The sequence below is a fragment of the Myodes glareolus genome, chromosome 13 (genome assembly GCF_982192425.1).
Source record: "Myodes glareolus chromosome 13, mMyoGla1.1, whole genome shotgun sequence".
Classification (NCBI taxonomy): domain Eukaryota; kingdom Metazoa; phylum Chordata; class Mammalia; order Rodentia; family Cricetidae; genus Myodes; species Myodes glareolus.
Genome location: NC_142038.1, coordinates 30,683,984 through 30,805,879, shown reverse-complemented (window position 1 = coordinate 30,805,879; position 121,896 = coordinate 30,683,984). Strand labels below are relative to the sequence as shown.

General features: G+C 43.5%; 1 protein-coding gene, 1 long non-coding RNA gene and 2 pseudogenes across 3 annotated transcripts; 3 read left to right on the top strand and 1 right to left on the bottom strand.

Annotated features, from left to right (window-relative positions):
- Nucleotides 1-12,252: 12,252 nt before the first annotated feature.
- On the bottom strand, nucleotides 12,253-16,812 carry LOC148119989 (uncharacterized). The gene is made up of 2 exons (XR_015734769.1): nucleotides 16,680-16,812; nucleotides 12,253-12,778 (listed from the first exon to the last, which is right to left on the bottom strand). It is a non-coding gene; the product is annotated as an uncharacterized LOC148119989 (long non-coding RNA).
- A 939-nt stretch (nucleotides 16,813-17,751) lies between these two features.
- Nucleotides 17,752-18,625, top strand: LOC148119988 (serine/threonine-protein phosphatase 4 regulatory subunit 1 pseudogene; annotated as a pseudogene).
- A 255-nt stretch (nucleotides 18,626-18,880) lies between these two features.
- Nucleotides 18,881-39,175, top strand: LOC125390262 (serine/threonine-protein phosphatase 4 regulatory subunit 1-like; annotated as a pseudogene).
- Nucleotides 38,511-73,205, top strand: Prrc1 (proline rich coiled-coil 1). Of its 2 annotated transcripts, none has more exons than XM_085699842.2 (9): nucleotides 38,511-38,648; nucleotides 46,519-46,638; nucleotides 47,235-47,624; nucleotides 48,938-49,098; nucleotides 52,822-52,924; nucleotides 57,051-57,214; nucleotides 63,773-63,876; nucleotides 66,624-66,726; nucleotides 69,578-73,205. In XM_085699842.2, exons 2-9 carry the CDS (start codon nucleotides 46,539-46,541, stop codon nucleotides 69,785-69,787), a joined length of 1,335 nt encoding a protein of 444 aa, XP_085555968.2. In that variant the 5' UTR covers nucleotides 38,511-38,648; nucleotides 46,519-46,538; the 3' UTR covers nucleotides 69,788-73,205. The 2 variants fall into 2 exon arrangements, with proteins under 2 accessions (XP_085555968.2, XP_085555969.2); XM_085699843.2 differs by having other exon boundaries at nucleotides 38,571-38,716.
- The last annotated feature ends 48,691 nt before the right edge of the window (nucleotides 73,206-121,896 follow it).

Here is a 121,896-nt window from a genome sequence, read left to right as displayed (position 1 = left end):
CATAGTCATCACTCTGCCACTCAGACCATGCCCCAAGAGGTTTTCCGGTCCCACAGCACCAGCTAGGCTGTGACCACCAAATCTAGGTTTTAATTAAGTCTCTATTGTTCTATTTACCAATAAAGACTTGGGAGTCAGATGCTGGGGTGAAAACCTGTTAGATCAGAGAAACCGAGAGGCAACCCCTAACCTTCCTTTCCCAGAAACCCAGCAAGAGAAGCGTCTCTCCACTTGTTCCAAACCAAAAAGACTATGAATCTATAAGTCCCTCCCAACTCCTTCTTGTGTCTCTCTATCTCTATTACTGGCTCCTCTAATCTCTCAATGGCTAATTCCTGTCACCTGGTCACTTGCTCTGCCACCTGATCCAAGGTTAATTTTATAAACATGGTCTTGGAGTTTCACAGTGTGATCAGATATCTCACAACATTTCCCCAGATAATGTAAGATAATACACAGCACATATACAATACAGAACTGGGTATTGTAAGTAATCAGTAGATGTTTTCCAGAACTTAGGAGGGTGTGCATAAGTTCTATGAGGAGAGCATGTTGTCTTACATAAAGAATATTAATAGCTAAAGACTTCTGTACCTACATGAGCCTTAGAGCCCACCTCCTCTGAACAGAAAGGAACAGTTTAGCTATTAACACAGATAATGTGGCGGCTGTTGTACATGTCACACACTATTCTAAGCTCTACATTTATCACTTCACTCAATACTCATAACGAGAAATACAGAACTTAAATAACTTGTGTGGCGTCACTAGCAAGTGAAAGAGTCAAACATTAAACTTGTACTGGTTGTTAACTTATAAGATTATTTTGATTATTTTTAATTGTGTGTACTTGTGTGTTTGTATGTGAACATGTACGTGTGAGTAGAGGTGCCCACAGAGGCCTGGAGCTGGGGTTATAGGCAGTTGTGATCTCTCTAACATGGGTGCCAGAGACTGATCTCTGGTCTTCTGCAAGAGCAAAAGTGGTCTTAACCATTAAGCCATCTCTCCAGACTCTTGCTGGTTAGTCTTGACTGTCAGCTTGACACAACCTGGAGTTAATTAGGAAGTGGGTACGTAAGTTGAGACATTACCTACATCAGACTGACCCGTAGGGATGTATGTGGGGCATTGCCTTGCTTGTTGGCTGACTTAGAAGGGACCCAGCCCATTTGATTACATTTCTTCGTTCTATCAGTTCTGTTCCTCCAGAGAATCCTTACTAATTCACCTCCTCTATGCTGGTTTTGGCAAGAGTACTTTGTGATAGCAACAGAACAAGGCTCAATCAATCTGGTTTCAAAGTTTTACTCTTAACTATTGAGCTATACATTCTCAAGAATATGAACTTCACAGAAATTACTCATTTTTGGAGTATTTTCAGAAATATTTTTGCCACCATAATGAAGGTTAGAAGTGGTAGGAACACACTTGGCTACTGACTCAATAGATACAGCAACTGTATTATTTTCTCACTCACTTTCTATGTTCTATGGTGCTTTATTTATTTATTGAGACAGTGTTTCTCTGTGTAACATCTCCAGCTGTCCTGAAACTAGCTCTTGTAGACCAGGCTAGCCTCGAACTCCCAGAGACCCACCTGCCTCTGCCTCCCAAGGGCTGGGATTAAAGGCGTGTGCCACCACTGCCCGGTTTATTTTTTATAAAAATATTTGTTTTTATTTCATGTGTGTGAATGTTTGCCCACACATATGTCTGCACACCGTGTACATGCCTGATGCATGGGGAGCCCAGAAGAGGCTGTCAGATGCTCTGGAGCTGGAGTTACAGACAAGTGTGAGCCACCAGGTAGGTGCTGGGAATTGACCCCAGGTCCTCTGGAAGAGCAGCCAGGGCTCTCAACAATGGCATCGTTATTCTAGATCCTGTCTGTGGTACTTTAAATGAATGTGATGGGCCTGTTTTGTATGCGTGGGGAACACTCTCCATCTGTGAGTTCTAGAAATCACCAGCAATTTCAACTTGCTACTCCATCACTTAAGCTTACTTCTCCTTAAATGAAAGATTCACTTGTATTAATATGCAAGTCATGCCCGCTTCAAACGTTCTTCCCCTGATTTCCATGAAACAGGAAACATACATCCATTCAAATGTTTTTATTAGCTCAGTAAACACTGGTGGAATATCAAATAAAAGTATCTTAGGTTTCTAACATTCTTAATAAAGTCTTTCTATGTGCACATATTTTAGTTTACTGCAACTCGATGAGGTAAGCAGGATGAGTATAGTGATTCATACAGTAATTCATTGTATAGATAAACGGAGCAGACAGACGTTAAGTCACTAACAGGTGTCTGATAGTTGTTGCAGTACACCCTCATTACATTGTGTGCTTGCAGCTGATGCTGTGTGGGGTGTCTGGCTGTGGCTTCCTACCCTTTCTTTCCTAAACTGCGTGTGATCTAAAACTATTAAGAAGGCCAGGGGTAGCATATAATGGGGTATTTCTGTTCAGAAAGCGATGATTATTTCTGGACGAGGGATCCTTCTGGCGGCCAAGACCAGACCACAGTCCCAAGATGGGCAACGAAGGATGGGTAGAGATTGGCATCTTTAAAAGATGTCTATAGGATACAGGGAGATGGCAAATGACATGTAGGCACCGTCTGCTAGGATCTCCAACTGGGAGTAGCTAGATAGGCAGCTATAAATAGAAGGCTGTGGCTGCGGAAAAGCCGTAGTTTTGGTAGCAAAGCAAAGTAAGGAAGCTTGGAGAGAAGGTGGGAAGCTCAGAGCGTGTCCCCAGGGACAGGAGTGAGAGGGGGTACAACTGCAGGAGGCCAGGACCACAGATCAAGGGGGAGCTCTGAAATCAGCATGGCAATTCTAACTAACAGAGGCTCCGGAGAATAACTGGAGTGACAGAGACAGTAAGAGTGGACTTAGGAAGGTGGGGACGTAGAGGGGGACCGGGCAAACATAGCAGCTGCTCTGCAGAGGATGCGGAGGCACTCGGGGAGCAGAGGGAAGAAACCATTTTAAAAAGTCTCCTGAAGAGCCCTTGGCTTGGTGACTCTGGGGGAAAAATGATGCTACCTGACCACACACTTGGAAACCCAGAGCAAGCACTGTCAGACTATACTTGGCTGGAAGAACACACTATACCTGACTTGAAGAATACTTCTGGACAGCGGGGAAGAATCTCTGAGTCAGAACTGGCCTGAGCTAGCGTGGACCACAGACGCCCATCCCCAGCACACACCCCGACATCAGGAGACTGGCTTCTCTGAAGCATGACTACCATGTACAAGCCCGACAGCAAAGACCTTCTAAGCACGTAACTGGTGTCCGTGAGCCCAGGAAAGACTGCTCAGAGGTAATATCGAAGCCAGCGCTGAGGTGAGAGTCCAGAGTCAGATCTAAACTCCAACAAACCCTTCACTTTTAGACTTTCTTTACTCAATGCCTGAGGTAATTTGGCGAACCAGCTTTGTCCTATCCCATTGTCATTCCTCCCCACCACCGTCCCCCTTTTCTTCCCAACTTTCCTTTGGATAGGCTTTTTCAAGACTTCAGGCTGGCTTGGGACTAGAGAGCCCTAGTCTTAGTCTTTCTAGAGCTGTATTAATAGGGTCATCTCATTGCTTTTCTTTGCCCTTTTCTCTTTTCATCCTACTGTTCGCCATAAATGCCCCATCCTTTCCCTTTGTCTGTGTTGTTTCCCTTCAGTGTATTTCCCTCCATTGTTTTTCTAGCATCTTAATAGTAATAGTCAGCTATATTCTGCTTATTTACTTTCCCCTTATACCACCAGTGACTAATATCTTAGGACACATGGTATTTCTAGAGTTCCCCCTCTTCCTGAAACAATTGTAGTTGACGGAGGAATTGTCTTTTAATTGAGCCTATGTTTCTATAGTTATTATCCCTGCAGACAGTGTCCTACTCTTGGACTAATAATAGGGGTCTTACCCTAGTGCCCCAAACACATAGGCTGAGGCTCTAATGACTGAGCTGGTCCCAGGGCAGCCAAGAGAAACTCTACCTCAACCTTATTACAACCTAGCCCACCTTGAACATTGTAAATATTTCTACTAGAAGAACTAATCATTCAAAAAAAATCAAACCAATGACCTAATTTGAGATGCACTCTTCTGTATGCAGAAAGACACAGGCAAGGAGCACCAGCAGACACCCCACTGGCAGGAGAAAACACCCAGGTTAGGTAGTGAAGAAGAAGCCATCTCGGAAGTTCACCATCTTTATTACCCACTCATGGCTCCTCTCTGTCTCTCTGTCTGTCTGTCTATCAGGGAACCTATCTAACTCCTAGTCCACCATACATGTCTCTAGATAGGTGTGTTCTTTCTGGAGACAATGGTATAGCCCAGTCTTGTTTTGAATTTACAACCACACTGACTCAGCCTCCCAGATGCTGAGTTACAGATATCAGCCACCATAACTAGCTGGCAGACGCTGAGAGCTTGCCTCCCCAGTGCCCCCTCTCCAGTCATGGACAGAAGGATGTGTTATCTCAAAACATCTGGGGAACTAAGAAATGAAAAATCATAGAGTCCAGTAAGTAGAATATCCAAAAGAGAAATACCAGGATTGTGGGGGAAAAAATAGTTCCAGAATAAGTAGTAAGTAGTTTATCAAGAGACAAAGGCCACAGCCAATAGGCAGTATCTAAAATTTTAGAAATTAAGTAGCAACATTAAAACCTTATTTATTATTATGTATGTTATATTTAGTATTATGTATGTTAATTAAAAGAACAAGCTAAAAACATCTTTAAAAAATTCTGCTGGGCAGTGAGATTTAGGAACAGGAAAGCTACGTTTGTTTCTTTTGTTTAAAAGTTTAAACATAGAAGTTATGAGTGCTTAAACTTCTAGTGTTGCTTTTAGATAATTGCTATTTAAAATTAAGGTAGAGGGCAGAGTAACAAAAGAGATGTCTTGATGGGTTTATGAAGAAACATGGTGCCACGGAAAACCCCATGGATGCACAAGGATGACCCCAACTAAGACTCCTAGCAATGGTGGAGAGGGCACCTGAACTGGCCATCTACTGTAAGCAGATTGGTGACTTCCCTAATTGCTTTTAGAGTTACTCTGTCCAGTAACTGATGAAAGCAGAGGCAGATCCACAGATAAACACTGTGCTGAGCTCCAAGAGTCTTGTGGAAGAAAGGGAGGAGGCACTGTACTAGCCGGGGGGGGGGGGGGGGTCGATGGGGGAACCCACAAAGGAGTTGACCTGAACTCTCCGGAGCTCATGGACACTGGACCAACCGTCAGGGAGCCTGGATGAGACCAACCTAGGCCCAGCTGCATGTCTGTGACAATTCTGTAGCTCGGTCTCTTAGTAAGGCTTCTACCAGTGAGAACAGGGCCTCTCCCTGGTGCTTTGCTGGCTTTTGGTAACCTGCTCCCCATGCTGGATTATCTGGCCACACTTGGTCCTGCCTCAACTTGATGTGCCATGATCTGTACAAGCCCATGGGTAGCCTGTCCCTTACTGAATGGAGATGGAGGAGGAGTAGATCGGGAAGGCGATGGGAGGAGAGGAGGGAGGGGAAACTGTTTGGTATGTAAAATAAATGAAAAAAAAATTATTTAAGTAAAAGAGTAAAACTACATAAAATATAAAAATAAAATTAGGTAAATCTATAAAATTCAGATCAAATCAGTGTTGAGGCAGAAAAGGAAATGCAGAAACATGGATGAATTAATTAAGGTCAAGAAAGGAGAACACGGCATGGCAAATGGCATTAATAAAGGCACAGTGAGATCTTAGGAAGATCTCTGAACAACAAATATTATAATAAGGCAGACAAACTTATCATAAAAAAGACACAGGGTTCCACAGTATGTGACATCAAAGAACATAGATCCTGGGTCACAAAAAAAGGCATACCTAAAGTCCAATGATCAAAAAAGACATTTCAAAGATAGAGAAATCCACACTAAGCAAGCACTGTTCAACAGAAAGCTAATGCAATTATGTTAACACCGAGCCAAAAGGAAAAGCTTTATTAGTGGCAACCGAGTTCTTGCATGTGGCAAAAAGAGATAAATCTGAACCCACATGGGATTGAGAGAGTCACCTAAAACTATAGGGGAAAAAAAAAACTAAAAAAAAAAAAGTTAAGGAAAAGTTAAGTTGAAAAGTTAGGAAAGGTATAACATCTTTTTAGAATGTAATTAGCAACTGTGTGTGTGTGTGTGTGTGTGTGTGTGTGTGTGTGTGTGTGTGTGTGTAGACACAGCATAGACATATTTATGTGTTTTTTTATTAGCTTACTGGCCTATCTATTTGGTTGTGGTAAAGAACAAAGGACTGGCAACTAATCTTTCAAGTTCTAAAGACTTTGTTCCCAGATGAAATCTAGAGACGGTTCACAGTTCCCTAGTTGGCTTTAGATAATAAAATCCAGTACAATGCAAACAGTTCTGCATTCCCACCCAAGTGCGGACAGGCAGGTCTTACCTGCTCAGCTAATGTGAGCTCAAAGCCTTAGGAAGGAGGAGTCATTCATCCAGTGGAAAGAGGAGAGAGCCTGTTAAAAGGGAACCAAAGGGCAGGGGCAACTTTCATTTTCCTTCAAGGCTCACGGGTTTACCATCTGGTAAGAAGCGCTGTTTTGTGACCATACCCAATTTCTAGCTCTTTCTTTTAAAAGTCACTCTATTGAAAAAAATTCTTATTGTTTCTTATGACTACAGTGTACACCTTCCCAACTTAGCTCCCTGCTTTCGACAATCCCTGTGTTATTGCAGTTCCTTTATCCTTTCACAACAGTGGTGTAGGATGGGGTCTCCTAAAGCATCCAGTGCTGAGCTTCAGCCAGGCTCTTACCTTTAGGACATCTGAGCCAGATACTGATTGCTGCGTCCTCGAGGTCTAGGGAACGTCTGTCCAGCTCTGATTGGTTCTTTTCAAATGTCCCTCTCACTTTGACTCGACTAACAATGACATGAGCTCCACATCTGGATGGAGAAGAGAGACTCCACAGCTCGCCTGGTTTTTATTTAAAAGAACTCTTGCTTGAACACTTAACTCTCTCTTATCCTGAGTCTAGTTTTGAAGCGAATGTTGATTTGAAGGTCATAAAAAAAAAAATCTCATGTTCTCATACAGCATACATGAGCAAGCTATGAGGCCTTGGCTGAAACACTAATCCAGTAAGTAAAATCACTGTTAATATCTTTCTACATACATCTCTATCTGTATTCACAATATGAACCCATTAAAACAGCAACAAGCAAACGCCTATCAAAGAACTGGCATGATTCATATCATGATTTTATATTGCAATTCAACATAACTCTGCATAAGCAAATAAAAGATAAATAATCTTCCTGTGGTCAGAAAGTCTAAAACAAGTCAAAGTATAGTGTAACTTAGAAAATAGTTGGGATTAATCATTTTAATTAATTATAATTAATTAATTATAAAAACATCTGTGTGTTTACATTACTTTTCTATTGCTGTGGTAAGGCACCATGACCAAGGCAACTTGTAGAAGGAAGCATTTAATTGGGGCTTGCAGTTTTAGAGGGTAAATCCATAATCATCATGGTGGTGAGCGTGGTAGCAGGCAGGCACGGTGCTGGAAACAGTAGCGAGCACTTATATCTGATCCACAAAGCCCACCCCAATGACATACCTCTTCCAACAAGGCCACAGCTCCTAATCCTTCCCAAACAGGTCCAGCACCGAGACACAAGCATTCAAATATGAAGTTGCATGACATGAGCCATTCTCATTCAAACCACTAGACTATGTATCAACATTCTTGCACTTATCATTTGATTTAAAGGAAAATTGAAATGCATGTACAGATGTTGTGCACACAAGCATGCAGGGACATACATGCAGACAAAAATTATACTGGGATAAAATCACCTTTTTACAAAAGTTATTTAATGTATGCGTGTGCTGGCATGGAGGCCACAGGTCTACATTGGAAAACCAGTATTTACTGTGTACAAACCTACTTCTGCTGTGGTTCTGCACCTTGTCTTTTCAGACAAAATCCTTCACTGAACACAGGACTCGAAATTGACTAGATTGACTGAACAACAAACTTGGATGGGCTGCTTGTTTCTGTCCTCCATTCCTAGGGTTACATGTGAATGTGACCATATGTGGCTTTTATGCAGGTGCTGAGGATCAGAATTTAAGCCTGCATACGCATACGACAGGCGTTTACCAATGGAGCCCTCCTTCCAGACCCTCAACTGAATGCTTGTTTAAAAGAAAGAAAATCACATCTCTAAAAATGAAAGTGCCACGCAGGAGAGAAGGCTCAGGCGTTAAGAGCACTAGGTGCTCTTTCAGAGGAGCAGGGGTCAGTTCCCAGTACCCACGCGGTAGCTCACAGCTGTCTGCGCCTCCCGTTTCAGAGGGGTCTGATGCCCTCTTCTGGCATCTGCAGGCACCAGGTATACACGTGGTACATAAACATACAGAAAGACAGAAAAAATATACAGAAAGTAATTTTAAAAAAATAATAATAATAAAGTGCCAAAGAATCAAAGCTAAACAGTCAGTCTGGCGTGGAAAATTAAGCCTTGAGCTCCCTCTACTGTCTCAAAGAAAAAAAATCCCAGAAAAAAATGAAAACCCAAACCTCAAGTAATTAAGTAACCCTTGTCCAACACAGACCTTAAAAAGTTATCCGAGTTGGCAGAGTGGCTCAGCACTAAGGAAGCTGAGGCAGAAGGATTGCCTTAAGTGTGAGGACAGCTAGAAAGGGAAAAAAATCTCTACCTCTGTAACCATGCCCTGTATCTAGGTGAGAATAGTTTGAATTACAGCTCACTGCAGCTGGAGCACCCGTGGGCACGGAAGGCGACGTATACCCACGTGTTGCAGGAACTCCGCACCTCCATCATCTGTGAGGCACTGCCCTTCCCTCCAGTGTATGTTTATAGTATAGAATGTTTCCTTTGTAGACCAGACTGGCCTTGAATTCACGGAGATTTGCCTGCTTCTCCCTCCTCAGTGCTGGGATTAAAAGTGTGCGCCACCACACACGGTATAAAATGTTTTCAAACTACGGTTAGGCATAGAATTCATATAGCCAAGAATAAAATTTACTTCACTTTATAGCTTTGGATTTGAAGAAAAGAAAAAAAAAAACAAAGCAATATTACCCGTGATAAGTTGAACATGTCCTTTTAATAGGTGTGGATTGACAATTAGAGTTAAAAATCTTCATGTTTCCAAATTAATTTAGAGTGCTTATCTAGCCTACATTTATTTTCTCAATATGTTAATGAAGTCTTTCTTTTAACGTAGTTTCAAAGGTGTGTGATTGTTGACACACACCATAATTTCATTCATTCTAAGTCAACAGTATTCACGGAGCAGGGCGACTTTGCGCTATGACAATAAATAACAGCAGTAACCTAAAGGGTCTGTCTGTGTCGTCTAGAGTCTGACAGAGTGACACATTTTATTTATTTAAAGATTCTGTGAAAAGCAATGGGGTAACTAGAGATTGTATTTCATTGCCTGGGTGCTAGCATTGCTTTCTTTATCAATGACTTGCTTGCACACACAAAAAAAAATTGCCAAAGCCAAGTGTTGATTTTGAAGATTCGGTTGATGTCTGATGAGTCAGGAGCCTCTCATACTCTGAGGACACCGCCCCTCTTACCGCTCTCTGAAGCAGGTGTTATTTTTACAACCGCTCCAGAGACTGCTCAGTATATAACGTAGGCAGAACGCTCGAATCAGTGCCTGAGGAGGTATGCCATAGAAAGCAGCTGCTGCCAGGATATAATTGTGATTCGAGTGTTCATGTGACCATGTGAGCTCACAAGATCTTTACTGGTGACTGAAGTCAGAACAAGAAAACAAAATATATGTATGAAAGCCTGATTGTAAAGGGGGCTGTGCTGGGGTCCTACATCCGAGGGACAGAAAATTGTTCCCTCATCCCCATCACAGGATAAGATGGAGCAAACTGAACTTTAAAATTTTCTCCTAGGCTAGAGGACAGAAGTAGTCACTTTTTAGGATGCCTGGCCACCCAAAAGCGGAAGAAAGAGAAGAACGCAGAGAATCCGCGGCCAACAAAACAATGCCTCAACTGGAGAGCTAGGGCTGGTGGGAAATTGAGCTGTGCTTGTGAACTGCTGGCAGCCCAGAGAGAAAAATTTGGGGAGTTATAAACTTCACCTCTGACAAGGAAAGCATATCCTCAAATTATAAATCATGAATTAATCCAGTTATAAGATCAGATCACTCGTGAATCCTATCAATGCCTCATCTCTGAATACTGGGTACCAAGCTTTCTAGACATGGGCCTTTCAGGAGGAAACTTCAAATCTAATTCATAAGACCTACCTAGTAAGAAATGTTTTCATAGATAGATAGATAGATAGATAGATAGATAGATAGATAGATAGATAGATAGATAGATAGATGCTGCAGCCAACGCAGCCTGGATAGCCAAGACTGGCGGGGGGTGCCGTGAATGAGACACGGAGGCTTCTTTTTAGGTGGAAGAACAGCAACCTTTATTTTGCCCAGCAACCTTTTATACCCCTACTCCTTCTGTGGAGACCCACCGGCCAGAAAGAACACAAACATCCTTGTCAATTACAGACCACAAGGAAGTTCCGATGTCGGTCAGGGGGAGTGAGGGCAGCTGGATCACAACAGATAGATAGATAGATAGATAGATAGATAGATAGATAGATAGATAGATAGATAGAGACAGACAGATACAATTAACTAACTGTGATTTACATACAATGGAGTACTATAGATGGAATGAATGAAAATGTTTTCTTTTTCCACTCTTGGTTTAAGAATGATAAATGCTAGCAGAAATGTACTTGCTGATAATGTCTTGTGGACAAGTGAAATAAACAGCGGCAGTGTTGTGAGGGGTGGGAAGGAGGAACTGTTGACTCTCCAGTATCAAGGCTGATATCTGCAATATTGATGCTAGGTGATGTTATTCCTTATGCTCTGGTCCCTTTAAGAGCTAACCACGCCCACTCCCAGCCACTTCTGACCTCCCTCACCGCCATCTTAACTCTCCCTCTTCTATCCCTGTCTCTCCGCGTGTGCACACGTGTCTTTGTCTCTCTCTCTCTATGTTTCTCTCCATTTTTCTGTTTTGCTCTTTTTAAGTAATAAATGTCTTCCTCTTCTTTAAGTAATAAATATTTAGCTTTATGTTTACCCTTACGTCTATTTATTATGTCCTGTAAGTCTTTTATCTGCCGCACCTCTCCGCCTGCTCTCTGGGCCGCATGGCGGGACCAGCTCTGCCGCTCGCCACGGGAAACCTGCACCCATACTGGCGGCAGCCTCTGCCTGGACTAGCCTGCCTCAGTCACCTGCCTTTTTTAAAGAACTATAGGTGACAGTGTTCTTGGGTTGGTAATAGCTGTTCATTGCTAACACCAGGTCAATCACTAAAATTGTTTTATATAAGGGTATAATTGATATGACAAGAGGGGGGGAGAGATGGAACCAAATATATTTTCAGCCAAAATCACAAAAGAAAACAATGGAAGACAAAAGGAGTAAAAACTGAGAGGGCCAGGAAGCTAGACCAGAGCCACGACAGGTTTCTAAGGACCCCTGCCAGGGACCAGGCCTCAATTTCAGTTTACTGGAACTGGCTGGGCCTCAGCAATCAGTTCTTGGGAGAGCTGCAACCCAGGGACAACCAATCAGAGGGTGCCCTTCAGCCTTGTTCAAGCTTAAGAGAACTAAAGTTAGCTGCTCCCACCATGCAGATGAAAATCCCCTAACCACTAAGCCACCAACCAGTCCTATAGCAATCTGTAAACTTTTTGTTTAAACCCTCCAATCAGCACCCTGACTAACCTCCCCTCCCTGTAATTCCCCTAAACTTGTTTAAAACGAGTCTTCTGACTTCTCTCATTGTTGCCATGCGCCACCCCAACACGCTGGATTAATAAAGCACTCTTGCTTGTTTCATACATGAATGGTGGTCTTTTATGGGACTTTGAATTAGTATTTAAAGGCATCATGAAATTTGTCCTAGAATACAGTGAATTTACTGATAAATGCGTGTGTTCTGATTATTTCGCCAGCCCGTCATTCTACCTTGTTCTCCAGCCCTTATGTTCATAGAAACATTGAACTTATGTCTCTTAGTGGCAGCAGCATTTAAGTGTTCAAATGATTAAACTTCGCCCAACACTGGGCCTCCCACATTAAACAGCCAATTATGCAAAGAAGTTCTGGAAGGAAATCAGTTATTACAGTAAGCACACAAATGAAACAGCCTTGTTGCTAATTTGAAGAAAGCTTTAGAGTCTGGATAGAACAAACTGACTACAGTAGTCTGTGGGCATGGGGAGTCCTGATTGAATGTGTGTTTGTTGACATGACCCCAATGCCTCTGCTGTATGACAAGACATTTCCTGAAGAGATGGAACACATGTATTCACTCCTCTAGGAAGCTCACAACAGAACGAAGTATGGACACCACCCAGGTCCAGCTTGGTGAATCAGTGAGTCCTACAGTGGTTACTTACAAGAATATAGAAGCAGAAATGGCTCAAAGACAGCTGCATCACCAAAGCCCACCCCAGCTTGGATGACAGCTCACAAAAGCTGCCAACCTGGAGCCCAGTGCACGGTCTGAAGGCAGCTCCACAAGTTGGCGGGTGCCATTTCCAAGTGACTCATCAGTTTCTCTCAGGCAGTTCAGCTGGTTTCTCTTTCTCCCAGGCAGTTGGTCTGGTTTCAGAGTCTCCTTGATAGCTTGGCTCCTCTGATAGTGACTCTCCGGCAGCTTGGCTTGTTTATGCTTGAGAAAAACAAATGAAAACAAACGAAAAGAGTCAAGTGAATCTGATCAGTTTCAGGAACTTCCTGAAGTTGTTTATCTTCTGGCTTAAGGAGCGCCCCTGCAGGATGGAGTGTCTCAATGTCAAGGAGAAAAGATATATAACAGCCTCAAATCCATGACAATGGCAAAGGCTTCCTCAGGCCCCCGAAGGGGTGTTTACTAATGATTAAGAAAGGTGTTGCAAAAACTAGTAACCACAGCTCCTTTCTCCCAGGTGTTTACAGCCTGATACTGCTGTCCTACAGAGCCTCACAACCCGGAATATGTTGTGATAATTTTACGTCAATGTGATACAAGCAAAAGTTATGGGAGAAAAGGGAACCTTGATTAAGAAAATGCATCCATAAGATGGGACTATAGGACACTTTCTTAATTAGTGCCATTGTGGGTGGTGCCATTCCTAGGGTGGCTGTCCTGGGTTCTGTCAGTAAGCAGGCTGAGCAAGCAGAGCCACATCCCTCTACAGCCTCTGCATCAGCTCCTGCCTCCTGGTCCCTGCCCTGCTTGAGTTCCAACCCTCACTGCTTTTGATGGTGAACTGTTCTATGGAACTATGAGTGAATAAACCCTTTCTTCTCCAAGTCGTTTTTGGCCATGGTGTTTCTTCACAGTAATAGAAACCCTAACAAAGACGAGGCATTTCCAGGCTTCATAGCAGGTCCGAGAGTAGTCCACAGGATCCCAGCTTTTCTGTCTCTGTGTCTCTAGTTTCTTCAGTGTTGCTATCTCTTCATTCCTTCTTTGCTCCAGTCAGGGCAAGCCCCAAATCCATCAGGTCAAGACAACAGCCAAAAGCTAATCTCAACAAGGCCCCAACTGCCTTTAGTTCTGTGAGGGTGGAGAAGTGAGGATGCTTGAGAGGAAACATTTGAAGCTAGCAGAGCTTGGTTCAAGAACTTAAAAGCAAAGACAGCCAGGATCTAAAGAGATCTTGTTTACTTCCCCTTCCTGGGAGTAATATCGCAGCATGTGGGGGGACAGGGGAGGGTGGTAGAAGAGTGGGAAGAGAACATGAGGGATCGGGAAGATGGAGTTGGGTGAAGGACAGAGACGGAGAGCAAGGAAAGAGATACCTTGAAAGAGGGAGACATTATGGGGTTAGCAAAAAACCAGACACTAGAGAAAGTCCCAGGAATCCCCAAGAATGATGCCAGCTAAGAATCGAAGCAATAGTGGAAAAGGTTCCTAAAATGCCCTTTCCCTGTAATCAGATTGATGACTAACTTATTTGTCATCATAGAACCTTCATGCAGTGATGTGGGATTCCCCTCTGCGTGCTGTGAAGATGTTTTATTGCCATTGGTTAATTAAGAAGCTGCTTTTAATCAGTGGCTTAGCAGAGTAAAGCTAGGTAGGAAAACTAAACTAAATGCTGGGAGAAAGAAGGCAGAATCAGGAGAAGCCATGGAGCTATCCACAGGAGACAGACGCCTCTGCCGGAGCCTGCCAAAACTTTGCTGGTAGGCCACGATGCACAGATTAATGGAGATGGTTTAGTTTGGGATATAAGAGCTGGCTAAAAATAAGCTTAAGCTATTGGCCAAACAGTATTGCAAATAATATAGTTTCTGTGAGATTATTTCCGTTCTGGGCAGCCAGGAATGACCAAGCAGCCTTTCTGCAACAGTACAATATCTGATGGACGCAGATGTAGAGATCCACAGCTAAGCACTGGGCCAAACTCCTGGAGCCCAGCCATATAGGGGGAGGAACGAAATTATGAGCAAAGGGGCCAAGACCGTGATTGGGAAACCCACAGAAACAGCTGACCCAAGCTAGCAGGACAGACAGCTGGGGAATCTGTGTAAGATGGAACTAGGCCCCTTGAATGCGGGCAATAGTTGTGTTGCTTGAGCAGTGTGTGGGACCATTAGCAGTGGAACCAGTATTTATCCCTAGCACATGAACTGGCTTTTTGGAGCCCATTCCCTATAGCGGGAACCCTTGCTCAGCCTTGATGGAGGGGGAGGGGCTTGGTCCTGCCTCAACTTGATATGCCAGACTTTGTTGATTCCCCATGGGAAGCCTCACCATTTCTGGGGAGTGGACAGTAGGGTAGGGAAAAGACAAGAGGAGCAGGAGGACTGGGAACTGGGATTGTTATGTAAAATAAGATTGTTTTAAGAATAAAATAAGGAAAACAAAAGGAAAGACAGCATCTCCATAACATAAAAAGGAAAAAAAAATGGTGATGAGACCCTATTGCTAAAGATACCATAGAGTTTAGTCTTGGACCATGGAGGAAAGCAAGCTTGTACTACCCTGGTAGCCTTGTCCCTATTGGTTAGCTTACGGAGATGCTATGCAAGCTAGTAGAGGATAAAAGCAATCCACAATCTTACTCAGGTACGTTTAAGCGACAAGAATGTTGTAGGAGTGAAAAACTAGTTGCCTCTTGTATTTAGGACGTTCAACCAGAACTCACTCCTGACACTATTATCAGGGACAATAACTGTTGAGGAGTATTGTTTTATAAAGTGTGCTGCATTTTTTCCTACTGCTTTTGTTAGCAATTTAAAGATGTGCTTTATTAAATAAAATTAACCGGCTCCCCGGAGGCTGAGTCAGCAAGTAGCTGACAGGTGGAAACAGGGGGGGGGGGGTAACTGGGGGCAGAGAGAAGGATGCTGGCTTGTTTGAATGAAGCCAGCAAAGGGAGGTTAGCTACTTGCTATTCAGCCTAGCTGTGTGAGCAGAATTCCACCTCAAACCCTGACTTGTGAGTTCTCTAACTTTGGATAAAGTTTCCTTTAGTAGCTTTGACAAAGTCAGTGCCTGAGGGAACAGAATCCCCTCAGGCTCTGGTTTTTGCTCAGAAGTCCTTGCTTAAGGCAGCCACCGTAGATAATAAAAAGCTTCTAACCACAAATAACCTTTGGATAGGTAGGTCATGGACCCCAGGGGAGAGCATTTGACTTTTCCTCTGATAAATATATCGAAACTAACTCCTAATGATTTATGTCCACAGATTAGTGTGTCTCTTACCCTTTATTAGAGAAGCGTCATTTTGCAATACATGGTGACTGTGTTGAAACATAGACCCATAACTGGTCAAGGTGTAGCGAATAAGAGACTATGGACTGTTCAGCCTTAAATGGGACATCTATATCACAGTCCTCCTCCAAGTGCTCAGGAAGCATCCCAAACAAGAGGCAGAAAGATCATAAGAGCCGGAGGTGGTAGATGGCTACAATGGAATGGGAGTTTTAGGACAAAACAAAGCAGTTGTTCAGAGGAAGCCACAGCAATTATGAGCTGCAGGAGAACCACACATGTAAGCCAGATAAAGATCTCAACACGGGGATGGGAGGTGGTAATGGAGTCCCACCCTCAGCCGAGGAGCTATTGGAAATTGACGGTTGATGGACTAGAAAGAGGGAGAGCAAGTTTTCTTCAGTGAGGCTGCTCCTGAGAGGCCGTCGACGATGCACATACAGGCAGCCCCGAGAGGATTCAGTGGGAATAAAAGGAAACGTGAAGTTAGAAGAGAATAGTCTGAAGGATGGGAGAGGAACAGAGTGGAGGGAACGGAAGCTGGACTAGATCAAAACAGATTGTGAGCACGAACTGAAGTCTCAGACAGTAGCCCAGTGATGTAAAGGAGAGAACAGAGCAGAGCAGTAAGTGTCCGAGTAGATGGTGCATTCTGATAGCCACTGCGAAAGTAATTTGTTGTAAGGAGAGGGCCTGCTTGTTTGTCCCAGCCACCCAGCTAGCTTACACCTGAAATAACCACACAGAAACTGTATTAATTAAAACACTGCTTGGCCATTAGCTCTAAGTTCTTATTGACTAACTCTTACACGTTAGTTTAACCCATCTCCATTAATCTGTGTATCGCCACGTGGCAGTGGCTTACCAGAGATTCTAACTGGCATCCATCTCAGGCAGAGGATCCATGGCTTCTCTGACTCTGCCCTTCTTCCTTCCAGCATTCAGTTCTGTTTTCTCCACTGCTGTAGCCAGTGCAGCCTGGATAGCCAAGCCTGGCGGGGGGGGGGGGGGGGGGGGGGGGGGGGCGGTGCCGGGATTGAGACACGGAGGCTTCTTTTCAGGTGGAAGAACAGCAACCTTTATTTTGCCCAGCAACCTTTTATACCTCTACTCCTTCTGTGGAGACCCACCGGCCAGAAAGAACACAAACATCCTCGTCAATTACAGACCACAAGGAAGCTCCGCTGTCAGTCAGGGGGAGTGAGGGCAGCTGGATCACAACACTCCACCTACCTAAGTTCTGCCCTATCAACTAGGCCAAGGCAGTTTCTTTATTCATTAGCCAATGAAAGCAACACACAAACAGAAGGAACTCCTACACCAGTAATTGGTCACGGCAAAGCTCTGAGGAAGATGTCAAGGAAACCAATCTTGGTTTTATAGCTGTGACATACCGATTCTGCTGCCCACAATCATGGACTCATTTTGATTTGAGAGTGATATATGTACATATATGCATGTACATGTGTGAGCATGAATTGTAATTCGACAGTACTGTATGCATAATGTTGTGTATTTATGAGTAAACACACAAAAACCATCTAATTGTGTGTTGGGGGAGAAGTTCTTGCTGTGGAGACCTCAGATGATTCTGGAGTACTTCACCACACACCTGGCAAATTTTATTATCTATTTATAGGACCATAGTTGGCATAGATAGCGAGTCCACTGATGGATATGGTCAAAGTAAGTTGAAAACCTGGGAAGGATTCACCATTCTAGTTGCCACTAAGACCATATGTGACTGACAGGAAGTCAAATTATCAACGTCAGCAGGGATTTGGAAGAAGCTGATCCCAACCTTCACAGATGAGTTTGGGGGAATTTCAAGGCTTCAGGCAGAGCAAGTCATTGCAGCTGCTGTGGAAATAGTGAGAGAATCCCCAGCTAGTATCGAAGTTTGGGAGGTGAGAGGCAGTTTGTGACCATCCATCGTTATGGGTGAGCACAAGACGGCAAGCCTCTTAGAGCCCCAGGAGCACCTGCTAGACGATGCACACTGACCCCTGGACTTTGTCTCATGGTATGAAATGCTGAGACTGCTTCGGAGACTGGATAAGTATGCCACAAGTGAGAACAGACAGATGATGGTGTGGAGTTTGCTGGATGCTCTGAGGGAAGGTTGCTGTGATGAAAGAGGTTGCATTGTTGGTTTGGAAAGACCTAGCAGATTTGATGATTCAGAACCTACTGTGAGAGCAGAGGTGATAGAACAAATGCCACACACTGCACTATTTTGTCAAGAGAATTGACCTTCAACACCATATGCTTTTTTCCAAATACTTCCTATGTGGTTAGAACTGTCTTGAACATCAGAATAATCTTTTCTGACAGGAAAACCAGTCGGGCAATTCTTCCGGTTGTTAGAGCAGGAGCTGATTGGATTTGATGTGGAGACCAGAGTGTGCTCTGTCCTCATAGAGCTGGTTGTCCTACCTAGCGATGACGACAAGGTGACAGAGGCTGTGGATAATGGGCAAGATGCTTCCATGGTTGGGAAGAGCGTTACAAAGCATCTTGTCTTCCCTTCTGTGAGATACATTGTGACTGTGGACTGTTTGAAAAGTCTGTGCTGTCAATTTTGAACACATTTGAAGGGGAGTTGGTCAGCAAGCTACAGAGGAAATGCCGCTGCCCAGGTTTTTCTAGTTATGCTCTGACAATGTGTGGAGAGTCCGAACAGCCTATCCTGAGTGCTTCATGACTATTTCATGTGTAACACGTTGGAAATCCGCTGAAGGAAGCTATCAGCACTATTGTGGTGGTTTAATTCACCACAGGCTCATATATGGTGAGTGTTTATGCCTGTAATTGGAACTGTTTGGGAAGGTTTAGAAGGTGTGGCCATGTTAGAGGAAGTGCGTCACTGGGGGTAACCTCTGATGTTTCAAAAGTCAAAACTATTCCCATTCTCTCCTCTCTCTCTCTCTCTCTCTCTCTCTCTCTCTCTCTCTCTCTCTCTTTCTCTCTCCCTCCCTCTCTACTCTTGTTTGTGGATCACATGAACTTTCTCAGCTCCAGCTCCAGTGCCTGCCTTCCTGTCTGCTTGCTGCCATGCACCCTACCATGACGGTCATGGACTCACCCTCTGAAACTTACATCCCAGTTAAACTCTTCCTTATATTCATTGCCTTGACCATGGTGTCTTATCACAGCAACAGAAAAGTAATTAAGACTGCTGTTTATTAACTTTATTGGTGATCCTTCAGGCTGGCTTGGCCAAGCAGACTCCCCACCCCCTCTGGGGACTTTACATTTTTTCCTTTTATTGAAGGTCACGATCATGAGATTGGTCATGATCAATATCTTGATCATGAGATTGATCAGCTAAGACAAAAATAGCATCAAATATCAGATGTTGTAGAAGAGCATAGGATGCTCCTTCAGAACTTAGTGTCCTGGCGCTAGACTAGAAAGCATACTCAAAAACTGCTTCTATGACATCTAGGAACTCTTTTTTTCTTTTTCCTTTTTCCTTTTTCTTTTTCTTTTTCTTTTTTTTTTTTGACTTTTCGAGACAGGGTTTCTCTGTAGCTTTGGAGCCTGCCCTGGAGCTAGCTCTTGTAGACCAGACTGGCCTCGAACTCACAGAGATCTGCCTGCCTCTGCCTCCCGAGTGCTGGGATTAAAGGTGTGTGCCACCGCCCAGCGACATGTAGGAACTCTTTTCGGGAATGCAGATGTCCCAATAGACAGCCCCTGACTCTCTGTGGGATGCAGATGTCCCAATAGACAGCCCCTTACTCTCAGTGGGATGCAGATGTCCCAATAGACAGCCCCTGACTCTCTGTGGGATGCCGATGTTCCAATAGACAGCCCCTGACTCTCTGTGAGATGCAGATGTCCCAGTAGACAGCCCCTGACTCTCTGTGGGATGCAGATGTCCCAATAGAAAGCCCCTTACTCTCTGTGGGATGCAGATGTCCCAATAGACAGCCCCTGACTCTCTGTGGGATGCAGATGTTCCAATGGACAGCCCCTGACTCTCTGTGGGATGCAGATGTCCCAATAGACAGCCCCTGACTCTCTGTGGGATGCAGATGTTCCAATAGACAGCCCCTGACTCTCTGTGGGATGCAGATGTCCCAATAGACAGCCCCTGACTCTCTGTGGGATGCAGATGTCCCAGTAGACAGCCCCTGACTCTCTGTGGGATGCAGATGTCCCAATAGACAGCCCCTGACTCTCTGTGGGATGCAGATGTTCCAATGGACAGCCCCTTACTCTCTGTGGGATGCAGATGTTCCAATAGACAGCCCCTGACTCTCTGTGGGATGCAGATGTTCCAATGGACAGCCCCTGACTCTCTGTGGGATGCAGATGTCCCAATAGACAGCCCCTGACTCTCTGTGGGATGCAGATGTCCCAATAGACAGCCCCTGACTCTCTGTGGGATGCAGATGTTCCAATAGACAGCCCCTGACTCTCTGTGGGATGCATATGTCCCAATAGACAGCCCCTGACTCTCTGTGGGATGCAGATGTTCCAATAGAAAGCCCCTGACTCTCTGTGGGATGCAGATGTCCCAGTAGACAGCCCCTGACTCTCTGTGGGATGCAGATGTCCCAATAGACAGCCCCTTACTCTCTGTGGGATGCAGATGTCCCAATAGACAGCCCCTGACTCTCTGTGGGATGCAGATGTTCCAATAGACAGCCCCTGACTCTCTGTGGGATGCAGATGTCCCAATAGACAGCCCCTGACTCTCTGTGGGATGCAGATGTTCCAATAGACAGCCCCTGACTCTCTGTGGGATGCAGATGTTCCAATAGACAGCCCCTGACTCTCTGTGGGATGCAGATGTCCCAATAGACAGCCCCTGACTCTCTGTGGGATGCAGATGTTCCAGTAGACAGCCCCTTACTCTCTGTGGGATGCAGATGTTCCAATAGACAGCCCCTGACTCTCTGTGGGATGCAGATGTTCCAATAGACAGCCCCTGACTCTCTGTGGGATGCAGATGTCCCAGTAGACAGCCCCTGACTCTCTGTGGGATGCAGATGTTCCAGTAGACAGCCCCTGACTCTCTGTGGGATGCAGATGTTCCAATGGACAGCCCCTGACTCTCTGTGGGATGCAGATGTTCCAATAGACAGCCCCTGACTCTCTGTGGGATGCAGATGTTCCAATGGACAGCCCCTGACTCTCTGTGGGATGCAGATGTTCCAATAGACAGCCCCTGACTCTCTGTGGGATGCAGATGTTCCAATAGACAGCCCCTGACTCTCTGTGGGATGCAGATGTTCCAATGGACAGCCCCTGACTCTCTGTGGGATGCAGATGTAGACAGCCCCTGACTCTCTGTGGGATGCAGATGTCCCAGTAGACAGCCCCTGACTCTCTGTGGGATGCAGATGTCCCAGTACACAGCCCCTGACTCTCTGTGGGATGCAGATGTCCCAATAGACAGCCCCTGACTCTCTGTGGGATGCAGATGTCCCAATAGACAGCCCCTGACTCTCTGTGGGATGCAGATGTCCCAATAGACAGCCCCTGACTCTCTGTGGGATGCAGATGTCCCAATAGACAGCCCCTGACTCTCTGTGGGATGCAGATGTCCCAATAGACAGCCCCTTACTCTCAGTGGGATGCAGATGTCCCAATAGACAGCCCCTGACTCTCTGTGGGATGCCGATGTTCCAATAGACAGCCCCTGACTCTCTGTGAGATGCAGATGTCCCAGTAGACAGCCCCTGACTCTCTGTGGGATGCAGATGTCCCAATAGAAAGCCCCTTACTCTCTGTGGGATGCAGATGTCCCAATAGACAGCCCCTGACTCTCTGTGGGATGCAGATGTTCCAATGGACAGCCCCTGACTCTCTGTGGGATGCAGATGTCCCAATGGACAGCCCCTGACTCTCTGTGGGATGCAGATGTCCCAATAGACAGCCCCTGACTCTCTGTGGGATGCAGATGTCCCAATAGACAGCCCCTGACTCTCTGTGGGATGCAGATGTCCCAGTAGACAGCCCCTGACTCTCTGTGGGATGCAGATGTCCCAATAGACAGCCCCTGACTCTCTGTGGGATGCAGATGTTCCAATGGACAGCCCCTTACTCTCTGTGGGATGCAGATGTTCCAATAGACAGCCCCTGACTCTCTGTGGGATGCAGATGTTCCAATAGACAGCCCCTGACTCTCTGTGGGATGCAGATGTCCCAGTAGACAGCCCCTTATTCTCTGTGGGATGCAGGTGTTCCAATAGACAGCCCCTGACTCTCTGTGGGATGCAGATGTTCCAATAGACAGCCCCTGACTCTCTGTGGGATGCAGATGTTCCAATAGACAGCCCCTGACTCTCTGTACTTTGTTTTCATCAGGAAACAGCCAGTAATAAGAACGATTTAAAGATCAAAATGGAGGTTGGCACCGGCTCCCCAGATTTGGCTCTCTTAAACCAGGAATTTTTCAACCCCTTCCACTTCTGAAGGGACTTGTCTACCTGAAATAGATATTGACATAGAACTCAAACAGGACTTCGAGGAGACACTCTTCACAGAGAGAGTGGGGGAAACACCTGGAGTCCCCATGTGGGGCTCTGTTCATATCACCATGGCCACCTGGAAGGAACTTGAAGAGATGGCAGAGAACCTAGAGTCCCACATGGGTGAGCCAGATGTTAAAGAACAGATGGGAGGCACTCTCAGCTGAAATGCAGACTTCCAGCCGAAATGCTCATGAAGAGGCTGGAGGTGTAGAACAGTGGCGTGAGGGGCTAGATGAGCTGGGTATAAATGAACTACCAGGCTGTAGCAAACCAAGGAAACCAGATTTTAACAGACCAGGATGACTCCATGCCTTTAGTCAGTGTTGCTGTTGAGAAGTTGGATGCCACTCCTATGTCCATGAAGCACCTCAATTTGCTGTAACCCCAATGAGGACAGGAGCTGTAAAGTACAAGATTTCATAGCAAAAGCTTCATTAGATCAGTATTTGCCGATGACTGATCCCTTTGGAGTACAGTTCACACGGAGATCACCAAGCCCTTTGCATAAAGCCTGCCAGGTGTGGCCCTGACATTCAGCAGGCAGAACTGGCACTGCTTAAGAGAGGTTTGTGATTCTCTGGCATCAGACATGCAGTGGTGAGTGCCAAGAACTTTAACATTCTCCATCTACAAGCTTTCGGTTATCCTTTGAGACCAGTTGACAGCTGCAGGCTTGGTTCCAGTTTTTAATGTTTCTTTTTAAAGACCTCAGTGACATTAGGCTAGGTATTCTTAAACCCATGTGCACTTTTCTGAAGTGCCTTCATATTGACAAAAGGAGAGAGTATCTGTGTTAACTTCAGGAGGTTTGAGTGACAGATGATGGTAGAGCTTGGTGCTTTTGTGTGGAACTAGCTAAATATTGAAATATTTTACTTTGGGAATTGTATAGTTCCAAAGGCGTTTATCTTTATTTGCATCTCACTGTTCTGAACCTGTGTGCAAAGTTTCTTCTGTTCATTGGATTTCCTACAAGTAGGACGACAAAGTGTCCAGGAAGCTCTGCATGATGACACCCCTAATCTTCAGAGCAGATCTCGTCAATGAGCTGGTAGAAAATGTTGGCAAGTGTTTGAAATAGTCTGATCTGCAAGTCTTTGTCTTTGTCTTCCAGGTGAGAAAGGTCTGGGCTCACCTACGCATGGTCTTGTAATTCCATCTGCTCAAAGCCTCTTGTTGGGAGGAACGGAAGTAGCTATTCATCTGTTCATGAGATCACGTGCTCCTCGAGGTTAGACATCTGTCTGGCTCACCATCTCAGCCAGCTGAGCATGTCCTCCAGCTGGCACACTCCAGCCATCTGCACACACCTGCGTGTGCCACGCCAAGCACACGCCATATGCAGACACCACGGTGCGCACCAGGATACAGGTTGGAAATGACTAGATTGGCTGTCTTGGGCTTCTGCAGAGAAGTTTAAAACTGCTCTGGAAGCCAAGCACGGTGGTACACATCTGTAATCTCGGCACGTAAGGGGAGGAGTATGAGTTCAGGACCAGTTCTAGTTAGCTTAAATGACCTAAACAGAATGGGGAGAAGTCGTCAACTAGTAAACTAAGCCCTACATAACACAAAGACGATCACGGCTGCTCTTTTACCACCACTGCCAAACTATAAAAACAAATAAACAAAAACCTACAAACATTTTGAGTAGACATAAACCTATTTACCTTGATTGGAGCATTATATATGTCTACCCGATATACCGAAGCTTCACGTGGTACTTTAAGTAACATATACAATATATAAGTGTTTTTTGGTTTGGTTTGGGTATTATTTTTGTCTGAGTTTCCACATACCTGAAAATCTGGTTTAAATGTACACAATCCTATGCCTCTTAAGCTGTTGCTCAGGTTCCGTTCTCTGTATGATCATTTGGGCATTGGCCTGACAGAGCCGCAGCGCTCGTTTCTTTCCTCCCGGACTGTCACTGTCACTGAAGATGCTGCTGCTCCGTGGACCAGTGTGTTGTGCACCTGACACCGCATTTGCTTAATCTGGCAAACGATGGCAAATGTCAGAACGCTCCTCACAAAACCACTATGACAGAGGCTGCTAGAGATAGGCTAATTCTTAGCCTTTGCCGTCATCAGGAGGTCCTGATGCAGACCATCCAGATGGATTGATAGTGCACTCTTCCAGCACTAAAGCCTCTGAAGATGCAATGAGTCCAACTTCCTTAACCTCCTAGAAACCATGAACCATGGTGTCCTTCCTGCTTCCACAAGAGCATGGTTCAACTGCCCTGAACCAGTCTGGGACAGGTGTGGGGGTTCCTTCCTCCTGCTGGCTTAGTTGCAGGCATTAGTTGATACCCCAGGTTCAAGGGTTTGAAGAGTCAGGCGAAAGTCCAGTAACCACTATTACTTTATCTTGGCATAAGAGAAAGCCATTTTTCAGAGTATTGTCATTGTCACCAGAGCCTTAACTCTTTACTTCCTCTTCCTGACTGAAGGAAGCCTGAACTGGCAGAGCATTTCCCTTTGGAAAGAATGAGATTCCCAGAGACCTGCCTTGCTTCCTCCTGGTTTTATCCAACGACTGATACATGACATTTTTATGGCTAGAAGGCTGATGCACATTGGGTGGGAAAGACCTTCAATATGAGCCTAAGCATTCCTTCCCTTTGCTGTAGCTGCCCATCCCAGCACCCTGCGTAAATAGTTCTTGGTGTGTAAATAAATGGCCAAAGAGGTTTCGTTTTACTTTTAATTTCTCCTACGGGCTCGATGTTAACAATAAAATAGATTCTGATGTTGACTCCTAATACAGTACATGGTTGCACACAATTACACAATATTTTCAGAATCTCTCTTGACTAATTTTTTCATGTTGGCTGTGACCTGAAGGAAATTTCTTATCATCGGTAATCTGTGTAAGGGCATTTTAACTTGATCACGGCCATCTCTGAGATGTCACTCTTTCTTCCTGTGCTTCGCAGGTGCCTCTGGACTGGGCAGTCTTCACGGTGCTGTTAGAACTGTCATGGTCCACGCACCTGAAGATAGAACTCAGTTGCTGAAGCTCAGGAGAAACGTTTAGCGAATGAAGAGATGAGTGTCACTGATGAGCAAAGAAAGTAGACACTGGAAATGTGCTCCTCGGGGAGATGCTGTGAGCACTATTCAAACGACAGCAAAGGACGTAGACAATTGCTTAAGCTTAGTTGATAAAGGAGCGGTAGGGGTGAGAGGATGGGCCCCAGTTTTATAGACATTCTACTCTGGGTAAAGTGATATTAAGAAGCATGGAGTACAGAGACATCTGTTATAAAAGGGAGAATCAACTAACAAAGCAAACATCATTGTGCTTGTCCATTATTTTGAATATAATTCTGTTGCGTGTTGTATGCATCACTTTTGTATGTGATGGGAAACAGAGAAATTCATATTGTTTGCCCTGTTGTGGCATTTAATTTATTGCAGTGTTCTGCAAATGAACCTCCGATATCTTTAAGGTACGCCTGTAACAGGATGAAGAAATATACAGCATGCTAACATAAATCATAAGGTATTGGGAGTAGCTGTATTAATGTCATACAAAGAAGAATTCAGACCTAAGTAAGTTATCAGAGAAAAGTGGGGTATTACAAAATGGTCAAGGAATTGTATGTGCAAAATGATACAGCAGCCCCTAATGTGTATAAGCCAACAGCCCATCATCAAAGCACATGAGCCTGAATCAAATAGTACTTCAGAGAGAAATAAATGAACCCATCATTCTAATGAGAGAGTTCAGTGTTCCTCTTTCAGTAATTGGCAGATCGAGAAGAGTGAAAATCATTAACGACACAGTTGAACTGAAGAAGCATCATCAGTCAACGGAATCTAATTGACATTTAAAGAATGTTTCAACGAGCAGAATATAGAACAGTTGCCAAAATAAAGCATACTGTGGGCCATACACAGCGCCTCAGCAAACTTTCAGAAAAGGAAATCTTAAGAAGCGAACTGTTGGGACTAGAGAGATGTCTGGCTCAGCAGTTAAGAGCACTTGTCCAATTCTCAGTACTCACGTGGGGGGGGGGGGCGTTCACAACTGCTTGTGTCTAGGAGATCTGATGTCCTCTTTGGCCTCTACATGTTCACAGACAGCACACACACACTCTCTCTTACACACAGACACATAAATAAATATAAATATCTTTTAAAAGTACAATCTTATACCATAATGGGATTGAGCTGGACACCAATAGCGAAAAAGTACCAAAAAAATTTCTTAATGTAGGTCATGAAATAGCGCACTCCTAAGTAATGGAAAGACCATAGAAGTCCAAGGGATATAAAATATCTTAACGAAATGAAAGTAATTGGGAAATAAAACTTGTCAAAACATGGGCATTGGCAAAGGCTTTGATTTAGGAGAAATTTATAGCTTTGTATATGTATATGGGAAGGATGCTCCAAAAATCAATAGCCTAACTTTCTATTTTAAGAAAATAGAAAAAGAAGAGCAAATTAACTTAAAGTAGAAAGAGAAATACTGAAAACCAGAAGCCAGTGAAATTTAAAATATCAATAAAGAAAAATCAATAAATCTAGACAATAGTTTTTGAAAATATCAATGAAGTGATTAAATAACTGCTTAAGATACTAAGAATGAAAGATAACAGCTAATAATATTACAAATGGGAGGGGGCCATCACTCCTTGTTTCCTGGGTACTTACAGGTGACAGAAGGAACACTGGGTGCAATCCTGTGCCCACAAGTCTCCTATCTTAGACAATAAGAGACAACACATGGAAAGACATGGAGCCCTATTAGAGCCAGAGGGATCGGAGAGCATCACTTTCAATGCACCACAAAAGTCCCTAAGTATTCTTTTTAACACTCACATCTATTAACAGTCTCTACTCCTGCTGTGACGCTCAGGGTGGTTTTGCTTTTGTTTGCATGCTGGTCTGTTAGGGTCTAGATTGCTGTGCAATAGACCTTAAAGCATTCTCTTCTAGACTGTTAAGCCACATCTCATCCACTTACACTCATTCACTTCCTACATCTTCATTTCACATTATCCCCTCTTCTTTTTTACTTCTTAAATATAATTTTCCATAGCTTTAACACTAGAATCTGTGGATCCTAACACTATCTCAACTTTCCCCTCCTAACTCCCTCGTTACAGCCTCATTTTGATTTTGTTTTCTTTTCAAATCTAGTTTGATATTCCTTATCTTTAGCCGTCTTACTTTACTCCTCTCTCCCTCCCTCCCTCTTTCTTTCTCTTTCCTTCTGAGACTGGGTCTCACTGTGTATCTCTGGCTTGCCTGGGGTTCACAGAGATCTCCCTGCCTCCCCAGTTCTAAGATTAAAGGCATTTGAAACATGCCACCCCACCTCTAATCTTATTGGTTATAACGTATCCTCCAACCGTTATTGAAGTCAAAGTGAACTCTGTATCAATACATCCTCTGTCCCTGCCCAGGCTCAGGAAACATCAAGAAGATGAGATGGAAAGAATAGAAGAGATAGAGGGTGGGAAGAAGTGTTATGTAGTGCTGTGCCTTCTCACACCCTGTCCACTGCATACATGAACTCACTGCCGCTATTGGTTACCTGTATAAGAACTATACAAGATCCAGCCAACAAGACCAGTCAACATACCAATAGACAGAACCAATAGGACTCAGTGGGTTACAAGAAATTTAAAAAATGGTGAGGATAGAAGACATATTGGGAGGTCAGACGGGAAATTTGAAAGTAGATATGCTCCAGATGTATTGTTTACATGTGCGAGATGATCAAGGATGAAATAAAAGATATTTTGTAATGCCTATGTTGTATATAGGAGTTAATTTGATGTCCAACACCAAATGTTATTAGAGATTTGAAAATTAAAACAACAATGTGTTAGTCAAGCCCACAATAGCGAAACCCCAGATGCTGATGAGGATGGAGAAGAATAGAGGTCTTTGGACAAAGCCAGTGGGAAGGCGAGATGTCTCGGCCACTTTGGTCAATAGTTGAGGAGGTCTTTCTTTAAACAAAGCTAAATGCACTTTTACCTTCCTCTGTCAGTTGTAAAAAGAAATTTCTTTTGTTGAAGGGTGAGAACTATCCTTATCCGTAAGTATAAAGATAAGTATTTAGAATGCACTTAGGTATTGAGCTGGTTTAGTAACGTGACTTTCAGATTAGGTTCAGCTCAAATCATATGCGTCCTCTGTCTTAAGTGGGTGGTGTCTTCAGCAATTGGAACTTATTTTCAACCTTGGAAGCAGACAAGAGCAACATCAATAGCCTATATTGTTTGGGGAGTCACTTGGACTACCGTGACCAATAGATGTAGATTTCTCATGTCTGGTATCACACACACACACACAAATGCAGAGATTTCTCATGTATGCTCTCTCTCTCTCTCTCTCTCTCTCTCTCTCTCTCTCTCTCTCACACACACACACACACACACACACACACTGTATATGTATAATGACACATAATTTTAGGTAAATATAGATAATATGATCCCTTAGGTTTTGACAAACAACCTCGATGTTATTTGTCCCTCCTCCTTCCTTCTCCTTCTATATTGACCTTCTGATAGGGAAGTTCAGCCAATCACTTTCTGTTTGTGGGGCGTGTCGCGCGCTCTCACTAGCTCTCTCGCCTGGCTCCTGCGTCCAGACGGGTCGTTTGGATTCTGGTGTAAGCTGGTGTAAGTCTTACTTCTGTTTATTAAAGCTGTATATTTTGTATTAAGATAGTCTGGGGACTTTTCATTACCAATCGCCCTGCGGCTTCAACCTTCATCCCCTTCCCACTTAGCGCCCCCTTCCCTGTTTTAACCACAATTGGAAAGAATAGAGATCAACAGATTGAATGGTGGAGAGCCCAGCTCCAACAGATACATATACAATGCAACTCTTGCACCTAAGGCTTAGGCAGAAGAAGGGGCAAGAAGACTGTAAGAGCCGGAGGACCAGGAAATCTATAAAATTGTGTCTTCTAGAAATGGCTACGTAAGAAAGATTTAAACAATAATATCAATAAATATGCTAATGAGGAAGGAAAAAATCTCATGAGATCCAACCACTAGACAAACAACTACAGGCAACTAATGACTTCTGAGAGAAGGAGAATTAGGCTCTCGAAGGAATGAGCCCCTAATTTGTCATAAATGCAGAGTGGTCAGCCCTGAAATTATACACATATTAACAACAAACACAAACTCAGCAGGTTATTTTTAATTCATTTATGTATCTCTCTATACATAATATATCTCTAATAATAATAGTCAGAGAGAAAGAGGTCATCAGGTTGAGAAGGCACAGAAATTGACAGGACATATAGGAGGTATTGAAGGAAGGGACACGGAAGGGGTTCACGTAAAGAAAGAAAAGGGAGGAAGTGCTGTAATTATATTTTAATTTAAAAATCTCTTACAAAGAAATTTCAAGAACACATTATAATAGTAAATAGGCTGGATGACAAACAAGTACAGTTTTAGAAAGGTCAGCAGGTAAGCTCCTATTTTGAAGTTTCTACTGTATCATGAAACAAAAACAAAACATAAATATACCTTCAAATTAAAAATAAATATCTCAGATATAATACTCTCAAGTCAAGACATGAACATGGCTATCAGGCAAACATGAAAACATGCTGAAGGCTGAAATTTACCCAGATGGTTGTCTTATTATGGAAATCTATGAACAACTAAACTTGCATCAACATACTTTTAAAAACTGGAGGAAATATTCCAGGAAGTGGAAACACTAGATAGAGGAGATTTTAATGCCACTGTCTCTGTTCCTAGCATATGAGCAAATAAAAATGCCTATTAGTGGGTAACTAATACAAATAATAGGGTGGGTCTAATTGATTTTCAAGAAATTAAATTTCATCTATTAGCATTCTTTTTACATACTCACAACTGGATTTAGGGGCTGGAGAGATGACTCTGTGGTTAAGATCACCTCCTGCCCTTATAGAGGGCCATAATTTGTGTCTCAGCATTCATGTCAGTGGCTCACAGCAGTCTGTAATCTCAGCTCTAGGCTCATCCAATGCCTTCTACTGGCCTCCACTGGTATTTGTATCCACCTTCTCACCCACACTACATGCAAATAAAATAAAAAGTCATGGTTTTTTAAGCCTGGACTTAACAACTAATATTTTAGGCCACAAATAAATCACTAATTGAAAATTTCACACTAGTACATGTTAGCAAGCAAGTCACTACTTATTGAAAATAAGGCAGTTCAGGAGACAAGGTTATATAATTAATATGACAAAATATCATACCAACAATAGAAGAAAAAGTTTTGTTAACAATGGTAAGAAAAATAAAATACCTAAGAAAATATTTAAAAAGAAACTAAGATGTATATTTTTTTCAGAAGCTAAACAGTGTTCCTGGTAATACAAAGGGTCTTAAACAGAATTATAAGCATGTCTATTCTCTCTAATACAATCTGTTTACATAGTTGAATCCCTAGAAAATGTTATCTGAACTTAGTTTTTAAAAAGACAGACTGATTGTGAATATCTAATATTTTAACTACAGAAAGATAAAGACAATTTCTATATGGAAGTACATGGAAGCATTATGTACAAACCCACAGCATAATTCCACAACATCAAAATAAAAACTACAAAAACAGAAAAATATAAATGTATTTTATATAAAAGTATGTTTTTTTTCTTTTATCATGTAATGATTTCACACAGTTAATTTTAAAAGCAGTATTATAACAGAGGTCATAAGAAAGGTATTGTGATTTGAAGGAGAATGGCCCGCATTGGCTCACATATTTGAATGTTTGGTTCCAAGTTGGTAGAACTGTTTGAGAAGGGTTAGGGTGGTGTGGCCTTGTTGGAGGAAGTGCGTCACTAGTAGTGGGCTTTGCGGTTTAAAAAGTCCAAGTAATTCCCAATTAACGCTCTCTCTCTCTCTCTCTCTCTCTCTCTCTCTCTCTGTGTGTGTGTGTGTGTGTGTGTCTGTATCGCTGTCTTTCCCTTATTCTTGCTTGTGGGTCATGAAAACACTCCCATGCCTGCTGCCATACTCTTCAGCATGATGGTCATGGACTCACCCTCTGAAACTGTAAGCCCCAGATAAACCCATCTTTCATAAGTTGCCTTCATCATGGTGCCTCCTCACAAGCAATAAGAAGTAACTAAGACAAAGGTAAATAATTTTTAACCCAGAAAATACTGAGCCTCACTCTTCATGAGATAAATACAAGGAGGCATCTCTGTGTACAAACCAACAGATTCAAATGTCTGATGGCAAACTAATGCTGCTGGAGACATAAGGAGGCTGACTCCTATGTGTCACTCACAAGGGGTTGACCTCACAGATCTTCCACGAAGACCCATCGGTAGCATTTATTAAAATGCCAAGCCCATATATGATTTAATCAAGCGAATCCACTTTTGAGAACTTACTCTAGAGATCCTCACGCAATGTATAAAACGAATATATCAAAGTAGAACCAAAACAGTACAAAGACTGTTTCGTGGGGAGACAAGGACAAATGCCTATTCACCCCACATAGGACACAGTATAGATAAAAAGAAACTACTTCTATCTATGGCCATCTTAGTGAGCCAGTAAATGTCATAGGGCTACTTACAGGAATACAGGTAAAAGTTACTTATAGGAGCACTGTAATTCAAAGCCAGATGTATCACCTAAAATCCCACCTCATCATGGGTAACAACAATCCATAAAAGTTGCATCCCTAGAGTTCCCTGAAAAAAAAAAAAGACCCAGACAGACCCAACACTCAGTATCTCATCTCCCCAGCAGTTTTTAGGGCTTATATAACCTTGGTGAGGGGCGTATGAATCTTATAACTTTCAGGAACTCCCTGAGCCTTCTAAGTTTTATTTGCTTCCTACACCTGGCAAGGTTTAGATACTTTCCTCCCTCCTACAGAGGGGAAGTTTCAATATTTGTGAGAAATAGTTATATAACAAGGGTGAGTAAAGGCATTCAGGAATTGATAAAGGTTAATTGGGAATCGATATTCTATTGAGTAGAAGAATATGGGTCTCTTTATCAGTGAAGCTCTTTATGTGTATACATACATGCATACATTATTTAATATAGTATTCACATAATATTACACTGTACAAATTATATTCATACAATTATAAAGGTATAATGCTGTATAAGAAGATATATAAGTCAGGGAAGAACTGACTTTTATAGGATTTTCTGAAATTGGTATGTAATTTCTTGGACCCAGAACAAAATGAAAATGTGAGAGGTTTCTTGTTTAAAATAGAGACTCTCAATAAGGCTAAAGAAAACAGAGTGTATTTTGCCAAGTGTCAGGTCTTTCTGTAGTGGGACTGCATCACTGGACAGACCACACACCCGTGAGGCTGATAGTTCTCGCAATGATTCTGTGCTGAAACATAGCTCTATCCTCCAGAGCCAGTGTTTAAAGAGGGGCTAGAGTGAGTTATCAAACTGTTATTGATCCATTTGGTCACCCATTGATGATTTGCTCATGAGTGAGGACTATGCCCAAAGAGAACACGCTCATGTCCTTCCTCAACTATGAGGCTTGAACTTAACCTGCTTGTAGACCACTCAGTTAATAAGAAACAAAACTGGAGTGCGAGGTCCATTTCTTGGAGTCATTTTTAGTAGTAAAAATATCATAGTATTAAATATTTATTTAATACCATAGTAATATTTAATAAATTTACTTAATATTAAATTAATTTTAATTAATATTAAATTTATTAAAATTAAATTAATATTAAATAAAGTACAAAATATCATAGTAAATATTAAATAAATTTAGGCAAAAATAATTCTGGCTATTATAAATTTCCAATGTCATTGTGGCAGTTTGAATGTATCACAGGGAGTGGTACTATTAGGAGGTGTGACTTTGATGGAGTGTGTATGGCCTTGTTAGAGTAAGGGTTTCACTGTGGGGGCAAGCTTTGAGGTTTCCTATGCTCAGGATACTACCCAGTGTCTCAGTCAACTTCCTGTTGCCTGAAAGATGGAGGATCTCAGCTACTACTCCAGCACCATATCTACCCACATGCCACTATACTCCCCGTCATGATGATAATGGACTGAATCTCTGAAATTGTAAGTGAACCACCCCAATTAGATGTTATTCTTAAAAGAATTGCCATGGTCACACTGTCTCTTCACAGCAATAGAAACCTTAACCGAGACTGTAATATAGGGAGGCAAAGTGAGTGTGCTCTGTTGCAGTATGTACACAATTCACACACTCATCAGCTCTAGTTAGACATTCTTGATAGAACCAAAGTGTTTGCTGGGTAGAGACAATGACAAGGACTTTAGAAAGGGCAATGAGGAAGTGAGGTTCTAAAGAAGAGCAGACCCCACGTACACAAAATTGTGAGCAATAAAAAATGTTAAAAATGAATAAAAAGGCTTATATTTCACTTTATAATAACTTTATAAAAGTTATTGTTGTAATTGAATAAGGCATATTGACAATGCAGCAGCTGGATCTCTGTAGGTAGTAAGGGAAGAGGCCTGATGTGGGATTTCCCTCTGTATGCTGTGAATACCATTGGTTAATAAAGAAACTGGCTTTGCCTGATAAGATAGAGTAGAGCTAGGCAGGGAAAACTGAAGTGAATGCCGGGAGAGAGAAGGGCGGAGTCTAGAGTAGCCATGTAACACGGCTGGAGATAGACGCCCGGAACTTTACCCCGTAAGCCACAGCCTCATGGTGATACACAGATTAATAGAAATAGGTTAAATTAAGGTGTAAGAGTTAACCATAAGAAGATAGAGCTAATGGGCCAAGCAGTGATTTAATTAATACAGTTTCTGTGTGGTTATTTTGGGGCTGAGCAGCCAGGAACAAACAAGTGGCCCTGGTGAAAACAGGAAATTCTTCATAGTGAGCACAGAGGCTGCTTCCATAAAAAGATTAAGGGTTAAAACGCAGTGTCCAAAGTACTGAGGAAGAGAAAGAGGACTTGCAGCAGCTTGATATGAGATTATAAAACAATTAAACAAATAAGAATCAGGGCAAGGCCCTTAGCCAGTGATAGCAGGCTGTGTTGACAATCATCTACTGCAAACAAAGCTCCTCTGATAAGGGCTGGGAGACTCCGTAATCTACAGGTATAGGTGTAAGTCACTAGGAGTTGAATTTAATATAATGTCTACTTAGAATAATAATAGTACTAAATTCTTTCCTAACAACAATAGTTGTAGGTTCTCTACCACAGTCTGTGACCTCTGGTGATGGTGCCAGGTATGAGCTTCATCTTGTGAAGCAGACCTCAGTCCAATCAGAAAGTGATTGGTTGCTTCTATGGCATTCATGTTTCTATTGCACAATGGACCTGTCTTGCCTGGTCAGTCATTATCGTAGCTCAGGAATCACTGTGGAAGAGGGGTCACAAGAGTGTAAGGGTCAGAGACAGTGATAGTAACAGGGAAACCGTGCCACTATCAGACACAGCAGGGCAGGTGCCCGCATGAACTCACAGCAGCTGTGACTCCATGAAGCCCTGTGCAAGCCTAAGCCAGACCAGGTCTCAGCGTGGAGAGAGAAGCTGGGCACAGTTCTACCCCAGCTGAGGAGCTACTGGCAACTGGAGGAGAAGGGTTTGCCTTCTCTAAGAGTATAACCCTGGATGAGTCGACCATGCTCCGGTAGAAGGCCATACATCCAATCATTGGCCTTGGTGGGGGTAACAGAAGAAAAAGCTGAGTGGGGAGGGAGGAGAGAGGGCTCTGGGAAGAGCTTGAAGAGAGAAGGAGGCCATGATCAGAACACATTGTAAGGAGTTTTCAAAGAACCAATAAAGTTTTTAGAAAAACAATGACAGGAGAAAAGGGGAAGGAATTATTTTGTGCTATTGCTGGCCTTGCCTCTAGCATAGAGCTTTGCTCAATAAAGATTGGTTCTGGGAATATGTTGAAACATTTCCAGCAACTGTGGCATCTAAAACTTAACCTGTGCACAAGCTGCTCATCTAGGAGGGCAAATTACGTGTGGAATCTTAACTTCCACCACAGATCCCAGTTCTGAGACCAACTTTAACCGGTTCTAAGTGACAAGAATTGTATGTCTATGAAGAAAATGAGGCGCTAAACTATCTCTGAGATCATGGTTTTGATTCATCACAGTTGTGAGCCTTTGGAAAGAATGGTAAGAGCTCCCCCCCGCCCCCCCCCCCCCGCACCAGCAGCTGCAGGACTGATGCAGTTTCCTAACCCCTGAGGTGCTCAGGCTCACTCCTTTAACAAAGACTTGGTGTTACAGTGGACTAACTTTGGGAATACAATGGTGGGGAAAAAACGGAGAAACATGCACATGAAGCTTGTTTTCATAGTGTAAAAGATAACAAACAAATAGTTCTGTTGTCGTATCAGGAGGAGCTGGGTGTTCAAAGAAAGTTACTCTGAGACAGGAGGAGACAGCATCCAAAAGAGGGGCAGAAAGCCTTACTAGAGTTAGATTTGTACTTTAGTGTGTACTCGGGACAGCTTCCAGTGGCATTGAATGTACTAGAAGTCTAAACACAATCTCTAGATGAGTAGGGACTACGGGCATGTAGACCCAATGATAAGACAATGTGAAAGGTTGGAATGGTGGAAGAAAACTCTGAGCTGCACCTTGAAAGTTGAGAGTTTCCTGTTAGCAGAAGACATAAAGGGACATGCACATTGTGGGTGAAGGGACGCAGAGTAGGTCAGACACATGGCTTCAGGCTCGGGTAGAACAGGTCCTTGGGTCTGCTTCCTGAGATGGGGAAGACAGAGCGGGCTACAGCACAAGAGAAAGGTCTGGGAAGCAAGGTGAGACTTGGTCTTTACATTTTTTTCCATGTGGAAAGCAAAGGGTCTTTTAGGGTTTGGATCCAAAACGTCTGTCAATGGTTGTGTGCTAAAGGTGAGTATGGTTTTCAGCCTGTGGTGTTACTGGGAGGTGGGACAAGTTGTTAGAGAGGAGAGGCTTGTTGGAGGAATCAGGGCAGGACAAGATGCCTTTGAATGGGATATTAAAGCCTACCACCACACCCCACTCCCCTACTGCTTTTTTGCTATTCTGAGTTGAGAATCTTTGTTTACCCCGTCTCAGGTCCAGGAACAAGGGAGTCAAGTGGCCATGAATTGCCCTCTCTGAAACCATGCGCCCAAATAAATCTTTTCCTCTTTAAGTTGATTTTCTTGGTTATTTTCTGATAGCCACAGCTAACACGGAATTTTTATAAATATTCTTTCTATAAAGAAAACTGATTTTGTCTTTTGAGGCAATTAGAATGAAACTGTGATGGTGACGGCCCTTTGTGCAGGGGAACAGACAGGTATTGACACTTTCACAGCATAGCTCAACTGCGCAGAACACACATCTTTACAGCTAAAATAATACAATCTACTGGTGAGGCTGGGGCATAACTCAGTCTGTAAAATGCTTGCCTTGCAATCACAAATACATAGTTTGATCTTTAAAACCCATGATAAACAAAACAAAACCTCCAGGCAGTGGTGGCGCATGCTTTTAATCCCAGCACTCGGGAGGCAGAGGCAGGCGGATCTTTGTGAGTATGAGGCCAACCTGGTCTACAAGAGCTAGTTCTAGGACAGGCATCAAAGTTACAGAGGGAAAAAAAAAAACAAAAAACAAAAGCAAAAACAAAACCGGCCAGGTATAGTGGGACACAGCAGTAATTCTGATGCTTTGGAGGAGGAGCAAGAGGATATCTCCAGGCTTGCAGCTGGGCCCTAACAGCCTCTTGGGGAAGGGGGTGAAAAGACACAACATCAATGGACACAGACACTGGGAGTCCGGTGAAAAGGATGCAGCAGCCTTGCTTATTTAACGAAGCGGGGGAAACTTATATTCCCTCCCAATACCCAGGCATTCTGATTTGACCCGCACCATAGGCTTTGCCATGGCCTGCCTGCTGTGTTTGACCTCACTTCCTGCTCTCGCTGCCCCCATTTCTTACTGGTCTCTGGCTTCCTCTGTGACCAAGTACCCACCCCCCCATCCTCCCCCATCCCTCCACCCTCCCCCCCACCCCCACCACTCCCTGTATGCTTTTCTTTTTGTCTAGAAAACCACAGCCTGCTTTGGGATATGTTTCTGCTCAAATCTCGTTTCTTACACAAAGCCTTTTCATCCCACACCCCGAAATGGTGAGTCTAAATTATGGTCCAAGTCACGTTACTCTTGTGTTGTCTTGTTGATTTTCTAGCTCATGGACTTTTCTCCTCCTCAAAGGAAAGGCTGTGCACTGAGACCTTGCCTGTCTTGTTCATGGCAGCCTACCAACGCTAGCGCACTGCAGCCATCAATTAATCTCTGCTAAATGAATGAAGAAATCAACACACCTTATAACTATTAAGGGTGTGAGCCAAAGGGATGGAGATGGTATCTGCTTTGAGCAGCGCCCTAAACAAAGCTGAGTAACCCAGTCAGTCACCTACACACATTCTGAATGGATAAGGTAAGGAAGGGAACAACCCACTGTATCTGCGGCGTCGAATCTACAGTCAGGGAACAGATAAATGGTACTAGTTTTCAGTGAAGTATTGTAGAGTATTTAAAGCTGCCGAGTTCAAGGGCTGCATCGACGTCATATGTATGACTCAGTCCCTGAACGGAAATTTTCAACTAAAACAAAAGCTGTAATTCTTCGTATATTGAACGCTAGGCAGCTTCAAAGTCCCTTTCACTCGTCTTGTTTTATTTGACTTCGTTACCAACCTGAATGAGTGCTGGAAAATATTATTCCCATTTTGTAAATGGAAAGAAGAATAGGTAGGTTTTACAAGGGGATACTACAGAGCAAAGGGTCTTTAGATCCAAATTAGGATTTCTGACTGTGAAATTCTTTCTTTTCTTTTCCTTTTCTTCTTTTTTTCTTTCTTTCTTTTACACTTTTTCATTCATTGGTTTCTTTAGCATACGTCGTGGGAATTGTTTCAGGTGCCTATAAACTAAGGAAGTGGCTCCCGGATCTAGTTTTTTTTTTTTAAATAAATAAAATAATATGTATTACTCTAAAAGAAAATCGGCACGTAACTTGCCATCCTACTGGTGCCCAGTACCTCTCCCGGGAGGGCAACCTCTGCGACGTGGAAGCTTTGATCCCTGTCTTGCCGGGAGGCGGAGCCGAACGACGCCGACGGCCGTGCAGCCCGTCGGTTCTGGGTGGGTGTGCGGCGGCGCGGCGTAGGCCGGCCGAGGGGCGTGGCGGGGCGTGGCGGCGACGTGGCAGCGGGGCGGCGCGGAGGCCATCTTGGCGCGGGACGCGCGCTCCGCTGGTTGTTATCGTCCTCACTGAGCCGAGCCGGATCCCCGCTCCGGACACCCGGATCCCGACCCCGATCCGCGTGTGCAACTTCCGCATAGGCGCTCGCTCGGAGCCAGGTGAGCGCGGGCCTGGCGGTGACCCGCGCGGCGCGGAGCGGCGGCGACGGACCGCGGGCAAGTCCCAGGTGGGCGGGCCAGCCGACGGCGGAGTGCGGGGGCTCCGGGTGGCGGGGACAGGCGTCGGACGAGCCGGGTCCATCACCCGTGTCGCTCCGGCCCCAGATCCCGGCTCCCGGGCCTGCACCTTTCCCCGCGTTCACGGGTTTCCAGACCCGCGGACCTTCGCCCGGTCAGCCCGGCCTGCAGACGTGGCACAGGCTGCCCACACTGCCCAGGCCACCCGCCCCGGTGGGATGCAGCGTCTGCTCCAGGGATCCCCGCGAGTGTCCAGCGCCGTCCTGCAGGGCCCATCACCCCGGACCCGCTTCAGCCAGCTTTGCAGGATTGCTTACTTCCTAAATGGCAGGATCTCACGTCCAAGAGTTCTTGTCACAGTAGTTTATTTGGGAGGCAGCTTTGACTCGTCCGCGATCCTGACACTTTTTGCCACTCCAGTGTTGTGTGATCACTGCTTGAATCAGTGAGTGTTTAGGGAAGTTTATTTTTGGGCTCCACACAGAGTGTCAGACTGCTGACCTCCGGCTGGTGGTATTCGAGGCAAACCCGGGGCATCAATAAGATCAATAAGAATAGCTTCTAATGCTCTGAATCTATCAAAAGTCCACACTCTCTTATATCCTAGCAGTAATCGTCTATTTTCTAAAAGCAGACCTGAGTAGGTGCAAGCAGATTCGAAGAGCAATTTGATCAGAGCCTGAGGACGGATCTTCTAAGCTCTTTCCATCTCTTTTCCCGTGACGTTGATGCATTTGGACTACTTTTGTTCCTCAAAAGCTCCGTCGGCTTTTGATGTTTCTGTGTTGTTTATCATACCAGGCTTCTTCTTCTTTATTTAAGTTTTATTTTTTTTATTTTAAAGTTTTCTTTATTTGCGAAGTTTTATTTTAGTATCGCATTCAAGTCATTCCTCTAACAGTAAAGCTTTTAAGGGCTGAAAGAAATTGATCATCTCTCAGTATCCCAGGTGAACTCTTTGGCCCATGCAGTTGCTGAGAGATCGGGGTCGTCTTTAACTAGGACCTGACTGTGGCAAGATGTAGATAGCTTCTGCCGGAAGAATAAGAGTGACAAATTAAGGGATGAAGGACTATTGGTAGAAAGTGATGCAATTGGTAGAGGAGCCTTTCTCTCAGGTTATCTGACTTTGTCCAGGTAGGGAATATGTCTAGAATTAGCCTCTTGGATGCCTTAGTCTTCCTCTCTTCACAGCCAGACTTTGGTGGGCGCGTTCTTGTTTGTTCCCACTCCTCCTCAGTTTGATCCTAGCCGTCACCTGGTCTCCCAGTTTTTGAAAAAGCTCTGAGAACATCCGTAGTTTCAGCAAACCCAGGGAATCGTCCACAGCATCCCTCCTGGCGTCTCTGCAGTATTTAGTGCTATCATCCATTCCTACCTCGAAATGCTGGCCTCTGAGTGCCACGGTGTCCTCCTTTCTCCCTGTCGTTCTGCTGGTTTTATCTTCTGCAGGTTGGTCACATGACTGGAAGAAGGTTTGGTGGTGAGTTGTTGTCTCCCTTTATCTTGGTATGCCCTTCTTGGGAGAGATAGTGCAGAACACGGTCTCAGAAACTGTTGGTACGTCGATGACACTTGCGGTGTGTGGTTTGTGAACGCCAGACCTAGTTGTTGTGTCTACTCAGGTGTTTGAAGGAACTTGACCCTGCTAAGTTAGAGGGGAAGGAAGCGCTTTATGACCCCACCACAAGACACGGCAAATGTCCTTAGCCTCTTGCAGAGCTCTCTGTCCTACCTGTTGACACCGCCATCTGTCTGAACGACTGTGTAACTCGGGCCTCTCCATGCTATCCTTTATGGGTACTCACTGAGTCTTACCCCCTAAGTGTTTCCCAAGTCTGGCTCCTTTCTAATCCCCATTGCCACCTTAGTTTAGGCCACAGAGTCTCAGCCTGGCACTATGGATGTCTGGGGACATCTGATTCTTATGGGTTGTGAGATGTGCATTATGGGAATTTGAACCACTATCTAATATCAGCAGTACCCTGTTACAACCGGAAGTTGTCATGGGAACCCTAGGGAATATGAGGTTATGGTTATCTGTAGTGTAGGATATTGAACTTTTCTGTACTCCTGAGTGCGCTCTCTGCCCAGTAGTCCAGTATACATATTTCAGCCAAAGGTATTGGAGGTTGAATTCAGCGCCTTTGCATTTGCTAGGGAAGCATTTCACCACTGAGCTGTGACCCCGGCCCAAAGGATTCTTCAGAACACAAATAGGGATTGTCAGTGACTGGGATCAGCCCGAGTCAGTCCGAGTCTTCCAGTGGGTGGTGGATGGACCGACATCTGTGAGGTGGAAATGCCATTCATCAAGAATGGAAGTGGACCAGCTTCAACAAATCTCAGGCATTTTTCTGTGTGCAGGGGGTAGAAAAGGCAAATATTAGGAGTTGCTTGGGAGTATGATTTTGTTTATTTTACCTTTATGAAGGGAGGAAAATGAGAGAACAAGGGAGTGTTTTGTCGCTGGCTTTATGTTTGGAGGGAGGATGTGACGTCTGCAGTGATGGTGTGGTTCTGTGTCCTAACTGTGGTGATGACGGGTATCTGTGCACAGGCTTCAGCTCACAGAACTGTACACACTTCATAGGCACACAGGTAACTAACAATAGCTGGAGTCCAGGGAAGATGTGCAGAGTGGTTCCTGTGGATTTCTTCACACGGCTGTGACTGCGAATGCATAGAGTACTCTGCTATGTTTTTGTCTGTTGGATTTAAAATCTCAGAAGAGTTGGAATAAAAAGACAGATGCTTCCTCCAGCTCGAGTGCCTTTTTGTTCATCGAAGGGCCAGCTCCTCACCTCTGTCAGGAAGGTCAGGCGTCTGGGCCCCTGGCTGCCCCTCAGTCTTGTTCTGCCATTCGGGTTTTTGTGACCGTCTAACTCCCTTTGCCGCATGTAGCGTCTATACCTGCAATGTGCTCACTCTTCTTCTGGAAGCTTCCCCTTTCCTTGCTTAAGTTCTTTCTTTCCTTGGCTTATGGAAGTTTGGTTTATCCTTCAGAACTGAGCTCATCTCTGAGTTGGGATCCAGACTTGCACTTGGAATCTTTTTTCTGCCCAGCACGACCATATTCTCGGCTTCAGAGAATTCAGCCTTGGATAAAGAATCCAGCCTCAGGGTGTATTGCTGTTGCTATATTGAATTCATCATTGGATACTGGTGCTGTTATTTGGTTGTGGCTTGTACGAGTCTCTACGTTGACCAGATTTTGCTTAATGCTATATTCCCAGAGGCTTGCTTCAGTGCTTGGCAAACAACGCACTTTTGCTGAACATTTGTAAAATGAGGAAAAATATCAAGAGCTGATTTGGCGTTGGTTTTGTGCTGTCTTGAGTTTCTTTTCCTGTTGTATAAAACACTCTAATAACAGACAGTTGTCCCACGCTACCGTCTCGCCAGCAAGAACGACGCGGGGCACTTAGGATACTTCTGCAGTAAAGCTTTAATGCCTCTTGAGAGGGAGAGCATCAGCTTCCAAAGCGGAGACCCCGAATGAGGGGAACCCAGCCCTTATAAAGGAAACAGTCCTCGCTTCTGACGTGTCACTCTTGGATTGGTCCACTGCCCATTATCCCAGATGATGCCTCGGGAGTAGGCAGGGACGCAGCAGTAGAGAGTTACCAAGCACGTGCGCTGGGATTAAAGGCGTGTGCTACATCACCTTGAACTCACAGAGATCTGCCTGTCTCTGCCTCCCAGGCATTGGGACCAAAGGCGTATACTACCACGCCTTGAGGTCACAGAGGTCAATCTGCCTCTGCCGCCCAGGCATCAGGACTAAAGGCGTGTACCGCCACACCTTGGGGTCACAGAGGTCAATCTCTACCTTTGTTCCTAGAAGCAATGGAGAATGTGGTCCGGCCCTCCACAGACAGTAAAAGCCACTTCAGAGAGAAGAGGGCTCATCTGCTTCATAGTTCAAGGGCATAGCCCACCATGGTGAAGACCAAAGGTCACATGACATCCAGAATCAGGATGCCGAGATTGATGAATGAGTGCATACAGCTGCTTGGTAGCCATGGTCACACAGGTTGGAAAAGTTTCTGTTTTGGTTAAGTGATGGCATTCTCCTCAAACTACAGTGACCAGCATTCTAGATTTGTTTTCCTACTGTGCCACCTCCCCCTCTTCAGGCCCTTGACCGTGACTGGCCAGAGAGAGAGTTAGGATCAGCCTTTAGTTCAGCCTCTCACTCACCAGTCTTTGACCATCCCTGGCAACGGATGCTTTTGATCCCTACTCCAAGTGAATAGTGAACAGTCTGTTTTCCTAATCAGAGACTTCCCTTTCATGGATTTTCTCAGATTAAATCTGTTCTGTTCTAGATGCTCCCTGCCCCCCACCCCTAGCAATTCCAACAGGGACCTTATCCATTGACTTCTCATTGGCCAATAGCTGATTTAGCCTTGGGTGAGTTGTGTAGATTTTTCCCATTGGAAACTCCTCCTTTCTGATCCTCAGCCAGATGGACATTCAGAAATTCCAGCTCAGTGGAGCACTTTCCCTCATGTCATATTGTTGGTTCTTCTCTAGAGGATCTGAAGAGATGCCCCAGTCCTCCTGAAGGTGCTCCATTATTAAGTAGGACCCCTCAAGGAAAGGGGTGGTCCTCCTTTTGAAGCCTGCTTATTGTTTAGGAAGATCTCTTGATTCATCTCTCCTTATGACCATGGACCAACACTCTTCTAAACTGCCTAGAACACTGGTTCTCAACCTGGGGGCAAAACAACCCTCCTTCCTGCAAAGGTCTCCCAAGACCATTGGGTGTATGAGATATTTACACCACGATTCCTAACAGTAGCAAAATTACAGTTATGTAACAAAGAAATTTTATGGTTGGGAGTGACCACAAGAGGAACTGTATTAAAGGATTGCAGCATTAGGAAGGTTGAGAACTACTGGCCTAGAGGATCTACTGTCTCCTAAAAATGTGTCTGCCTTTTGTTTAGAAAGATGGCTCAGTGGTTAAGAGTACTCACTGCTCTTCCAGAAGACCTAGGTTCGATTCCCAATACCCCCATGACTGTAACTCCAGTTCCAGGGGATCTGACACCCTCTTTCTGGCTTTTGTGGGTACCGTCCACCCACATGGTACACAGGTATGCAGGCAAAACATTTATAAACATAAAATTAAAATACAGTGATCTGCTCTGGGACTAAACACTTCTGTTAAACCTGCACGTCTTATCATTTTCTGCACCATGGCCTGGCTGCGCTGCCCTTTGACAGTGGTTGCTTCTGGACAAAGGACAACGCATTTCTCTACCAGATTCAAAGAGACTTAAGCCAGTGGATTATAGTCCAAAGTTTCCTACATTCCAGCCCTTTATCTTCTCGGCCTCTGCCCCACTCCCTGCTTATTCCACTCTGCCTCTCAGGGTCTCGTGCATAGACATCATCTGTGGAGCTCACCAAATGGACACTGAGCAAGAAGGAAAGACAGGCAGGGGATGAGACTGAGGGTAGTGCAGCCCACCCTTACTCAGGGGGAAAAGGCTGCAGAGGGGTCTCTGCACGAATCAGAGACCACCATCAGCTTACTCGCTGGGGTAGTTAGAAGGCAGGGGGCAGGGAGTTGAAAGCTTCTGACTAGAGAATGGTAAGCAGTGATGGAAAGAAGTCAGGTGATCAATAAATGTCTTTCCTGGGGGTCCAAGGGCAGAATAGCCAATAATCTATAGAACAAGCTAATTTACTTCTAGAAATCAAATTACTGTAGTTACTGGAATTGTTTCCAATCAACCAAGATGAAGTTTACAAATGAGATGACCCTGGTCCTGCTAAACCTCCGTTTTCCATTTTTACAGTCTAGAAGCCCGACCGGCAATGCCCTATACAGCGGGCATATCTTCCCACTTCAGCAAACACAATCAGGATAATACCCACAGCCGTGCTCAGTGGCTGTAACCCAGGTGATGCAGTCTGTCAGGCTGACTAAGGTTAACACTGTCATACACTTAAGATGAATTTTAAGATTAGCAGTTTTCTAATAGAATCATATCCACCCCAACCACACACTCACACCTACTCCAAATAGTGCCCCCCCCCACACGTGTGTCTCTCTGTGTGTGTAGGTATGAGGCCTACTGCAGGACATATCCCTGAAAAAACAAAACTCTTACCCCCTCCCCCACAGCCATCAACTCTCTCAGTCCCTGAGCCCCCTCCTCTATCCATGCTGGGAATTTGATTGACTTGATTTTGTGCAGGTCTTATGGCCCCGTCCTGTCTAGAAGACACCGCTTCATAGCAGCTCAAGCGCTGGCACTTACAGTCTTCCTGTCCCCTTTTCACAATGTTCCTGAGCCTCGGTGGGAGGGGTGTTACTTAGCTGGTACTTTCAGGGCTGAGCACTCTCATAACTTACTTGCTGTGCTTTCAGTACTTCTGAGTCTCTCTGTTAACTGCCAGCCATTGCAAAAAGATATTCTCTGATTAGGGCTGAGAGCTACACAGATTATAGATATATTACTGAGTGCTGAGAAAGCAATTTGATTTGTAAGATGTTTTCTTACAGTTGTGCATCATCATCATCATCTCTTAGGACATGGCTTTCGTGTGGCTGGTGTTTTACAGCCAGCTTCTAACACCTGAGCCACACCACCTCATTTTATAAAGCGGCTGTGAACCAGGAGGCCGGAAACAAACCCTGTTTATAAAGTTGAATACTTCTTGACTTTTTTATTTTAATGTTAATAGGCATAGACCATATGGAATGTATTGAGGGAGAGAGTGCATTTGTAAAGTCAAGCAAATTTGATGTCTAAAAAGAAATGTCAGTAGAGTAGCCCACTTAGAATGTTTGGTGAGGGAAGATGCGGAGTTTCAAAGTTAAATTAGATGTTTGCATTTTAAGCATCTTGACTGACACTGGCACGTGACTCTTATTGGGATTCAAATGACCAAACCAGCTTGGCACTCTACTATTTGAAATATATAGCTTCATTAATGAAATGTCTACTGTAAAATTATTTCCAAATTGTAAAATATGTATGTGGACATGTCACAGGATATTTGTGCGTTAGTTTCATGGAGTGTTTTTTAATTTATTTAAACTTTGTTATAAAAATTGCTGCAAAATAAATTACACACAGAAATGAACCAGACCCAAAGACTATACTAAAGCCTTAATTAATTATTCCTTATCAATAAAAAAATCAGGAGTCAGATATTGGGATAAGAACCTGAAAGATCCAAGAAGCAGGGGAGCAGCCACCAGTCACCCACCTCTTCCCTTCCTTCCTCCAGAAGGGGCCTGAGATCCTCTCTCAGCTCCACCTTACTACTTCCTGTCTCCTATCTGTCTAGTCCTCCAAACCTCTGTGGTTCATTTTGGTCAGCTAGTGACTGGCTCCGCCCTCTGACTCTAAGCAAGCTTTATTTGTTAGAACACAGTCAAAATATCACACAGGACTAAAGAGACTTTTTTTTCAGATACTAAAAGAAGCTATTTTTAAATATTGTATGTATGCACATGTGTGTGTGATATGTGCGTGGGTGCCTTTGGGAGCTAGAAGAGAGTGTCAGATACCCTGAACTGCCGTGCAGGTAGTTGTGAGCTGTCTGATTGGGCACTGGGATCTGAACTCGGGTTCCCTGCAGGAGCACAAGTGTTGTCACCTGATGGGTCATCTCTCCAGCTCTGAGGAGCTGTGACAAGCCCTTCGTCTCGACATTGCTGTATTATAAATATTACAGAGAGATTCTTCTTTGTCATCCTTAATTGTTCTCTAACTACGTGAGGTGCCACCCCGTGCAAGCTTACCATGTTTTTCTATCTTTGCAGGTCACCGTAACTGAGGGAAAATGATGGAAGAAAGTGGAATAGAGACCACTCCACCTGGAACCCCTCCCCTGAACCCTGCAGGCCTGGCCGCGGCCATGCCCACCACTGAGGTTCACTTAGGTAGGTGTTGTGCCTAACCTCTGCTGGGTTAGAGAAGCTGGGGAAGACTCTGGTCTCCCTGAATCAGTTAGAAGACTGTTCCTGCCTCGCTAGTCTTGTCTGTGTGCAGAGAAGTAGCCCTTTAAACTTAAGCTCAGCACAGTAATAGTCTCGTAACAAGCAAGGAGGCTGACGCTTGCTGCTAGCAGGCTTGCTCTCTACTCATAACCACTGCAGACCTAGTGGCCTTCAGAGGTCTCGTCTCTGATGTCCTAGGACTTTGTGGGGATTAATCTTTTCGAGGTTTTAGTGTCTAGGTTTCTATGTTCAAATCAGGGATGAAAACTGACCTTCTTGTCCAAGAAACGAAAATGAAAAAGAAGGCCTGCTCTTGGACGGTGCCATCCTCGAGTTGTGTTGTTTATCCGGTGGATAAACGCGGGGCCTGCACTTGTACTTGTAAGCACTATGCATTGGAAATTACACCTTTAAAATTAGTTATTAAGATTTGGCTTACCACATTAGGAATTTCCCAGGCAGTGAAAGTCTGAAAATGAGATGAAAAGCTTTTTCAGCCTTGTATGTTTATCCTCTCTGCTTTTTTTTTTTTTTTCTAGCTGCAACCAGTTCCTTCTCATCTCCCAATGTGTCTGGGATGGAGTCCCTGACACCACATGCCTATTCCACGCCTCAGCCATCCCTGCCCCCTGTGCAGCCGTCAGCACCCCCTCCTTTTGTGCCGATGTCTACAGCTCCGTCTGCTCCCCTAAGTGGCACCTCTGCGCCGCCCTCCTTGTCTCCGTCCCCTGCCACCACCTTCAGCAGCCCACCTTTATCCCCCTTCCCACCTGCGACTTCCGCCTCCGGTGCGCTTTTATCTGCGCCACCTTCGGGTCCTCCTATATCAGGATTTTCTGTTGGTACCGCTTACGATATCACAAGGGGCCATGCCGGGAGAGCGCCCCAGACACCGCTGATGCCGTCCTACTCAGCGCCCCCAGTCACAGGTGATCGCTTACTGTTCCTCAGTACGCAGCTGCATTTGGCGCTGTATTGCCGTGTGCCGGCTTTGAGTTGTGCTGCGCTGTGCTTTGTTTGCTAGACAGTGATTTGAGGCGAATGGTATAGTACTATTTTAGTTTATGTAGATTTGGGCACCTGCTGCTCCTGGGGCTTTGCTTTCTTGACATTCATGATCTAGTCTCACTCTGACTTCCAGAGTTTCCCATGCTCATCTTTTTGCCACTTAAATTATTAACAGTAAAAATAGTATAACTTTTTGTGTGGTATAAAAATTGGTTTATGATTGACATTTGAGGTTTGAGAAAGACTTCTCATATTCCATGCTAATATTTGTTACTTACTGATAAGCTACAGGTTGCAATCCAAGAGAACCAGCTTCCCTAGGGAGTACATTTTATCTAGCCAGTCCCGTGTGCCAGAAGTGGGTGATATGAGGCCATTTCTTTCCTTAGGCCAACTACATTCGCTCAGTCCCCTTCTTTAGTATGGTTATGGAAACAAATTATCAAGACCCAATCTTTGTTGTCTCCTGTTCATCATTTTAGGGTAAAGGAGCACTTTAGCTTTGATTATTTATTATCCAAATTGACCTATTTATCTTTCCAAATAAAATTTATTATGGAGCATAGACATTGCATGCTTACCTGTGTTTACACATGTTTTAAAAAGATTTATTTATTTAGTATGTGTGTGTGTGTGAGTGTATGTATGGCCATCATATGCACATATGCACACATGCATGCACACAGTTTAGGAGAGCAGCAAGTTGTTTTATCTGCTACAGCTGGAGTTAAGATAGTTGTGAAGTCATCTAATGTGGCTGTTGAACCTCAGTCCCCTGCAGGAGCAGCCAGTGCTGTCAGCTGTTGAACTTTCTCTCCAGCCCCAATGGATCCAAGTTTTCCTTTGGAAGTATAGGGAGTATGTGTGGTGATTGTTGCTGTTGTTGTTTTAAATGATGGGCTGAGTACTCAATTATTTTTATGGATTAAGGAGATTAGTCCACCTGTCATCCAAATGCTGAACAGGAACATGCACACACAGACACCTGAGTGTGTGTATGTGTGCTTGTATTTGTTGTTTTTCAGGACACTTGGTATAAGCCTGTGTGAAGGGGAAAATACCTCTTGAGGGATTTTTGCATCTTGTTTATAGAGGTCTGAGTTAATAACTTCATCTTTAGGTGCTTCAGTAGTTCTGTGGTTGAATTTGTCTTGAGCTTCTCATATGATACATCTTTTTATAGGAAAACATTTGTGGAATAAATTACCCAACTAAATGTTTTGCCATTGACTAGGTATTCTGCCAGCCCCCATTACTCAGCAAGCCAGTATGACATCTCTGGCACAGGGACCTGGAACCACATCAGCCATTACTTTCCCCGAGGAGCAGGAAGATCCTAGAATTATTCGAGGCCAGGATGATGCACCTGCCGGTGGGATCTGGGGCTTTATCAAGGTAAGGTTGTTTGCCTTTCAAATCACTGTTCAATTGTAAAACTGGCAGGGTATCCAGTAGAGAAAGGCAATATAGGGTAGGAAGGCAGTGCTCTGAGAACACAGTATGGCCTAAGGGAAAACAAGCCCTTTACGGCCAGGTTTCTGTAGCTGATGCTTACCTTTTGTCTATGTGTCTACACCCATGTACTCATTCTCTTAATAAGAATCCAGATGGATTAGTGATATGCATTGTGTTCTTTGTCTTTTCTAGACGACTTCATTCATGTCCTCCCAGCTGTAAAATTGTCTGTCTGTCTTTGTTTCTTGTGTATTCGGGGTCTGCATATGTTTGCAAGTATGGACGGATGTGCGTAGGTGTGTGTGTGTGTACACTCAGGTGCGTGTGCACATGTGAATGTGGAGGCCACCATAAAGGGTCTTCCTCTGTTCACCTTCACCACATTATGTTTTGAGACAGGCTCTGTCACTGAATTTGGATTTGTCAGTTCATCTTGCCAGTGATCCTGTCATCTGTGCCCCGTCCCAGTGCGAGGGCTTTAAGACACGTGCTGTAGTGCTCTGCTTCCTACGTGCTGCTGGGTTCTGAACTCAGCTCCTATACTCACATGGAGTTTACTGATCGAAGCATCTCTCCAGCTCTGAATATTCTTTCTTTAGAATATATTTCTTAATAACTTCATTATCATTGACACTGTTGCATAATTGTGTTTTATTTTATAAATCTGTTATCACTATTATCCGGTTGTAAGTTTTTACGTCATTTTACTCTCTTTAATTGAGAAAAATGTGTAAACATGTACATTTTTTGTTGTTTTTTTGTTGTTTTTGGTGGTAGTGTAGCCTGAACCTGGGGTCTTACACACACTGGTAGGCACTTTATTACTAGCCTGATCCCCAACTCTCTTTTTACTCGCAGTCTTAGAAAGGCTCACTTAGTATCCCAGGCTGGTCTAAAGCTTGCAGTCCTCCTGCCTCATCCTGGCTTGTAACAGGATCACAGGCCTGCACCCTTAGACCTGATTGACATGATGCAGCCACTGAGCCATACAGCGGTCCCTTCTGATTTTAATTCTTAGAAATAAAACTACTTTGCACTCTTGTATGTACATCTTGTTGGGCATCTCTGACATCATTAGTTCCTGATGAAAGCCCTATGATGCCCTAGAACTTCCTGTGTGTTGCCTTCCAGTAGCCACACCAGCACATGTTGTTCCGCCATTGCTCACACGGCAGCAAAGGATGTTAATTTGGAGTATTGTATTTTTTTTTCTGATTTAATAGACAAAAACATTTGAAACCTTTATTTATTTATTTATTTTTTTGGTGCCTGAGTATGTGTGTGTTTGAGGGGGGGAGGGAGGGTAAGGGGTGTCCCTGGGTTGAAACATAGTGACTTTATGAGTGATCTCTACCATATATATTGAGGTCCACTTTCTTGCTGTGTCCAGAGCTTTTGGTTTGTACTGGCCTGGCTTGCCAGCTTGCTCTGACTCTTCATCCTGAGCATTGGGATTACATATGGCCCCCACACCCATGTGTGTGGGTTCTGGGGATCCCAACTCTGGTCCTCATGCTATGCAAGTGTGTTACCTTACAAGCCAAACTCCCAACCTTGAAACCATGTTTTAATTTTTCATTTCTTTGCTATTAATTTTGGCCTTTCTTTTCTCCATGAAATTTTGTTGTCTGTATTCTGTTCATCTTTACCCACTTTGAATTTGGGAAGCTTGCTTCTCTAAGTGAGTTTAAAAGCTCTGGCTTAAGCAATGCTATTTTAAGATGTACACATTACGGCCTTTTCCATTTTAATCTGTGTTTTAATTTTATTACGCTCTTTCCTCACAAAGTGCTTGTGTTTAGAAGTCATTGTGTGCATCTCTTTCAGTTCTGTATGTGGAAAGAATACCTTGACATTCCATCTAGGTTTTTAAACATTTCAGTTCTAACCCTGAGCAGCCCAGTGTAGCTGATGTGTGTCAGTACACCGGGTACAGCAGAGCTGAAATGTAAGTGTTTTCCAGCCTCCTAATGGAATATTTTGAGGTCATTCCCTCAGCAACCCAATGCTCCCCTTATTTTGTTTACTAAATTACACATTAGTGCCAGTCTTTGGGCTTTTGTTTTTTATCCCATTGAACCTGGCTCTGTAATAGTAGCACACCATTTAAACTAGGTTTGGTCATTCCACTGATGCGTGCTGAATGCTTGCTGTGTGCTCTGGTTCCGGCTCTGTGAGCCTCTTACAATGTTTTCTCTTGACATTCACTTTGCTGGTCCTTCCACTTTTTTCTTAAGAAAAAAGAATTTTGAACTCATTCTATCAACTTCGTCCCAGGGTTCTGCCGAGAAGCTGTTCAGTTTCATTACATACGTTAAGCACAGTTTTAAACTAAGTGGTTAATATGGTCATGTTTCAGGAATCTGTTCTTTCTACACTTGCTTTTATGTTTCGCTATGCTGTGAAATCTTTTCTTATATAGAAACTACAACCTTCTTCCTGCTTTGTAAAGAGACTTTCGGTTGCTAGTTATAATACCAAGTTCAGCTCTCTGGGACTTGTCACAATAGTAGCAATATGATTTTATCGTGAGGTTGCCTGACAGTTCATGGTGCCGTTGGGCTGAAGAATCCAGAAGGGAAAGCCACCTAAGGAAGAGATTTGGGAATGGGGACAACAAGAAAAGGAGCTTGGATAGAACATGTGAAGGACGAAGTTATGCATTAAGGCAGTCAGGAGCTATTCTGAGGGATAAAGGTGAAAAATATTTTTTACTGCCTTCATTTTTTTTTGGGAACAAAGTGTGGCCTTATATAGACACATGGTTGCAGTCCTCATTTGGAACCCTGAGGGATAAATCTTTCCTATACATGTATTTATAACCGAAACACACTTTTCAGACTAACACTTTTGAGCAGCGTTGCTCCAGAGCCCTCCACAGACTGCCGCTGGCCTGCTTTCTGTGCGAAGGAAAGAAGCCAAGAGCACTACTTAGAATCGTAGTAGGAATTTGATACTGATTGACCTCATTTTATTCAGAGATTCTAAAAGTACCATTTGCATTTTTTAAAAAAAATATTGGTGTATCGATGCCTGGGAAACTTAAAAAGAAAAGTTTCCTGTGTTGGTCTTGCTGGTAACCACAGCTGTTGTGAGCACAGTTGCAGTAGCCGGCCATGTTTGGGAGGCACCACTTCACAACACTCTTTGCCAACCTTTGGCTTTCACGATTTTTCCACCTCCTTTTCTGTGATGTTCCCTGCTCCTGGGTAGTAGTGTGGTTAATACAAGTGTCCCTTAGTGCTGAGCGCTCCCATCTTATTCCCAGCACTGTGACCAGCTGTACAACTCTTGAGTGACAAACATTTAAGCATAGATGTGATAGAGGATCTCAAGGCTCTACCTGCAGGAGCCATTGGCAGTGACCAGTAGCTGAGGGAAGGGAGATCATTCTTCTTTAGGAGGTGACCGCTGGCAAGTTGCCTGTGCTCCAGGGGGTGTCCCCACATCCATGCACATTTGTGCAGCACTAACTGACATGAAGTTGAGAGTAGTGTGTTGAGACATGGGGAATTTGGAGAGGGAAAGGGAGTAGAATAATCATACTTAATTGTTTTCATGTATGATATTCTCAAAAATAAAGTTTTTAAAAAGTTCTGTCATGTTTATGAAAGTCAAGGTATTCTTTGCTTGAACTGAACATTTGAATCTTGCTTTGTTCAGGGTGTTGCTGGGAATCCTATGGTGAGATCTGTGCTTGATAAGACCAAGCATTCAGTAGAGAGCATGATTACGACGCTGGACCCCGGCATGGCTCCCTATATCAGTATGTATATAACTGAGCCCAGTATCGGCCATGTTTCTAAAGTGTTCTGTTGTAATTAGAAGAGGCGGGCTACATACCACCGTCTGGCTAGCTTATACCACAAAATAACAACACACAAATTGTAATCATTTAAACACTGCCTGGCCCATTAGTTCTAGCCTCTTATTGGCTAACTCTCACATCTTGATTAACCCATTTCTATTAATCTGTATATCACCATGTGACTGTGGCTTACTGGGATGAGTCTAACCTATGTCCATCTCAGAGAGGAGAGCCATGCGTCTGCCTGACTCTGCTTCTTTCTCCCAGCTTTCTATTCTGTCTACTCTGTCTATCTAAGCTGCTGTCCTATCAGAAAGCCAAGGCAGTTTCTTTATTTGACCAATGAAAGCAGCACATAGAAAGAAGACCCTCCTATATCAGTGTTTGTCAGTTTCACTCACAATTGTAGTTTCGGTTCATTTCTGTCATGTAACTGATAGAAATTCCTCCTGTGCTCTTAATTCAAATTCATTCTCAGCCTGAGTTTTGTGTAACTAATTTTTCTTTTGCTTAATCATCATTGTATAAGTTTTAGAACTTCATAGTATGAACTTTGGAAGAGGGAAGGAGTAGTTTGATTGTGGGTGGATTTTTCTGGCAGCTGCTCCCAAATAACCATATAGAGACTTAATTATAAATGCTCAGCTGATAGCTTAAGCTTGTTACTAACTAGTATAACATGAATAATAAAAACCCAGAGACAGATATTGAGATTCAAGCTGAAGATCAGAAAAGCAAAGCGGCCAACCACTGGCTCTTACCTCTGCCTCAGACTAAAATGGGTGATCCTGTCTCCACAAATCTTTGACTGAGACTGAGCATGAGACCTGTTTCCTCCCTTCTTATATTACTCTCTAGTACTGGGACTGAAGGCATACACCACCACCACCTGGCTTCTGTGGCTAACTAGTCTGCCACCACTGTCTGGCCTGTATGGCTGACTAGTGTGGCTGCTTTGCACTCTGATCTTCAGGTAAGCTTTAGTCACTAAAACACAAATAAGATACCATTATAAACTAGCTCTTACACTTTAAATTAACCCATATTTCTTATCTACACTCTGCTACATGGCTTGGTACCTTTGCTCAGCTTCTTCTCTTTGTGTTCTTTTTGTCTGCAAGTTCTGCCTAACCTCTAACTCATGCAGCTATTGGCCAGTCAGCTTCTTTATTAAGCCAATCATAGTGACATAAATTCACACAGTATAAAGGCATCTGCCACATTTCCTCCTTCCTGTCTAATTAGAAAGGGTGGTTTTAACTTTAACTTAGTAAAATTATATTCAACAAAACCAATTATCAAGTAAGAATTATACTTATAATAGCTAGTTTGTTTGTATTTGGCAAATTTAGTGAAAATACTGTCTATTTTACCTTTGTGAATCTAAAGATTTATACCTAATTTACCTTTTTATCATAACTAAGGAAATATTTTAATTATTTAATCTTTAACCCTCAAAGAACTCAGAAGGGTATAATGTTACCTAAGGACAGGGGCATCTGACTGCCTGAACAGTCACCCAAGTTCTTTGTAATATTGGGACATCGTACAAGCCTAGTATATCTGACAGACATTTTTGAGAAGCAGGGAGTTTTGAAGCACTGACCTACCTTGTCTTAGCCAAGTTTGGCAGTCACCCTTTTTTTTGTCCTGCTGGTTCATACTCTCAGAAATTAAGGCAAGGGCAGTTTCTTTTCCCCAAATGGCTAGCTTTTACCATAAAGAAAACAAACTCCATATGGGTTTTCTTCATTGCCCATCATCCTCTTTTGAAGCAAATTATTGCTGTCAGGAGCAGACATATTTCACTGTCATGAAAAGCCTTAGGTTATTAAACATATTGAATGCCACATTCTGTAGGTTTTTGAAGTATTTGAAGACCGTTTATCTGTGTAAATATATCTGCGTATGACCTTGAAAACATACCTACTATGGCTACAAGTGTGATTATTATAGACAACTAACTACTAAATTGTACTTTTAATTATACATTACATTTTTTAATGAGTGATATAAGCATAATTCCCCAAACAAGAGTAGAAACCATACATACAGTATAACAAAATTAACCTTAAATTTGCACCATTAAACCAAAATCCATACCAGTGTAAACTATTTTGAGATTAATAGTTGTCTTTTGAATTAAACCTACCTTTTTATCTCATCATTTTTATATTATATTGCCCTTTTTTCCTTTAGAAAGAGGTCTTTTTTTTAACCCTTTTTGTCTAGCTTTTTTTTTTTTTTTTTTTTTGCTTGGATTAAAGGTGTGTGCCACCCATCCAGAAAAATGCATAAACTTTTATTTAAAGGTAACATACATATCTGTATTCATACAAATATAGCTTGTGTTGTCCACAAGATAGTCAAAGATGATTTTTTTTTGTTTTAGTTTGAGCAGGTAAAATATATTTTATGTGTTTTGTAGGTTTTTTTTTAGGTTTACTTTATGTTTGTACCCAGGATTTTCAGGGAATCTTCCCAGATCAAACCTGATCCGTATCAACTTGGAATGAGTTCACAGCCTCTACCCCAAAGCAACACACTTTTTACTTCCATTTTGAAGTCAAGATATTTTTAAAATATATAGGTTGGTTTAACTCAGCAGTTTCCCTAATGCAGTGTGTCTTAGCAGCTGTCGTTCATTCCTCAGCAGTCGGAACATTCAAAGGCAACATGACACACAGGATCCAGACTCCCCATGTGTTTTCCATCTTTGTGTGGATTTTTACCATTATATTACTTTATTCCTTCTTTGAGTATTTTATTATTTTTAAACTATTTTTTCTATGACTGTCAGTATCATTTCTCTTTCTCTCACAAGCCTATGTATATGTTAGACACATTGTAGCCCATTTCGTTTTTTTTTTTCCCATCCGTATCTGTCTTCACTTCCTGTCTGTAATCCTTTCTGTTTGCATGATAAAACTTAAACCCGCCATGGGGCTTGTTCATGGTGTGCTGGCAGGGCTCACTCTGGCAGTGCTCTCGGCTAGTATGAAAGACTTGAGAGTAGGAAGCCGCATGTGGCTTCATTTTTGTATGTTTAGAATCTTTGTGAAGCTTTCCCAGGTCTTAGGTGGATGTAGGTGTCGGATGTTTGGGCGCCATTTGTAGGTGGACTTTTTTTGTGTTCCAGCAGCTGCTCCCAACAGAGACTTAATATTAATTATATATGCTCAGCCGATACCTTAAGCTTTTTACTAACTGGCTCTTACATTATAAATTAACCCATATTTCTTATCTGTGCTCTGCCATGTGGCTTGGTACCTTTTCTCAGGATGGCAAATTCATGATCTCAAAAATCAGCAAAATACAAACAAATGTAAAATCCCAAAGAATTCTTTATGTTTGTGACCATCCAAAGGACTCATAAATTTGACTTTACTTGATATATTTATTTTCATATTTATATATCCATACTAGTCTAGTTGGAGATACTTAATAATTATATATTTATTTACTTCTTGTGTACATCTTTGACATTATGGAATGAGCATTTTTGGAGCTCTTGCTGTTCCATTGGGCATACTTTATTAGAAGTCAGTTCTTAGAGCAAGACCACTGAGATGGCAGGTGTTTTCCTACAAAGAAACCAGCCCTGTGTCTTCCTCAAGGTAATGAAGCTGGTTAATGAGAAAGCATAGAATTCAGCCGTTGAACTCTCCTACTGGTACCCTCTCCTAAGGTTGTTTGACTGTAGAAGACTGTGCTTCAGACAGGAGTTAATGTGTTCTGGAGTGTTCATAGAATACTGAAGAACTGTGCTCCGGTTACCACAGGAGGTGTGTGCCAGTCTTGGCTTGTGAGAGAGACTATAGAGAATGTGCTGAATTCCCATCCTTAAAATGCAAGGGAAGTTGGTAGTTTGATCAGAAGATGTGATAAAAAGAGGATTTGTGTCTGACCTGGGTTTTAGTCCTGACAGTATTGCTTAGCTGTGTTATGGTGGGTAAGGTTCTGTCAGCCTAGCTCACATGTATGAGGCTGGTAACAGTAAATACAGTGTAAGCTTATGATATGGTAGTAATTACTAGAAAGTTACTGTTAAATTTGGAATTGAAGTTCCTTTTGGTTTCTGTAGAATCTGGAGGTGAATTGGATATTGTTGTAACCTCAAATAAAGAAGTGAAAGTGGCTGCTGTCCGAGATGCCTTCCAGGAAGTCTTTGGCTTAGCTGTGGTTGTGGGGGAAGCTGGACAGTCCAATATTGCCCCACAGCCAGTAGGCTATGCAGCTGGATTAAAGGTGAGTGTAAAAGCTTTTCCAGAGTTTGGGACCTGCAGTTCATTTGCTCATAATTATGATAATGATCCTGTGGTCTGTGGGGGACTACTGCAGATTTATATTCTAAAGTACCAGCTTTATTCTTAGTCAGCACTGTAATGTTATGAGGGATATAAAGGAATTTTAATTAAATAAGTCTCTGTTAGGTTTTGATTATTGGAGGAGGATGGCAATTTCATTAAGAACAAAAAGAATAGATGATCTTGAAAGGAATCTTTGTAACTTAGTATTGCCTTTTAAGTCAGTTAATGAAATTATAATATCTGTTGGGTGCCAGTAGACACACACACATACACACACTACTCTGTCACATTGTTACAAAGACACAATCATTTAAGAACAAATGAAGTTGATGGCATCCAAACATTTTCCTATCCTAAAGCAGGGGAAGGGAAATCCTACCAAGTTCTTTGACCTCACTTCCCCTGTATGGTTCTGTGACTTCACTTGCCCTGTGGGGTCTGTGACCTCACTTCCCCTGTGTGGTTCTGTGACCTCACTTCCCCTGTGTGGTTCTGTGACCTCACTTCCCCTGTATGGTTCTGTGACCTCACTTCCCCTGTGTGGTTCTGTGACCTCACTTCCCCTGTGTGGTTCTGTGACCTCACTTCCCCTGTATGGTTCTGTGACCTCACTTGCCCTGTGGTTCTGTGACCTCACTTCCCCTGTGTGGTTCTGTGACCTCACTTCCCCGTGTGGTTCTGTGATCTCACTTCCCCTGTATCAGTCTATATGCTTGCTTCCTTCTGCAGTAAAATTCCTGTAAGAATTTTGAATGTTTTTCTCTAGTTCTCTGTTGGGTTTCCAGTTGGCTAGCTCCACTTCTTCACTTCCCTGTCCTAATAAGAGTGCACTTAAAGCCCACCAATAATAGGCTTGCTGTTTACTTGGTTGGTCAGGAACTGTTAAGGCAGGTGGTCATCTTCTCTGTTTATTCAATAGAGTTTCGGGTAGCCAGGCTGGCCTAAGACTTGCTTTGAGGCCAACACTGGCCTTGAATTTCTGATTCTGCTTTTACCTCCTGAGTTCTGGAATTATAGGCATGCAGAACCATGCCTGACTTTTACTTCAGTCTGTTTGTCTCCCTTGTGGCTTTGGGTGCACACCTTGCTTTTCTCTCTAGCTTCCTCTTGGCCTCTGTCTCCATACACTTCCTTTGCTGACCTCATGTCGTCCCTGGCCTTAGCCAGCATCTTATGCTGACGCTTGCAGCTTCATATAACTGTTAAGACTGCTCATGGATTTTGAATTTGTGTAAAAGTTGCCTTTTTGACAACTCTACTTGAATATCCTAAGCTCAGTATGCCTAAAACGAAACATTTCCTTTTTCTTATATGTAGGTAGTCCCGACTTCATCTCTGTCAATGGCAGTTCTGCCCTTCCATTTTCTCACATGAGAAAGCTTGACACCAGTTGTAGAGTCTCCTCTTGTTTTTATTCCATCATTCTGTCTTGTTTGCAAGACAGACTTAAGTTTGCTGTAGTTTTTTTTTTCTGTGAGATTGCTGCACACCATATTAGTGATTATGGTACTCCTGCTGTGAAGGGAAAAAGGATCAGGTCACTGTGGACCTCTGGCCACAGTGGTTTTGGCCAGGCTGTCAACATAGAAATTTTTTGTTGTTGTTGTTGTTTGTTTAATGTTTGATTCTGTTTAGATACAGCTCCATATGTACAAATAGGTGTTGGTATGTATATACATTATAATAAAGTCATAGCCAGCAGTCCTGTAACCCCTGTGTGGATGCAGTTTATTTAGCACACACGTTTTCCTCCTAAAGTATTTCAGAGTCCTCCTATGCTTAGCCTCAGTATTACACATGGGACCATTTGAAATGGTGGCAACTTTTAATTAGGATTTTTTTTAAATACTACAATCTTTTCTCATTTTACATAGCTTTCCCCATTCCCACTCACTTTTCTCCTCCTGCTTTCTCCACCTCCCCACACCTCACCTCCCTACCCACTCCTCCGAAAGGATATGACTTCCCTTGGGGAGTCAACAAAGTCTAATACTTCACTTCTAGGTAAGACCAAGGCCCTCCCCCTTACTAGGCTGAGTAAGGTATCCCTCCAAAAAGAATGTGCTCCTAGATGTCAGTTCAAGCACTAGGAATAAATCCTGGTCCCACTGCCAGTGGCCCTACAGAGTACGTAAGACTCACAACTGTCCCCCACATTCAGTGGGCCTAATTTGGTCCCATACAGGTTTGCCCACTATCATTCCAAGTCAGTGAGTGTTGACTAAGGTTTCTGTTCTGCCCAGTTCTGCAGCCGTTCAGCCCCAAAGAAATACACAGAGGTCTACATTAATTATAAGCTGGTTGGCCTAATAGCTCAGGCTTCTTATTAATTAATTCTTACATCGTATATTAGCCCATTATTCTTGTGTGTGTGTTAGCCGTGTGGCTTGGTACCTTTGTCAGAGAGGCATTCTCATCTTGCTTCCTCTGCGACTGGGTAACAACTGCAGACTGAATCTTTCCTCTCCCCAGAATTCTCCTGTTCTCCTCGCCCCACCTATACTTCCTGCCTGGCTACTGGCCAATTAGTGTTTATCAAAAATAATACAAGTGACAGGATAAAAGACCATTGTCCCACAGCATTCCCCCCACTTTAAAAATAAAACAAGAACTCTGAACCTAATATCCTTTGTTTACCTTTTCTCCTGTCCATTATCTATAACAACTTCTAACCAACATTCTAAACAAAGGCAAACATCCATAATTCAGGGATTTTTTTGGGGGGGGGGATGTAGGTGTAGTTTTCCAAGCTACTTCCTGCTTACTGGGGGCACTGATAATCTTATGGGGACCTAAAGAAAATTTAGAATTATGATCAAGTCCTGACTGGAGTATCCTGTTGGGCTTGATCATCTCAGCTAGCAGTCTTGAAACTGTTCTGGATGTAGAACTCAGACATCTTGGCCATCTATTCCTACCGGAGATTTTTCAGGGGGTCTTCCTTGATCAAACCTTTTTGAGAGTAGGTTTCTCTGTGTATCTTTGGCTGTCCTGGCAAGCACTCTGTAGACCCGGCTGTCCTTGAACTCACAGAGATCTGCCTGCCTTCCAAGTGTTTGGATTAAAGGTTTGTGTCACCACACTCAACTACTCTCTCTTTCTTTTTTATTTTAAGGATTTTACTCTTTTTCTTTTCTCTCCTAAGCCTGTATCTATATTTAAACACACTGTAAACCATTTAGAGGTTTCTTTTGTCTGAATCTGTCCTATTGTATATCTGTGATCCTTTTCTGACCAGGATTTTACATCTGTGATCCTTTTCTAACCAAGACAGCTTCTTAAAATGCTAAAGCAGCTTGGCTAGGACTAAGGCTGCTTTGCCTTTTGGCTTTGCCCAGTTCATCATGGCAGAAGTCCGTTCACTGCCTCTGAGACTGCCGGGTGGGAGCCGTCCTCACCACCTCTACTCTGATGACCAGTTGTCCTATGCTGCCACCAAGTAACTTGCAGCATGTTGCCCACAAACCCCATTCAAGTGCTCGGCCTCCTGAAAGAGCCAGAGTTTGCGCTAGCAGCAAGACCCAGAAAGCCACTGTTTCAAAAACCATGTAGCTTTTTTCTGCTACCGCTGAATTAGGAAAACCTCTCAAAGGAGCCATGGCTTAAGATGTGCTTAATTCTGTTCTTTTGTGTCTAGAATTCCTTTTTAAACTCAGGTTTTAAGTGGATTTAGTTGTTCACGTTGGCACCGTTTGTTGACTGAGGTTTCTGTACTGCCTGATTCTTCAGTCTTTCTGGCAAAGTGCTGTGAGGCAGTGGTCTTTTATCCTGCCACTTGTATTATTTTTAATAAACTCTGATTGGCCAGTAGCCAGGCAGGAAGTATAGGCGGGGTGAGCTAGCTCAGGTCAGCTGTTTCTGTTTCTGTGGGTATCACCATCATGGTCTTGACCCCCTTGCTCATATTATCGCTCCTTCCTCTCTTGGGCTGATTTCAGATAGCTTAACCCAGTGCTTTGCTGTAGTTCCATGTGTCTATTTCCATCAGTTGCTGGTTCTGTGATGACAATTAAAGTCAGTCTGATTACAGGGGAAGGCCAATTTAGGCATTCTCTTCACTGTTGCTTAGAATCTTAGCTGGGGTCATCCTTGAGGATTCCTGGAAATTTCTCTAGTTTTTCAATAGCCTTAATGGCTCCCTCAATCAAGATCTCTCTTTTTATTTTCTATCCCTCACTGTCCTTCCCCTTTCTTGAGCATATCATTCCCTCTTATTCTCCCTCTTCTCTCCTTCTCTCCTCCTCTCCTTTCACCCTCTTTTCTCTTCTAATTTTCTCAAGAGGTCTTGTCTGTTTCCCCATCCCAGGGGGATCCATGTATATCTCTCTTAGGGTTCTTCTTCTTACTTAGCTTCTCTGGAATCATGGACTATAGGTTGGTATCCTTTGCTTTATGTCTAATATCCACTTATGAGTGAGTGTATACCATGTTTGTCTATCTGGGTTTGAGTTACCTCACTCAGGATATTTTTTTCTTGTTCCATTCATTTGCATGCAAATTTCAAGATGTCATTGTTTTTTACTGCTGAGTAGTACTCCATTGTGTAAATGTACCACATTTTCTTTATCAATTCTTCAGTTGAGAGGGGTATCTAGGTTGTTTCCAGTTTGTTCTATTATGAATAATGGTACTATGAACACAGTTGAGCAAATATTCTTGTTGTATGAGTGTGTGTCCTTTGGATAAATGCCAAAGAGTGGTATTGCTGGGTCCTGCAGTAGATTGATTTTTAATTTTCTGAGAAACTGCCATATTGATTTCCAAAATGGCTGTACAAGTTTGCACTCCCACCAGCAATGGAGGAGTGTTCCCCTTACTCTACATCCTCTCCACACAAGCACTACCATCAAAATGGCGGAAACTTTTAACACAGAAATGTGAAGGAGGCACTGAATACACCAGCACCTACTTGTCATAGCATGTGAGCTTAAGAAGGTGGCATCTGTTTGACTTGACTGGAGATATGCAGAACAGACAACGTAAATTATTTTTTAGCTTTGTACACATCTTATGTTGAGATTACCAATAAATTTTAGTAAATGGACAAATTCACCAGTATAGATTACAGAATTATTGAGGATCAACTGTATTTACATTAAAAACTTTGTATAAAGGAGCATGTAATGTTTTCTTTGACTTTGACTCCAGTGTACTTTTATTAGAAGGTGTTTATGCCTTATAATAAAGCTAATTGCTGTTTGTAGAGTTTGAATTCAGTCTAATCTAGAAATGAAAGTGGTGAATTGGAAAAATAAATATACACCCACCATAAATGTAAACCTTAAGATAAATCACAAGTGTTATATGGATGAGTTTTATTTGAAAGGTGGGAACAAATCTCTTGCCTGAAGTGAGTCTCTGCTTGTCACAATTTCAAGATTGGCTTTTGCTGTTGTTTGGTTTTTCACATCACAAGTTCTTACTGAATATTTATTTGATTATGCCTAATGCTGAGCCTAGGAGATGTAATTGATCAAGAATAGACAGCATTCACTCTGCAAAAGAAATTTAATCTTTTTTCTTCCCAAGGTAGCATCTGAGAGTGGGTCTTGCTATGTGGTCCAGGCTGGCTGGTCTGGAACCCTCATCCCTTCTGTGTCCACCTCTCAAGTGCTGGGATTACAGGCCTGCCTCCTCAGCCTTTGCCCTTAGAACATTGCTAACACATCATTCGCCTTCACAGTTTATGAGATGATTCCAACAACAATTGGGCACAGCAGCAGCCCTCGTAACCCGGTGTTGGCCTCTCTATTCCCCCATCCATACCCTTAGCTTTCAGTTATTTGTGCAGATGTCTCAAACTTTGTTTGGATTCATTAATGACAATTCTGCTGAGTCAGCTTCGATGTACTGCATACACATGTAACTTTTATTTGTAGTAGTTTTCATGTCCTTCATGTTATCTTTAAAAGGGAATTAGAAAATCTGGGAAAAGACACATGTTCAGTGTAGGTGTGCTCAGAAGCCCAAAGTCAAGAGCAAATCAACCAAGCAGATACCAGGGCTGAAAAGATTATTATTTTGGAAGATAATCTCTTGCTAAATGAACATTTAAAAATAAGACTTTCTTAAATGAGTAGTCAAGTAGAAGCTTTAATTTTAAAATAATCTATTAAATAGATTGCAACCAACACAATATTGCATAAGGGAATAATTTGGAAAATATATCCTAACCTTAACACCAAGGGAATGCCATTTTTAGTCTATACCAGTGGTTTTCAACCTTCCTAATGCAGTTCCTCATGTGTGGTGACCCCCAACCGTAAAATTGTTTTTGTTTCTACTTCATAACTGTAATTTTGCTACTGTTAAGAATCATAAGTAAATATCGGCGTTTTCCAGTGATCTTAGGCGACACCTGCAAAGGGTCTTTTGAATTTTTACGGTGAGTGTATATTGTGTTAAATACCTATATGTACTGTATAGCTAAGAATAGTATATTTAGCATTAATACTGTTTTAAAACTGGTTGGCAACCTGCTCTGCTTTTGCTCTAGGGCGCCCAGGAACGCATAGACAGCCTGCGGAGGACCGGCGCGATCCACGAGAAGCAGACTGCTGTGTCAGTGGAGAACTTCATTGCTGAGCTGCTGCCCGACAAGTAAGAGGCGCAGGGCACCCTGGGGATCAACACAGCTGTGTCTGGAGTCTCTGGGTCCCCACATGGAGCACCTAGAGAAGGTGCCTTCTGTTTTGAGCCAGAGTGGGGAGTCTGCTCCGATAGTGAGGCTGTCCCGTGCTTAGCTGGCACCTCTGTCCTTACTTTTCTTTTGTAACTGAGCAGTGCAGAGCGATGCCTGCTTCCCAGACTGTGCTGACAACCACTTGATACCTTAGGACTGAATGTAGGAAATACACTGTGCGTCAGCCTGCCGAGTGTAATAGAGCCCTGGAGTAAGCAGACTGCTCCCATGTGACTCACGGTGGTGGAAGATGGGCAGAAAGACTTGATGGTACACAAGGCTGGAGATGCACAGTACTATGTGTGTAGCTTTACAAAGCCTCCAGAAACACTTCAGCATTGTTCTTGAAGGCTGTATGTTTTTAATAGATTTTTTTTTTCATGGGAAAGCCTGTTTGGATATGTTGAGTTACTTTATAATAAATAGCCGTGCTTTGGTGAATTCTAATTTCATTTATAATCTCATGGTATTGTTTACTTGTTGCCTAGCATTTTGTAACCATAATTTGCAAAATGTGACCTCTGTTGAGCTGGAAACATCTGCCAGGGAGAGCAACCAGCTAAAAGGGAAATCATCTCCAAATGTGCTTACCAGGTAAAACGCATAGAACCACATAGACCTGGTTAGTGCTCTTCAGATACTGTGTTCATTCGTGCGGAGTTGGAAAAGTTAGCCTATTGTCTCCTTCCACATAAGAATAGTGCCAGTGTAAGTATTCTGAGATGAGCAGGCCTAGACTTTGCTGTTAGTTTTGGATGTGTTAAGTGCACAAAAATGTTCTTAACAGTGTGTTAAGCCTCAACTTCATTGTGGCTTGATTGGTGATGGTAGACAGTCTCTTGGCTTCAATCTCGTGTGAACCTTTCCCTGCCCTGGGAAGTATAACTGCCCTGGACCACAGTCCATGATGTTCCTCTCATCTTGTCTTATACACGGGAAGAAAAAATGGAGATCCCTAGTGACCAAAAGTGATCAGCTGAGATTCTGCCCACCCCTGGCCCCGGCTGTGATCCTATTGAGGGACTTTATGAAGAAGAGGGAACGCTGGAAGTTCCCTTAGATGGCAGGGCCAGGGACCAAAATGGAAGGGTGCTGGGCACGTGGCAGGGGTTGCAGGTTCACAGAGGGGGATGGGAAGGCAGGTTCACAGAGGGATGGGAAGGCAGGTTCACAGAGGGATGGGAAGGCAGGTTCACAGAGGGATGGGAAGGCAGATTCACAGAGGGATGGGAAGGCAGGGTCCCGGTTGCAGTATCTGGTGGAGGTGGTGCTCTTTGGAGGCCGACTGCACTTCTGATGTGTGTGGCTTAGAGACTCCGGGCCTGTGGGGCAGCTTCTCAGGACGCAAAGGTGCAGACTCCAGGTGGGTCAGTGCAGTGTCCGGATGGACACTGCCCACAGTAGGCAGAACGAGGCAAAAACAAGGTGTAGCTGAGCTTGGCTGCACTTTCTTGAATGAGACTTTGTTAAAACAAAATATGAGATTTTGATTAGTAGTCAAGTGGAATAAATATTATTTAGTATTCATGAGTTGAAATGGTTTTAAGATGTGAATGTTGAGACATTTCAAAGTACCATTTTAATATTCTATGGAGTTGCTTATGCTGCCCTGTGTCTTATTTAGTGGTTTTTTTTTAAAACATGTGTTATTTCCTTATTCATTTTGTGGTTCTTTGTGCTTATAAAATCTCCTTATTTTTTGAAAGATGGAGACATTGAACAAACATAATCTTGTCCATGTGCCCTTAGTGCTTAATTCAGGGTTGGTTGATATTTCTGCTAGCTAGAATTCTGATGCTATCCCAGTTACCTTAAGTGTGTTCGTGGTGCCTCGGTCTTTATAATCTATGGATAAGTGTCTGTCACGAGCGTGCTTCCAAGGGCTGGCCCCTGGCTACAACTGTGACTCAAAGGTTTCACGTTCATAAGGCTGAAGCACACAGTTATTTCCTCTGAATGAGCTTATTTCTTGATTTACTAGTAACATTGTTAGATGATTGCATGCTGGTTAGAGTTGGTATTACAAATATCCCCATATTTTAGCAAGTATCATTTAAAAATATTACCCACAAGGAGCTCTTTGCATGTTCTGGTAAGTCAGCTGTGTCTTTGAGAACCCCCATTCCCGTCATCCCCCACCTTAGCAGGAGGACGTTTCCCAAGGTCATCAATTCCAGTTTCCTTTTTTTGTTACTTTCTTTCTACCTTCTTGAAATTAAGATAATAAAGTAATTTTAGTTTTGCATTTATGGCTTGTCCATGTGCAAACTAACTAGTGCTGTGGCTAGCGCAGCCTGGATAGCCAAGACTGGCGGGGGGGGGGGGGGGGGGGGGGGTGCCGGGATTGAGACACAGGCTTCTTTCAGGTGGAAGAACAGCAACCTTTATTTTGCCCAGCAACCTTTTATACCTCTACTCCTTCTGTGGAGACCCACCTGCCAGAAAGAACGCAAACATCCTTGTCAATTACAGACCACAAGGAAGTTCCCCTGTTGGTCAGGGGGAGTGAGGGCAGCTGGATCACAGCAAACTAGAAACACATTTTCTTTCTGGGAACTGTGGTACTGTAGTCTGAACAGTGAGAAGGACTTACTTTGCCATTTTGTATCTTCACTCTCATTTTATCTAGCGTGTAAACAGTGTGCTGCTTCCGTTTCTCCTCCAGGTGGTTTGACATCGGCTGCTTGGTGGTTGAAGACCCAGTGCATGGCATCCGCCTGGAAGCCTTTACTCAAGCCACACCGGTGCCTTTGGAGTTTGTGCAGCAGGCTAGTTTCTTTGCCTTTTCATGACACCCCGTGTTTATCGTGAGGATTATGCCCTTGATTCTGTCTTTGTCTTCTGCTGTGCTTGTCGGTTTTCTGACTGTGCCGTGTTGTTATTTTCCTTTCTTTATGTAATGGCCCCTGAATCAGAAGAAAGCTGGCCTTTAGATCTATGTCACATGTACTTGTTTTCACGTCCCTTGCTCATCTGTAGCTGTCTGGTATGGATGCGGGTGCCCCTGTGTGCCCGTGTGGAAACCAGAGGACGCCAGCCTCAGGTGCCACTCTCAGGAGCTGCCCACCCTGCTTTGTGTTGTTTTGAAACAAGTCTCATAGACCTGAAACTCACCAGTTAGGCGAGACTGGCTGGTTAGTTGTCCTAGGAATCCTCCTGTCTCCACTTCCCCTGCACTGGGATCTCAGGCAGGTGCTTTCACATTTGGCTTTTCTTAAGTGGGTGCTTAGGCCCTTGTCTTACACCGTGGTCATTACCAGTTGAGCCGTGTCCCCAGTCCCTGTTTATCTCATCTTTATTTGTATTATTTTATCTGTTTCTTTTCTCCTTGATCTGATCATCTTTTTTTGTTGTTCATTTTAGTAACAAGTCAATATTTAAAAAGTTAAATGAAAGCTGGCATGGTAGTGCACACCTTCTAATCCCAGCACTTGGGAGGCAGAGGGAGGCGGATCTGTGTGAGCTTATGGCCAGCCTGGTCTACAGAGCAAGTCCCAGACGAGTCTCTGTAAACCAGAATAACAAACAAACAAAATTTGGATGAGTGCTGGAGAATTGGCTCAGTTGTTAAGAACACTGCTCTTCCAAAGGACCTGGGTTCAATTCCCAGCACCCACATGCAGCTCATGGCTGTCTATAACTCCAGTTCCAGGGGATCTGGTTCTCTCTGCAGATACCAGGTATACATGCATCCAGGCAGGTGTAAGCATCCAGGCAGGTGTAAGCATCCAGGCAGGTGTAAGCATCCAGACAGGCAAAATCCCCATACGCAAAGTAAAAAATAAAGTTTTAAAAGAATGTAGCTGACAGGAATTTGTCTTTAGATTTGCTGGCTGAAAACCGACCTAATGATGTACGCTTGAACAGTTTCCAAACTGATTTGTACTTAGATTTATTTTATAGAAATCTTCTCAATTCTCTAGTGAATTAAATGTACTGTGCCTGTCATTGGGATCTCAGTACCGTCCAATGAGTTAGTTGTTGCCCCCTCTTTACAATTATTTGGAATGTATGGACGTTTGATGGTATGAGAAGACATTTGATGTTCTCCAAGAAAATATGTGCACAGTTACATTTCAGCTTAATGTGTAGCCATAAAGTTGCTAAAGGGGCTTAGTGGTCCTTCCTGTGTTTGCAGTGTGGAAAGATGCTTGGAGTTTTGATGTTTGCTGAAGCTTATTTGCACCTAAATTCTCTTCAGAAGGTCAGGCACTCACGTGAGGACAGTTAGAAGCTTTAAGCTGATGCTGTGCATATTATTATTATATTAATTATATATCAATATATTATAATAATATATGATATTAATATTAGCATATTGTTACGCTAATAAAACTTAAAATGGCCATAACATGACAGGTTTTCTAGGAAGATGGAAGTTTTACCACTGTTGATTCAAAAGTATTAGATTGAGCCTTGTAGAATTGCTATCTTTTTAGTTTAGGAGGCACCGCCATGTTTCATGTGACTTAGCCAAACCATCTCCAAAGAGCACCACCCAGCAATAAATCACTGATTAATGCCTTGAGTGAGATCTGCACATGGTTCTCGATGCTCACAGTTTGACTTGTGTGGTGTGTGAGGAGCAGGCTCCCATGGATTCCGTGGTGTGTGAGGAGCAGGCTCCCATGGATTTCTTGGTGTGTGAGGAGCAGGCTCCCATGGATTCCGTGGTGTGTGAGGAGCAGGCTCTCAGGGTCTTTGAAGACCTGCTGTCTCTCTTTGGAGCACACTGCAATGCTGGTAGTGCAGATTGCGGCGCACTGTCTCTGTCAGGGTTGGTGGGAAGCTATTTGATGTAACTCTTGACTATTTGTCTTGTATTAATCTGTAGTGTTTCCAAATTGAGCCTAAGAAATTGTTTTTGTTGTTGTTGTTATTGCTTTTGTTTATTTCATTTCGTTTTGTTTTTGAGGTAAAAAGGAAGCCCTTGGGGTGATTGTGAAGCAGGTAGTTGGGCATGTGTGCACAGTGCAGATCCACTCTGCCTGCAGATATTCTCTGGACTCTAAACTAGCCCTGAATGTTGAACCCTTGAATCTGTTTGCCATTCGCGTCTGTGTGTGAGAAGTGGTGTCATACAGGCTGGGTAAGGGTGGCGAGCGACAGTGCTGGTGGCCGCTGACCTGGCCTGGGTGCTGTTTGCGAGCTGCTGACTCGTATCCGTATCTGCAGACACTGTCTAGGAACTACTAAATCCTTTCTTAAATGTGCTAAAGACTCAATATGTAGTCTCTTTCAGCTTGGAATTTTGTGGCTCTAAGAACATGATTTTAGCAGAAACCTATTATTAACATGAAGTGACCCTGAACGTAGAACTTAAGCCCTCAGCGTGAGTTGTGAGAAGGTGGACGTGCACTCAGCCCTGCTGAAATGTAAATTGTGAGGAGATTAGATTCTGTGTGAACCGTGAGTGTGCTGGGCTCATTAACACAGTAGGCGTGTGCAGTCACCCTTGTAACTTTATACAGTTGGTGGCAGCATAGCCGAGCTCCTGAGGGTTTGTCATAGTCTGTATTAAAATAAGCGGAGTCGAGACACCAAGGAGTCTTCTGTAACATAGCGAGTTCCAATGCTGTTTCAACGTGTGACAAGTAACTCACCTTCCTTTTTCCATAGGCGCAAAGCCTGACTCCCCAGGACTACAATCTGAGGTGGTCAGGCCTGTTGGTGACAGTGGGGGAAGTCCTGGAAAAGAGCTTGGTAAACGTCAGCCGAACTGATTGGCACCTTGCTTTCACTGGCATGTCTCGCCGACAGATGATCTACAGCGCAGCCAAGGCTCTGGCGGGCATGTATAAGCAGCGCCTGCCTCCCAGGCCCATGTGAGACCAGCTGCTGGGAAACGGAGACCTGCCGTCGCCCTTGGCTCTGTGTTAGAGGAGACGGGATAGTTCCAGAGAATCCAACAGTTTTTACAATTGTTCTGTAGGCTGCGGTCCTTTTAAAAGAATAAAAAATAAATAAAGGCACAGGTGTCATCCCAGTAAAACAGAAGAAGTAGATGCTCTTTTCACTGTCATGATTTCATACATCCTAGTTCCCAAAAAATACACACATATATTTACAGCACAATTCAGTATACCAGATTTATAACGTGGAAATCCATGTTCACAAATGGATGATTGTTCTCGGCTCTTGTGGTTTCTTAAGAACATGTCTCTGTTACCTGCCCTGTTAATCCTGTTGTCATCTGTGTGCACATGATCTCAGGTTTGGCGGTGAACAGTGCACATGCTCAACAACGAACCTGACATGCTTGCTGGGGCCTGGTGGGGGGGTTTGTGCACAGATCCTTGTGTTTTATAGAATATGGGCCAAATTAACAGAATGGATAGTTTTTGTTATTATGTATGTATAGTTTGAAAGTTATACTTGTTCCTTTTTGCTTTAAACTTTGGCATTTTGTAGGTTCATAACTATGAACATCAGAAAATAACGTTTTATTTTTTTTCATTGCTATGTAAGAACAGGGGCAGATCATCCAAATCTATTTTAGTTCAGATATGTATTCGTGGTTTTATTGTTGTTGTTGAGATTTTTTTAAAAAAAATTTGTTTATTGATGTTTTATGTGTATGTCTATGTACCATGTACACAGTGCCCAGGGAGGCCAGAAGAGGGCATCAGACCCTGAAACTGGAGTCACAGATAGTTGTGAACAACCATATTGGTGCTGGGAATTGAACATGGTTCTTCTAGAAGAGCAATCAATGTTCTTAACCCCTGAACCATCTCTCCAGCCCTTGTGTCATTTTGTACAATGGTGTTGGCACTTTCACAAACTGGCTGTCATGAGAGCTGTTCCTCCTACATCTACTCACCGTCTCCAAACTCTTAAGAGGGGATCCCCTTCTCTTGGGATGGTGTGTGTTCTTTAATGAAAGTTCCTTTTTTTATTGTTTGAGAAGTTCATGCAGTAGTTCTGATGACACTTGTCTCCCACCCCTTCCCTAACTCTTCCATTCCCACTCCATGTACTCTTTACTGAATCCAATTTGTACCGCCCAGATAGGTGTTAGGCTGTCAACCAGTTGGCCTACGAGGGACTACTGAAAATTGACTATCCCTCAGAACCCATCAACTGCCCATCAACTGCTCCCCAGTTTGGAGGGGCAGGACTCATGGGCTCACCCCTGTTTGATGTTGATCAACTGGACCTTGAATATGTCTAAGGTTGTTTCCTGGTTTGCCTTAAGCACAGCTTGACTTTTCTAACTGTGCCCTTCTGCCTTTATTTCTTATGGATGTTTTCAAGGGAATGATTTTATATTCGATGTAGTTTATTTAATCCATTGCATTTAGCAAATGCTTTTTTTTCTCCCTGAAATAATATATTTTACCATTTGAGGGATTTACATAAGTCAAAATTAAGTAAAAAATTTTCTTACACAGTTAAACTCTATATATGCAATTCAGATATCTTCGTGAAGATAATTTGGTACTGAAATGTAATTTAACTTTCTTTTCCTTGTTGATACAGTTCTGTAGATGCCAGAGTCAGTCGACTCTCCACTCATCCTCTGTCCTTCCAGTGTGCTGTGCCATAGTGCTGTTCAGTAATGACATGATTTCTGATACTTTTCCAGAAGAAGGAGAATTATTACTTTTGAGGTGGGCGTTTGTTAATCCCCAAGCACTGTGTGTGGTGCTTAGTTAGGCAGGAAGGAAGTCTGTGGCTGTGGTGATGTGCCTGGCCCAGTGTAAATCGGCCACAGTGCCTCTCATTGCTTCTTGGAGCATAAGAAGCAGGGTCTTTCTTTCCCACTTGCTGCTGTGCTGTTTTTAAGAGCTGTCCTTTGGGTCGGGGGATGTAGGCTATAATGGAACACTGGCTGATGTCAGGCCCTAGGGTCAGTCCCCAAAACACACACACACACACCCGACAGGGGGAACTGTCTTGTCTATAGCATTTGATGGGGCGTTGCAAAGGCAAGTTTTACAGACCCTGAAGGTACCCTATTTTTCCCTTGTCTGATTGAATCTGCATTACCTTAGTTACTGTTTCAGAGGGTCTTTCCAGGAGAATCACTGGGGTCACTGACATCTCACTGGGTGATGGTTTTCCTTGAGTCCTAAGTAACAGTTGCAGACTTATGCCATGGCTTGGTCGAAACTGGATAATTGTCATTACCTAGTCTGCTACTATGAGGAAGGGAGGAGGAGTGACGGGCTGATGGAGGAGAGAACTGTTGGATCCAGTCTGATCTCTCTGTAGATAGGTTCTCTGGCCTAGAATTCTCTTTGGAGGATGTCAGAGCAGGCTGACTCTACCGGCTTATTTCCCTGACCCTTGTCTTCTGGGATTCCCCTGCTCAATCTGCCTGGTGACATTTAGGCCTGACCGGTCCAAAACCCTGGTTTCCTTCCCGGCCCTTCTGCTCCTGTGCCCTTTTCTCCTCCTGCCTGTTTTTATGTACCTTCAACAATGGCAGTTTTAGGGAGTTTGTGGTGGTGGTTGCATTTTTCAAACCTTTCAGGAAAAAAATCACCATTGTTATGGTGGTGGCTTTTATGGTTTTTTTCTCCAGATTATTGAATTTTTATTTTAATCAGTAGGAAAATAAAACAGGAGAAGTAATTTAAAATCAGCCTCACAAGACTGCTCAACTATTTCGTTCCAAGGGTTCAGTTTTTATTGCTTTTGTTTTCCTCTAGCTTGGTTTATTTGTCACAATGCTAGGCAGAGCCTCTTTTACTCTGGGCACGCATTCTCCTGAAGGGCCACAGTCCCGGGTCCCTACTCAGATTTGAGACAATGCTGGACAGAAACTGTATCAAGGACTTCTGAAGTTGGAAACATTTTAGAAGCTGGAAGTTCTTTCAACTGATTTCCGTGTTGTTTTTCATTCTTCCTTCCTCAGTCTTTAGAGATAAGATTCTGCCATCTTAAGTGTAGGCAGGTAAGACAACAAATGAAAGCACACAGCACACCTGTTCTGAATTATGCGAATTAGCAGTTACTCAGGGTCAACTTGATACTTCAGCCTGCCCTTTCGTTTACTCTCGTTATTTGGCAAAAAGAAGAAAAAAACAAAACTAAACTAAAACTAAGGACAGTGATTTGTGAAGCCAAATTGATAATCTGTTGTAAAAGTTGTTGAGTTAAATATAAATTATTATGAAATGTAGATTTTTTTCCTAGGATGTTGTATTCATTTTGTGATATTATGTAGAGTGATATATTGGATAAAATCAATTTTGTAAGTATGTAAATATGTCAAAAATAAATACTTTGACTTCTCGAAGGTGTGCAGTGATTTAAGTGGCTATATACTCCTTTTTGACTCTAAATTGGTTACCAGCTTTCACATATGACCAGATCTCAAGAATTTTAACATTCAGATGCGTCAATTTCGAACCTGGAGGCTGGAGAACTCAGTATAGAGAGAAGACCTGTTGGAGAGACAGGAAGTGACGGGAAGTCAGGGGCTCATGAAAAGCCCTGGTGCCTCGGCAGAACTTCTCCTTTCTCTCCATACCTGTCCTTTTATCTTATTTTATCTTATTTTTATTTTTTGTAATTGTTTTAATCAGCAATATTGGGGAGAAAGGTACGGGGTTTTGAACTTCACCCATCTCCACAAGTCTTATACTCTTAACCATGGTGAATATCTACTACCAGAGTAGTCCACATCCGTTCATGAAGGCCTTTGACATAGCGTCATCACCCGTAATTCACATTTAGACTCATTGTGTTAGGTAAATGTGTATGACTTTGTGTCACACAGTCTTGGTACTGCTCTGAAAACCCAGGGCTTTGCCAGTTCAGCCCCAGCTCTCTGCCCTCTGGCAAGTGTGAATCTTCCTGTCTCCTGAGCATTTCTCTCGCTGGATTGTCAGAGTTGAAGTCTGTGTCGCTCTGGATTGGCTGCCGCTGCTGTGGGTAATACCCCTTTAAGATTACCTGCACGCATGGTGATGGTTTGGTTTTCTCATTTCAGCTCTGAAAAGTAATACTACCTGGATGTATCAAATCATGCTTTCCCATTTTTCTACCCAAGGACACCTCAGTTGTCTGAGTGTGGAGGCTGTGAGTAAAGGTGCAATAAATATCTTCAGGTTTTGTCCGGACTGTTTGCAAGATGGTTTTTGTTTGTTTGCTTTTTAATGGTAACAGTTGTGATTAGTTTTGTAAAAACTTCTCAACTTCTGTTGAAGAGTTTTGTTTTTACTGTGAGCTGTGGTCGCCAGCAGCACGTTTTTGTTTCATGTTGATCAGGTGGGAATAGGAAAGCTAGATTGGAGATCAGTGGGGAGTCTTGCCAGAAGACAATAGACATTCTGATTGGGCTTTTTGAGTTTTGTTGCCAAGGGTCAACGTTGTCCTTAATAGATAAGAACGTCAGCTCAGGACCCAGGAAAAACTGTATTAAATTTATACTTAATTTCAGAAGTAAGTAGTTGGGAAAAAAATAGACAACAGAAGCGAAACTGACAAGACAAAGCATGAAGGAAGATAAAGGTATGGATGAAGGAAGTTGTAAATGAAGCATCAGGTGGACTCACTTTAGGAGCTCCGTGTTTCCAGGAGACCTCGAACACCGGAACTGCTAGAGGAGAATGGGCAGTGCCCTACAGATACAGGTGTAGAAGGGCTTTCTGAATAGGGACTCCATTTGCCCAGGAATTGAGGCTAAGAGTTGATTACGACTTAAGGAAACTAAGGAAACAGAGTGAAGAGGAAGCCCACAGAATGGGGGAGAATATTGGCTGGCTGTTATCTGACAGGAAGGTGGAACAGACCACTGTACAGTATGTGTTTCCGGGTAAACATCGGAAGGGAACGGAAACTCCGTCATGTACTGTGACCTGATTTGCTGATCCCATTTTCATACAAAGTGACTGAAATGTTCATTGAGCCATTTTCTCACAATGTGACTTACCAAGTAAACTCATTTCCCACAATGTTCTGGATATTTCCGTAAGAGTTATGGCCACCTAATAACCTACAAATACGTGTGGGATGAAACAATTCAAATAGCAGCAGGAGGATTTTGCTTCAGAGTGCTTCTGAGTTTATACTTAGGTTTAGGGCAGCTCCGTAGATCTCATTTTTGCTTGAAAGGGCTGTTGGAAATTCACTGCTGGTGGGGAATTGCTTACAACATTTGGATAGTTTGTTCTGCAGTCTGAGAAACTGTAAGTTAATTTACCTTGAAGCATCACTTTCTGGTTCAAAAGTTGATGTTCTGCCAGTAAAATCAAGAAATATTTTGAAGTATACTTTTTTTTTATAATTTTAAGCTTTATTGATAATAGATTTTTTCATATAATATATTCTGATCACAGTTTCCCCTCTCCCAACAACTTTATCCTCCCCACCTTCCCACACACCCAAATCTACACCCTTTTCTTTCTCATCAAAATACAAACAGGCAAAACAACAACAACAACAACAAAAATATGATAAAACAAAATTAGAGCCAAAGAAAAAGCACAAGAAACACAATACATTTCATCAAAACACAAAATCAGAAACCCCATAGTATTTCTAAACAAAGATCTTATAAGGTTAAATACAATAATGAGATAAAGTATTATGAGTCAAAAACCCTGACCACTCCCCAAAAAAACACCATTAAGTTCATTTTCTGTTGGCTATCTACTGCTGGGTTGGCCCTTAAGTGTGGTTTGTGTACCCAGTGGGACTCCATTAGAGAAAACCAATTTTTCCTTTGCGAGCAGTTGCCTATTGGAGATAGTTTCTGGGTCAGTAGAAGGGTCTTAAGGTTTTTACATGTATCTAAGAAATTTAAATGGTCTCACCAAATAACTGGGGAGACCAAGCCCCAATTAGACATCTCTCATCACTAAATGAAGTATCTGTTGTCAGGAATGGATTACATCTGACTGAGTTGCTGACTAAAGAGGTCCCATGGGAACCTGCAAGTGACCTAGACAATTGTCAAGGCTGTGGCTCTACACAAATTGGTGGTAAGGCCCTATTCCTGATGACACCTGTGTAACTGAACACGTGGAAGTGGATCTGGTGCTTTCCTAGAGCCTCCACCCCTACTGATTATAATCATGGTGCTGGAAACTAGCAAAGGAAACCATTAACTGTCAGCCTAATGCAAACCCTTCAGTCTACAATAGCGACCTGCCTGTGTGATAGGCCAGTGCAATAGTGGCACAGAAGACATGGGAATAACCAACCACTATCTGAGTGGTTTAAAGGCCCACTCCATGAAATGGAACCTATGCCTTGACACTGCTTGGGTGGCCAAGAACCTGAGACTAGATAGACCATGGACCCAGGAGGAAAACAAACTTCTGTTGTTCTGCTAATGGAATGTAGCCGTAAAACGACTCTTAGTGCCACTCGGCAATATTCATAGATCCGTGTCTTGCTGCTCAGCCGTCATCACAGAAGCTTCTTGCAGTAGATGAGAACAAATACAGCTGGACATTGTGCAGTGAATAGGAGACCTGGGGAAACTTAGTCCTAATTGGGGTTTCTCCATCAAACACTTTTCCCAAGAGCTCAGGGAACTCTGTGTAAGAGCTCGTGGTGATAGAAGACACCAAGGAAACAGGTCCTTCTGCACCCAACAGGGATGATGCGCACACACTCAGAGACTTCGGCAGCGTACGCAGGGCCTGCACTTGTCCAAGTCAGATGGGGTCCCCGGGGCTGACAAACTTCCGTCTAACCATGAAGGAAATTCCTTACTGTTAACTGGTTGCAGACATTTAGACGAGAATAGACTGTTCACCTTTGCTTTCTCCCAGACCAGAAAGGCAAGTTCCTTTTCTCGTTTAGAAGTGGCCTTCTCTGTATTCATCCTAACACGTGAAGCCAAACGCAAAGTCTGAAATTTTTCTACACCTTCTCCCTTTCCAGTGCCTTTAATACGAAGAACTATAGCACAGAGAAATGTTAAAGCCTTTTCCCCTGATAAACACAGCTAATTGGATTTTTAATTCTTAAATATTTTGCATAGCATAAAACCCATACTAACTTTACAGTTAAAGCACTAATTAGAAGTGGAATCATGTAAGAACATGCATGTTGGAGGTCACACCACATTTTCATAATGGTTTGCTGGTAGGCCAGGTCACTTCCCCTATTCTTTTGCCTATATTAAATACTCTAAAAGGGTGCGAGTAATGGTCTCATCAGCTGGGACTTGACAGCTAATCTCACCTTCTTGGCTCCTCTGTGCCCCTTTCATCCTCAAGACAGTGAATTGTCCAGACAGGCATTGCACCCTGAATCTGACGCTGTGGAAGAGGGTAGTGTGTGTGTTGTGGGGGGACTGGCTGTTGAAGCCTCTTTCTCAACTCCTCTTCAGATAGTTGATAAGTGTGTTGGCAGCAGGTGCTTCAGAGGCAAGATGAGAAAGTAGCCTTTCACTTACAGTTTTTTTTTCACAACTGACTTGGCTCTGGTGCACGTATAGGAGGTAAGAGGAAAAAATGATGAAATGACCTATTAATAAAAACCACACTTCCCCCACGATTTTTTATATGAAATCAAGACACGGTAGACATGTTTCTACGAAGTAATACTTGACCACCGAATAACCTTCCATTAATTAGAAAGAAGGCATTAGTTTATGTCAAATGCAAATGGAAATGTACGTGTGTATAAGCACTGTGGAGAAAAGAAGAGATCTGTTCAGTGTGAGCTTGGAGCTAGACTTTCTGGCCCTTATTTTTACAGGAAGATTAAATCCTCTTTGCCATATATGTGTGTATATTGTCTATGAGATGGACGGACAGATCGGTGGACAGGTATAGGTATATAATAGCTAGCTAGATGGCCCTGCCTCCTCTCACCAGCTGCAGCGCTGGGCAGAGTGGCCTCAACACCTTGCCTAGGCAACAGAGCAGAGCTTGCCCTGGTGGTGTAGGTGTGGGCAAGCCGACCAGAGGCAAGGAGAGCAGGAGAAACAGCTCTGCCCCTTGCTGCCCACTAGGGGGGCTCATCTTGGTGTTGAAGATGAGGAAAAACTGGGGGGCTGACAAACCCATCAACCACCAGACCCAGAACTAACCAGCCTATAAACCACCCAGAGCCAGGTCTACGAGTTGACCCATCCCATCATCCACCCATCTATGATCTGCTGGAGCACATGAAGGGGCCAGCCCTGCAGACCCAAATTTGCAGGATCTCTATGATACAGGACAACATCAGGATATCCAAGAGGAGCCCTAGTGTGGGCCCAGTATTGATGATGCAGCAAAACCAGAGACCTCAAAACCAGACCAATTCATTGCAATGGACACTCGCGAGTAACGATATATGAACTCAGGGATCGTGTGTCCCACTCCGTCATGCTACAGCTTCCACAGTGAGAGTTTTCTTCTTTTCTTCTTTTAAATTTTATGTTTTATCCTGGAGGGGGATGGTTTGCAAGGGTAGAGAGTGGTTGATTGAAACGCATGATGATCCACGAAGGATCAAGAAAAAGTTAAGTTTGGAAACAACAATCAGCTAGCTAGAACTGTATCCAGCGGCATTGGGCAGTGTTTGAGGACTCTTCTTTCGTACCATATTGCAGAAACTCAAGAACTTTGCATACGGTGTCTTCTTTTCACCCTATGTGGATGTTAACTTCTACCTCATTTTGTAAGCCCCAAACCAAGACTGTGTTACTGTGTTGCCTAACGTCACACAACTAGGAAGAGGTAGAAGAAAGATTTATACCATGTCCTGTTGGTTGCTGAACCATATGCTCTTTCCAACATGTGTTTTGTCTCGTGAGATATAGATGAAATAAACCTTAAAGGTTAGATCCATGTATCTCAACCACACGTATGCATTTTGATACATTATTCTGTGTGCACACATGTGTACTGCATGTGGGGAACTCTGGGATGTATGCACAAAAATAAGTCCAGTGTTTTGCTCTGAAGCAGACTGCGGTGAGACAGAAGTGTTCTTCTAAGGCAGCGCTCCCTTAGTGATGCCGTCAAAGCGCTCTGGATGCTGACGTGGTACCCACCAGGCTGGGGGTGCCTCCTGAGGAGGACACTGTATGTCATAAAGGAGGGCCAGGGATCATGACCTAGAGATAAATTGTGTGTTACTGTAAGACAAGGTGGACAGTGTGCTGAAGAAGGGGAGGGAAAGTGGAAAGAAACCCACTGGATCACATCTTCCATAAGGTGGTCAGACAGTCGGGAAGGGGTTACGTTGTGGAAGATTGCTAGTAGCAGTTTAACAAATGAATGGCCGGGGAGAGGGACTCCGGTTTGGGAGAGGAAGAAAAGCCATCCCTGTGGGAAGTGGCTTAGATGGTTTGCAGCAATGGTGTCAAGACTGCCACATGGAAGCCAGCTTGGTGGTGATGGCACAGGGAGAGAAGGAACGGGGAGGACAGCATGGCCTTTGCTGAGGATGGTGGCGGCCATCGACGCAGGTGCAGGCACAGACCAAAGAAGGGGTCCTGGGAGGGGAGAGGAGCCTGCAGTGTTCCCTGTGGAGAAAACAGCTGTGTTGATACTCTTTGGTCCTCTGCTGACCTGAAAGGATCTGAGCTCACAAAGGGCACATACTCTGTTCCAGCTGATATTGTGGGATGTTCAGAACCGCTCTCTAATGCCTGGTATACAGGAGCTGAGAGGATTGGGTGATTTGGGGAGCGTATCTGAGTTGCTTGAGAGAAACCCTCAACTCCAAGTCAGGGAGTTCCCCAGAGACACAGGTGGGAAAGTCCCCTTTCCTTTTTGAGAATAGTGAAACTTCAAAATCATGGGGGATTCCTAACCTGTAAAGCCCAGGATGCAGCCTGACATCCAGCCAGCTGAGTTAGGAAGGCTCCAACACAGGCTGCTCTATCCCTCTCCACTACTGGAAATAGTAGTTGCCTCAACTTTAATGCTACTGAACACCTGGCATGCTGTCACTAGAGGGCGCCAAGTGCCCGTAAAATATCTAGGCACCGGAGCAGGACCTGTCTTTAATTTCTAATGGCAAAATTGGAAACTTAAAAGGACTCTTAAAAGGTGACTCCCCCAGCTCTATCCATAGTGGCTCCCCTTCTGCTGCTGAAGGAAAGGAGTACCCCAGTTGTCCTCTGGATCTAGGAAGTTGGAGACTAGAAGACCCTATGCTTTTCACAAGATCACAAGACTACTTATTACTTTTGCAGTTGTTTTCCTGACTCTTCTTATGGACTCATCTAATGTGTGTGTTGATTTTATTATTGATATTGTTGTTATTATTATTATTATTATTATTATTATTCAACAGGAAGAAGGAATTTCAGTTGAGAAAAATGTCTCCATAAGATTGGCTTGTAAGCAAACCTACAAAGCATTGTCTTAATTAATGACTGACAGGAGAGGGCCCAGCTCCAGGTGGGCAGTGCTACACCTAGGCTGGTGTCCTGGGTTGTGTAAGAATGGGGGCCGAGCAAGCCATGTCGAGCATGTCAGTGAGTCGTGCTCCTCCATGGTCTCTGCTTCCATTCCTGGCTTGAGTTTCCGCCCTGGCTTCCCTTCATGAAGAGCCGTATTAAGCTGTAGGATGGAATAGACCCTGTCCCCGCCACATCGCTATTTGGTCATAGTATTTATCAGTGATAGGAAGCAAACTAGGGCAGTATATAAAGCTGCCACAGGTTGTTTTTCAAATTTGTTTCCTGTTCTGCAACAATAGTTGGAATCTATAGTTATTCTCTATATGACAGAACTGGGAAATATAGCATGTAGAGTGTCCGTAGGCCTCTGTGGAGCCTGTGAGTTACACTGTTCTACAGTGGGGAAAGAATAGGTGCTCAGACAGCAGCTTAGGCTGCTGTCTGTGTGGCGCTGTGCAGACGCAGATACCCCGAGGAAGCAGCATGTGCTCCGGCTCCCATGGCTTTGCCAGAGACAATGGAACTCTGTGCCAGCCGTGCTTGGGTTTACGCATGCAGAAACTGGACTCACCGTTGCCTATCTGTGATATTTTCTTAGTCCCTATTCTTTATCCAATAAAAAATAAGTAAATAAATAGGGAAAGAATGGGAAGTTTAAAAAAGAAAAAGAAAAAAGTGAACATTCACAGCAGAAGAGATCGAGGCAGGTAGACCATGAGTTCAAGACCAGCAGGGGCAATTCAGCTAGAGTCCAGCTCAAAATGAAAACAAAGTTATAAATTCCACCCGCCTTTGGAATCTATGCTCCTCCTCTAGGGCTGAGGAAATGAGTTGAGGGGGAGGGGTCCCTGTGTGGAAGAAGACTGGCTGAAGACAACTGGATGTTGCATCGTTTGAAGTTACCATGTGCCTGCACTGGACCAAGGTTTGTGGACGGAGCAGAACTCTATTCCTGATTTTAGAAGGAAAAAATAGGGCTACACTTAACTTCAAGGTTTAGTCAAGGTCATGATACTCACTGTAAGCAGCAATGGGATAAAGAATGACAGTCACCAACAGCAGTGACATGGCCCTTATTATAACCAATATCACCTTTTCTGACACGGCCCTGCTAGCCCTGTATAGGACAGAGTACCATACCCATATTGCAGACTAGAAGCCTGAGCTTGGGATAGGTTACCCTTCCCCAAGAGCAAACTCACCTTCTCCTTGCTTCTTTCAGCCTTATTCCCAGAACCCCTGGTTCTTTCTAGCAAAATCTGACAAAATAGTTTACTTGTATAGCATGGAAAAATGTACTAAATGATTTACCAACCAGAGCTCTCCCAGAGGGTGTCTGGCAAAACAATGGTCCTATGCTTCTTTTTACTTCTTTCAATCATATTTAGAAAGTTTAAAATGTTCTATCTTCCCTGGAGAAGATCGATCTATCTAATCTATATCTATCTATCTATCTATCTATCTATCTATCTATCTATCTATCTATCTATCACTCAATCATCTATCAATCGTCTATCTATCTATCTATCTATCTATCTATCTATCACTCAATCATCTATCAATCGTCTATCTATCTATCTATCATCTATCTATCTATCGTCTGTCTGTCTGTCTGTCTGTCTATCTATCTATATCATTTGTTGCATCCTGACTGCAGTTTCCCCTCTCTCCTCTCCTCACAGTCCCTCACCTCAGCCCCCCCCCCCTTCCTCAGAGTCACTCCTCCTCCTTCCCGTCAGAAAAGGGCAGGCCTCCCAGGAATATTAACCAAACTTGGCATATCAACTTATAATAAGATTAGACACATCCCATTATATTAAGGTAGCCCACTAAGAAGAAAAGGGTCCCAAAAGTCAGAGACAGATCTCGCTCCCACTGTTAGGGGTCCTACAAGAACACCGAGCTGCGTAACCATTATATATATGCAGAGGTCCTTGGTTAGTCTCATAATGCTCCCTGGATGTGGGCTCAGTCTCTGTGAGCCCTATGAGCCCTGTGACCCCAGGTTAGTTGATTCTCTGAGTCATTTTCTTGTGTTGTCTATGATCCCTACGGCTCCTACAATCCTTACTCACTCTCTTCTTCAGGATTCCCTGAGCTATGCCTCATGTTTGGCTGTGGGCTCCCAGAGAGGTTCAAAAGAGCCAAGAAAGCCTGGATTAGTGATTCTAGACTGCCCTTCTCATTTTCACAACGCCTGTGTCCTAGTTCAGTCTGTAAAATAGGTGCATGTGTAAAGCATCTAGAATACCTTTTGGTAGTCAGTAGATTCTATATAGACAGACACCCAATGTCACACCTCCAGAACATTATGGGTTGGAATACAAGGTTGTGGGGACCTTATGTATGTAGACTCTCACCAGAGCATCCTGATGGGTGCATTAGTATTGTAGGCAAACCATAGGATTCAGGGACTCCCTATTACCTGGGTGTCCATATCACAGCTACACAGTTTACTAGTTGTGTGTCTTGGAGATGTTCCAAAAGGCCATAGTGTCCCCCATCTCTTATGTGCAGAGCCAAGAACTCAAGAGCCAGGAGTCGTGGTTTCTCATACGCCAGTAGGTATGGGGTGATAGACATAGGTGACAAGGACTACAGACTGAGGGAGAAGTTTGACTTGGGCCTGCTGAGCAGAAACTCGGCTTTCCTACATGCAAGTCTACAGGCAACATCAGATTCCCTCTGCAGGAAGCCATATGGTGCCCCTACATGAAGAACCATTGAGGACTGAGCCTATGGGTATGGAAATGGGTGCAGTGAGGGACATCTCCTATTCCACAGTCCTAGTTTGCTTTCCACTGCTATGAGAAACACCGTGATGGAAACAACTTGGGAAGAAAAGGATTATTGCATTTATAGGTTGTAGTCCATCATTGAGGAAAGCCAAGACAGGATCTTAAAGCAAAAGTCACAGACGAACACTACATGTTGGCTCCCTCGCAGGTTCTTGTTCTCATACAGCACAAGTTGACTGTCTGGGGGATAGTGCCACCTACAGTGGTCTGGTCCCTTCTACATCAACTAGCAATCGAGAAGATGTCCCCCAGGCTTCTTCTAAGTTAGTCTGACCTGTTTCCCCTGGAGTAGCTGACTCAGTCTACATAGGTCATAGTTTTACAGTATGCTTCTTGACTACTGGTCACAAGAACAGGATCTGAGTGGTGTCTTTGGCCTAGGGTAGAGATAGGGCATATCAAACTGTCCCTCAAAGAGGAGACAAAGGATTACTATCTGGCGGGAAGCTTTCTGGTTGATAAAGCCTTTTATGCCCCTCACATAGTTTATTCAAACGGGCCTGTCTACCACCTAGACAGGAAACACCCCCCAGGAACGCTGTCTGTTCCCAGAACTCCGAGAGAGAGGAAGAAGCCTGCTGGAGCATGTGAGTTGGCACAATGGTCTCTTTGGCCATTGTCCATTCTTACCGCTTGCGACAGTGCATGGTACAATGCTTTCTCTGGCCATGGTCAAGTCTTGCCCTGTCAGAACTCTTCCCTCTGCAATGGTCCCCTTAGCCATTGCCACAGTCACCCCTCCAGGAGACCCCCCCTCTACTCTGTAATATACCATACTCCATCTGTCTTTTACACGATTCTGCCAGAGTGCCGTCTGGATTTGTTCTATGGAATTTAAAAGGACCAAGGGACTGAGGAGAGATCACAGTAGATCTTGATAACAGTGCCCCATGCAAGCCTAGAGTCGGGAAGAACTGAGCTAGGCAGAGGAAGGGTGGGAAGGAGCTGACAGACGTCACAGAGGAACCTTGAGTAAGGGAAGGCTGGAATTCAGGATGTCATTTGGAAGGGTACAGGAAGTCTCTTCTCCAGCTATAGCTACTGCTGCACCTGGCAGGCACTTAGGCAGTCAAGGTTGTGGAGGTGGTGGTGGTGGGGTGATAGGTCAGCCCATGAGACCTAGTATCCACGTCACAAGTTGAAAAGAAAGGATGTGTCTCTGAGATGTGTGTGTGTGTGTGTGTTAAAGACAGAGACTGTATGCCCTACAGAGCATGCAGGGAGGGTAAGATTTTAATATATTGGACATATTGAGGACTTTGATGTCCTAAAATAGAGTACTTAATAAATTGCCTTTGCTACTTAAAAAAGTTTATTAAAAATGCTTCCATTGGGAGCATGCCAAGATTCTTTTTCAGATTAAGTCAATGGAAGGAATGAGTAAATAACACTTGGAAACCCCTTGTCTCAGAAGTGGGTGCTTAATAAATGTTCCTTCCCTTTCCTCGCTTTTCTTTGATTTAAAAACAAGAGTTGATATAAAACAAAGGCAGGCAAAAGCAGCACCAAATGGGGGAAGTGGGAGAAAAAAATAGAAAGTAAAGAAGTGGAAGAAGAAAACTCCCCCAGGAGTCTTTATGGCCAGGGATGGGGAGGGGCTTCTGGGCATCTACGTAGTGGCTACTGCAGTGGACTTTCCTGGTACTCCATAGTATATTTTCCAGGGAGTGTGGTCCAGCAGTGCGGGAGGTAATCTGAGTGAACTTTTTAGCTTATTCTCTAGATAGCACAGATCACATATCTTAAAGAAATAGATGCGTCAATCACATTTGAGAGTTCCTTTTGTGTTGGTTTCTTATCTCTCAGTGTTTGTTTAAAGGGACAAAAATGTGTCTTTAGCAGCAGTTGTGAAATGTACTTTTAGAAAATCAGACTGTGACCACACAGTTGGACCATGGGCTTCTCTGGAAGCCCTAAGGAATAAATAGGTCTCTTTGTAGGCTCAGCCAGCCTGGGCTGATTTGGTGTTGCTTCAGTCACTTCCCATTGGAGGGCATGAATTTTTCCTTTGCCTAGAAATACTAACTCCTGGGTTATCTGACGTGTGTGTGTGTGTGTGTGTGTGTGTGTGTGTGTGTGTGTGTGTGTGTTTTGTTTCTTGATAAGATTATATTATGAACGAGGTTGATTGGGTCTGTTGCAGTTGGGGAGACATTTTCATTTTATCTCATAAGCAAAGCCTACACTTCACTATCTCATAGACTCAGTATCACAGAGCTGGCTTGGCAAAGGTTAGCAAGCCTGGCAGAGCTAGGGAGAAGTGCTTAAACCCTAGGTTCCCTTCTCCAGGCAGTCTCCGGGCTGTTTGGATGATGGTAGTGAGGAGCTCAGCGATACAGTATGATACAGCATCCCTCAGCACAGCGCTGATGGTGACATGACAATGGGTTAGCATCCCTAGGACCAGGGACGTGTCAGCTGCTCAGGGCCATAGGAGAGCTCTGCACATTGTCCTTTGTTCCCGCACAGCCCCGAGACACAAAGAGAGCTCTGTTTTTTGTTAGTCGGCCTCTGCGGAGACTTCAGCTCTCTTCCTTGCCTGAAACCATTCCTGTGACCGGAAGGTGCTGAAAGAAACACATTCCAAGTAGTAAAAACAAGTGTCCAGGAAGGAACTTTCGTCGGCTTATGACAAATGAGAGATTCATGTTTTTCCACCTGCGTCTGGAATGGACTGGAGAGGAACAGCGCTGAGCTGGAAGCAGCTGCTAGCAGAAGCCCTGGACCAGGCACCCTGCTCTGAGCAGCACTCCTAGACTGCTGGGTGGCCATTATTGGGCCCCCCCCCATCTGCTCTATGTCCCTTCCTCCCAGCTGTCCTTGTCTCTGTCCTGATCACCCCTCTCCTTCCTTCCTTTTCTTTTATCTTTTCAGTCTTTGTTTGTCACACAGGATCTAGCTCATGTAGCCCAGGCTGACCGTGAATGTACCATGTAGTTGAGAATGCCCATTAATTTCTGACCCTTCCCCCTGTATCTCCTGAGTGCTGAGGTTCCAGCTGTGAGCTTCCAAGCCCAGTCTATTCCATGCTGGGAATCGGGCCCAGAGCTTTTCCCATGAAGGCAAGCACTCTCCAAACCAAGCACTACCCGAAGTCTCCATTCTTCTCTTTTCTTAGAACTCTGTTTTAGATGGGGTCTTGCTATGGAGACCACATTGGCTCTCAATTCATCATCTTCCCAGCTTAGCCTCTGTAGTTCTGAGAGCACCAGTGTGTACCACAGCTCCTGGCTAGCTTCCTTTCTTTACCATTCTTCCCCCAGTCTACTGAGAATTCCCACTACTTCTGCTGTTGTAAATCCTTCTGCCATCTGCCTGCTCAGCTCATCCCCTCTAGTTCTGTCTATGTGTGTGCTCACATCTTTGTAGCATGGCAACAATAGCAATATTGACTGCTGGTTACTCGGAGGGTTTCATGATCTCATTACGTCTCCAGCCAGCCTCTGAGGTTGAGATACATTAATCAGGAACAGGCTGATGGCTACAGAAAGCAGTTTCCGAGTTGCTATGAGGTTGTTTGTTTTGTGTTTTCTGTCAGGGATGCCTCATTGGGCAGCTTGTCAATGCAGGCTTCTAAGAGCCCTTTCCAGGATGGCTGAAACATTAAGTTGTGGTAATTTGAATGAGAATGACCCTCAGAGGCTCCTGTAGTTGAATGTTTGGTCTCCAGTTAGTGGAACTGTTTGAGAAAGATTCGGAGGTGTGGCCGCTTTGGAGGAGGTGTGTCCCTGGGGACTTTGGGGTTTCAAAAGTCCACACTAGGCCTAGTCTCAGTCTCTCTCTCTCTCTCTCTCTCTCTCTCTCTCTCTCTCTCTCGTATGTGTATGTGATTGTGTGTCTGTGCACCATGCATACCTGCCTGCCTTCCTGTCTCTCTTCTATTGCTCTTCCTGCCATGATGATAGTAGACTAATCAATTTTCTGAAACTATAATCAAGCCCACATTTTTTTAATAAAAGTTGCCTTGGCCATGATGTCTTTTCATAACAATAGAACAGTGACTGAGACATCAGTCTTTTGCATAGAGGGGACAAAACATGTAGCCAACTATCCGATGGAACCTATGACTGGTATCACTACATTTTACCCACACTTTATGACCCATAGTGTGATATATGGTCCCTCCTAGCTGTAAGGGAACCAGGAAGTGTGTTCAAGATGAAAACACAACTGTGTGGTGTGGGCAGTGTGGTCTCTACTACACCACTTTGTCATCATTTAGAGATGTGTGAATATCCTGTAATTGGCTAGTACTCCAGCCCTATACCTATGACTAGTTATGCTCTTAGCTTTGTATTCTTTCTTCTCTGTCTTCTAGAATAGTGGCTCCCTCTCTTGTGTTAATCCTCTACCACCTTTAGCAGACTTTGCCCCCAAGTTCATGACATCCTTGCACCTGTTAGAACTGTTACACCTGTCTGCCCCAGGGAAGAGAAATTCTCTTTCCTATCTGCGCCATCAGCAGATAACAGAGTGCCTGGGACACAGTGAGACTCAATAAAAGTTTTATGAATGAAGATTACTCTGGTGGTTTGTTAAGGGTACCCTGAGGTGTTTTGTAAGGGTTCATTTTATAGCGATCACCCCCCCCCCCCCATGTAGCTCTTCAACCAAGTGACAAGCCAGATCCTCTGAATTTGTCCGTTAGAAGCGATGGCAAGATGACCCAGTAAGAACTTTCTGTTATCACCCTTCTGTGTAAGGGCTGTGCACTGTGCCGGCTACTCACAGGTGAGACTGCCTGCATTGGAGTCAGTGAATTCAGCAGAGAAGGTGAAGGACACTGCGGAAGGAAAACAACCCCAGCCCTGACACCAGACGCACTAAAGAAGGTCAAAGCCCTTCCACTTCCACTGCCAAGAAATCCATCTCCATCCGGTCAGTTTTCCCCACCCACGGAGGGCAGCGAGAGTGTGGAGAGCAAGCATCCAGTCCATGTCTTCTTTGTCCCACCCAGATTTTATGGGTAATGACTTAAATGGATGAATGGCTGCCAGAGACTGGAGAAGGGAAGAGGATCCACAGACTCCACAGGAAGGGCCTGAGAGCAACCCTGTATATTACCAGCCAGCCTGTGGGTGTGAGTCCTGTGCCCTTCGTGCCGCAGCCCCACCCACAGGCTAGTAGTTCCCTGAGCACACACCTGCAGATGTCACGGTCCATGTAAACATGTAGTGTGCACAGCTGGCTTTACTTGAACAAACTTTTCAGGGCAACAGCCTTGGGGAAACGAATGAGAGGCTCCTGGCACCCAGGTTGACTTTGTAAAATCAAGAGAGAATGTATGGTGTTAGGAACTATTCCCAAGGGGAGCAAGAGGTGGGAGACAGGCTTATCCAGAAGAAAATGTGTGCAATCGAGTTCCAAAGTCGTCCCCTGGGTTGTTCAGTGAGCACGCCTCTCCTGAAGTCAGCAGAAGCTAGAAGAGGCAGCTGCTTCTTCAGTCACAAAGGCAGCAACTAAAAGACTTTCAAAGAAGAGAAGCATAAATAGAAAGTGTTATCTCTGAAGAAATAAAAATATTCCAGTAACTAATCCTAAGGATTGGATGTCTATGAGTTGCCTAACAAAGAATTTAGAATGGTTGTTTTCAAGGATGTCCAGTGCTACAAAGGAGTACAGACAACTTAAGGATACCACAAAGTAAATTAACAAAATTAGAAGTTCAATTAAAAGTTAGAACTTTTCAAGTATAAGTAAAATTCCTGATCTTGAATGGAAACATGTAATAAAAACTGTCAACAGCAAGACTTGATCAAGTGGGAAGAAATGACCTGTGAAAATGTCCCATCAGAGAAGAAAAAAGTAGAGAATAAATAGTCAAGAAAATTATTGTTAACATTGTAGGGGTTCATAAAGAGAAGATATAGGAAGATGGGAGAAAACTTCTTAAAAGACATAAGGTCTAAAAATTCAAATCTAAGGAAAGCTAAGATATTGAGATATACATGAAGTTCAAAGCTCACCAAATAATTTTAACCTAAAAGTTCACCAGTGAGAAGGTGTGGTGGCACACACCAGAAATCCATCCTTTCAGGAAGACTATGGCAGGAACACTATGAGGTCTAGGTCAGCCTAGGTAACATACCGAGACTGACTCAAAACCAACAGCAATAACAAAGGGCTCAGCAGGACGTATAAGAATGAAGCTGTCAAAATTCAAGGACAAATAGATTCTTAGAAGTCAAAAGAAGGAGGCTTATCTTGTAAAAGTGGTAAAAGAAAAAAATACAAATAAAGAAGAAACAAGCAAGAATAGTTTACTCACCAGAATAGTTACTCATCTGAAAATGACAGATAAACAAAAGATCACCGAGTTCATCGCTACTTGAGTCTTTACCAGACACGATGGAAGAAGCTCTTCAAACAGAAGTGAAAGGAAAGAAGTTAGCAATAATATGGAAACTATTGACCTAATAAAACTCTAATTCTGTAATGGTCTCTGTGGAGAGGTAAAAGTATAGAATTTTTACACATGATCCAGGTTAAGTTGCTGTCTATTTAATAAAGATGGTTATAGGGCTGGAGAGATAAGACAGCTGGTAAAGTGCTTGCCTTGTAAACACCAGGATCTAAGGGGCCAGATTTCTGACTAGCCCTTTCCAGTAGTGGAGTGGAGCAGGGATGGGTGGGTAGGTATTCTCGGGAAGGTTTCCTGGGGAGGCCGGATCATGGAGCTGTGGATCTGTGTGCAAGACTTGGAGGAGTGTGATATTCTCGTGGCCTTAAAGCATGGGTTCTCATCCTATGGTTGAAGGACCGTGTCACAGGAGTCTACTAAGACCATCAGAAAACACGGATATTTACATTATGATTCAAAACAGTTGCAAAATTATAGTTATGAAGTAGCAATTAAGATAATTTTCTAGTTGTGGGTCACTCCAACATGAGGAACTATATTAAAGGGTCATAGCGGCAGGAAGGCTGAGAACCACCGCACTAAAGGATGTCCTCCAGAATTCTTGCTCATTGCACGAACTAGTGTTTTCCACTTACGTGCATACATTCTTTGGTACTTCTCACACCAACGTTTAGGCATAATATCTCCTTCCCTTGAGTGAAGCCTTCACTTACAATGAAAAGAGTACAAGATGCTGTGGGGGGGCACTTTATAGATGAGAAAACTGTCGGGCCCCAGCTGATGTTAATACCTCTGGCACTAAGCTATCTATGGGGATGACCCTGTGACGTGGGTGTGACCAGAGAGACTTTTCAACTGTGCCATTCTCTTCCCAAAGTCATCACGGAGTAATTGTAAGACCAGTTTGACAAACCACATTGTAGAACATCCTATAGAGGCCTGACCGGTGCTCCTCAAAGGTGTCAAGGTCATGGACAACAAGCAGAGCAGATTCAGCTGCGGACCCTTACCGCAGGGCATGCTGGATGGGATCCAAGACCAATAGAGGAAGGTAGCGGAAAACCCAGCGATGTCTGCAGAGTGCCGGCATGGTTCTGGACCAGGGCCAACTAGCTCTGATGGATGTGTTTCTCTTTACAGACAAAGTGGACAGACAGTGAAGTTGGGATGCATGGGAACTCCCTAGAGTATATAAACTTAAAATAGTCTTCCGAAATCATCTTAAAACAACAAAAAACTTTTGAAAATGTTGGAAAAAAACTCCTCTATGCTCAGTGAAATGCATAGTCCTGGCTGGTAATCTGATTTTCACCTGAGGCCCAGCATCCTCTTTGTGTTCCTCTCCTCTCTTGGTCCCCTTCTCGGTGACTTTAGCTCCAACTCCTCCAACACTCCCAGGAGGCCTGCTCCTTAGGCCTTGACACTCAGCATCCCCTTGCCTGGAAATCTTTCCTCATAGATGGCATCACAGCAATTCTCTTACCTCTTAGTGTTTGGTGTTGGGTTTGCTTGTTTGTTCTAATTTTGAGAAAGGACTTCACTCTATCGACAAGGCTGGCCTGGAGCTCCCACTGTAGTCCAAGGGAGCTTTGAACTTTCTTGGCAATCCTCCCGCTTCAGCCTCCCAAGTTCTGAGATAGAAGAAATGAGCCACATTGCCTGACATCTTAGGGGAATTTACTTGCTTCCCTCCAGCCTTGAAGACACGTGTCAACTGTGCCCTATTTCCTGAGTCTGTGCTTTATATCCCCATATGCCGTCATTGCCCTGCCATCCTATGCATTTTGTCTGTCCTTATTTTCTTTCTTTGTAGGGTAATGCCCACAAAGAGGCTTGTGCCCTGATCCCTGGAATCTGGGGATCCCTGGGACAGAGGAATATTAAGCTTGCCAATGGAATGCTTGTCAGTCAACTGACCTTGAGAGCAAAAGATTATCCTGAATTATCCAGATGAGTCCAGTGGAATCCAAAGGCACTTGAAAAATGAGACAGAGTGGCAGGGAAGAAGCCAGAGTTTGCCAGGTGACAAATGACTTAAACTCCCAGTGAGACAGAAGGAACTGTGGACCAAAGGCTGAGCATCCTCCAGATGCCAGAAAAGATGCATCATTCTTCCCCAGTGCTCCCAGAAGAAGAGGGTCTGCTGGACCTTGAGCCTAGTTCAGTGAGGACCGAGTCAGATTTCTTACTGAATGGTGAGACATGAAATTTACACTTGGAAAACAGAGGCAGGAAAGTTGTCATGAGTTCAAAGCCTTTCTGAGCTATGTGGTGAGTGCTAGGTCATCTTGGGCTACAGAGTGAGGATTTATCTCAAACAACAACCATAAAAACCAACGAAACAAACAAGAATAGAAAAAGACAGAAACAATTCAGTCTAGGTCCAAAGAAAGATGGCTTACCAAGGAGCAATGTCAGCCATTGGTTTAAGCATCCAGAGACATCAATTTCACGAGAAACTACATGGAACCTATTGTTGAGCCACGGCATCGTTAGAAAGAGGATTTATTTGCTTTCTTTTAAAATAGTATGTGCACATCAAGGGACTCTAACTACCTGGTAATCATGCTGCACAACGCACCTGACGCCAGATGTGTGCTGTTTTCCACAGCAAACCCTTCTCCAGCTCTCCAGACAGCAGCTGGATGTCCTATAATTTAGTCAGCTCTGGCACCACCTGGAGTCAGCACTGGTCCCACAGGTAAAGCGCCCAGCCACACAAGACTGCCCTCTCTTCAAATGGCATTCATCAGTCTGAGACCCAGGTGTTTCTGATTGACCAGTTCTTAACTAGGGGTTCGCATGTGTCTCCCCTGCCCTGCTCAGGAATGAGAACTTGCTGGAAGGATTCACAGACCTCAGGGGAACCCTTCTGTGTACCGGCTTGTTATGAAGGACACAACTGAGGGACAACCTGATGGAGAAGCAGCAAGGGGAGAGATGTGTCCCCAAAGGACCTAGAGCCCCCATGCCCTCTTACTGTAGCCTCCTCCCCGGCATCATCTCCAAACCCATCCGTTCATGCTGTTCCGTGGCCTCTGTAGAGACTTGTCTCCCACCCATTTTGCCTGTGTCCTGTGTGGAACAGTCCTGGAACATACTGATGATTCCAACTCTGTACCATTGTTTCTCAGGTGACCCGCTCCATCCTGAGGTTTTCTAGGTGGTACCTCAATTACTTCAGTCTCAAGACAGTGAGCTAAGATGTGATCGAAATAAGGCTTCTTATGAATGATAATAACATTTGTCCTTTCAGGACATCCTTTCGGAATCTTAACAGTTCTGTGCCAGGAATCCGGGGAGATCAAATTCATGTTTTATTTCTAACATCATCTACGTGATTCACTGATTATCATGGCGTATTTGAGAAGCACAGAAACATCTAGGAAATACCATGTCCCCTGGATGATTTCAGAGATAATCTTCTTGGGGACTATGTCCTCTTTGGATTACTATGGTGCGAGTGTGTGCAAAGTGGAGGAGAGAGTAGATGTGGCAGTGCTCCGGGACCTCGCCTGGCAGAAGCGCTAGACTCCAACTGAAGGAAGAGGGGCAGAGCGGGTGGAGCATGTGGTGAGTAGAAATCGTGTGGTCCTGCTGGTGAGCATGTGCTGTTGGCATTACAGGTCCTTGTCAACTTCTGTGTCACTATGGTGTCTTTTCTTTCTCAGACAGAGCCTCCAATGTTGTCACGTCCTTATGTGAGTTTTCAAATGCCACTCCAGTCCTTTAATATTGCTTTAATATTGCCCAAGCGAAGACAAACACATGCAAGAGAAAGCCAATTCTTTGGTTGCACTTCCTTTGAGCATATTGTTAAGTCTTCATTGACGTCATTGAAAGTGGAGTTGCATCACGGGACAGTCAGCTCAGTAGTCCTTAAGCTACCTAGCAGCTCTTACTGTCTACCCTGCCCAGCTCGTGGCCAGGAGGCTCTGGGGTTCCTGGAGTCACCGCCTCCTCTCACTAGTCATGATTCATCTTCTCTTCTTCATGTCTGAGGTAGTTAATCTGTTTTTTCTTTTCTTTCTTCCTTTTTTTTCCAGGACAAGGTTTCTCTGTTTAACAGCCCTACCTCTCCTGGAACTAGCTCTTGTAGACCAGTCTGGCCTCCAACTCACAGAGATCCACCTGCTTCTGCCTCCCAAGGGATTAAAGGTGTGCATCACCACCGCCCAGAGGTGGAAGTTAATCTTAATTGTCAGCTTGATGGATTACATACTTCCTGGCTTGTGAGAATGCTTCTAGATTAGGTCAATGAAGATAGGAAGACCCACTCTAACTGTGAGTAACGCCGTGCCACGGACTGAGGCAGGAGGATCACGACTTGAAGGTCAACTTGAGTTATATTGTCAGACCATGTCTCATCACCCTCCAATCTCTAGGCATAGATAAATAAACATCCTATTTCTGTGTGTTTCCAAGTTCCCTACTCTTCCTGATAGCCATCTGTGAGAGGCCGGGGAAGCTCAGTCCTGCTAGGAAAAGTCTTCTTTACTTGTGGGAGGTAAAAAATAGACTGCAAAGCACTGTGTTCTTTTAAGCCTACAAGCAGAGTGAGCCTTATTGAGAGATTGGAAGTCCTTAGTCCCAGTTATCTACAGATTAGATCCATGTAAAATGATCTCTGGCAAAGAGAAAGCCGGCAATGGCTAGTAATCAAATAGACCTTGAATTCAAACACCACTGACTTCAAGGTCCTTAGCTCCTTGCTGGCATCTTCTTCCCAAATCCGTGAGTGTTATCCTTACTGACTGACAAGCTGACGTGGTCCCTGATGTTGAGCAGAGCCATTCTGCTTCACACGGCTCTCATATTGTTTAAAAAATTTTAGTCATGCATAGGTATTCGCTCATGGCTGAAATCATGGCTTTTCAGTCACGCTCCTGGAATATTTACTGTAATCAATCATAAAGTACATCCTTCATCACGTGTACCATCTAGGTCCCTGAATTAGTGGTACCTAGCAACCAATGGCTGATAGTAACCAATGGTTGGATGTGGGTTTCACCCTTAACAATGTCTGTGATTGTCTCACCTTTTTTCTGTCATTCAACTTTATTCAGCATGGCCATGTGCTTTCTTCAGGGACCCCATGAACCTGGAATATAGCATCATGTTCTGACACAGAGAGATGGATGGTGAAACTGGCCCTGGAACTTTGAGAAAGAATTTTGGCAGCTTGTGATTAAATACTTGTGAAACAAAGTCAGACAGGGGTAGGGGATTTGCTCGATATCAAATTGTTCCTGGACACCAGAGGGATTAGGCTGAGAATATACACTACATTAGATAATCAAGAATAAGTGGACATTACTAGATGCCCTCTTCATAGTTCCAGCAAAGTATTAAATAAATTTAGTTTATTAATAATTGATTGTGCCCATATAACTTAGAAAATATGAGCTATTTAAATGATATAAAACACTTCCATGTATTTCAATACATTAAGTCTATTCAACATCAGTTTATGGAAAAGTAAAACTACACAAATACCAATAGTCAATATTAACATTGGGATATTAACACCATGAAGGGTGGTCTCTTGTAGTCAAATGGAACTCTAGTGAGTCTATGGGATGAGTAACTGATATGAGAGCCCTGTGGTAAACAATTGAAACTTGATTTATTAAGTTTCTGTTATATATCATATCTTATTCTATCTAAGTCTACAAAGAAGGCCAGTATCTCCACTCCCTTAGAGTTCAAGCATCAGTGTAGAGGTAGAGAACAAATAACCAATGAACAAGATCATTTTAAGATTTATTTACTATTATATTTTAAGTATGTATACAGGGGTATGAGTATGTGAGCATTGGTGTCCCCGGATACCAGAAAAGAATGCTGGGTCTTCTTGAAGCTGGATTTCTTTTCAGTTGTGGAAACCAAACTCAGCTCTTAATGGATGAGTCATCTCAGTTGCAATATCATTTTAAAAACTCATGTATACTTTGGTGTTTATAAATAAGGGAAGGTGACTAGAGATGAATGGGAGTTCTGAAAAGGGACCTCTGTGGAGGCTTCTCTGGTGAGATCTAGTGCTGCGATGCTGTGTAACCAGAACCCTTCGGAGCACCAAGTCCTCCCAAGGAGGCACTATGTCTACAGAGGAGGCACTACGGCCTGTTTGTCTGCTCTATGGACAGCCTGCCATCTTGGCATGCTTTCAGAAGCAGAAGTGAGCACATTTTAGTGGTATTCTAGCGACAATCTCCATTTATCAGAAACCACTATACATAGCAGGCTTGGGTTTGTTAGATAAAGATCTTTGCAGCATCCAAAGGTGTTGTGGAGGTCACTGTTCAGTAAACAGCTTCTCACTGTGGAGGTGATCCCCTGAATAATCACAATTGCTCAGTAGCCTGTTGGGAGAGAGAAGGGAGGCAGTAATTTGACATAATGAGAACTTTGGTCAAAATCTTGGCCTCTTCTGAAAGAGCTTTCGGCCATGCATATCTGGAGCATTTGTTTAACACATATATAACACACATTGGTTTTTATTACATTATTATGCATATACAATGAAAAGTCTATATGTCTATCCAGACTATTGCCTCTAAGATGCGTATTAATCCCTGGAGATAAATGTGAGTGGCAAGTGAAATTTCATCGAGTAACTGTCTATCAGTGAAATAAGTTTTCCTTTTAAAAATAAAATTGAACTGGTTTTGTTGGACTGACTGTCAAGAGCTTAGGGTAGAAACCTACCATTATTCTCTATCTTGTGAAGATGTGGAGAGCCATGGTGAGACAGATTCATCACGACACACAGCTGAGAGTAATGAGAAAATAAAATTCCTAAAATATTATTTCTATACTTATCCTCAGTGAAAATAATTTACTGGGGTATCTGAGAGTGCAATCTCAGACAATAGGGAAAAGAAAACCCTTAGGTGGTGTCGTTCTATTTCTGTGATAAAAATCATCATGAACCAAAACAACTTGGGAAGAAAAGGGTTAATTTGACCTAGAAGTCCCAATTACAGTCTCACACTGAGGGAAGTCAAGGCTGGAACTTGGGGCATAGACTGAAACAGACGCCATGGAGAGCCACTGTTTGCTGACTTGCTCCTCCATGGTGTGCTCCTCCGTGGTTTGCTCCTCCGTGGTTTGCTCCTCCGTGGTTTGCTCCTCCTCGGCTTGCTCATCCTGCTGTCTTATCTAACTCAAGATCACTTACCCAGGAGTAGCATCACCCACAGTGGGCTAGGCTCTCCCACATCAATCATCAAACAAGAAAATGTCCCACAGACTTACCTATAGAACAGCTTGCCTTCCTTCCTTCCTTCCTTCCTTCCTTCCTTCCTTCCTTCCTTCCTTCCTTCCTCCATCTTTCCCTCCCTTTCTTTTTTTTCTTCTTGATTTTTGAGCCAATCATATGGAGTTATTTTCTCTACTGAGGCTAGCTTATATTGTGTCAAGTTGACAAAGGAAAGACAAACAAACAAACAAAACCAATCTCTTGTGGGAATCTAACAAAGGGAGCAGGACTGTTTCTGACTCTGTTGCCTGCTTTTGGTACCTTTTCCTCCTGCTGGGCTGCTTTGTCTATCCTTAATGAGAGGGAATGCACCTGGTCTTGCTGCAAGTTGCTGTACCATGGCTGACTGTATACATGGGAGGCCTGCATTTTCCTGAGGAGAGAGGAGGGGAAGTAGACAGGGAGAGGAGTTAGGGGAAAGACTGGGAGGAGAGGAGGGAGGGAGGAGGAGGGAGAGAAGGGGAACTGTAAAAAAGGAAAAGAATAAGGAATGTGTGTGTGTGTGTGTGTGTATATATATATATATATATATATATATATATATATATACTTAAAAAGATTTAAAAAATAATGTGTGTGTATGTGTGATTATATGTGCACATGTGAATACACAGAGGCCATAGGTAAACTTTGGGTGTTGTTCCTCAAGAAATACCCACCCTTATTTTCTCTGGCTTGTCTGGGACTCACAAATTAGGCTAGACTGACTGACCAGCAAGCTGAATGGTCCACCTGTCTTGACCTGCCCAGGGCTTTTGCTATGTGGATTCTGAGGATCAAACCAACTGAGTTATCCCTCCAACCTGAGAACTATTTCTTTTAACATAGGTATAATGGCAAGCCTAGATTTTTCAGACATTTCCATAGAGCTTCAAAATGATTATAAAATTTCTTTCAATCCAACCGCAAGTACAGTACAGAAAATACTGGAGTGTGGGGAGAGAGAAGATGTCTATTTAAAAAGACTTAAAAAAATATATGTCCTCATGGACAACTGAGTTGTGGAGTGTTTGACTAGACAGATGTGATTGGGTGAAGGTGACCATGGAACTTTTCCTATCACTGTTAGAAGCTCGAGAATTCACTAAGATGAAGAAAAGAAATTTAGTGGACAAGGGAAAAAATGGCTTCTAGGTCAGTTAATATATTGGTTCTGAGGCTTGAGTACATGATTGAAATTGTGAGCCTGGAGGGAGGTATGTGTGTGTGTGGGGGGGGTGGGGGTTGAGGGATTGGAGGGGTTCTAAGTAGGAAGCTGAATTTCCTACCAACTGTTGCTTCTGCCTGTCTGAGACACTCTCAGAAAAGTGGTAGTCTAGTGTCTGGGACCACAGAGGCTGCAAGGAATGAGTAGTCACCTCAGACATATCTCAGACATATCCAGTTTGATTGAGAAACTCTCAGCTAGTTCCACCCTCACTGATGGAGCTGTGAAATCACCCCTGTTTCCCAAACTAGAAGGGGGGCTATAAGTGTTACAGCTCTGAGGGGAAAGACTTCCTCAATGGAAGCGTTGCACCCCTGAGGGGAAAGGTATCCCTGTCAGTCAGGAGCCAAGCAGTAGCACAAATTGACGCTGTACAACAAACTTCACACAAGAGACTTATTGGACGACACAAGAGGGTGGCTGCCTCTGCTTGGGTGAGAAGCAGCAGGAACTGAGCAGGAGATGGACTTATATAGGGTTTCTTGGATGAGGAGCTTTTCAAGGTGATTTCCAGAGTAAGGATTGGTGGGATTTCAAGTCCTAAGCTTGGAACAAACCCAAAGGCTGGTGGGTTTTCAAGCTCAGAGATTGGTGGATTTTCAAACCCGAAAGTGAGCTCCAACCTTTATCCTATAGGAGTACATCACTCCCAGCTGTGGTGGTCCTGGGAATACAGAATGTGAGTGTAGATTGGACTCCTGAAGGGATACAGGCTACTGACCTGGCCATCTTGGCTTTCATTCTTGGCTCTCCAATCAGTGGTGAGACAAACTGTTACCCAATTTTTTTTCATGTTAAAATATAGCCCAAATAATACATATCTATGGTGGTGTTTTAATTAACACTTGTAATATGATTATGACAAAATATATTATATTATAATTATAATATTAAATTATAATGGAAATTCTTGTGCTTCCATCTTTCCAGTTCACCTACAGTATTTTATTTCTACAGGCTTTTTTTTTCTGTAGCTTTGGAGCCTGTCCTGGAACTAGCTCTTGTAGACCAGGCTGGCCTCGAACTCACAAAGATCCGCCCGCCTCTGCCTCCCAAGTGCTGGGATTAAAGGCGTGCACCACCACCGCCCGGCAGTATTTTATTTCTAAACCTCTGCCCAGGAAGTAGCATTGAGAAACCTTTCTGTTCTGGGCTATTTCCTTCACTTCCCTGAGAAGGTGGTTTAATAAATTAATTTGTAGACTATGATAGACTATGAATTACCTTTTAATGAAGAGTTTAGAAGATGGGAACTGGAGAAATCTCAGACTCTGACCTTTCCACCTGAATAGCCCCTCAGGAAAGCTTAGGGCTGAAGGGCCATGCTAAGCAGTTGCAGTGCAGGTGTCTGATGGACGAGCCAGCATTTTGACTAAGCCACCTGCTTGGTGCCCCCTTTGTGCCTGGCTCTAAACTGAGACTTTGAGATGGAACTGAACCGCGTGGCTGTAAAGTCTCTCGAAAGGGCAGGTATCCTCGGCAGAGAAACTTATGCCGATGGACTTCAAAGGAATTTCTTATCCCAAACACACCCCTAAGGCAGAAGGTGTTGAAGCTGTACAAGGTGAGCAAAAACAGTAAAAGATTTCTTTAAAAAGGATGAGAAAGCAAGAGGAGCTTGGGGAGGGGGTCAAAGATGAAAAGAGAAGTTACAAGCTGTCAGCCTGAGATTGTCCTTGACTGCTCCATCCTCCCTGCCTGCTCGCTAATACCCGTTTCTGTTCAATCAGCACACTGCTACTTCCCACAAATCTGCCAGGGACTAAAATGGGTGAAAAGAGGTCAAACAGAAATGAGCATTCCTGTTCTTTAATTTGGAGCTGGCATTTGGAGGTGTTTGTGAGGGCTTAAGTTTAATTAATCGACTCCTTAGGCGTAAAGCCAGCGGGTTCTTGTCCATGGATTTTAGAAAGTTGAAGTTTTTTCCTTTAGACCCTTGTAGTTCCCCAAATCTCTTGACCTGTGGAGTAGGCTCTCTTTAAATAGATGGCTTGTTTCCTAGGATTCTCTTCCCACAGACTGCTTGTTTAGCCCATTTACCTTGCAGGGGGATGAACAAAAGTATGCACAGGGCTATTTTGTGGGGATGCGGGATGGCACTAGCTATTTTATAACCGCACTATGCTTTAAACCTTTCTTCTTCTTCTTCTTCTTCTTCTTCTTCTTCTTCTTCTTCTTCTTCTTCTTCTTCTTCTTCTTCTTCTCATCCTCCTCCTCCTCCTCCTCCTTCTTCTTAGGAAAGACTCTGCTGGCTTCCTGTTTCATCACATTAAACTCCAGGGAATGATTTCAGTCTTGACCAAAAGGCTTCAGCTCTCAGAAATTCCAAGCTCAGAGCTGTCAGGTCACATGCTAATCACATGCAGGAGAGCATAGTAGATGGGTAGAAGGTCAGCAGTAGAGGGCCGAGTGGTGCGGGTCTCAGGCAAGCACTTGAAGGCCTAAAGGACAATATGAGCCTGTCAAAGCTCAGATTCCACGGATGACCAGGATGCCCGCTAGGCAAGAAGAAGTCCTAACGCCGGAATGAATCACAGTGTACAAATTTTACGAAGTGAATTCTAGGAAAGAGGTATGCATGTGCATCTGTCCCCAGGTGTGTTAGCCTGCATCCAGAGAAGACTGAAGAGAGATGGGAGAAAGGTATTAGTTCCTGGAGACAATGTGCCATCAGTTCAGGCTCTGGATACGGTACTGATGAAAAACTGCCTTCCTTGGTGTGACAACGCTTGAAGGGCCATCACTGGGACCCTCCAATAGCCTCACCATATGTAAGGTCCTGGCCAGGCAGGAGCTCACCGTATCACATCTTTAGTGGCCATTATCAATGACCATCAACATTGCATTATAGTTGGAAGTTTTTGAGGGGGGCCATGAGAGGAGATAACTGTACCCCCAACATCCATAATAACTGTGGTAACTGTGAATATGGAGGGAAGTATATCAAATGTGAAAGACTTCTTTGGAGAGCTTCCAGAATCATCATGCTGTATTACCATGGCAGAAGAACAAGACTCCCTGCAGACCAAATCCGATCAATACAGACCAAATCAGACAAATTCTATGTATTGACTTTAAGACTTGAGCTATACCCAACTGATGTGTGGTGGGAAATAAAGCCAATGTGCGTTAGGATAACAGAATCGTATTTTGATTTTTGAGGAAGAATGTGGAAGAGAATGTTGGGTTGCTAAGGATCATGTGACGTGGACCCTAGGGCTAGATGGTGAGTGACTTAGTGCAGGTCGGGCTCTTCCACTGGGTTAGAGGAACCTGGACTGTCAGCCCCAGGGCTGGTTTGCTGGACCCTGCCCATCCATGCGCCACTAGAGTGCTGTGTGGCACTCAATGTTCTGAGAGGGTGAACTGATTCAGACCGAGTAGGTACTGGAGTGTAGAAAGGGGTTGCAATCCTGTGTAGAACATGTGTTGAATATTGACTATTTGGCTTCCTCAGCATCATTAGTGGTGTAGGGATGGTGACTGTGTGTGTGCGTGTGTGTGTGTGTGTGTGTGTGTGTGTGTGTGTGTGTCACTATGGCTCCGTGCCTCAAGAGAGTTGTAGGGCTGAGAGCAATCTTTTTTAAAATCAATATATTTATGCATTTTTATTTTTATTTACTTATTTTCAAGATTTATTTATTTATTATGTATACAGTGTTCTGTCTGTCTGTATGCTTGCTGGCCAGAAGAGGGCACCAGATCTCATTATAGATGGTTGTGAGCCACCATGTGGTTGCTGGGAATTGAACTCAGTACCTCTGGAAGAGCAGTCAGTGCTCTTAACCTCTGAGTCATCTCTCCATCCCATTTATGCATTTTAAGTTGAATTATCTCAGCTGGACAAGGTCATGAGATACAGTGCCATAATTTGCCACAGCGGTACAATGTATGCTAAACAAATTGGGGTAGTTAACACTTCCTTCTCAACTTTTTAAAAAATAATATAGGATAATCATATGCGTTTATGACAAAAATAAACTTAACTGAAAGAGGCAGTGCTGCTCCGTCTTGAGTAGAGTCAAGACTGGCAAACCTGCCGTGGCCTTGTAGGCGTGGCTCTGTGGCTATACCAACCAGGAGGGCTGGCCAAGGTAGGTGCTCCATTCATTCTCACTAATGGAAGATATGACCTTCAAATCTGGACCACTTCAGCTCAGAACATAACTCTGAGTTTGGGGGCTTCTCTTAGAATGGAAGACCCCAGAAAGGGGAAATTATTTTTCTTCCATAGATGAACTTGAAGAAACTTAATCTTAGAAATAATGGTGTTTTACTTTGTTTTCCAGGCTGGTGAAGTAGTTTGAAACAGCTCCTTATTTCATTGGAGAGCTAATACGCGTGTGTGTGCTCTCGTTTGCTTCCGGTTTTCTGTGGTGTTACTATAATGGGCTCAAAGGACTTTGGACATTTGGAGAAGTCAGTATCTCCTGCTGCTAGATGGGCTCTGTGAAGATTCAGAAGAGGCTGCAAACACAGAATAGACAAGTGGGGGGGAAAGCTTGAAGTTCAGCTTCATGAATTTATTATGAAATGCCTGAAGTAGAAGATAGAACCTGGCGTGAAAACTGAAAATGTCCTGTGGCTTAAATCCCTGAACTGTCCCCCTCCCTTCAGCCGTCAGCTACGTCCTCTGAACTCTTTCTTTCCACAGCCTCAGTGAAGTCATGACTCCCATCTGGAAGGAGACCACTAGAAAAAATAAGAGACGAAGCTCTCGCTTCCAGGAAAACAGAGCCAAGTTCATCAAGTCTCCTACATTTTGGTGGAAAAAAAAATCTTCCTGAGGAAGTTTCAGCAAATAGTCGCTTAGATTATGCAGCATAGTCAGGACCAGGATTCGGAGATGGTGTGTGCCTTTCTTTTGAGTGTTTGATGGCTTTCAAACAACAACAACAACAACAACAACAACAACACATTGTCTTCTGAAACATCAGGTTCTCCCATCCAACTCCTGAGACCAAAACATACTTTGGTCAGGATAAATTAGATTATATCCAGCAGGTTTCAGAACAAGCAAAACATGCCTTCTAGACCATCGGTGATAATCAATGGATCATAGACTGTGTTCGTGTCATTGCAAGGATCAGTGTTTCTTTACTGTTTATGTCTACTGTGAAAGCCGGGGATTATAGTATTTCAGAGCCTGAGTAGGTCATGCTGAGTATGTTCTCCACTGAAATTAAGGTCTGACTCATGCTAGCCTTAGCTAAGGTTACTAGAAACGGCCATTGAGTGGAGTTTTGTGTGCACTGGGTTACATCTGAGGGGGTAAAGGGTGTAGGCTGAGTAACGGAAGAAGCTGAGTAGGGCAGCCAAGCCTTCAACTCATCCCACAAAGATCTCTCGGTCTGTAATGACCCCTCTGCTCAATCTGAATTTGGCCAACGCAATAGATAATCTCCATAGTCATTTTGTGATATACCACAAGACCGGCCTCTGAGCCCTTCTGTGAGAGCATTTGCAGGAAGGATTCACTGGGGGAGAAGACCTTCCCCAACCAGAGTGGGTGGCATCTTCGGGGTACAACCCACGTACAAAGATGTCTAAGGGAAAGCAGCATGGCTTGCCTGCCTTCATTCTTGTTGGAGAATGCAGATATCTTTGGGGCTGCTGCTTCTGCTGCTGCTGCTGCTGCTTCACTGACATCAGATTCCAGTTTCTTTGAATTCCAGCAGAGACTGAATTTAGCAGTGACTTCAGGATCAGATTAGGTCTATTATAATAGGCATCCATTTTTATGGCCTAAGACTCCCAGTTCTCGGCTCCTCCAGCATGCAGACAGCTGTTGTATTCCCCAGTACCTATCGGTCATAAGCCATTCTAGCAAACCCTCTTTAAAGCAAGACACACATTCTATTGGTCTGCTCCTCTGGAGGGCTAGGACTCTCCCAAAGAGGACAGAGTTTTGAATGCTGTACCACGCAGTCAGCTATGGTCTCTCCACAGCGAAGGGGGCATGCTGCACTAGCCTTCCCTTTGGCTGAAGGTTCATAGGAAAGGAACACAGCCGTGAGTCCCCATCATTCCTCTTACCTGGGGACATTGTGTCCCTTGGAGATGGAGGGAGACTTCAGCAGCAGTCTACAGATCTACTGAATGACCCCTGTTGAATAAATCCCTTCCCTAAGGCAGCAGCAGGAGTTTGGTTCTGATATCTAATACTAAGTAACATATTACGCCAGCCAACATGTAGTGGTTTAAAACAGTAACAATTTATCACTCCTCTTGTCTCTATGTGTCAAGAACTTGCAACTAGCTTGCCTGGAAGTTCTTTGAAGCATCCTGTGTAAGTGCTATTTAATGGGAGCTGAAGCTGCTGAGGACTTCCCCGGAAACTTTTGCTCTTTCTCTTTGGAGCCTTGGGGCCTTTGCAGGTGATTTTTGTGTTTCTTACTTTGGGCTTTGTCGGCTTCCTCGTGGCACCGTGTTTTCGAACTTCTTACCTGGAGCGTAGAGCGCCACAGTTTGTTGTCTCATGAGATCCTGGACAAAACTGTATGGCATTTTCCAACCTAGGCTCAGATGCCATACAGTGGCATGCTGCCAACATCCTGCTTTCAACACTGTGTCTGGGGCCACCTCAGTTTCAGAGTAAGGAGACTTCTCATCTTGGGAGAAGTGACAAGTTTCATAAGAATTTGTATAATGGGGCAATTTTGGCAGTGCCGAAGTTAAACATTTAATGATAGTAATAAATCCAATGGAAAGATGTAAAAATAATGGCACAGTGAGAGCCTTTTAATTCTTTTCATCATACGCCTGCGCACATGGTTCTCTCTGTTTGCAGATTGGTTCTGTCTAGAAACCAGTCCCCACATCTGAACCATCTTTCCACGTGACATCTTCTAGAAACAGGAGGCTGTCCCTCCATTTTCCCCTTCCCTTGTCTATCTACGTTCCTCTGATACTTCTTCATTGCCACTGCCTTTGTTCAGATCTCTCATCTGTTTCCTTGGAGCTGCGGCATCATGGGATGTCATGGTGGAGGAAGACTAGTCACAGATCGGTGGGGACCAGACTTCCCTTCAGGAGCATGTTGACAATGACATGGCTTCCTTCCACAAGGCTCTACCTCTTAAGAGTCCTGTCACCTCCCATTGGCACCTTGGGCTGAGGACAAAGTCTTCAATACTTGGGCCTTTGGGGGAAATTCAAAATCAAAACTATAACAGCACTCAGTGTGTACATTTCTTCCAGAATATTCTACCGGAGGTGAGAAACTAATATAGATATGAAGCCTAGCATTTATACTTTAATGAAATATACATAAGACTACAGAAAATGTCAGCTAAACAAAGTTATTCTTATGTCACAAAATCCAGCTGAACAAATTCCAGCATTTGTATGTTATCTTCCTGTATTTTTATATAACAGAACACATGGAACTCAGGACCAATCCTCTCTTCCATTTTCAGCAGAATTATGAAAGGATGAGAAGAAAGAAGAGTATGTATATCTTTCAACACCTCTAACCTCAATTTTGGGCCACAGAGGCACCACTGGCTTCCCTTCTCTTACTTGGCTGAAAAACAGTCAAATTCCTGGAAACATGTGCCTGAAACTCAGCTTCCAAACTGGCATTAACTTTACTATCAGGCAGACTGTGCTCACTCTGAACAGGACAGACCTTAGGATTAGTTTGGTCAAGACTAATAGGTTTCCATCCTGAAGCGCATTCCATGTCTCCCAGGAGGAAAACAGAGACAACTCCATTGCGTGAAATGTGGGCAACTAAAACCATCCCGTAAGCCTCAGGGCTTTGCTCTTAGGTAATGACTCTGACACTTTTTAGCATCCCTGTCATTTTATTTAATCTCATTCAATACCACTCTACGGGTCTGAGATGGCCAAACTTTTATTTTTCTCTTGCCAAGAATGTGGCAGGAAGTATGCAGCCATCATTTGCACAGGGGCCAACAAAAAGAGTTCGTTTTAGATTAGGGAACCACCAAAACACGGTTTTCAAAAGAACATCAGAAGTGCTTCACTGTGGTATCTTTCGGTTGAGCTTCAGTCTGTTTCTATCAAATGTGCGGCTTACAATTTAAATGATAACAAATGGGGCTCCAGGTTCTTTTATGATGCAGAACACTTTTTAGCAATGCCTGGCAGTATAATCAATGTGTTTTCACAACTTAAGGCACAGAGCGCTTGATGGAAACCGGCTGTTCCAGAACGACGTTGTATTCTAGGGCTTTCATCCAAAGTGAATGTCTTTGAGAGGAACTTTTACAGGCAGTGATTAAAAGCTTCAAAGCAATAACATTAAAGTAGCTAAGTGATGAATATCTGTACATTTCAAACTCTATTCTGAAGTCGAAGGTGTTAAAAGCGAAGAATCGTTCGCTGTTACACAGCTTTTACACCTTTTACTTATAACAGAGTCATTTTCCAATTTGCCATCTTCCTGACAGTGGGGGATCGCTGGGAAAATGGGCTTGAATCTTTATTTGAGCAGCTTCAGATTATTCTAACTTCAGGGTCCACAAGACTCAACGAGGGAGCTCAGGTTCGAGCTGGTGTATTATTTTCTTACAGAACTCAAACTCACACTAAAGAATAAGACTTGGGACTCTTTTAAATCCGTGACTATTAGAAGCAGCACTAATGCAAATTGTGAATGCTCCCTTTAGGACCTAAAAGACTCTAATGGGAGGGAAAATGGAAAAGGGGAAGAAAAGGGACTAGGCGGGAGGGCAGGATGCTAGCTGGGGTCGACCAGGGCCTGGCATCTCTCATCCTGGCGCCCCTGCTATCCTTGGCAGCAGTGGTTGTCACAGAAGCACAAGTCCTTCCAAGGCCTTGCTATGGTCTCATTTTCTCCACTTTTCCAGCTTTTCTTCCTTAACTGTCCTCCTTCCTTCTCTTCCCATGATACTGCTGGAACTCTACAGTGCAGGGAACACATTTATTTTCCATCTCAAGAATGACTTCTCTGATCCCTCAATACAATACTTGTAGGGAGCTGCGCAGTTCCGCGCCTTAAAGATGGCGCCAATTTCCGCTTTCCGCCTCCCCAAAGGTGAGAGCTCGCAGGCACAAACAACTCCATATAAGGCTAAGGCTAGAGATCTGGCTTGCTTCCGCGTATCTGGACCTATCTGCATTCCCCACGTAGCATGCCAGGGCTGGTTACCCTCTGCTGGCTTTCCCCGGGACGAGAGGGTCAGAAGAGTGTTCATAAACTGCAGTGAGAAGAGTCCGGTGTTGCGTCTTCTTTGCTGGCGAAGCGGACGACAAACACTTACATGAGACTCAGATACAGGACGCTCACAGTTTCTAGTACGTACGTGGGCAGGAGGCAGCCGGATCCTTGCTTCCTGTCATCACCTCACCATAGCTGAGTCCTTACTTCTCCACGTCCTGTGAAGTACCAAGCTCTACCTTTTCATTTTATTTTCACATCATCTTTTCATTATTCTGTACTCATCAAAAAAGTGTGAGCTCCTGTTACAGCCTCCCATCTGCTTATGCCCTGCTACTGCCTTCAGAGACCATGTCTTGGGGGCACTAGGAAAGCCCGCCAAGCCAACATTTGGTCTCTTTGTTTAATCCATATTTCAATGACCCTTCACTTCTTACTCTCATTGATTAGGGCTATAATTTTGAGCTTTAAGTTACCTAGAATTCCCTGGTCCTATTTTCTAAAATCTTCAATCCTGTGGGCTCTTTCTTGATCATACCAACATGCCTTTAATATCACAACAGAGTTATCCCACTGTTATAGCCCTCCCATCCTTCTTCCCTCCTTATAGATTCTGTTTCTGTATCTGAAATGATGATGGATCCCTCCTACTGACTGAAGTCTCCTCACTCCCACTTTTCTCAATTTGATCACGGAGTTTGGTCCTTGCCCCAGCTCATCCATGCAGTCGAATCACTCTCATTATTTGACGTCCTCCTCTTTGCTTCCCTATCCATTTCCCTGAGCCATGTGTGTTGAATGGATAAGAGTCAAACTCTCCATTTCAACCACTAGTCCTCTGGTTTCTACTTCTGTCATTTTTTCTAAAATTATATTGGCGGCTGTTACATTGCCCTAGACAGTGGACTGCTAAGGACTGCATATCCTCTGGGTGTACATGGCACAGTTGATCTCTTTGTAGAACTTTGTTTTCTCTTTTGTGAACCCCTCCCAATTTTTCTTTTACTCCCCTTTCCATTTTCTCACAGTCTTCTCTGTAGACTGTTCTTCCTCCCTCCATTCCCTGGCTCATGGCTCTCCTGGGCACCTCATAAGCACAAATGAAGTCGATGAATACTTCTAAATATGTATGCCTAAATCTCTGGACCTATCTTTTCCTTGAGGTTCAGAAATCATGGCGGACAGTTTGGTAGACATCTCTATATGACTGTCACACTAGCGATTCAAATTCAACACACCCAGTAATAAATTATTCCTGCCTTCCATCTTACCTTGGCCTGTGCTAGCTTGATATCTAGCTTCCTTGACTCAATCAACTGCGTTATTATTAATATGACCACAGTAACCATTTTCTTTCATTTCTCCTCCCTGTCTAACCAGCCATCACATGCGATCTTTGGGCTGGTTCTCAGGCCTGTCCTTCTTGCCGTCTCTATGGCTCAGATCCTTGACATTTCTAATGGACTGTTGTGCACGCTTCTCATTCACTTCGGCATTGCAGTTACTGCTCATGGTCACTGGGGTGCTTGTCTGGAGAGGCCTGAGTTTGTCTCTCCCTTAGACTTTCTTTACCCTTTAAAAGGTCACCATGTGGTACAGGAATCAGCTGTCTACATGGCACTTGATGCGGTGAGGCACATTCAGTGTTTTGAGAAACACATCTGAATATATTGGGTTAATAAAAATTCCACTAATGTGGGTTTCATATTTTGACATCTTCATCTTTAAAAGGAAGCTGCTTAAAAGTGTCCAGAGATCCTCATTCCTTCTATTATCTTTCTGCCTTTCTGTCTTGTTGCTGTTAGAGGTCTCGGCCCCACGGTCTCTGCATCGGCTCCTGCCTTGAGTACCTGCTCTGGCTTCCTTGGAACTACAGGCTGTAAACTGAAATAAGCCCTTTTCTCTATGAATTGCTTTTGGTCATGATGTTTTATCTCAGCAATAACTAGGACAGTTCCTATGATCTATGATGGCAGGTTAATAGTCTGTGTGTGTGTGCGTGTGTGTGTGTGTGTGCATGTGTATGTGTGTGTGTGTGTGTGTGTGTGTGTGTGTGTGAGAGAGAGAGAGAGAGAGAGAGAGAGAGAGAGAGAGAGATGGGGGGAGAGAAGCTTGGTCATTATCACTCAGGAGATTATCATGACACATCTATGTATTTCATTTTTAATACTGAACAAGAAGTCCTCACGGAGCTAGGTGATAAGCCTGGTCCAGCCTCTGCCAGCAGAGAAAGCTGTGTTTGGACATTCCTACCTTGGCCTCCCAGAAGCAGGCTCTTCTCCAGCTAGCAATGCCCTTGGAGCCCAGGCTTCTCCCTAGCTTATTTACAGGAACATGCCCAGGATTTTCCTGAGAAATGACCTTCAGCCTGGTTTCTCAGAGGAAGACAGCAGGTGGATCTCTTCTATGTTATTAGCCCATCCTCTCATCTCTGAAAACTGTCACTTTGGTCATTTTCCCCTTCAGACAGTGCCAGCAGTTCCCTGGAGATTTTTCACTCTGAGTCATCTATTGACCTTCCTCCGAGAGGTCATTTCTCATTCCTCCCCCCCACCCCACCCCCGCCAGCTTGCCGCGTGGCCCCTCTGCACTTGCAGGTTTGTAGGGGGAGTTCTTTCTTGTGTGAGCTCTGCGCCTCGGGCTGTATTTTACTCGGAGGCCAAGTGTCCCCCGTGAAAGAGCATCTTACAGCCAGGATAAGATGAAATAATAACCTCCTAGGTTGTCCTGCAAGCTCTCGAAGTCCATGATTCGGGTTTTTGTATTTCAAGTCTCACACAGTTTAACCTTCCAGGACTTCTCTTTCTGTTTTGCAAGCACTTTCTCTACAACTGAAGAGATAGATCTGCTGCCCTGAAATTCTTGCAGAAATGTCCATTGGCCTTCAGCGTCCTTAGCTAGGTCCCTTCCTTTGGTTGGGGCCTTGGAAGCCCTGCATTGATTCTCAAAGCTGTGCAGCAATTACGGTTTATTCTCGGTTCGAAAGAGCACTGATAGAAGTGCGTAGACATTAGGAAGAGTCCTGTTAGTGATGCTGTAAAAATAAGACAGAAAAATAGTGTAGAAGAAAGTTTGACTCTAAAGTTTGACCTTGAAGTTTTAATGCTAGAGGACATTATTTCCCAAGTTACAATTTTCATGGTTGTTTTAGATTTCACTCAAGTACTCAGTTCAGCCCAAAGTAAATAACAAAGTGTGTATCTGATATGGGAAGTAAATACAGTAAATATCTAAACAGGACGATGGGGAAGCTGAATGAATTCATTTCCTTTTTCCTTTTTCTTGCTCTAGAAATGTCTATACAAACCAAGGGAAGAAGTAAGAAGGAGGGATCCTGGAAATCAGAATAGCATCCCGAAGGTGCTGGAGTGATGGCTCAGCAGCTAATTACTGCTTGTAGTGACATTTCATTTGTATTTTAATAAATACAGCTTGCCTAAAGATCAGGAAAATAAAACAACCACGCTGGTCAGCCTTACAGACCAGGCAGTAGGGACACACACCTTTAATCCCAGTAGCCACACTCGTCTGCTGTAGAAACCAGGCAGTAGTGGTGCATGCCCTTAATCCCAGAACTAGAGAAGATTATAAAATGGGAGGAGACAGCAATTCAGTCTCAGACTCATTCTGAGGTTTCCCTCGAGGCAGGATCACCATTTTCAGACTTAGATCGAGGTAAGAGCCAATGACTGGTTGGCTGCTTTGCTTTTCTGGTCTTCAGGTTGAACTCCAATATCTGTTTTTATTAATCATGCTTCAGCTCTCTTGCACAAGACCAGTGTTTGGTGGTCAGCACCTGCATTGGGCTGATCACAATCATCTATAACTCCAGCTTTTGGGGATCTGATCCCCTCTCCTGGTCTCATTAGGGGACCCACACCTGTGAAATGCACATAAATTCACAGAGGCACACATCCATACAAACAGACAACTAAATAAAGATAACATTCCAAGAAGCCTAGTGATTTATAAGCCAGCAAGTTGTATATACCCCAGAGGCTGTGCTACATGTATGTAGCCAGTAGGTTGCGTGTAGTCTCCTGTTCTTTAACTGTATCTTTATTATGAAATATTATTCCAAAAAATTTGCATCATGCTAATTTTCAGATCATTTGAGAGAGTAAGGCACAGTATCAACATCAATTTGGTTTTATTATAAAACGAATATAATTTGACAAGTATGACGGAGTATGATCAAGCTAGGATTGGTGTGGAACTCTATTTGTCCTAAGAACAAAACACACTCATCCCAAAGCAAAGTAATACCATGGACTATGGCCTGTTCTTCATAAGGAGAACATGGAAAATGGGTGAGCACTCCCTTACTTCTGTATAAATTGCCAGAAACCATGGTTTAGACAACATGGGTTTGTTCTGTCATTGTTTGGGATACTAGAGAAAGGAATCAATCTACTAGGAAGCTCGGGGTGGCAGCCAGGCTGCCGCTGCTGGAGGCTATGAGGATGGGACAGTCCCTCTTGTTTTCCAGCTTCTAGAGGTCACATCTTTCCTGGGCTCCATCTCCAGAAGCAGGGTCAGCAGTTTAGCTCATCTCTCCTGTCTTTCCCTGAATCAATCTTCATTTCTGTTTCTTGGACTTCTCCTCTGTCCCTTGTAAAGACATTTATGATAGTCCTCCATCTTAAGTTAATCAGATATGCCACATAAGGTAACATGTCATGGGATCTACAGATTAGAATGTGGGCACCTTTGGGGTTGGTACTCTGACTACCATAGGGAAAAAAGGTTCAATAATCTTTAAGATTCTTGAAGTTGTGCTTATTTTTTAAAGCTATAACTTGTAGTTATATCCAACTCAAAAGCCACAAGCAACGAAAGATAAATGCCTCCCAACACAAAACTATAAACTCAAGACATTGTGAGACTTTTTAAGAAGAATTTTTATTTTTATTTTTGTAATCAGATTGTGTATTCTCCAGTGTGAACTTTTCAGGTAACAGGTGGGTATCACGATGTCAAAAGCATAGACAGGCCCACTAGAGTAGGCAGATTCCATCCTCACATGTGAGGACGGAGGTTTGAGAGCGAGCATGAGAAGTTTAAGTTAGAGCCCCTGCAATCATCCTAATATTTACCACGTCCATACCAGAGTGGTCTCTGTCCTAAAAGGTTTATTTATGGAGTTTGGACTTAGGACTTTGACTTTTAAACTTATACTACTGCTTGCAATGGAAAACGAGGGCAGAAAAAAATCTAGATGTTGTGGCATAAATCTTAGGAGTGTTTTACTTTTTCTGGACTTCTTCCCAGCAAAAGCAACATTTTCCGTTTATAGTCTGTGCCATTTTGAAAATGACTTGTCAAGGTTTCTTGGGGCTGGTCAATGAATTTCAAATATCCTTACGGGTTGACTAGATTAATTTTATGCCTACCTTTTCAAACACATTAAATCAAGATGAGGATAGTTCGGTTCTTACTCAGACCCAAATTCTGTGCTGATGTTCTATTCAAAGGGAAAAAGAAAGAGAAAGATTAAAAATAAAAAAGGGTAACAGGAACAAATGATTTTCTGAAACTGAGGTAAACACTAGCTTGCAAAGAGCAAAGCAGACTGAATAGATATTGACCTCTCTATGTCCCACACAATGCCTGGGTAATGGCACCCACCGCTATTAAACAGAGTTATTTTTATAAAGTAATATTTTTATTATTCTTTGAAAATCTCACATATTTGTGTAATATATTTTGATTATACTCATCCTCTACTACCTCCCTCCGACTTACCCTAGGTCCCTGGCCCTGTCTTCCTCCCAAATCCACCTCCTCAATTGTTTATTTGCTAATAACCTTGTGTCTTATTGGCGCTGCTTACAAGCACATGACAATGGGGCACGGGTAACCTACCGGTGCTGTACCCCAAAGACAGTGACTTTCTCTTCCTCAGCAGCTATTAACTGCCAAGGGTTGGGCCTCGGGGACCCATCTTCCATTCATGTTGGAATCTTGACTGGCTCAGTCTTATGACGGTATCTTGCAGGTAACCACAGCTGCTGTGCCTTGGTGTGTGCAACAGCCATGCCAAGCCTGGAAGTCAGTGTTTCACGGCTCTCCTCCCCATCTGCCAGTTCTCGTATTCTTTCTGACACTGTTCCAAAATGCTCTCTGATCTTGGATTGGGGGAAGTTGCCATAGACGACTTACCCACAGCTAAGCGCTCATTTATACTTAGCATTTTGACCAGTTATGAATCTCTGTATTAACCACAAATAGACGCTTCCCTGACTAAAGTTGACAACAATACAATTTTATAGTCCTAAATAGATTTAGAAGGTGCTTTGATAATGTAGCAAAGCAATATTAATAGGTACAAGGGGGTACTTGTAGGTACAAAATAGGTACTATTTTGTCTAGGGGTGATGTCAGGGAGCCTCAAGAAGCACAATTGGCCATTACTGGCTCCAGAGAGCTCTATGTTGTACCTTCCTAGGTTTCCCACTGAACCTGTTTTTATCTAGATGTCATTCCACTTGTGTGTGCCTGAGCTGCTCTCCCTCCACAGCCTGACTATGGAAACATAACAGGTAACCACTGACATCTTCAGAATAAAGATTCAGACTAGAGCAGTATCTGCACATTAACTTGCCAAAGTTGCCACCACAACCCCACCCCCTCAATGGTTTATCATGTTTTCTGTCATAATAAAATAAGTCTTGGGAAAGTCTCTTGTACGAGTTTTAGCTCCTAATACATATGTCAGCATTTTCATTTTTATAAACTATCTTCAAATTAGTCATCAAGTTACTCATAAAAATCAAATGTTCATGAGTCTTAACTTAAAAGTTTAAGGCAAATGCAAATTTTATTTTGTATTCCTTTGTTTTTTTTCTTTCAGCTTGTGAAAGTGGATAGGAATGCATTTTTATAAATTATTTATTCTTTTACATTTGAATGCATATTTAACATACTTTGATAATACCTTCCCATTATTCTCTTATTACTCTTCTCTCACTAGGCAAATTCTTATTTCTCCCAAGTCCCCTTCGTTTTGTGTATGTGTGCGTGTGTGCATGTGTGCGTGTGCGTGTGCGTGTGCGTGTGCGTGTGTGTGTGTGTGTGTGTGTGTGAGAGAGAGAGAGAGAGAGAGAGAGAGAGAGGAGAGAGATGGAGGGACACCATTAAGAAATGTTCCTCCTCCCCCAACAATCACTAACTGCCTCTAGATTCTCAGGGAATTTTGGGCTGAGTAAATTCTTCCTCTCCTCCATGATGGATCCAGTTTTGAACGAGAATGGTACAGGTGATCACCATTTCTGGGAGATCACGTGTGTAGCAAGATGTCATGACAGGTTTTCATGGCATCCTTCCCTACCTCTGCCTCTTTCTGCTCCCTTCTCCTGCATGTTCCCTGAGTCTTAGGACGGGTTGCTGTAGATGCCTCATTTAGGGCTGAGCGCTCAACACTCAACAGTCACCGTTCTCTGCACTTTGGAGGAATGTAAATTTTAAGTTGAATTCTGTTATCTTTGTACATTTGTTTCCTAAGAGCCACTGATGTTATTGAATGTCTGCACTGATATGCGCTTGCTACATGAATAGAGGCGTTTCCATTTTAGTGTGCCTAAGAATTCTATTTCACCTGATTTTATCAGTGTTTGCTAATTTTTGAAAGTACTTTTATTCAATCAAATGGTATTGATTTTGTGTGAAACTAACAGAAATATATTCAGTAGATGTATATTTGTATGTTTTTCAAACACATTTTAATGAAACTAGTTTCCCTTTCTATAGCTATCGATTATTGTCTATCCCTTTATTGGAGTTTACTAAGAATCTAGTTATTAGGGTGCCAGAGTGATGGATCAATGGCTAAGAATATTTTCAGCCCTTGCAGAGGCCCCAGGTTCAGTTTGCGGCACTCACATAGCAACCAAAATCTATCTGTGGCTCCAGTTCAGGGGACTCTGATGTCCTCTTCTGACTTCCACTGACACTGAACACATATGGTCCACTTACAAACATGTAGACAAAATCCTCATGCATATTAAATTAGATTAAATAACGCTTTAAAAAGAAGTAACTGCTTATTATGACCCACTAATTTTATTTCACCACCAGCAGCATAAATAAGTATAACAAATACCATAGAGAGTTGGTTTTATATGGAAAGAGAAAATACGATGCGGAGAGCTAATTTTATTTCAGGTGAGAGAAAGAGCACGCAGGGAACCCAAATTAATTGCTTGAACACATTCAATTATTAAACGATTAAAAGTTAAATCATTGACTCATAAAGATTACAGCTCAAGTTTTTATGAAACTTAATTTTGGTGACTGTACAATGCCTTTTAGATAGACTAATGATATTTGGTAATTCATTTTATCAGTAAAAATCAGATTTTCTAAAACTGCTGACATGGTTCATCTTTCCATTGTGGATGAACTTCCCTTGTGTCTGCTACACTGCTGATCCTCCCTGCCCCCCAACACCTACCCTCCACCTTTCCCATCCTCACCCCCATCCCTGTGTCTAGTTAAGGCACACAGAGGTTTACAGCAAGGACATGTACATATTTACATCAAGGACACACATAGATTTACATCGAGGGCATCATGGCAGGCTAAATGCATGTGTCCAATGACGTATAATATCTATGCCTTTTCTCTGTCCTTTGTGACCAGAATTAAAAAAGAAGTCTCGAGGATGGAAGAGTTTTGTTTTAGGAGTGTTACTTGGGGCTGGTAGAAGCTTCACCAAGTGAGGTACCTGAGTGAGAGAAGACATTAGTGGGAAAGGTACGGTTTTTCCCAGTGGAGGATGAAGTTTACATTGGCACGTGTGTTGAGAGTCGGCTATAGATGCCTAAATCCAGACAAGCCAGAGATGCATCTTACTGCTATAGTTCAAATGTCAAACGAGACTACATTATAAACCAGGCACAGAAATCTAATCTCACTCCCTTCTTCCCCTAGCCACATTTGAAAAACAGTGTGGAGAGCAGTGGCTCTCAACCTGCGGGTCGTGACCCTGTTGGGGTTGCACATCAGATATCCTGCATATCAGATATTTACATTACAATTCATAACTGTTGTAAGATTACAGTTAAGAGCAATGAAATATTTCTGGTGGCTGAGGGTCACCGCAACATGACGAACTTTATTAAGGGGTCACAGCATTAGGAAGGTTGAGGACCACTGGTTTAGAACTTTCCCCTATGGCTTTGGTGCCTCTGTTTTGGGAGTGCCTTAGGCATCCTTCATCCACCCACAGCCTGGTCCAGCCACTTGGAAGAAGTGAGTCATGTTGGCTGGCAGTTTGTGCCCATGGGCATTCCTTAACCATGTATAAAGCATTCCTTCTACGGAAACACATTTTTCTTACCTCATTCCTCAACACGTTTTTTCCTGAATATAAATAACTTCAATTCATCTTCACTTTTATACTGCTTTAGTTGCTGCTTCTAAATGCATTTCACTAAACTGAGCAGCATGCTAAGTGGGTGACCTTCACGTCCTTGGACAGGAAAACTCCAGAATGAGAGCTGCAATTGCCCTTTAAGTGAGAAGCTGAAGTACGAAGACAGCCAGGGTGGTTGTTCATATACACACTGCAGGCCCGGGGCCACTCTCAGTGGGGTCCTGCCCAGTTTCTTAACAGATTTTAGTTTCTAGGCTTCAGGAAGGAGGTCCCTGAGTGTATGAGTGAGGGGTGAACGTAACATTTACTGAGTGTCAGGAACCGTGCGTCCTCAGTCCTTCTAAGGACACAAGCAACCCCTTTCCTTCATTGACAAATCCCGACTGTGATACACTCTCTCATGCATACCTTCCTCTCCTCCAACACATCTGTCTCCCAGGATTCATAGAGAATTGGCTTAGAGACCCCCAACTCCTGCGAATGCAAAAATCTGGAGATGCGCAAGTCGCTAATATAAACAGCACTCTGTGCATGAACTCTATACATCTGCCGAGAACCTTAAAACACCTCTAACCTCTCAAATCCGTAATAACTGATACAAGACAAATGCTCCTGAAACACACGTTTCTGTATTGCTTAGGGGAAATGAAAAGAGAAAAGCTTTTTATTTCATTCTAAAAAAGTATTTTGACTTATTCTCTGAGAATTCCATACATTTTTGTATTCACGGAGAAAGGCTATTTCCTTTTGGGAAGCATAGGCTCACAAAAGGTGCAAGACGTAAGTTAAAGTAGAAAACCTGGTCATTGGACTAGTGGAAAACATTTCAATAGCTAGCATTGGGCTGGAGACTCCCTTAGTGGTATAGAGCTTCCGCGAGGCGCTGGGTTGCACTCTAGTTTAGAGGGAAAGACAAGTACAAAGAACGCTAATATAGTATCAATGCTGATCTTGGAGAAATCATTGTTTTTTGGCCACTAATGTGTACTAATTAAAGTAAATCTGAAATATTTTTTAGTTAAAAATTATTATTATTATTTTTGAGACAGGGTTTCTCTGTGTAGCTTTGGAGCCTGTCCTGACACTTGTTCTGTGGACCAGGCTGGCCTTGACCTTATAGAAATCCACCTGATTCTGCATCTCTAGTGCTGAGATTAAAGGTGTGCACCACCCACACCCAGCTTGCCAGAGAACTATTCTGGACTCCCATTAATATACTTTCACTTTGAAACAATCCCAAGAAAATATCACCTTTTAGACATAGCCTTTAGCTATATATGGAAACTAAAGTCACGACTTAGAAATTATTATAATTAATTAAATAAATATTTTCCAGTTGTGACTACATTTAAAAAAATAATTCAACTCCCCAGGCTTTCCAGTAAGATTCCACAACTTCTCTAAGTTGCTTTCAATTCAAGTGAATCTAGAAGATTGCTTTGTAATCTATTTTTCATTATTTCCTCTGCTTGGATATTATTCACCAAAGCTCTGTGTCCTGGTGCGGGAAACACCTTCATAAATTACACCTGAAATGCTCTGAGCATCTATAGGAAGCTCTATGGGAAGCAAATTACTTCGAATCTTCCTTCCTTAGATTGATATCGTTGTCATTTCTTGGTAGCTTCTGTTGCTAGCATCCGCGGCAACTTTTGGAATTAGAACGCAGCATCTAACATGACTATCCAACAAATGACCTGAACCAAGTTCCCTTTGCTTGGAGACATCAGGCTGAAATGGTGGCTGCGGCAGTTCAACTTTTATCTATGAGGTTTTAGCACATTTTAAGGTATGAGATTGGTTTGCCCAGGAGGGTGACACCGTGTGCTTGGATAAAGTTGTGAAGGTGATGACATTTGTGCATGAGAGACAGAAAAAAAGGCATAGACACTGAAAAGTGAAACATAAATCATAGAAAATCGCCAGTGTCGGTCTCGCAGGATTCAGCCTGTGAAGGGGCTAATTCGTCCTCTGTTTGTTTGCCTGTGGAGCACTCTCTCCTGGATCCTAGGCTGGCCCTGAGCTCTGAGTGGAGCCAATGCTGAAAATCACCTTGGATTGCTGATCATCCTCCTGCCGTCAGGGTAACACTTGGGTGCCATCATGCCCGGTTTATGAGGTTCTGGAGACAGACCTAGAGCGTTCTTTGTGCATACTGGGGGAGACCTTTACCCACTGACCACGTTCCCAGCTCCACTAATTCATCCTTATTAATAATACAAGTATAGAGGAAAATATTAAAAAGATAACTCCTAAATATAAGCACAGTCAGTGGGACCCTCATCTGGTAAAGCATTACTGCTCTGCTTTGTCCTAGGCCTAGGCTTTCTTTACCCCACATCACCTCAAAATGGCGCCAGTTTGGAAGCAGAGGCGTGCAGAAAGGACTGAAGAAAAACTGCTGACAATATACATTGGCATGTCTTCCTTTCCCTGATTATCAAAAGAGAATTGTGCCTCTTCAGGCTATGGGTGAACCTTACAGATACCGATAACCAAAACATGCCTGCATGGGATATTGGCTGCCCTAGCCCTGGCCATCACATGATCTGCATACAACAGTCTCCAAATTCGTGGTTCTTGGGTGTCGGGCCTCCCCTGCCTGATATTTTTTCCTGTGGCACTGACTTTGCTGTCCTTTCTCACTCACTAGGTTTTGTGGGATGGTCTTTCAGTGTTGGTAAACAATTGTGGCTCTTCTCAGTCAGAGGGGGCTGTAATCTGGCACGTTTGGGAACACATAAGAGTGAAACTACCTTTGTACCTCTTGCTTGTTAGCTTCCTTGTTTTTAAAAGACAGGCACTGATGGGTCCGGCTTATGGTTTCCCTAGGCTGTGAAATATCAAAGAAGTGTGAGCATCAAGCTATTAAATCAGAGAGAGAGAGAGAGAAAGAGAGAGAGAGAGAGAGAGAGAGAGAGAGAGAGAGAGAGAGAGGAGGGGGAGAGGGAGAGAGGGAGAGAGGGAGGGAGGGAGGGAAAGAGAGAGAGATTGTGCCATGTGTCCTGTACCATAGTTTTGGATTATAGTTTAGATGTGGTTCAGGCGTGTCCCCCAATGTTTTGTATGTTTAAATGTAATTCCTATTGTGTATCTAAAAGGTAGAAAAAGGGGACTTTGAAAATAAAGTAGAATTAAAGTTCAATGAGGTCATCTGGAGAGAAGGGGGAAGGAGGGAGGGAAGGAGGGAAGGAGGGAGGGAGAGAATGAAGATAGCCAGTCATATGTGCTCTATCACTTGCTGTGTGGTTCCTTGTGCCACCTCAGGACTTCGTCAGTCAAAAGATCATTATCGGATGTTGCTCCTGGCCTTGGAACTCCTTAATTATGAGTCAAAAGAAATAATAATTTATGAAGTTACTGTCTTAGGTGCTTAATTATAGTGGAGCAATATGGACAATGTACGCTCTGTTTCATTGTCTATGTTTTTGAAAGGATCTGTAGCAATCACTAGAACTATAACATGGGTGTTTATGGTAGTGAGTTCTGGGGAACACAACACAAGACCCCGGGGCCCTTCTTAAGACAATACATGTATATTTAGGAGAGAAAAGGACCTGCTCTCCACCTTGATATCTGTCATCTCTGTCCCCCATCCCTAAATGGTGTGTGGCATCGGGAACTCAAGTCCTTGCTTTATGGATGGATTTAACAATGTGAAAATAAGCACAGGCTGTTTAACTGAGGACAAAGAAGTATATCTATCCAGAACTTTCTGTAGTGAGGGACTGGGTGCATCATTTGCATTTGCCAAACAGGCTGATGCAGGCCAAAAAGGTTTTTTCAGTGGGGAAAATGGGAAGACTCAGGTGTGTCCCATTGGAGGCTGTTGACATGGGAGAAGCTGTGGGTGACCTCCCTGGAACTAGGATGGATGTCTTCTGTCACCCCTTAGGGCTGTGTATCTGGTCTGCTCTGGTTAGTTTTAAACCAGGGCAGCTATGAGCTGCTAATCACGAAGTGACAGTTTGGACAGGGATGCTACAGGGCCTTTGCTGACGGCTTAGGCTGGTTGTTGTGCGTTATGGGTCAGGGTTTTATTTTTATATGTGGTCTGATCATTTAGGTTGACTATTCAGGCCCTCACCAAAGGCAATTCTTTATTTCCAGACTCTTTGCAGGGCCTGAATAAGACCCTGTTTGCCATTTCATACTGCAAAGTGGCTGTAATATTTCATGTTGAAGTTTTATAGTTCTACACGGTCAAGTCTGTTTTTCTTTGTGACTTCAAGGATCTGGAGTTTTCCTTTAAAAGAAAGACAGTCTCCTTTATGACATTCTAAAACATGTTTTCTAAGTTTTCTCTTAATATTATTGTAGTTAAGCTTAGAATTTCAGTCTAGCTACATTTCTACAGGGTGTGTGAAAGGAGCTACAGTCTCGCTTCCTTTTCCAGACGGACTGCTGCTGACGACCATAAGTTCTTCCTGATTGACTTAAAGGACCATCTGCAACACTCAGCTGTAGCAAGCACCTGTGCTTGCTCTGACCTCTGCTCCGTGATCTTTTCCTGCTTCACCAGAGCACATAGTTGTTTGAGAGCAACAGAGTCTCTGCTCCCATCTTTCTCTATTCTTTGTGTCATTGAGAAAACGATTCTCAAAGTTTGGTGTTCATAGACACAGGAGAAACAGCCCTATGTGGTGGGTGTGTCATTGGATAAGATCTGTAGAGTTTGTGCTTTTTGATTGTTGAGAATTTTTTAAAAATTAAACTATCTGTTTAAGCATGTTTTGTCAAACCTCAGGTCTCCCATGTTTCATGCCCTATTTTAGACAGTAAGAAAAGTTTTAGATCCTCCTGTGTTCTTTGTCTTCTAAACTTTTTGGTTTATATTTAAAGAATATTATTGGTTATGTAAATGTTCGTGACTATTAATAGTGCCTTGGTGGATGTTATATCGAACATTCTGGAAGCCTCCTTCCTAGTATTGGGAGGAAAACCCACAAATATGAGGCAATTGGAAACCAAAACATCTGCTTAGTAAACAAGCAATTTGGTCTCAAAGTCAAGCCATCCAGTTTGGGAGAAGCAACCACCCTTTTCAGAACAGATCTGAAGCAATAGCGTGGAACCATGACTCTGTGCAGTTTCTTCGGCCCTCCTGGCCATGGGGAACACAGTCGTTGTGTATGAGAGACTGAATTGCATTTACTGAAGACCATCCTGCTCCGAGGGCCTTTTGCCATAGTGATGGTCTTTGTTGTACGTTCTTATGACTGTACTGATAACCGGGTGAGGCTACCATGGGTTGAGTACCTCTCTGCTATACACTGCTTTCCTGGGCTCTCTAGGAGAATGTTAAGATTGCAAAACAAACAAACAAACAAACAAACAAAAAAACCCAAGGCTTATCAAATCGCTGTTATATTTCTCTTTGAGTTAAAATTCCTTGAAAATTATTTTATTGAGTTATCTTTTTGAAATTAAGCACTAAATTAAGTAAAAAGAAGGAGAAAAAAAGAAGTGTTGATT

What these genes read in the sequence shown, in the direction of transcription:
- Prrc1 (XM_085699842.2), top strand. Translation starts at nt 46,539, where the DNA reads ATGATGGAAGAAAGTGGAATAGAGACCACTCCACCTGGAACCCCTCCC. An exon ending in CGGCATGGCTCCCTATATCA is followed by an intron (nt 52,925 to 57,050) that starts GTATGTATATAA and finishes TGGTTTCTGTAG; the next exon opens with AATCTGGAGGTGAATTGGAT. An exon ending in CTTTGGAGTTTGTGCAGCAG is followed by an intron (nt 66,727 to 69,577) that starts GCTAGTTTCTTT and finishes CTTTTTCCATAG; the next exon opens with GCGCAAAGCCTGACTCCCCA.